Below are 144,179 nucleotides of genomic sequence, written 5' to 3' on the forward strand. Positions count from 1 at the left end.
ATTATTTATTGTCGGGGTGTATAAAAGACTCTGTTTATGAGCCTCCGTTACCAACAACAATGAATGAACTGAGATATCGCATAACAGCAGCTGTGAAAGCTGTAACTCAAGATATGCTCACTGAAGTGTAGGAACAATTTATATACTGCATTGACATATGCCATCCATCTCAAGGGGGCATATTGAACACCTATGAAAAGGTATGAAAAAAACTTTTTGAGTTTCCTGTTCATCAAAAACCAACATTCATTGTATATGTTTAGCAGTTCAGAAATATAGACATGCCAAATCAAATTGGTCCTTTTGATACAGCCTGTATATTTACAACAAAGGATCTCACAATTATTTATCCATGAATGTGATTACATATTTTATATGCATTTGTTTTCATAAAATGTATACACCTATTTATTCACAATTATCTTCACTGCATTTCTCTTTATCTTGCATTTTTATATTTAATAGCAATTCTGTACTTTTGTTTATTGTGCATTCCTAGTTCAGATCGTTGTCTTGAAACATGTAACTACTTCTCATATTTTATCCATCCTCAGCAACTGTAACTGTATATATCAAAATTTAATTTCTTAGCCAGTGATTCCACCATATTAAAATGTAACCAGCTTGTTGGGCACTGGTAATTGGCACAGAGCCTTTGTTGTTGATGCTGAAGATTTGGGGTGTTTGCTCACTGCAGCTTTTCTTCACCTATAATAAAGTCTAGGATTTGCTGTGTTGTCAATCAGTCTCTGTCCTAGTTAATCAGCTTCTGCATGATGTAGCCAAAATGTATGAATCTGTTTTGTAACACTTTTATTGCATCACAAGATTGGCTCATGCACATTTCTTTGAAACCTGCCACAAAACGACACATCACAAAATCATAGTTACAGCTGCCCCTGACCAAATCTTTAACAAAATGGTGTGTTTTTGCCTGTTTGTGCCAGGGTTTCTAACAGTCTGAACATAGCTGTTGATATTTTTTGATGTAATTATTTTGTTGATTTCAATTAGAAATTGAACAGTGCCTCAGAATAAATTACAGAATTTAGATGCATAAATCATTGCTAATATTCCAGAATAATAAACAAGTTGCCAAAATACAGAAAATATACTTTTAGAATAATACATAACTTACGTAACTCTTAAATTACATAATGGATTTTATTACTGACATGTCTTTTTATTACACTGAACAGTAATAAGAAATAGGTTTTACTGCATGAATTTTATAAATTTGTGTTTCAATATTTATTATGTTCATTGAGCATACTTTTTGATAAAAACTAAACCTCATAACATTTTAATTACAAATAATGATAATTACATTCAAAGTATGCAAACAAACTTGAATTGACCTCACAGCACCATTACAGTATGTACTCATTACATTTATCAACTTTGCGTGTTAGTATCAGAAACTATAGACCACTCAAGTATCACACATTTCATTTGGAGATGACCTACACAGTTACATTAGAGACTTACGACATCAAATTTTACTTTATGATACTGTGTTAATTTCCCACTTATATACATACTTGTATACAGTTCTATACTTTATAGCATTTCCTTTAATCAGCTGGGTAATGCGCTGGAAGGAAGGTCATCTCATATTAATACCAACACATACAGTGTCATGGAGAAGGTGAGTAGAAATAGTGTCTAACTTGTATGCTGCTGAGCTGTCTCCCTCTGATAGCCCAGAGACGTTGAGGTGCCACCAGCAAGGAGCTGGAAAGACTGCCGAAATGATAAGCAATGGGACAAGCTGTTCAGCTTAACCCTTCAACAAGGATTCTGGCACTTTTTTGGAAACTCTCCCCTCTGCTTAAGCAGCAGCCACCAGGTTCTCCATCTATATCTACATTTATACTCCGCAAGCCACCCAACGGTGTGTGGCAGAGGGCACTTTACGTGCCACTGTCATTACCTCCCTTTCCTGTTCCAGTCGCGTATGGTTCGTGGGAAGAACGACTGCTGGAAAGCCTCTGTGTGCACTCGAATCTCTCTAATTTTACATTTGTGATCTCCTCGGGAGGTATAAGTAGGGGAAAGCAATATATTTGATACCTCATCCAGAAACGCACCCTCTCGAAACCTGGACAGCAAGCTACACCGTGACGCAGACCGCCTCTCTTGCAGGGTCTGCCACTTGAGTTTGCTAAACATCTCCGTAATGCTATCACGCTTACCAAATAATCGTGTGACGAAATGTGCTGCTCTTCTTTGGATCTTCTCTATCTCCTCTGTCAACCCGACCTGGTATGGATCCCACACTGATGAGCAATACTCAAGTATAGGTCGAACGAGTGTTTTGTAAGCCACCTCCTTTGTTGATGGACTGCATTTTCTAAGGACTCTCCCATGAATCTCAACCTGGCACCCATCTTACCTACAATTAATTTTATATGATCATTCAACTTCAAATCGTTCCGTACGCATACTCCCAGATATTTTACAGAAGTAACTGCTACCAGTGTTTGTTCCGCTATCATATAATCATACAATAAAGGATCCTTCTTTTCATGTATTTGCAATACAGTTTAGTAATGAACTTTAATTTTTCCCTTTCTTAGTGACACCCAACCACATAAGTCACAAAGCCTGTTTCCAACCGACATGAACGTCTACTATTTGCATGTAGGAAATGGACTGCATAAAAATAAATCAAGCCTACTTGAAAAAAGGCAAATATGCACATTGCTCTTCTTTTAGAAGCCATATGTGATTATGTTTGATTGTCTATGAGGGTGTATACTTAAGCTAGGGAAGTGGCAGTAGCTCAAAAGCAACTATTGACAATTTCCTTGCAATGGATCATGGGGGCTGGGCCAGTCTAAATGTAAAAATCGAAGGCGCTCGAACAGCACGAACCATTTTCCTTCACTACCAACTTTAAGTCACTGCATTAGCAGACACCACCGAGTTTAGTATCACCGAGTTTAGTATACCGTCTGCTTTTGCAAATGAAAGAGGGCATGACACAGGGGGTTAATGACACATGAAACAAAACTCAATTCAGCAAAGACTGGTGATAACCGTGCCAGTGTACACATGACTACATGCTGGGCTGAGGTTGGCAGCGACCCAAAATGAGTGAATTTCAAAAGTCTCAAGACAGTGTATGAGTTTCAACTCCACTGCTTAATGCCTCTTCTGTGTGGTGAGTAGCAAACTATCGTAGGTCATATTGTTATTACATCCTGACTTTCCCATTGTTTGAAATATGGAAAACATTGATAATATTCTTCTCGGGTGTGCAGCCAGATCATAATGTCATCTTGACACAATATTTCCATGGTCCAACTGGCCGCCATCTTCAGGTGACAGTGCTGGTACACACTGACTTCTCAGTGCAAGCGGCAGCCCCTATATAGGCTGCAGAAGGGCCACAACGCGTGCGCAAGAAGGTACCGTAACTGCGCTCTAACATAAGTAAACATACCGCTGCCAGTGGTGGAAACAGGAGAAATCAAGATATCGCTATCAAAAATTAAAAATTATTCCGAAGATCGAAACACAGACCGTTGGTTTTTAATGTCTGATAACACCGGGTTCCAAGTCTTAATTAAAAGGTAACCCTTGACTCTATTAATAAGATTATCAGATAAACAAATCTCTATGGATTCTTTTAAAACACAGTCCCAATAGCAAGATGCAGGGGCAACCATTTGTGTCTCGTCATACAGCATTCTGTGTCCTTCGGTGAGACAGTGCTCCGCCACTGCAGATTTCTCAGGCTGAAGCAGCCGTGTGCGTCGCTGGTACTCTACACATCAGTCCTGAATGGTCCGGATTGTCTGACCAATATAAGACTTCCCACAGTGGCAAGGGATCTTTTACACATCGGGCTTCCTCAAACCCAAGTCATCCTTAACAGAGCCAAGAAGCGCTCTAATCTTGGCTGACGGATGAAAAATACTTTTGATATGATATCTTTTTAGAATTCTTCCTATCTTTGAGAAAATGCTCCCAGCAAAAGGTAGAAAAGCCACTGATTTGCAGGTATCTTCTGGTGGTTCAGGCGAAGGTCCAAACTGGAAAGCACGACGTGTCTTTTTTATCTGTATAGCCATTCTGCTTGAACACAACTTTAAGATGGTCCAATTCTTGTGTCAAGCTTTCTCTATCTGAAATGGCATAAGCTCTTCTCATCAACATCCACAGGACCCCCGTACAGCTAGAAGCATGCAGGTAACGGTCCATGTGCGTAGGCTTTCGATAAACACTGTGTCTCAGTGTCCCATCATCCTTTCTGTACACCAGAACATCCAGAAACGGAAGCTTTCCATCACTTTCCACCTCCATGGATAACTTGATGCTAGGATGCAGGGAATTAAAATGATCTAGTAGGCGGTCAAGAGCTTTCTCCCATGAGGCCACACCATAAACATATCATCGACGTACCTCCAGAAACAGGTTGGTTTTAAAGACACCATCTTCAGCGACATTTCCTCAAAATCTTCCATAAAAAGATTGGCGACTATTGGGGAGAATGGGCTACCCATAGCCACTCCGTCAGTGCGTTCAAAATATTTGTAATTGAATAAAAAGTATGTCGACGTCAGCACATGGCGACGAAGTTTGGTTGTTTCCTCATCCAGTGTCTCACCGATTAATTGCAAGGATTCTTCCAGAGGAACCCAGGTAAAATGCGACACGACAACAAAACTCATAAGCAAATCCCAGGGACTAAGAGACAAGGACTTCAATCTCTGAATAAACACCATAGAATTGGGTACGTGATGTTCACATTTACCGACGTGAGGGCCGAGAACAGATGCTAAATATTGGCTAGATTGTAGGTAGGAGCACCCAAATTACTCACATCAGCGTACTTCAGAATTTGCAAATGTGATGAACTGTGATCATTCTACCATCATGCTACAGTCACAAGCAATGGGGAAGGTTCAAGAATGAGGTATATGGATATTACATGATCTAAGGCAAAAATCACAAAAATCAGCGGGGGGCCATATGTGAATACCTGCTTGCTCATCATCAGCTGGCTGATGAACAACACCAAACATTCCTATCCTGTATCATTACTGGCCATGAGAAATGGTGTCTTTATGCTAACATAAGGAAAAGAAAGGAATTGTTGAGCACAGACAAAGCAGTAACTCCCCATACAAAAACCTGTGCACATCCACAAAACATAATGTTAGGCATCTAGTGGAACAGTGACAGTGTGGTGTACTACGAATTGCTTCCCCGAGGAGTGTCCACCACTGTTGACATTTACTGTCAGCAATTGAGAGGTCTTCCAGACACAATTTGAAAACACTGACCAGAAGACAGTGTGAAATGATGCTACTCCATGGTAATGCTCATCTGCATTATGCTAGACTGACAAAAAACACTATACAGAAGTTAGGTTGGGAAGTCATTCTGCACTCATCTTATTCACTTGATCTTGTGCCCTCAGGTTTACACCTTTTCCACACACTATCGAACAACCTTCAAGGAATTTCCTTTTCCCATGAAAATGCACTGAAAAATGGCTTGACAAGTTCTTCGCCTCAAAACCATGTGATTTCTATAGTAGCAGAATTGGAATGTTACCCCAATGTTGACAGACTTTAAGGAGGATATATTATTGCCGTGTATAACCTTTATTGCGTGTATTTATTATGTTTATCAAATTTATGGAAAAATACTATGAACTTACACTCCAAACTAGTGTAGCATTCCATTTAACTGTCCTTCCATTTTCCAAATGAATGGTCGTGACCACATCCAGCTCAACCTCAGAAACAAGTGATAATTTTCTTGGAAGTGTTTCATGAATGTAGAACTTTTGGTGGTTTCTGTTCACCTTGGGTTATGCAAACAATTGATTGCTGCTTGGTTTCCGGCACTAACAAATAAATCAGTTTCACCTCCTGTTACAATGTATACGCATTTTGTGTTTCCATGGTCAATTTTTTGAGCATTTATTTGAAATGTTAACATTTCAAGTACATACATACTAACTAGGACAATTTTTCATACTGAAGTCAGTGGCGGCTCTTAACGACACACTCGCAATTTAATCGCATATGGCTCCTTCGAGGACCGACGTTCGCTAAAATGTTTTTGTTTCTAGAAACATATGCTTTCACCTACGTCAGTTTTCACTACTATGATACATCCTGTAGATAAATCATAAATCCAGCAGCTGCTGCAGAAATTTGTTCATAACATTGCATTCATAGTATTTTCTCCAACATCTGGGTATGGTACTACTGTAGTAAATTAAAACATTAACGTTAATTCTCAAAGTGAACCTTTCTATGGTAACATGAAAGCACTTTATTTACATATATGTAAATGATACATCAGTCAGAGTCAATCTGTCCAATACAAGTGATACCAGCTTCAACATTAATTACTCACCACAAAACTGTCACAAACCTGTAATTACTGCTGTTCTGGTACCACAAAAACAACTCATATACAGTGTTAATATTTCAAAACACAATTACATTTTAAAACAACTCAGGTACATTGCAGTCACTAATATCATTAACAACTCTGTCTGCAGTACTAAGATTTACATCTCTGAAAAGGCATCCCAGGTATGTTGTCCAACTTGTAAGTTTCTTCAGTAATTCTTAGTTCTGGAAGGAAAACAAATTATGAGTTCATTTTCCATTTCTCAATTAAACAATAAGGGGTAATCATAAAGTTTTAACTATCAACTTAAAAAATAAAGTTAAATAATTCATATTTTGTTTGTTTTTAGGTAGCCCTACACATCTCTAGTTGTGGCACACAATGAAAACATCTCACCACATTACCGTTTGAGTCAACACAAAATAATGAAATCCACTGATAAAAGAGAGTATTGTGTGGTAGGAGAACAACACTGCAACAAACTGTGCTGAATTCGTGGAAGTGTACAGCAACAATGCACCATGACAGGATACTTTGGAAAAAGGCAAAAATTTATCACAGATCAGTTTCCAACATCTCATCAGTGATTTGAACGTGATACAGTTTGCGATTCTCTTCATCCAACATTTACTCTCACTCGTTCAAAAAAGCAAACCGAAATAAAGTCGACAACAGATACGTTGGACCCAAGTCAGCCAACACAGATGATTTCTGAAGTATCTGTTGACTGAAGATACTCCCGCAAAAGGAGGCCAGGTAGCTTTTAACAGACGCTGAAAATTTGTTCACAGATTGCAAAGTTTCAGAACAAATAATAATGTTAACAAAAGTTTGCGCTTCTCATGTTTTTATATGAAGTACCAAGAAAACATAAAACCCAACTTTAATGACTGAAACTACATAAGACATTATTCTTGTATTCTCAAGACTGGAGGACCAAATTAAAATTTAAAAAAAAAAAATATTTGAAAAAATTACAATACTGTCACAATGCACTTGACTAATGTTATTGAATAACCATGTCTAATGTGAAAACAGTCGCCTAGCAAAGTCAACGTCCTGGAGTGAGTGGTGTGACAATCTTCTTGTATGGATGATGGGACGCTGAGAGCAAGCCTCCAATTGAAGACTTAATAAAGCATTCAGTGCCTAGCCCAGTCCATTCGCTCTGACAGCAGTATGTGGACGAGCTTAATCTTGTTGGAAAACATCTGCTGGAATGCCGTTCATGCTTGGCAGCACAAGTTGAATCTCCAGATGTACAAATTTGCAGTCAATGGGCCTGCTGTCATATAAAATTGCAGCCGAGACCATAACTCAAGATAGAGGTATAGTGTGTTTAGCACGCAGACAGATTGGTTGGAGGCCCTCATCTGGCATCCTTCTAACCAACACACAGCAATTAATGGCACTGAGACGGAACCAGCTTTCATCAGAAAACACAACAGACCTCCACCCTGCCCTCCAATGAGCTTTTGATTGATCATTTATCCTCAAAAGTGGAGTGGTTTGAGGTCAACAGAATGCACACTACCAGAGCATTTCATTTGCAGCTACCCTTAAAGTAACCAATTTGTAGCAGTTCTTTGACTCACTGTGGTGCCAACTGCAGCTCAAATTGTTCCTGCTGGTGCAATACAATGTGCCAGAGCCATACACTGAATACGACAGTCTTCCCTCTCAGTAGTGCCACGCGGTCACCTGGAGCCCCGTCTCCTTGCGACTACACACTCTCGTGACTACCACTGTCAGTAATCGTGGACAGAGGCTACATTGCTGCCTAGTCTTTCTGCATTGTCACAGAAGGAACATCCAACTTCTAGTGGTCCTACTACACAACCTTATTCAGTGATGTGTTGATACTGGTATCTTTTTCACCTTAAAGGCATTTTTATCTAACATCAACTCATCACATCCAATCTCAAAGGTAATTAATGCTCACAAGTGTTAAAGCATGTATCTAAAGCAAACCTGATTCACTTCCTCATAGTAGTGCTACTTGTGCCACTCTTATACAACTGGCACAAAATTGGAATAGACATCATCTTTCAGATGTAGAAACACACCTACCAACTTTCGTTTATGTGGTACAACTCATCACCGCTGTTGTGATTTTTTTTCCCCCCCACCAGAGTATTTGTGGAACGTAATATGGTGGAAGGAAATGGTTCTGTGGGGCCAGTGGTGTTGCCCGCTGGTCCTGTGCAGGTACCGTGACCATGGACTGGCGGTGAATGCGATCTTCCACAGGACTTCACTTTCAAAATTCTGCTAGCAGAAGAAGAGCCATGCTGGCAGCAGTTGCGCTGGTAAGTGATTGTGCTGGCGTTCCTTAGCGCCACTGCAACTTCTGTATCTGCCTGATCGCATTGGACAAGTAACAGATGTACCACTATGACCCCGACAAAAGTGAGCAGCGGGAGGATCTGGATTCTTCACCACCAAAAACGTGGATGACCCGACCATCGTCGACCAAAGTGATGCTGAATCTTTTTGGGACTGCCATATTGTGGTGTGGACAGCAAGTACACTCATAAGGGCTAAACTACCCCAGGAGAATACTACCGAAATCTCCTAACAAAGTTACAGATGGCTTCGTGATGGAACACTGAGGGAAGCTGTCCGAGGGGATGTTTTTACCCGATGACAATGCCCCCAACCCATTCTGTACATGACACAAAACTGCACGCTGCTTCTCTGGGTCATCAAATTTTGCCTCCCTTCAATATTCTCCTGATATAGCACCCAGTAACTACATCCTCGACTCATATGAAGAAACTACCACATGGCAGGCATTTCCAAAATGACAATAAGATGATTTTCGAATTGGAACAAAACTTGAACAGCCAAAATGCAAACTCCTCCAATCAATGTCTCCAGCAAGTCATCTATTGTTAGGAAATACTGGGTTGGTGCATAAGTTCACAGCATTTTCCCACAAGTTTAGTAAACATAACAGATATACAGGAAATAACAGAGACTTAATTCATCAGTAATATATTCTCCTTCACTACTTATAATAGTCTGCCAATGCTGGGTTAACTTTCTGATTTCACAGCTGTAGACATTACATGGTTCTGCGGTGAAGAATTCATAAAGCCATGTTCAGAGCACATTTTCAGGTGGAAAAGAAGTTCCTTGAAGGTTGCTCGACAGAGGGCGGAAAAGGTGTAAATTTGAGGACACAAGATCAGGTGAATAAGCTGTGTCTGGAATGACTTCCCAACTTAACTCCTGTATAGAGTATTTTGTCAGCCTACCAGAGTGCAGACAAGCATTATTGTGGAGTAGCATCAATTTAAGCAATCTTCCTCGTCATTGTTGTCAGACTGTGTCTGCAAGACCTCTCAATTGCTGACAATAAATGTCAACAGTGACGGATACACCTCAGGGAAGCAATCTGTAGAACCACACACCAACACTGTTCCACTAGATGCATAGCATTATCTTTTGTGGATGTGCACAGGTTTTTGTACAGGGAGTTGCTGCTTTGTCTGCACTCAACCAATCTTTCCTTCTCCTTACGTTAGCAGATAGACACCATTTCTCAAGAGCAGTAATGATACAGGATAGGAATGGTTGGTGTTGTTCATGAGCCAGTTGATGATGAGCAAGCAAAGATGCACATATGGTCACCCGTGGGTTTTTGTCATTTTGGCTTAGATCAAGTGGTACCCACACACCCGATTTTTGAGCCTCCTCCACTGTGTGCAAACGTCACACAATGGTGCTATGATCACCGTTCATCATATATGGCAGTTCTAGAGTACACTGATGTGGATCATTGTGGATTAATGCGTTTAAACGATTTTTGTCAAACCATAAAGGCCTTCCTGTATGTGGAGAGTCAACAATCTTATTTAAAACTAGAAAACCATTTTCTTGCCATGCTCTGTCTGATGACATTATCCCCTTACACACTGCAAATGATTCTGGCTGTCTCCACTGCTGTCACCCCTCTATTGAATTCATACAGAAGAATATGTCAGAAATGCTTCAATTTCTCCACTTCGCAAGGCATTTTCTAGCACCTACAGCTCTACTAAATATCTTCAAATGACAAAGAAAACAATGTGTATACATAAATAGCAACAGTGAACTACAAATAAAAAATTACCATCGAAAAATAAACCCATAGCAAACGGTATACCAACTTGCAAAACAAAAATGCTATGAACTTATGCACAAACCTAATATGCAAAGAAGGACTAGCATCTGAGATGGTAATTAAAACTTTGTGACTACCCTTCATAATATAAATTCACAAAAATTGCTGTGTTTTGTACCAAACATGTCGTCCTTGATTTTGCGGGCTTGAACGACTGATGCTCTCAGCTCCTTGGCCACGTCATGTGCAAGTTTGACTAACTGTAACAAATAAAAACACACACAGAAGGGCGTGAATTAGAAAAGTACAGCCTTTGATTACAAAACTACAGTGTTGTATTACAATAATTGTAATTTTTTAAACAATAGAATGACTGAATGTCAGTAAAAATTGATGATAAACTTAGGAAAGTGATTAATGAACATAATACAGTGACAGCAGTTTTATAGTGAGTACTCATCCCAACAAAATATGAGGGTAATCCCAAAAGTAAGGTCTCCTATTTTTTTTTTATAAGTACAAAGACCTGTTTATTTCTACAATGGTTTACATCAGTTTGCAGCTTGAATATTTAGCTATTTTTTGACATAATCACCATTTCTGTCGATGCATTTTTGTAGACGCTGTGGCCGTTTTTGTATGCCCATGTGTTGTGTACATAGTTCCGCGTAGTCAGCGCATACACAACTTTCCCAATAGAGTCCCCCCCGCTAAGCACAACAGCGCAGGCACAGCGCTCGTCCGTCTCCGCACTATGAGATGGCGCTGTCTTAGAGACAGACCAAATTCTGCTTCCACCGATCCGCGTATTACTATGTAACGCAGCCAATGAGATTGCTGCTAATGTAGAACCTTTTCTCCTCGCGGATCACACTCGCGCAGTGATACCTGAACGCGCGAGGTATTATAACGTGTGTACAGACCTCCGATTAGTCAGTCTGCATCAGTCTGTATTAGTCTGCATTTGTCTGTACCAGTCTATAGTCAAGTTTCAGTCTGCGCCTAATAAGATTATCATATTCCTGTACACAGCCATGAAGAGAAATGTATAGACACTTTGTCAAGTATCAGAGATATGTGAGAATAAGATTAACGTACCAAGACCAAAGGAACCTCAGACTGTCAATTGTAAACAGCATCCAGAATCGAGTTACGTGATATCTATGATTTTTATTATTTTAATAAATGTGTGTGAAAATTAATCAAGTTCTGTTTAAAGTTGGTCACTGTCAATCTGCTACTCTAAGTGTGCAAGTGGCATTGCTATCATCTGACCTAATGGCAGAAGATAAACACGCCACGATAAGACCACGAGACATATTGCTGACACTCGCCTACTTCGTAAGAAAGACAAGTCAAATAATCTGATGGTGTGTGAACCGAAGGTCTTACAGTACGCACACCACACCATGTCATACCAGCTCGCCGCCATGCTGTTCAGAAATTTATGAACCTCTTCTTTCACCTCGTCGTCGGAGCTGAATCGCTTTCCGGCCAAATGTTCTTTTAACCTAGGGAACAGGTGATAGTCACTGGGTGCCAAGTCAGGACTATAGGGTGGGTGGGTGATTATGTTCCACTGAAACTGTTGCAGGAGAGCAACGGTTTGCCGAGCTGTGTGTGGGCGAGTGTTGTCATTGGAGAATGTCTACGCCCTTGCTCAACATTCATCATCTCCGGTTCTGAATTGCCCGTTTGAGTTTTTTCAGAGTCTCAGAGTACCTGTCAGCATTATTTGTTGTCCCAGCGATTCAGCTTCAATTACGAGGTGAAAAAAGAGGTTCATAACTTTCTGAACAGCATGGTGGCGAGCTGGTCTGACATGGCATACAAAAACTGTCACAGCGCCTACAAAAATGCATCGACAGAAATGGTGATTATGTTGAAAAATAGCTAAATATTCAAGTCGTAAATTGGTGTAAACCATTGTCGAAATAAACAGGTCTAAGTACTTATTAAAAACTAGGAGACCTTACTTTTGGGATTACCCTTGTAACTTCTTTTGGTGACATATGTTCTAAATTGTATATAATTAGAAAAGGCAAATGACAGTCTTGTTCATGCTAAAATTGTCACTAGAACTAAATCTCCAAAACTCAAACTGACATACTTTCAGATCTATTTTGTAGCATAATATTAGTCAATTTCAGTGAGTATTGTAGAAACAATGCATGTGTTGTTGATCACATTGTGGGAAACAATGAAACTGTGTAAAATACACAAATCGTCAGGCACATTTTCACTTGTGTTTTGGTAGACATTTGCTATTTTGCTTTGGTAAAATTCAGATGGATTCAGCCGAACCACTCACCCTCTACTTCACACAAAGCCTAGCATCGATGCACATCAGCTTGTTTCCTATTAGAAGCACAATGGTTTTCACAGTGGAATTTTATTTCCTCATTTGACACAATGGTCCACAATTATTCTAGCATTACATTTGGTTTAATGACATGTACTAATGGGGACAGGAAACATGGAGAATAGCCAGTGCTCCATCAGTGACTGAGCAGTGCTGCTTTTATGGCAGTACATATAGCAGGCAGAGACAGACAGACGTGGCTCAGATGATGAGAAGTCAAGGGCAAGCCAGGCAAAGAAGACTAGCGAACAAATCTTTACAGATCTGAAAAGTACTAGAACACACTGCAGTGGCAGTTTCTTGTAATACCACAGCATAATAAAATAATTTGTCATATTAAACTCTATGCCGATCTGTTGAAATGTCTCAGAAGTGGTACTGAACCAGGGAGTATTACACTTCTGGCCATTAAAATTGCTACACCAAGAAGAAATGCAGATGATAAACGGGTATTCATTGGCCAAATATATTATACTAGAACTGACATGTGATTACATTTTCACGCAATTTGGGTGCATAGATCCTGAGAAATCAGTACCCAGAACAACCAACTCTGGCCGTAATAACGGCCTTGATATGCCTGGGCATTGAATCAAACAGAGCTTGGATGGCGTGTACAGGTACAGCTGCCATGCAGCTTCAACACGATACCACAGTTCATCAAGAGTAGTGACTGGCATATCATGACGAGCCAGTTGCTCGGCCACCATTGACCAGACGTTTTCAATTGGTGAGAGATCTGGAGAATGTGCTGGCCAGGGCAGCAGTCGAACATTTTCTGTATCCAGAAAGGTCCGTAGAGGACCTGCAACATGCGGTCATGCATTATCCTGCTGAAATGTAGGGTTTCGCAGGGATCGAATGAAGGGTAGAGCCACGGGTTGTAACACATCTGAAATGTAACGTCCACTGTTCAAATGCCGTCAGTGCGAACAAGAGGTGACCGAGATGTGTAACCAATGGCACCCCATACCATCACGCCGGGTGATACGCCAGTATGGCAATGGCGAATACACGCTTCCAATGTGCTTTCACCGCGATGTCGCCAAACACGGATGTGACCATCATGATGCTGTAAACAGAACCTGGATTCATCCGAAAATATGACATTCTTCCATTTGTGCACCCGGGTTCGTCGTTGAGTACACCATCGCAGGCACTCCTGTCTGTGATGCAGCGTCAAGGGTAACTGCAGCCGTGGTCTCAGAGTTGATAGTCCATGCTGCTGCAAAAGTCATCGAACTGTTCGTGCAGATGGTGGTTGTCTTGCAAACATCCCCATCTGTTGAATCTGGGATTGTGACGTAGCTGCTCGATCCATTACAGCCATGCAGATAAGATGCCTGTCATCTCGACTGCTAGTGATACGAGGCCGTTGGGATCCAGCACGGTGTTCCATATTACCTTCCTGAACCCACCGATTCCATATTCTGCCAACAGTCATTGGATCTCAACCAACGCAAGCAGCAATGTCGCGATACGATAAACTGCAATCACGACAGGCTACAATCCAACCTTTATCAACGTCGGTAACGTGATGGTATGCACTTCTCTTCCTTACACAAGGCATCACAACAACGTTTCACCAGGCAACGCCGGTCAACTGCTGTTTGTGTATGAGAAATCGGTTGGAAACTTTCCTCATGTCAGCATGTTGTAGGTGTCGCCACCGGTGCCAACCTTGTGTGAATGCTCTGAAAAGCTAATCATTTGCATATCACAGCATCTTCTTGCTGTCTGTAGCATGTCATCTTAGTGGTGCAGCAATTTTAATGGTCATCAACAGTCTTTACTGTTACTGACTGCATAGGATACCAACAGATCAGGTAACACATATTTAGCACATTTTCCTTGCCTGATGTGTCCCTTCTCACAAGCCATCCGTCACCACACCGTATGTCTGCTATCAATGCCCAAACGTGCTGCCAATTTGCTGCTGAGATACTGACCCTAACTCTGCCTTTCCAACAAATGATACTTGCAAATGATACAACTATATAATAAATTTGTATACAGGGAGGGAGGACACATGTCTTCAAGATGGGACAGCAATCACAGTAACTGGCCTGATATTAACATTCTGTGTATTGTTGGCTACGCTGGAGAAACATGTCACCTAGGAGTAGACATTGAACTAAAACAATGATTGTACATACTATGAAAGACAAACAAACATTTATTTTAATTATTATTTGCATCTGTTAGTCACATTCACATTCTGAATTGTGAAGTTGTTGCTAATGTACTCAAAGAATTAAGCATTTTCTGTGGAAAGATCATTGTTCTCAATCTTAAGAATGTGTGACACACATATATGAGGGTTGGAACTTTAATAGTGGCAACTATTTATTTACAGCTTGTACGAAATAGATGTGTGTTTCAAAGTTTTACTGACCTTCAAAGTAGTCACCAGCATTGTGTACAACCCGTTGCCAGCGATGTAGAAGCCATAGGATACTCTTAGCAGTGCCAATTGTGTTGACAGTTCGAGCGGAGAACTCTATTGCTCGACAAATTTGTAGCAGTTCTCAAGCAAATGCCGTGAAGTGTTTCTTTCAGTTAGAAATGGAGTTGAACTTACAAGGCCTTAAGTCAGGGCAGTGCAGTAGGTGGTATAGTACTTAGCAGCCCTATCAGTCAAACAAATTAGTAACAGCTTGCACTGTACATGCTTGAGCATTGTCCTGAAAAATGATGGTCAGGTCCTGCAGAAAGTGTCATCACTTCTGTCTCTATGCTGTTTATTTTTGGAACACAACCTACGAATAGCTTAGAGACAGAACTGATGACACTTTCTGCAGGACCTGACCATCATTTTGCACGACAGTGCTCAAGCACGTACACTGCAAAATACGGTTTTATTAATTTTATATTTGTACTATGATTTTATTAATTTTGATTCTTGACAATTTTATTACACTTTCTTATTACTTTTATTCCTTGAGAATTGCATTTTACATTGCCTGTCTTGCTTTTATTTTTTGCCCTGTACCAGACCTATCTTAATTACTGCTATGCATAATCTGATGGTATTAGTGCTATTAGTAGCGGGTGGTATTTGGGAGGAAATGTAGTGGTGCGACTATGTTGTTAGCTATTATTTCTTTGATGGTCCCTCCTGCCCTCGCTATAAGATCCAGACGCGGCCACACAGTGGTCTCATAGTGGTTCGCGCAGCAGTCTTTTGAACGGTCTTGCTGGGCTTCCACAACATGTGCCGGACTGGGCACTTGTTTGACAGGCTACTTTTGGGGTTCACAAATAAGCATTCTATGGCTTATAGGTCTTTATTTTAATTCCTTAAGCATATGCCACATGTCTAGTCATTCAAAGTGTGTGCATAGGTTACATTAGGCTGGTAATGTGTGCTTATTTCCTGTTACATTCAAGTTTCTTCGGTTAGGCTCCATTTACATGATGTGGTACTGATTTACTCAGAGAACCTTTTCATGCCTCACCCACACGGGATCTCGCATGCTATTTGATAAATGTGATGGATTTTTTACAGGACTAGTACAACTTTCTTGTAAGCAATCAAGGAATAACCTGATGTTCACATTTTATTGGCACTTTTAATGTTAATTAATTTTATGAAGAATCCCTCTTATCTTTCTTGCTTTTTATTGCATCTGAAGATGGGATTTACATCTTGACACCTGGGTTGTTTGTATGATTTTATCCAAATAATGGATTAGTCACGTACAACTAGACCGGATTTATTCATCATGAAAAATTTTAACCACAGTTGTGGATGTCCTGCAAAGAGTGTATTAAATGAAGTTATTCTTTACTGTCAACAGTATTTCCACTGGGCCCTTGCCCCCATCGCAACCACCTTTACACTATTCAATGGCTGTGGATCTCTGAGCCTGTCACCAAGCCATATTGTGACAGCGGAAGGAGCAACAATGCCTACAGTATCTCCATTGTGTGATGACTGCAATATTTTTGTTTTGTTTTGGTTGGCTACAAGGGTCACGGCAAGTCAGTGGGTTTAGCCAGGGGTTGAATTGCTCTTGTAAGTTGAGTAGGAGACAGGTGAACTCAAATCATATTTTGAGGGAGCTTAAATGCAAGTGTTATTTTTCCACTTGGTTAATGCGAGCAATACGGGTGTCAAGAGAAAGAGATGTGGCTCATTGCTGAATAGTATATATGCTGTTAACCAAAAGTAGTGATGCAGCAGATTTTTGTTGTTTCAGTGTGTAGCAGTAATTATGAGAAGCCATTCAGATGTGATTAATTGAGTGATAGTTAGAAGTAATATGGTAGTGTTACAGTTGTGTTCTTATCTTTTTCATTGGTAAGGGTTGACGACCATCCACTGTTGGCAGTAACTACAGCACAACCTCGCTAATCCATCCTCTATTGGACTGGGACTGTCAGAGGAACTCTTTTATTGACCCATAACATCACAATACAATACAGTGCAACTTTAATTTTCAACTGGAAATACTGTCTGAAATAGTGTTCCATGTTAAAATAGTAACAAAACAAAAATAAAATGCTGAGACACTAAGAAATCTTACACAAAAGTATAAGGTAGAATAGTTCCTGTACTACAAAACATGTCTGTATCATACTGTAAGATATTGTTACTGTGAGTGAAAGTTTAACAACTGTGCACACCTTATTCCAGTACTGCATTGACACATAACTAATTTGCACTTGATTATTTAAAATATAAGAAATCACACGGTAAGAAATGTTCTGCTCTTAAGCAGAATGAAAAAAGTCTAATCTTCTTTTGCTTACCAGATGACAACACTGATTTTGCTGCATGTTCTATCATTTCCTAATCTGCAAAATGTCTACTGGGTTAAATGTAGAACTTTATTTTATGTACTGAAGGGCTATATCAAATGCATTTTAGCACCTGTATGTGATACTTGAGCTGTAGTTTCATTGACTCCGTTGTCATCATCATCTTTCTCATTCTCATCAGTTGCTATAGTTACAGCATCAACAATCTGGTCATCAGTTATTTTGCTTCCACTGTGCAGTCAAAATTGGCTGTACTGGGTCATTCACTCAAATCACTGGGCTCAATGTCCAATTGTACAAACAGCATGATATGTTTACATTTATTTGGTGCCATAATTTGGTTTTAGATGCTTTAATGTGAAAGAAGAACACTGTCATTAATTGATAAAACAAATGCTTGGACAATAACATTTATTGAGTTAAAAACAAGTTACTTCATACTAAAACTGATCAAACTATTGCACTCAGCAACTGTCAATATCACAGACGATGAGTCATCGGCAAGTCCAGACTTGACTGCAGCAGCAGCCGGTCTACATAAACAGACAGCAAACATGGGATGGTCAGACTAAGCAGTGAATTAGATTATCCAAGGCTAGATTAGCAAGATTCTACTGTATTGTTTTTTGAGATAAATTTCTCAAGATGTTCAAACTGAGTTTCTTTCTCTTTTGGACATAGTTTTTATTCAGAATGGAGACTGGGAACAGTGCTGAATGTGATGCAAAATTAATGACCTGTCTTGGAAGACAACTGCAATCTAGCTTTCCCTAGCCAATGAGGTCATGCACAGAAACAGCTGAAAAAATTACAGTAAACACATGTACACCCGTGAAGCTAATTCTGTTTACCTCTTGCACAGCTGACACATCTGTCACGTGTTTGTTTTTTCGGTACTCCTCATTGATTTTTGCGCGGGCAGCTGCAACCAAATGAAATGTTATTAATAAACTTTTCAGCAAAGATTAGTCAGTATCAAAATTTAATATTTTAGTATAACTACTTTATATTGTGAAAACACAAAATGATGCAAAATTATGATAAAATGGAGACAACTGAGGCCCATTTGCCATATTAAGTTGGTGAGGGTGGTGTAATGGCAGGAGGGAACATTCATGTCGCACATCTGACACACAGTTTGGAAATAACGAAAAGAGTGATGCACATTTACAAACATTAATTTAGTGTTTCATTTTCTTATCTAACTCCCTCAGGTAATGCTGAGGGGAATTACATTAGGAAATGAGATGATAAAAGTAGTAGATGAGTTTTGCTGTTTGGCAGCAAAATAAATGCTGATGGCGGAAGGAGAGAGATGTAGACTAGCAATGGCAAGAAAAACTTTTCTGAAGAAGAGAAATTTGTTAACATCAACAATAAATTTTAGTGTTAGGAGGAATTTTCTGGAAGCATTTGTCTGGAATGTAGCCTTGGATAATAAGTAGTTCAGAGAAGAAGGGAACAGAAGCTTTGGAAATGTGGTGCGCTACAGAAGAATGCTGAAGATTATATGGGTAGAATGTGTAATTAATGATGTGCTACTGAACAGAATTGGGCAGAAAAGAAATTAGTGGCATATTTTGACTATAAGAAGGGATTGGTTGACAGTACATATTCCGAGACATCAAGTGATCACCAATTTAGTGAAATGTAAAGACAACAGCCGTCCCTTCTTTATCATGCTCAAGATACTGACTAGACATAAATCTGTAAAGTACTACTTCATGTCAAAAGCAACTTGAGTGTTTTTGACACCAAACTGAACACTAAAGGCCTGCTGGATGGCTATATGCTCAGACACAGACTGGCAAAGACTGGAGACACTCATAAAATAACAATTTCCAAAATCTGCTCTATCACTGCTCTTTAATAATTTTCAAGTTAAGAGCAGCAACTGATTTTTGAAATACCCATTCTACAAAATTTCTTGAAAACAGGGTCAATATTTTAGCAGTGATAGCAACAGCAACTCAGATATGTTACAAGTCACTAGTAAAAGAGTAGCCCCCTCCCCTCCCCTCCCCTTCCCACCTCAAAAAAGAGTGACAGTGGCATGTCGCATTGGCAGTGTCACTAACCCATACACAAGCCACACACTGGACAACTGCAGCACTTGTTCTGTGCTCTATGAAGTTCCGAGTCTATCATCAAATCACTATGTACAGAAAGACGCAGCTTTGGTTTTCAAATTGTTTGGTTTTTGCTATTGGTATACTTCCTGCCTGCTACTCATATAACATGTAATCCATATAAAAAGCCATGTTTGTCAAGAGCAGAACATTTAATGAAACCAAGAAACTTCATCACATGGTCAAAATCTAATAAACAGTACAGTGTGACTGGTAGTAGCTCGTGCAGTGGGCTGTGCCAGACCGAATCACAGCTCTGGTGCTGTGAGCAGCTCACTCCACATGACATGCAACACATGCTCCTGGTGATGATAATCAATATCAGTCATTGGCAGGGATATTAAAGTATACCTTCAGGGTGCAGTCAATGATGACTCTTGCTCTTTTGTAGTGGGACTGGATAGAAAACATTAGTTTTTTAGGATACTGACTAGAAGTAAAATGTGTATTGAATGACTAAACCTACTCCAGTGTAAGTAATCAATAGTGTCAGAACAGGCAGATTCCATATTCCTAAATTTCAGAGAGCACTTGACATGTTTCTCCACTGAAGATTGTTGACGAAGGTCCAAGCATAGGGTTTAGGTTCCCAGATACATGCGTGGCTCAAAGACTTTTTAAGCAACAGAAGTCGATATGTGGTCCTCGATGGTGAGTGTTTATCAGAGGCAAAGGTATCATCAGGAGTGCCACCAGAGGAAAGTGTGATAGGACCGCTTTTATTTATATACATAAAGGACATGTCGGGCAGGGTGAGCAGCAATTAATGGCTGTCTGCTGATGACACAGTGCTGTATGGGAAAGTGTCATTTTTGAGTGACTGAAAGAATATAGAAAATGACTCAGATAAAATTTCCAGTTGGTGTGATGAATAGCAGCTTGTTCTAATTGTAAAAAATGTAAGTTAATGCAGATGAGTAGGAAAAATAGGCCAGTAACATTTGAATACAGCATCAGTAAGACGCAGCCTGATAAGGCCACCTTGATTGCATATCTAGACATAACATTGCAGAGTGATACGAACGGGGATGAGCATGTCAGGTTGGTAGTACTGTTTCATTTGGAGAATTTTGGGAAAGTATAACCCATTCATAAAGGAGATGGCATATAGAATGCTAGTGCAACCCAGTCTTGAGTACTCTTCATGTGTTTGGGATCCCCACTAGGTCAGATTAAAGGATGACATTGAAGCAGTTCAGAGGTGGACTGCCATGCACAAATTTAGAGAACCAGCATTTGAGATCGATTGCAGAATGATTCTACTGCCACCAATGTACTTTTAATGTACTTATCAGAAACTGGAATACAACCCATCTGCTTTGACCAGTGATGTTATCACCATGCTGAAAACCCCATTTCAAGCGTATCCAACATGGCATTAAAACATCTATCTAATACCCACAAAAATATAAATACCACATGAACCAATACCTGACAGAACCTAATGAAACAAGTGGAACAACTGCATGAAAAAGGATGTTTCGAGCATGGACAAACTAAAAATTCAGTAATAAAACACCACCTCCATTCAAGATGCAAAACTGGAGGGGGGGGGGGGGGGGGGGACACACACCAGGATATCAATAACCCCCCCCCCCCCCCCCCAGGCTACAAAAGCTGGTATCACAATCTCCAGTTCACCTATATAGTACAACTCTAGATCAGGATACCAACAAACCCTTCCCACAACTACAAACCCTTCCCACAACTACAAACCCTTCCCACAACTACAAACCCTTCCCACAACTACAAAAGGCAGTATCCTAATCTCGAGTTCACCAACATAGTTCAAGCCTACACCATGATACGAATGAACCCTCTCCACAACTAAAAAAGCTAGGATCACAATATCCAATTTGTATATATAGCTCAACTGTAGCACACTAAATGACTCAATAATGCACCTCCCAAACACATTGCCACCACACAAGACACCGCATGCCGCCTCTTCATACAATGCGCCTTCTACGACAACACTACACTTCCATTCCAAAACAAACACACTGTGGCAATGATGTCACATGAAACATCATGCCACAGCACAACTACATTGCAGGTCAAAGGCAATAGGTGGTGACCTACAGCTAAATATACCCAAGGACAGTACGTGGTGTCCACTCTAGAACTTCTTTAAGCAGTTGAACATACTGATAACAGTCTCACAGTACATGGAGTTCATTGTTAACAACTAATCACAGTTCAAAAACAATAGCAACAATTATAAATATAATACTAGTAGGGGACATAACTTACAATAGCAATTAATTGCCCTTGGTGAACCACAGAAAGGAGAAAGGTGTTCATTTATACAAATCTAGAACATGCAATTAATTAACTTCGTGCTATTATGAAACTGAGTCAAGCATTTATGTAGATGTTTGGTGATGTTGAAGCACTGACTGATTTGGAAAATTTGATACAGCATTGGAATCCACCTGTTAAATGGCACTTATAATGTCGAGGGTGCATTTGAAGTCTATTGTAACGTGTGTATTGTTCAACATAATGATACGTGACACTGATTCATACGTTACAATTTTATGTCATTATCTTTAGTATTTCTCGACACTGAAAATATATTACACAGATATCAAACAATGGAAAATCCAGGGTGGAATGTAACAATACCAGAGAAGGAAAGTTGCTACTCACCATATAGCGGAGATGCTGAGTCGCGATAACAAAATTGGAATCGAACACTTCCCTTGACCTGTTATCGTTACAACATCACCACATACAGTGGTCCCTGGTCCGAGACGCTGGAACTTTAGTAAGCCTCATTTCTTCATGACATACTGAACACTTCACGACTTCATCCAAAAATCTGAATAGTTGAAGAAATTTTATTAGAGACAACACACTGTTCCCCATCATCACTGACAACCGAAAACTGTTGACCTTGTCAGTCACATCCATACCTACCAAAGACGTAAAAAAAGCAATTTACCAAAATTCACACACGGCGAACAGGAAAAAAATACAATAACACTGAAATAACACAACTAAAATCGTTAACCCACTGAAAAATATTCCGCTGAAAGCACAGTCCCGATACCACACACATTTCTGCACCATCATGACGTCACACACCACAACAGCCTTACATCACGGGTCAAAGCCGACGGGTGGGATCGGACACTTTGGTCGACCCTAACTTAGAATCAGTGGTCAAATTCCCTAAACGTATAGTTCAAGACAGTAGCACTCTAATAGACAATGTATTTCTATAGAAAGAGATGAAAAAACACGCTTTCCATGTAGAAAATGGATTGTCAGACCATGATGCACAACTGATTAACTTACAAAACCTAACAGGGTGTACAGTTCAGAAACCATTAAGTAAAAGTGTGAGGTTGCTCAACCTGGTATCTATAGAGCACTTCAGAAAAGATGTATATAATGAGCAAAATGCTAATGATAAATGCAACATGTTTCTTGATTAATTTATCCCTTTTTGAACATTGTTTCGCAAAGAAAATTACTAAATGTAACACCACACACTTTGATGACTACAGGTATTTAAACGTCTTCAGAAAGAAAAAGAAAACTGTATGAGAAACCAAGGTCTAGTAAAGATCCAGAAGTAGTTTTACACTATAGAAATTACTGTAACACACTGAGAAAAGTTGTAAGGAAATAGAGAAATATGTATGTTAGAGAAGAAATTAACAACTCTGGCAACAAAATCAAATCAGTATCGAATGTTGTTAGAAGGGTAACAGGAAAAGTAACCACTGGGGTAGGTAGTATTACTATTAAAGAGAATAAGACCATCCTAACCAACAGTACACAAGTAGCTAATGTATTTTACAACCATTTCTTAAGCATAGGAGAAAAAAAATTGGTGAGAATAGTTCAAAACAAAAAGCCAGGCAGTACACAGAAGAGTCGCTTTTGAAAAATTTTAGTCAGTTTTTTAAGTTTCATCTAGCAACCTCATGTGAAATAAGTAAAATTATTAAATCTTTGAAAAATAAATGTTCTGGTGGAGTAGATGTCATCTCTAATAAGATATTAAAACAATATAGAGCAATTACAGCTGATTTTCTGAGTCACATATGTAATGCATCATTAACTCAAGGTCTTTTCCCAGACAGGTTAAAATATGCAATTGTCAGGCCTCTCTACAAAAAGACACCACAGATGTCAATAATTATCAGCCAATATCCTCGCTTACAACATTTTCAAAAATCTTCCAGAACGTAATGTACTCAAGAGTGGTTAGCCATCTCAACAGTAATGGGATAGTTAGTAAATCACAGTTTGGATTTAAAAAATGCTGTTCCATTGAGACAGCAATATACGATTTCACTGTTCACATAATAGAGTCTTTAAATAGCAAAATGTCACCAATATGAATTTTCTGTGACTTGTCCAAGGCATTTGATTGTGTGAACAATGACATTATGTTACAAGTTATAATTCTATGGTATAAATGGAATAGCATATGAGTGGTTTAAGTCATACCTACAGTACAGGAAACTTTTGTTTCTTTATATGGGTCAAGTGATTTAAATAAGTTTGCCACTTCATCTGACTGGGGTGAAATTACATTAGGTGTTCCACAGGATTCAATCATGGCGCCCTTACTGTTCTTGATATATATGAACGACCTACCCCTTCTTATCTGAAACAAGAAGCTGACACTGTTTGCTGATGATACAAGCATCATTATTAATTCAGTAAAAGAAACTCCAATTGAAAATGATACAAGTAAAGTCTTTGGAAAAGTCATTAATTGGTTTTCTGCAAATGAGCTTGCTATAAACTTTGAAGAAATACAGTATATCCAGTTTTCTGCAGCAAAAAGTACAGTTCCTTTAACAAATATAACACTTCAACAGAAGTCAGTAGACAGGGCAGAGCATACTAAGTTTTTGGGTGAATCTATAGACGAGAATCTTAATTGGAAAAATTCATATTTTAAATCCTCTAAAGTGACTAGGTTCAGCAACTTTTGCAATCAGAATAATTGTCAATTTTGAGGATGTAGAAATTAGTAAGCTAACATAACTTTGCATATTTTCACTCTCTGATGTTATACGGAATAATATTTTGGGGTAACTCAACACTTAGACAAAAAGTATTCACTGCTCAAAAGAAAGTGGTTAGAATAATGGTTGGAGTTCATAGTTGCACATCTTGTAGTCATCTTTTTAAAGGACTGGAAATCCTCACAACAGCCTCAAGTACATTTACTCACTAATACAATTTGTTCTCAACAACGTGGGCCAGTTAAAAACAACAGTGACATTCATGATTATAAAACCAAAAAAGGAAAGAGTTACACTATCCTTTACTGAAACTATCTTTGCCACAGATAGGGATAAAATATACTGCTATAAAAATTTTTGAAAAATTGCCAGATGAAATAAAATGTCTGACAGACAGAAATAATAGCTTCAAAAATAAATCAAAATCGTATCTCCTTGACAACTCCTTCTATACCACAGATGAATTCTTGAATGTTGTTGTTGTTGTTGTGGTCTTCAGTCCTGAGACTGGTTTGATGCAGCTCTCCATGCTACTCTATCCTGTGCAAGCTTTTTCATCTCCCAGTACCTACTGCAACCTACATCCTTCTGAATCTGCTTAGTGTATTCATCTCTTGGTCTCCCTCTACGATTTTTACCCTCCACGCTGCCCTCCAATACTAAATTGGTGATCCCTTGATGCCTCAGAACATGTCCTACCAACCGATCCCTTCTTCTGGTCAAGTTGTGCCACAAACTTCTCTTCTCCCCAATCCTATTCAATACTTCCTCATTAGTTATGTGATCTACCCATCTAATCTTCAGCATTCTTCTGTAGCACCACATTTCGAAAGCTTCTATTCTCTTCTTGTCCAAACTATTTATCGTCCATGTTTCACTTCCATACATGGCTACACTCCATACGAATACTTTCAGAAATGACTTCCTGACACTTAAATCAATACTCGATGTTAACAAATTTCTCTTCTTCAGAAACGCTTTCCTTGCCATTGCCAGCCTACATTTTATATCCTCTCTACTTCGACCATTATCAGTTATTTTGCTCCCCAAATAGCAAAACTCCTTTACTACTTTAAGTGCCTCATTTCCTAATCTAATTCCCTCAGCATCACCCGACTTAATTAGGCTACATTCCATTATCCTTGTTTTGCTTTTGTTGATGTTCATCTTATATCCTCCTTTCAAGACACTGTCCATTCCATTCAACTGCTCTTCCAAGTCCTTTGCTGTCTCGGACAGAATTACAATGTCATCGGCGAACCTCAAAGTTTTTATTTCTTCTCCATGAATTTTAATACCTACTCCGAATTTTTCTTTTGTTTCCTTTACTGCTTGCTCAATATACAGATTGAACAACATCGGGGAGAGGCTACAACCCTGTCTTACTCCCTTCCCAACCACTGCTTCCCTTTCATGTCCCTCGACTCTTATAACTGCCATCTGGTTTCTGTACAAATTGTAAATAGCCTTTCGCTCCCTGTATTTTACCCCTGCCACCTTTAGAATTTGAAAGAGAGTATTCCAGTCAACATTGTCAAAAGCTTTCTCTAAGTCTACAAATGCTAGAAACGTAGGTTTGCCTTTCCTCAATCTTTCTTCTAAGATAAGTCTTAAGGTCAGTATTGCCTCACGTGTTCCAGTGTTTCTACGGAATCCAAACTGATCTTCCCCGAGGTTGGCTTCTACTAGTTTTTCCATTCGTCTGTAAAGAATTCGTGTTAGTATTTTGCAGCTGTGACTTATTAAGCTGATAGTTCGGTAATTTTCACATCTGTCAACACCTGCTTTCTTTGGGATTGGAATTATTATATTCTTCTTGAAGTCTGAGGGTATTTCGCCTGTCTCATACATCTTCCTCACCAGATGGTAGAGTTTTGTCAGGACTGGCTCTCCCACGGCCGTCAGTAGTTCCAATGGAATATTGTCTACTCCGGGGGCTTTGTTTCGACTCAGGTCTTTCAGTGCTCTGTCAAACTCTTCACGCAGTATCATATCTCCCATTTCATCTTCATCTACATCCTCTTCCATTTCCATAATATTGTCCTCAAGTACATCGCCCTTGTATAGACCCTCTATATACTCCTTCCACCTTTCTGCTTTCCCTTCTTTGCTTAGAACTGGGTTTCCATCTGAGCTCTTGATATTCATACAAGTCGTTCTCTTATCTCCAAAGGTCTCTTTAATTTTCCTGTAGGCGGTATCTATCTTACCCCTAGTGAGATAGGCCTCTACATCCTTACATTTGTCCTCTAGCCATCCCTGCTTAGCCATTTTGCACTTCCTGTCGATCTCATTTTTGAGACGTTTGTATTCCTTTTTGCCTGTTTCACTTACTGCATTTTTATATTTTCTCCTTTCATCAATTAAATTCAATATTTCTTCTGTTACCCAAGGATTTCTACTAGCCCTCGTCTTTTTACCTACTTGATCCTCTGCTGCCTTCACTACTTCATCCCTCAAAGCTACCCATTCTTCTTCTACTGTATTTATTTCCCCCATTCCTGTCAATTGCTCCCTTATGCTCTCCCTGAATCTCTGTACCACCTCTGGTTCTTTCAGTTTATCCAGGTCCCATCTCCTTAAATTCCCACCTTTTTGCAGTTTCTTGAGTTTTAATCTACAGGTCATAACCAATAGATTGTGGTCAGAGTCCACATCTGCCCCTGGAAATGTCTTACAATTTAAAACCTGGTTCCTAAATCTCTGTCTTACCATTATATAATCTATCTGATACCTTTTAGTATCTCCAGGGTTCTTCCATGTATACAACCTTCTTTCATGATTCTTAAACCAAGTGTTAGTTATGATTATGTTGTGCTCTGTGCAAAATTCTACCAGGCGGCTTCCTCTTTCATTTCTGTCCCCCAATCCATATTCACCTACTATATTTCCTTCTCTCCCTTTTCCTACACTCGAATTCCAGTCACCCATGACTATTAAATTTTCGTCTCCCTTCACAATCTGAATAATTTCTTTTATTTCATCATACATTTTTTCAATGTCTTCGTCATCTGCAGAGCTAGTTGGCATATAAACTTGTACTACTGTAGTAGGTGTGGGCTTCGTATCTATCTTGGCCACAATAATGCGTTCACTATGCTGTTTGTAGTAGCTTACCCGCATTCCTATTTTCCTATTCATTATTAAACCTACTCCTGCATTACCCCTATTTGATTTTGTGTTTATAACCCTGTAGTCACCTGACCAGAAGTCTTGTTCCTCCTGCCACCGAACTTCACTAATTCCCACAATATCTAACTTCAACCTATCCATTTCCCTTTTTAAATTTTCTAACCTACCTGCCCGATTAAGGGATCTGACATTCCACGCTCCGATCCGTAGAACGCCAGTTTTCTTTCTCCTGATAACGACATCCTCTTGAGTAGTCCCCGCCCGGAGATCCGAATGGGGGACTATTTTACCTCCGGAATATTTTACCCAAGAGGACGCCATCATCATGTAATCATACAGTAAAGCTGCATGCCCTCGGGAAAAATTCCGGCTGTAGTTTCCCCTTGCTTTCAGCCGTTCGCAGTACCGGCACGGCAAGGCCGTTTCGGTTATTGTTACAAGGCCAGATCAGTCAATCATCCAGACTGTTGCCCTTGCAACTACTGAAAAGGCTGCTGCCCCTCTTCAGGAACCACACGTTTGTCTGGCCTCTCAACAGATACCCCTCCGTTGTGGTTGCACCTACGGTACGGCTATCTGTATCGCTGAGGCACGCAAGCCTCCCCACCAACGGCAAGGTCCATGGTTCATGGGGGGGAATTCTTGAATAGGAATAAATAAATCTATAAACATAGTATATGCATGTTGTGCCATATAAGGGAATGGGGTACATAATAGAAATATTAATCTTTAACACTGTACTGTAATATAAAAAATCTTGTTTCATGTGTGCATTTCTTGTGCACTTGACACATTCCACATCATAACGGCTACTGTACTGTGTGACTGATCAGTGGAACATGCAACCAACTAACAAGAAAATGTACCAAAGCACTCTTGGCAGGAATTTTTCACAAATATCAATTCAGCTGTTGAATATTGTGCATCCTGCAGTGAAAAGGTGCAAGTTTTAACTATTATTCCATAGACATTATCAAAGAAAACAATTATGAACCATGTACTTGGGGCTGTTGTAAGGATTTCCAATCTTTTAAAAAAATGACTACAATATGTGCAACTATGAACTCCAACCATTATCAAAGTGCATGGTAGACAAGTCAAGAAATGTGAGGTCTGTAAAAGGAGTCTTTGGAAGACCAGATCCCTATTATGGTCATCCTGTAGAAGCAGCTCAAGTTCGAATAGTGTAGTCATTTTACCTGGAAGATAAGTGGGACTGTTCTCGCCAAAGTGCCAACAAAAAAAAAAAGAAGACACTAAAACTGTAACAGCTGAAGGCAAAAAAGTTCTGAAAGTGAAGAGGTACATGACTCGGAGCATTAAAGAAACTTTTGCAGTTTATAAGACCAACTACACAACTTCACATATTGGAAGATCAAAATTTTATGCACTACAACCTAAATGGGTAGTTCCACACCCACCCAGAGAAGTCTGTTTACGTGTGTACTGTGCAAATTTTGAACTTTGTGTGGTAACTTGGAAGAACTTACTGGAACACATGACGTATGACACCTTGGTTGGGCGTGTGAAGTCATTAGTAGTCTGTGACAAAGTGAGAGACTTGTTTGCTTCAAGAATGTGGAGACTGCCCTGGAAAGGTAGGACTGTCTTTACAGACACTTGGCCTAGAAGATGTACCAGATAACTCTGCAGAAACTACATATGCAACATGGGAGGAAAATAAACTAATTAAGAAAACTGTTGCCTTTGACAGTTTCATTCATGATCGTGGTAAATGATCAGTGAAACCAGTAACACACCAACATCTGAAGAAATTGCAACATCAACACATTGCAGAAGTGAAATGATGTGTACAGGCTGAAGTACTATGTTTAGTGCTTCACTGTGATTTTGCTGAGAACTTGTCTGTAATACTCCCACAACAAGTTCAAGGGTATCATTGGAGTAATGACCAGGTTTCAATTTTTACAGGAGTGACATATTTTCAAAACAAGACAACAAGTGTTGCAGTTATAAGTGATGACACAGGACATGACTCAGCACATGCTTTGCTCACAATGTGCAAAGTTCTTCAACTGCAAACAGGGGCAGAGGATCATCATTATTTGTGATGGTGCTCCTAGTCATTTTAAAAATTGTTACCAGAGAAGTTTATTGTAATATTTGTATTTTTCAACATAATGATACATGACACTGATTTATATACATATTTTACATTCCATCCTGGATTTTCCATTGTTGTATATATGTGTAACAATTTTATATCACTGTCTTCAGTACTTCTTAACAATGAAAATGTATTACACTGATTTGTAATAATAGTTTGCCTGTCGTATGGTTGTCTTCTGTAAATTAGGCTTATAATGGTCTCTAGACAACAGCTTCGACCAACATTTGGTTGAAAGTTATGTTGAACACCAATCTCTGAGCATGTAGCTATGTTCTACAGTTTACAGATTCACAGAACAGTGTAACATATATGCAGTAGTGAGTCTTCTACAAAACTATTATTTATTGCACACCGGCAACAATTTTACCAGTAATTATAATATTCAAATAATCTTACCATTAAGGGCAACCTCATCACCTTGGAAAACACGTTTTCTGGCCTGGTGAAGTGTTTTGAAAGATTTTAAAACCTAAAAGTGAAGGAAAGCACATTATCTAACTATATTCCTGCTACAGAAATGATTAAACTCTGATCTACAACAACAACTAAAGGAACTAGTCACTATGATATGAACTGTCTAACCTGACATGGTGGAAACAAATGACGCAGAAGCCTTGAATACAGGTACGTTGGAGGCATGCACAGACAGCGCAATTAAGTGGACCAATTTTAAAGGTCAGTTATTTGAAGTGATTTTATTCCCATCTCATTGGCACTTTAGTTCTCTATACATCACAGGTATTATTCCTAGTGTAAATCCATTCACTTAATTCTTTTACATGAAACTATACTTAAAGAATTGAGTGGGTGGTTAATTTTACATGTTGGACTCAATCTGGTTGCTATTTTAGTCAGTTCGCCATTGATATGGAGATTTGAAGTAACTGTTAACATGAGCTTGGCAGCTCTTTGCACCTCTATGACCTGGACCTCGTGTTAGCGAGTTTTCGAATTTGGCAAAACAATCAGTAACTAACTGCTGATGAAAGATATGGATCAGGGTTAAGTCGTGGCACGGATAGTGTTTAAATTTCTCAAGAACGTCCATGACAAATTTGTATCTTGATTGCCTGTCACAGTGCTTGGCATAATTATATATTCGTGTAATTTCCTTGTAGGAGGGTAAGTTCATATCACTCAATTAAAACGATGTTACATCGTGTTGTCACGGTTGTATTTTCTAGTTTTTCGTAAATAATGATAACACCGGTTTTAGTTTGTTATGTTGCATGCGGTTCTTAAAAACCTCAACATGACAACAGATTATTCACATTCTTTTGAAAATTTAAATGTGTAATGTAACAGTGCTACTCTGAGCATAACACCGAATGATGAGCTGTGTGAGAGACGCATTAGCTGACTTACTACACGCTAGGGTTCAAGCTTACTCCAAACTACGAAACTTCTAAATGATTTTATACGCAAATTACTCTACTTTTCCTTATCTATTTACCTCAGTCCTCAGATTTGGCATTTTTAGTTAATGTCTAAAACAATCATTACGAAACCTCGTTTAATTCAACATCGTCTGCTAGAGGCTCGCCCCACCATGAACGACCTGACGTACTTACTGACAATAAAGCAGAGATAACATAAAATAATCCGCCGAAGTCGTGTGTGCTGTGTAGTCTTGTAATGAGTAAATACAAGAACTTTCTTTAATTGAATAATACATAAGATTATTGGTGCCTGATTTCGGAAGGAAATCACATTTTGTTTTCAAGAAGCGAAATTCCTGTTTATAGAAATGAGCCAACAGGTTATAGTAGAAGGAGCGGTTGACGTAGGCAACAGGTAGGAAATAATTTATTTACGAAAGTTTATGGTGTATTGTTTACAAGATTTATGTCCACGCGAGCTGAGTTTAGAAAATTAATAACTTTCGAAAGATACGTACAATTTGAGCGGCGGCTTTCCATCTATATTACCATATGCAGAAATCGCATTATGTTGTAAATTTTTGTTACACTTGAAAGTGCACTATATTTTCTGTTACACAGAATGGATTACGACTACCTGATAAAATTCCTCGCTCTTGGTGATTCTGGTGTGGGGAAAACTAGTTTCCTGTATCAATACACCGACGGGGTTTTCAATTCAAAGTTCATATCAACGGTCGGTATTGACTTTAGGGAGAAACGCCTGGTGAGTTTAATGTGAATGCTTTGCATCTATGGTATATTATCTGTTCTGCAAGATAGAAAACTATATTTACTGAATTTTTGTTTTGACATCATTGAGCTGTTCCCAGTGCATATGACTGTGTGCAATACCAGTGAAATTTTGAGAAATCTTTGCAAAACAAGTTACTTCGCCCTCTTGTGCTATTCTTTATTTATTTCCCCACTGTACTTTCCTTTAACTGCGAGGGTCAGCTGGATTACATATTGGAAGAAAGGAAATGCATACGCCTGCCAGTAGAAAATTTCTCACACAGATGTTGTTCTGTTCATTTATAGGTACTACCATGAAGAAGTATCTTGAGGGATGTCGATTGATATTATTAATACAGTAACAAAGATAATCATCTGTTAGAAAGTACAGTAATAGTTAACTATCATTAAACTGCTACACGGTAAACAATGTGTGCTTACTAAAGGTAACATTAGTATAAAATACTGACAGAACACCCTCCACTTTGAAAACTACTTTTGTAGTTATATTAAAAATAGTACTTGACTGTCTGTGTTACTTTGATGTTTCCCTTGACTATGTTGATATTTAGGCCTAGCATAGAACTTTCAGAATAGAGGAATGTTTACAATGAACATTTCTACTTGTCAGGAATGTAATAGGAATCGTCTGTCCCCGCTCATAGGGGGTTATCTCAATTGCATGCTTATATCAGTTGCAGCTGATTCTTGAAACTTCATCAGTAGGCTTTCATGGCATAATTTGCATCTTATCTTCAGTTTTCTGCCTGTTCAGTTTCTCCATCATCATGACACTTTCCTGTGGTTCAGCCAAACCTGTAAATACTGATACTTCCATTCTTTTTGTACATTTAATATCTCGTGAGCAATGTCACATGAGCTTTTTGTAAGCAGTCTATTTTACTAATTGCATTTTCGCATGGCATCCTACTTATGAACTAAGTCTAGCATATTGTTATTTGCAACAGAGCCTATGTGACCATTTAGTTTCATATTCCAACGAATTGTTATAGCCAGATAATTGTATGAGTTGACTGATTCTGGCTGTGATTCGAATATAGTGTAGACATAGTGTGGTGTTTTTTTTTTTTTTTTTCCTTCAAGTGCACGCTTTATGTTTCTGATTATTTAAAGCAAGTAGCCAGTCTTAGCACCACTATGAAATTTTTTCGAGATCTGACTAAATACTTGTGCAGCTTTTTTCCACCAGTACTTCACTATAGACAAGTGTATTATCTTTGAAAACCCTGAGGTTACTCTTAATATTCTCTGTCAGATGGTTAATACACACAATGAACAGCAAGGGTACCAAACATTTCCATGGAGTACACATAAATTTACTTAAGTACTCACCATCCAAGATAACATGCTACATCCTCCTTAGGATGGAGTTCTCAGTCCAGTCACAAATTTTATTTGATATCCCATATAATTGAAATTTTGTTAATAATTGTTGTTGTCCTACAAAGTCAAATGTTTTTCTTTTTTTCCCAAATGCTTTCATGTGTATCGAAAGCATAGGCTAAAAGGAAATGAAGGTGGTGTAGTTGTTGCAGTAGACAAGAAACTCAAATCCAATAAGACAGAAATTGAAGCTGCATGCGTGATTGTTTGGACAGGCCTCGGTATCGGGTGGGCATAAAAAGACATTTGGATCCTTCTGTTGCCCTCAGACTCACTTCCAAATGTAATTGAAAATTTCAGAGAAAATCTCATTTTCCTCGTGTGCATGTTTCCTAATCGTAGTGTAAACATTGATGGAGACTTTAACTAGCCAACATTCAAGTTTTGTTAGTGGTGGACACGATAAGACATCCTGTGGAACATTACTAAATGCCTTCTCTGAAAACTACCTAGAACAGATAGTTAAGAACCCCACTTGTGATGGAAATATATTGGATCTAATGGTGATAAATAAACCTCTTTGAGGATGTGATTCTTCAATTTCTCCAGGCGTATTGCATGATGAAATAAATCTCAGGTGAACAGCCTGGCTTGAGTGTACAAAGGACACAATATTTTGGCAATCGACCTTGTTGCTGTCATTAGGTGTGCTGATGTACTGCCAAGGGACAGCAGGCGTGAGGTATGTATCAGATTCCCCCTCTCCCCTCCCTCGGGCGCTCCCTCCATCGTCTGCGCCGCAGGCATCCTCTTGGCCATCCGCTAAGGTAAAGCAGCACATTGACTCAGCAGCAACCCGAAAAATCAAGAAACGTGCCAGCTTAGCTTTGGTACGAGAGAGAGTTTGCTATACTCGGTGGTGTCTGGACACCACCAATAAAGAACTTTTCCAGCTATATCTACAACTTGCCAACTGCTTCAATTCCTGCACCTGGGATTGGGCTGACGCTGTCACATGGGCCACAGTGGACTGTGCCCAAAAGAAGTTCACACAGCGACAGACATCCAAATTCGACTGTATATCGGAGAAACGGCCCTCTGAAGATAAGGGGAAGACCATTATCAATCTCATGAACATAGAACTGGATAATGATGCGATCTCGGTTCTCAAGAAAGGATTGAACTTTGCTCCGACACCTAAAGATGTACCCATCATCAGTGCAGTTGACCAGACAGTGGCTCGACTCCCACCTGAGGCAGCAGAGAGGTGCGTCATGAAACCTGCAGGGTAATGATTAGAACTAGACCTATGAAACCGAATATTTCCAAAAAAGAGAGGGCAGCCATCCGGAAGCTAAGAGAAGATCCAGATATAGTGGTCTTACCAGCAGACAAGGATAATGCTGTGGTAATCTTGTCCCACCAGGATTACACCATGAACATGCGGGACCTGCTAGATGACACCACATACCACAAGATTGACACCGATCCTACCAAGATGGTTGGAAGGAAAACTTTGGCACTTCTCAAAGATTCCAGCTTCCCTGAGGAGGCCACAAGGAAGTTATGACCCAGGACCCCTGTTCCTCTGAGGCTGTACGGCTTACCGAAAGTCCACAAGGAACACATCCCATGATGTCCTATTGTCAGCAATATTGGTGCCCGATGTATCCTCTAACCAAGTACCTCAAGGAGCTGCTCAGCCCTCACATGGGGACATGCCCACACCACATCCTTAGCTCTTCAGATTTCTTGGGACACATCAACCACGTCACGATTAAGGAATCTGACGTACTTGTGAGCTTCAACGTGGTTTCCTTATTTACTAGGGTTCTGCTACCTGAATCTCTGGAACTCTTCGGCCAGAAATTTGATGAGAAAACCACCGATCTGTTCAGACATGTTCCAACGTCAACATATTTTCTATTTGATGGTGACTACTATGAACAGACCAAAGGTGTTGCTATGGGGAGTCCTCTCTCTCCCGTCGTCGCTAACATGTACATGGAACATTTCAAGGAAGAAGCCTTGGAGTCAGCGCATCTAAAACCTACCTGTTTCTTCAGATATGTGGATGACATGTTTGATATTTTGACACATGGAAGAGACAAGCTGATGGAATTTCTCACACATTTCAACTCAAGACATGAGAATATCAAGTTCACCATGGAGGTAGAATCAGATGGGATGCTCCCATTCTTGGATGTTCTCGTCAAAAGTCGAGATGACGGCAAGTTGGGGCACAGCATGTGTAGAAAGAAAACTCACACTCACTTATACCTACATGCGGATAGCTGCCACCATCCTGCTCAGAAGAATGGCGTGCTGAAAACTCTTGTACACAGAGCTCGTACCCTCTGTGAGGAGGACAGTCTCCAACAAGAATTGGCCCATCTGAAGTCCGTGTTTCTAAGGAACGGTTATAAGGAAAGGCAAATTCTGAATGCCCTTTGCCTGACACTCACAACACAACCGGCAGAAACACATGAAGAACCTGAGGAAAACACGGCCATGGCATATATTCGATTTTGTGGGGCCTTATCGGGAAAAGTTGGATGCATTTGATGCAAATATCAAGTAAAAACCGTCTTCTGCCTTCCAACTAAAACCAGAGCAATTCTCAGCAGTGTTAAGGACAAGGGTTTACAGAAAACCGTGCCATTGCGGTAAGGAATACATAGGTCAGACAATTCGCACCATTGAAGACCGATGCCGTGAACACCAACGGCACACGACTTTGCAACAGCCTAATAAGTCTGCAATCACCGAGCATTACCTGTCAGAACTTCACGGCATGGATTATGACAAGACCAAAGTCCTAACACAGACTTCGAAGTATTGGTACTGCATCATCAAAGAAGCTATAGAGATCAGAGTAAGAAAACCTGAACTGAATTGTGTCAGTGGCTATTCCCTTAACCAAGCTTGGGAACCAGCCATTACCTGGATTAAGGAAAAGATAGAAATATACCAGAATGTACTGACTTCGAGGACAGGGGGAGGTACCTCCGAAACGCCACCGGCAAACCTCCCTGTCCGCGGACCTACAAGGGAACACCCAGATGCTGGGCCACTAGTCGGGCGTCAAACCCCGGCACGGACGGCCAAGAGAGTGCCTGCAGCACGGACGGCAGAGGGTGCACCCGAGGGAGGGGGAAGGGGAGTCTGATATATACCTCATGCCTGCCATCCCTTGGTGGTACATCAGCATACCTGATGATGGCAACAAGGTCAATAGCTGAAATATTGTGTCCTTTGTACACTCACACCAGGCTGTTCACCCGAGACTTATTTCGTCTCTTTGAGGATGTCCACATTGAAACTGATATTAGTGACCATGACACTGTTATGACAGCAATGATTATCAAAGGCCAACTAGAACAAGTAGAAAATTTATATTATCAGTAAAGTAAATAAAAAGGCACTAGCATCATATCTGAATGAGAAACTTGAAACTTGCAGCACAGGGCAGTTACATGTAGAGGAACTGTATATGACTCAAGTTTCAAATAATAGTTGACCTTGCACTGCATAGGTATTTACCCTGTAGAACAGTTCATAATGGGAGGGAGCCTCCATGGGATACAGATACTGTAAAGAAACATCTGAAGAAACAGACTACAGCATAATAGGTGTAAAACAAAGCTTAGGACTCTAGATAGAGAGATGCTGAATGAAACGTGTTTGGCTCTCAAGAGGACAATGCTTGAGGCCTTTGGTGACTACCATAGCAGAATACTCGTATTGTCAATTGATCTTTCACAAAATCCAAAGAAATTCTGGCTGTAAGTAAAGGCTGTCAGTGGCACCCTAATTAGTGTCCAGTCATTCATGAATGAGACAGGAAATGAAATTGAGGGTAGCAAAGCAAAATCTGAAATGACAAACTGCCTGTTGGCTTCTGCCTCGGGTTCTTCAGCCGATGTTCGTGTCATGATTTTTCTTGTGTTTCGCCAGTATGAGTGACTGGCATTGTCAAAGCTTCACCCTCCATTGCTGGTGCTCGTGGCTGCAGACCTTATGTACCTGGCGCGCCAATGTCCAAGGGCTTCTCTGCGGTCATTCCCGGTGTGGTTCTCCTCTTGCCACCTGCAACAGTCGTTCACTGCAGCACGGGAAGCCAGGATCTGTTTACCCTGAGGCTTTCTTCTTTCTTGTTGAAGCTATTCTTGTGTTTGTGTATTTCGCTCTTCTCTACATCCAGGACTTCCATGTCGGCAAGTTTTACTGTGTGGTTGGTCTCGCTCAGCATGTGCTCTGCCACAGCTGATTTCTCCACCTGCCCCAACCTACAATGTCTCTTATGTTCTGTGAACCTGGTATTGATTGTTCATCCAGTCATTCCAACGCAAACTTTTCCACATGTGCACGGTATGCGGTATATGCCCGACACTGCAGGTGGGGTCCCTCTTTTCCTTTGCTGATCTGAGACACTCTTTGATCTCTCTTGTCCGATTGTAAATAGTCTTTACACTGTGTTTGCACAATATACAGCTGATTCTGTCTGTCACACTGGAAATATATGGCAGAAAGGCCATACCCAACATTCCTTTTTCTAATGTGTCAGTTCGCTGAATGTTTGACTCTGTTATACTTCTAATATAACTTCTGTTGTATCCATTGCTGCTTAGAACACTTTCCAGGTGACGCATTTTGCATGTGAGGTGTTACAGCTCACATTTTCATCTTGCTCGCGTTATGAATATATTAATCATGCCTCTTTTCTGGATCTGGGCAATGTTCCTTGCCGCAGTGGATACACCGGTTCCCGTCAGATCACCAAAGTTAAGTGCTGTCGGGCATGGCCGGCTCTTGGGTGGGTGACCATCTGGGCCACCATGCGCTGTTGCCATTTTTTGGGGTGCACTCAGCCTCGTGATGCCAATTGAGGAGCTACTCGACCGAATAGTAGCGGCTTCGGTCAAAGAAAAGCATCATAACAACCAGGAGAGCAGTGTGCTGACCATAGGCCCCTCCTATCCGCATCCTCAGCTGAGGATGAGATGGTGGTTGGATGGTCCCGATGGGCCACTTGTGGCCCGAAGACAGAGTGCATTTCTGGATCGGGTGGTGATTTGACATCTTGGCTGTATGGATTACCAAAGGTCCGTAAGAATAATGGTCCTGGCTCACTGTTGTATAAACTGGCAAAATACTTGGCCTCCCTGCCCCAGCCGCACGTGGGCAATAGTGACACGTATGTAAAGGACTCGGGACATTTCATTGAGAAGCTGAAGAAACTAAAACTTGCACCAAACAACACCTGGTCAGCTTTGATGTCGTTTCTTTGTTTACAAAAGTACCACTCAATGATGCTCAGAAACACACCGGTTCCACTTTCCTGCAAGACATCACCCACATCTTTCATGCATGTCTCATCATGACATATTTCTCGTGGGGTGGCAACTTCTACGAATAGCTGGAAGTCATCACCATGGGTAGTCCTCTTAGTCCAGCGATAGCCAACTTCTTCTTGGAACATATCGAGCCTTCATTGTGTGTAGCCATGGTGAGGAACAGCTCGGTGACACTCTAAGACACATGAACAGCCTCCATGCCAACGTAAAATTTGCCAGGGAAGTAGAAAAGAACAAAAACTACCATTTTTAGATGTGCGGTCACAGGGGATGATGAAAACCTGGGACACAGCATCTATCAAAAACCAACACACGTTGGCTGATATCTGCAAAAACTTTGAAATGACCACCTGAGCCAGAAAAGAGGAATGATTGATATATCCGTGATGCGAGCAAGACAAATATGTGGGCCACAGCACCTCAGACATGAATTGCAACACCAGGAAAGTGTTGTGAGAAGCAATGCATACTCCACAAGTTATATTAGAAGAATAACAGAGTCGAACACTCGGCAAAGTGATACATCAGAAAAAGGAATGTCAGGTACGGCCGAACTGCCATTCATTCCCAGTGTGATGAACAGACTCAGCCATATAATGCGCAAACACAGTGTGAAGACTATTTACAATGAAGATCAAAGAGTGTCTCAGATTGGCAAAGGAGAAAAGGGACCCACTTGCAATGTTGGAAATATACCACATACCATGCACATGCAGAAAAGTTTATGTTGGAATGACTGGGATCACAGTTGCAGGTAGGGGCAGGTGGAGAAATTGGCTGTGGCAGAGCATGCACTGTACAAGACTGACCACATAGTAAAATTTGCCAACACGGAAGTTCTGGCTGTAGAGAAGAGCTATCACAGTCACTTGTTCAGAGAAACTATAGAAATACATAAACACGAGAATAGGTTCAACAAGAAAGAAGAAAGCCTCAAGGTAAACAGATCCTGGCTTCTCACGCTGGAACGAACGACTATTGCAGGTAGCAAGAGGAGAACCGCACTGGAAATGACTGCGGAGAAGCCCTTGGACGTTGGCGCAGCAGGTACATGTAGCCTGTGGCTACGAGCTCCAGTCCATTACCAGCAATAGAAGGCAAAGCTTTGACAATGCCAGCGACTTACGCTGGTAAAACATCAGAAAAATCATCAGACAAATGTCACCTGAAGAACCTGAGACAGAAGCCAACAGGCAGTTTGTCAACAAGTGGCCACAAACGCCGTAACAATTTTGTAAAAACTGAAATGCCTAACTCCGCTTTCAGACGTTTCTTTATGAAGGAAAATTGCCACACTGTAATTCTCGTAGCACTTTAAAGGTGTTTGAAATAAGTGTTAGTGTCAGTGATGTTGAGAAATAGCTAAAATCGTTAAAACTGAACAATGTTCCAGGGCCCAGTGGAATCGCCATTGAATTCTGTACTGAAGTTGCAGCTGAGTTAGTCACTCTTCTAACTATAATTTGTCGTGGGTTTCTCAAACAGAAAACCATGCGCAGTAGCTGGAAGAAAGTGCAAGTCACCCATTTACAAGAAGTGATCCATAAAATTTCCATGCAGTATCCTTGAGATTGATTTGTTGTAGAATCTTAGAATGTATTCTGAGCTCAAACATATGCCAACCCACATGAATTCTGAAAACTTTGATGATGTAAAAAGCAACTCGCACTTTTCTCACATGACATAATGAATGCTTTGGATCAAGGCAAGCAGGTAGGTGCAGTATTTTTCGATTTTTGAAAAGCATTTTACTCATTGCCACACCTATGCTTGTTGTCAAAAGTGTGTACATATCGGTTATCAGGTGAAATGTATGACTGGATTAATGACTTTTTGGTAGAGGTGATCAGCATGTTATCTTGGAGAGTCATCATCAGTTGTAGAAGTAACTTCGGATGTGTCCCAGGGAAGTGTATTGGGATTGTTACTGGTCATGTTGTAAATTAATGACCTTGCAGATGATATTAATAGTAACCTCAGACTTTTTGTAGATGATGCAGTTATCTATAATGAAGTACCGTCAAAAAGAAGGTGCATGAACATTCAGTCAGATATTGATAAGACTTCAAAGTGGTGCAAGGATTGGCAGCTTGCATTAAATGTTCAGGAATGTAAAATTGTATTCACAAACTGAAAAAACCTAGTATCTTATGATCATAATATCAATTAGTCATGTTTCGAATTGACCGTCTCATACAAATACTTGGGTGTAATACTTTATGGAGATGTGAAATGGAATGATCATACGGGCTCAGTTGTAGGTAAAGTGAGTAGTCGACTTCGGTTTATTGGTAGAATACTGCAGAAATGCAGTCAGCCTTGCAGATTGCTTACAGATCACTAGTGTGAGCCTGTCTAGGATATTGCTCAAGTTTATGGGATTGCTACCAAATAGGACAGGAGATACTGAACGTATACAGAGAGGGGCAGCACTAATAGTCACAGGTTTGTTTGAACTGCAGGAGAGTGCCACAGAGATGCTGAAGAAACTGAACTGGCAGACTCAAACTATCATGATCGAGTCTAGTAACAAAGTTTGAAGAACCGGCTTTGAATGATGACTAGGAAAATGCTGCAGTCTCTATGTATCATTCTTATTATGATCATGAGGGCAAGATTAGATCAATTCAAGCGCACACTGGGACATTTAAACAATCATTCCTTCCATGAATGGAACAGGAAGAAACGCTAATAACTTGTACAATGGGACATACCCTCTGCCATGCACTTCATAGTGATTTGCAGAGTAAAGGTGTAGTTGTAGAAGTCAAGAAATACTGTAGCCATCTGCATACTTTCAGGATTTCATGTAAGAAAATCCCAAGTTGTTTTTTGTAGCACCAACATTTTTTTGGAATCCATGTAATTGGCATGAAGTTGGTCATAGTGTTCAAGATACCTCATTAGACTCTACAGCAGGTGTGTGAACAGGGATAATAGATGGTAGTTTTGTGGATTGCTTCTGGTACCCTTCTTGTAGATGGATGCGATGTATGCTTTCTTCCAACTACTGGACAGTTCAAGCATTCTGCAGTATATTATCATTTAAAAAAGGACTAACTCGACCACAAATTCTGCATAGAATCTAATATGGATTCCACCAGACCATGGAACTTTGCTGCTAAGTGTTTGTAATTTCAACTGATTCTCAGTGCCACTGATAATAATATCTATTTTACTCATCTTCCCAAAGACGTGTGAATTAAACTGGGGCAAAATCTCTGACTCTTTCTTTGTAAAGGAACATTTAAAATGCAATTCAGCATCTCTGTATTTGCTTTGCTACCCTCAGTTACAGTTCTTGTGTTGTCCACTGAGCATTGAGATATTAACTTTGATGCCATGGACAGTCTTTGCGAATGAACAGTTTCTTTGGGCGTTGTGTGAGAGTTTTCAATAAGATTCTGCTAAAATATTCATTGAAGGTTTCATGCATTGCCTTCTTGATATTTAAACATGCTTCATTCAGAATCTCTGTAGCTATAGCCATATTATGCTTCACTCTACACCTGTTATGCAGTGGCTTCTGTTTCTTTAAAAACTTTTTTTGCAGTGACTACCAGAAGAATCCCCCACCTCCTCCCGTAACGACCTGTTTTCCTATGTGCATATCTGAACAGTGTACGAAAGACTACTCTTTTAAACTTAAACCAGATTTCCTCTGCATGCTCCAGTCTGTAGCTCGGTGTTTCAAGTTTTTCATTGAGAAATGACACTGCTGCCTCTGTGTAGTTTACTGATCATATAAATCTCTCTACCTGTTTTAGTTGGCCCCTGTAGTGTGGGAATCATTGTTGCCACAGCTGCCTCATTGTCACTGATAGGCTTCGACATGGACATCCTCAAAAATGTCTGATCTATTCATCATCATTACACCTAATATATTTCCATCGTGATTGGACTTTCTGACACTTGTGCCAAATAGTTTTCAGGGAAAACATGTATTATTTCATGCCCACCATTTACACAAATGTAATTTTCTCAATTGATTGTTGGATGATTAAAGTTTCCTCTGATAATCACCAGGTCATTGAGGAAGTTGCGTACTAGATTTTCTCTGTTTTCAGTTATATTTGGAAGTGAGTTCGGTGGTGGATAGAAGGATCCGGTTATAAGTTTATGCCTGCCCTTGATACTCAGTTTCGCCCAGTCAGTTTCACATCCAGTTTCAGTTTTTATCTTAATGGATTTGAATTCCTTGCCTACTGTGACGAATACACCAGCTCCATTTACCATTAAATTACGTTTTCATTACACACTTAGATTTAAACCAAAAATCACACTGCTTTCGGTTTCAGATTTTAACACACCTTCTGTACCAAGTATTTTGTGACCTTCAGTACTTTTGAGGATCACATCAATCTCTGGCACTTTGCTGTGATTGCTTCAGCAGTTAAGCAGTAGGATTTTAGTAGTGATCTCTGTGGGGGACATTTCTTTGGATCTTATACTCACACTTCTGGATTTCGTATAGCTATTGTTTTCGTTAGTGGATGAAGAGCCGCCTAATATAAAAAGCCTTTATGTACACCTGTTACACAATCTACTACCTGGGTAGCAGTCTCTGATGTGTACACATGACCTATTCAGGACTACTTTAAAATTTTCAACCTTATGGTGCAAGCCTAGGAAGTCACAGCCTACCTTGTCGCAGAACCTTTGCAGACTCAGTTTTTAGCTCTCTGCTTGGCTCAGAACCAGAAGACCCTGTCAGTCGGAAGACAGTGCTGCAGATTGTGAGCTATGTTGCAACTCTGTGAGCAAGACTGGTCTTTTGGACCTTCTCTGCCATTCACTGGAATGATACAGCTAATACCTCGGAACCCAGGTGACAGATATCATTTGTCCCATTGTGTGCCACGATCTGGAGTTGGTTATACCTTGTTTCCTCTGTGGCTACTAGGTCGCCATCTTCGACATATTTGAGGCCTCATGTATACACTCTGTGTGCACCCATCCTTGGTGTGCAATTCCCTAAGGCAATGGTTCCCAACCTGGGGGTAATCCCCACCTGAGTGGTAAAATGAAATTTTCTGAGTGGTAGAAACAAAAGGATTCAATTGTGTTTTGGCCACAAAACCAAATTATTTTTAATAGATAATTAATTTTGCCCCTTTATCTTGAGACTCTGATGATGATAGTGATGATAATAATAATAAGTTATAAAAGGCAGTGTACCAACTGACTGATTCATTGGCTCGTAATCGCCCAGCCCAAACCAAAAAAGGATGGGAACTTGAAATTTGCAGAAGGCGTTGATCTTCTACTGTAGGTGTTGTTTAAAAGGGAGTTTTTGCTATTTCATCCCTAAGGGGGTGAAGTACAGGATGAAGTTTTTTTCAAAATTACACTATTGAGGCAATCTTGAAGCTACACCTATGAAAATTGGCATTTGGTTTCTCAGTTAGAGATAAATAAACATGTGTTTCAGTAATTTTTGAAAATTTTACCCCTATGGGGATGAAGTAAAGAGTGAAATTTCTTTTTGAAAATATGTCATTGTTAAAGAACTATTCAAGTATTTTTAAATCTACAACTATGAATGCTGGTATGTGACTTCTCAGTTACAAATTAAAAAAAAAAAAAAAAAAAAAAAAAAAATGTGGTTTCACTATTTTTGGAAATTCAGTCCCAGTGGGGGTGAAAATTTTTGTGAATATATTTAATTACACATATGAATATAATAGAGGGAAACATTCCACGTGGGAAAAATATATGCAAAAACAAAGATGATGTGACTTACCAAACGAAAGTGCTGGCAGGTTGATAGACACACAAACAAACACAAACATACACACAAAATTCAAGCTTTCGCAACCAATGGTTGCTTCGTCAGGAAAGAGGGAAGGAGAGGGAAAGATGAAAGGATGCGGGTTTTAAAAGGACAGGTATCACTCGCGCACACACACACACACACACACACACACACACACACACACACACACGCGCGCACACATCCATCCGCACAGACACAAGCAGGCATTTGTAAAGGCAATGAGTTCGGGCAGATATGTCTTTGACTGACATATCTGCCCGAACTCTTTGCCTTTACAAATGTCTGCTTGTGTCTGTGTATGTGCAGATGGGTGTGTGTGTGTGTGTGTGTGTGTGTGTGTGTGTGTGTGTGTGTGTGTGTGTGTGCGAGTGATACCTGTTCTTTTTTCCCCCAAGGTAAGTCTTTCCGCTCCCGGTATTGGAATGACTCCTTACCCTCTCCCTTAAAACCCACATCCTTTCATCTTTCCCTCTCCTTCCCTCTTTCCTGACGAAACAACCATTGGTTGCGAAAGCTTGAATTTTGTGTGTAGGTTTGTGTTTGTTTGTGTGTCTATCGACCTGCCAGCACTTTCGTTTGGTAAGTCACATCATCTTTGTTTTTAGGTATATTTAATTATACAAGTATTTTTGAAGCTAAAACTATGAAAATTTGTATTTGGCTTCTCTGTTAGAAATAAAAAGGTATGTATGTCACTGTTTTTGTAAATGCAGCCGCTAAGGGTCGAACTGTCTTATGAAAATATTTCATTTGAAAACATTTTTAAACTGAAGTCTTTGAAAATTGGTATTTGGCTTCTCGGTTAGAAGTCGAAAAATCCATGAAAAATTTCTGTTTGTCTGTTCTTGGAAATTCATCCCCTAAAGTAGTGAAATAGGGCCAGACTGATTCAGTGATCCATCCTCACCCAACCCATACTGTTAAGGATAGAAACTTGAAATTTGGAGACAGTGTGGAGCTTACATGGTGGGCATTGTTTATGAAGGGAATGTTTGAAATTGCACTCCTAAGGGGTTGAAATGGAGATGAAAGGCTTTTTGAAAGTGTAAGGCTAATAAGTCAATTTTAAAGCTAAAACTAAAATTTGGTTTCTCGGTCGACTTGTATTCTGTACTAAATTGTCTGTCCAGTAATTTTGGGCACAGATCTGGCTCATTTCATATCTTTCCACAGACTTAACTAAACTGGCTTCCAGCAGCCTCTCTTTTATTAAATTGCAAGAATTAAAACTATATTTAATTATTGTTGTTTGCTGGGGCTTTACAGGTTACAGTTAAAACTTTACATTCGTGATTAACTGAATAGTGAAGAAAGATTCTTCTGGTGTGACCTTTCAGATACAACAGTAATTGCTGTTGAAGTATGCTGTCTAGCTTGCCAAAATATGGGATTCTACTTTAGTAACAATGTTGACAGTGATTACAAAGTTTACGTAAACTAGTCAAACCAACAGATTCTAATTAACTAAAATATCTGGGGAAAGGGGGGGGCGGGGAGAAAACATAATGGGAAAAGAACCCACTTACTTTGTCACAATGTCTAACTTTATGACCCTGTAGAACTGGCTGTGTGAGTCCATTCAAATGTTGGAGCATACCTAGTAAAGCACTATTGTATCAAAACCAACCTTCATGTTGAGGAAAGCTATTTTCTGGCAGTAACAAAGATGTCATATAAGGCCAGTGCAGAAAATGAGCTGCTCACATTTTCATATTAAGAACTCAACATGTGGTACTCTGTATACAGTAGCACTGACTGCCTTCAGCCTGTTATTACTGACAAGCACTCCATACTGCAACAAGTAGTGCAGTGAACTTTTCCAAAAAGTTGGAATGTTTCAGGAAACATATAGTTGAGGAGGACTTGCAGTGTAACCACCTTGTGTGGGGTAAATGTTGTCAATAGAAAACAGTTCAAAGTAAACGTCTTTGCAGGATATTAATTTTGTCAATGGTAGGTGAAATAAATGTTCTTGAAATCTAGTGGTTGTAACTCAGTTTGTTCAAAATAATGAAGCTTGCCCAGAAGCTACCTTCATTTCGTTGCTTTGCAGTAGTTGTTTTATGTAAATTTCTTAAGTGAAAATGTGCTAGGGAACACTATGGTTCTCAAATCACCTGAAAGGTCAGTTATTGTCTCAGGCGTACTATTTATTATGCCGCAGAGTGCTGGTCAAGATCTTACATCATACTGAAGCCCTACCCCCCTTATTTTCTAACACATTTTCATCATCAACCATATAGATACTTCACTTATTTATATACATATTTTTGATCTACTTTATCAGAAAGTTAGTAATGGGACATGTGTTAACATATTGAGCAGTGGTTACAAAGTTTGAAATTACTGTTATTTGCAGTTAGCAAAAGCGCACCCACCCACACACACACACACACACACACACACACACACACACACACACACACACACACATTCTAATTAACCAAATGAATGTAACAGATAATAAAGTTAAGTCAGCTAAGCCCTGAGTTAGTATTCGAGATCTCTTTACACTATTGTTCACAAATGAAAACTCGTAATTCTGGTTAAAAGAATCAACAGTGTGTGTTCCTACCAATGGATGTACATAACATTAGTTAGTACTGTGACATCAAGTTGTAAATTCGCTAATTACAGTTATACAAGTTTTTGATAATTATCATCCAGTGGTTACAATTGAATTGTGATACAAAGACGATTACATATCTCTTGTTTTCATGAGAAAATAAGTGAATTTATACAAGTAAACAATGCTGATTACATTTTTGTTAATTACTCTGAAACTTCAATATCCCAAGCTTTCCTACCTTGTTTCCTGTTTCAAGTATGAGTACATTATTTTTTTAGTATGAACAGTATCTCATTGCAGAATACAGCAGCCCAAATAAACACTTTGTTTACATTGTTAATCTGGTTTGGTTTTATGAAATACAGTAACTGTGAGGTAATTAGTTGGTGTTGTGATAGCCAACAGCATAGCAGGCTGACAGTATGATAAACAGAGTTGTTACAGGTTTCAAACATTATGATTTCAGTATATTTGATACCTGTTTTGTTATTCTATTGTTTGCAAATGAAAAGACCTAATTTTGATTAAATTAATTGACAGTATGTGTTCGTGTCAGTGGATGGATGGATGTAATGTTAGTGAGTATTTTGATATGAAGTTGTTGAAAATTATGTTACAGAGCTCAAAACATAATGTAACAGTTAATCATGCAATTTAAGTTAGCCTTGAAATTGTATGAAAAATGAGCTGCCACGGTTCAGACTGCATTTTCATATTCATAATAAATGCCTCTCTCTCTCTCTCTCTCTCTCTCTCTCTCTCTCTCTCTCTGTGTGTGTGTGTGTGTGTGTGTGTGTGTGTGTGTGTGTGTGTGTGTCCAACCATCCTTGGTAGCAGTAAGTACAGAATGCATTGCATTATCTGTTACTTAGAAACTAATAATTTGTACGTGAATTGTGTTCTGCATTTCATCTTATCCTCTGTCCACAGGTGTACAGATCGCAAGGAAGAAGCCAGAGGATACACCTGCAGCTGTGGGACACAGCAGGACAAGAGAGGTTGCTGTTGTTTACAATAGTCATTGTTCTGCCAACAGAGGCACTTAGTGTCTAAATAATGGAAACTTTGAACAGGGCAAAATAGATGTCAGTCTTGTACATAAACAAAGCTGGTGTAGCGGTGTAAAATATATCAGGAGAGGCAACAGACTTCCGTCACACAAAATAACACAGAAAATGGCATTCAAAACAACTCGCTGCCCCAGTCTGCAATAACTCTTTCCTGAGTCCCTCTGGTATATAAAAGTGAAAGAGCGCGGCCCCTGCGGGCTTTTGTGGCCAGTATGTACATTATCAGTGATTTTGTTCTATGGGCATTACACTGTGGTCCGAGGTATATTTCTATACCTAATGCTTCATCTTATAATACTGGAGACATCATCATAAGAGTCTATAAAGATCTGGGTAGCGGTTTCAAACTGAAACAAGTTCACCAGGCCAAGCTCTTTACATGTATCCATCCAACGGTTGGTTCATGATGTCTCTGGACCACTTCCTAAGCTCTCCGGATTGTGCTGACATGTGTTCACATTATTTAGTGCTGAGGCCCACAGTTTGTCAAATATCAGTCCTCCTCCTTCTTGCTTAAACTACTATTCTATTTTTGAATTGCTATGGCCTCTTTATATCCTAACATAGTAATGATTAGAACTTGATAAAACTGTATTATCGATGAATGACAATTGATCCTGCTTTCCATAAGCCAAGAGTTGATGCTTCTATTTGTAGTTCCAGTATACATTTGACCTCATGTACAAAAGATTTTATACACATTTATTCATATTAACATTTAAAAACCCCCGAAGTGATGTTGCTGAGACAAGTAATTTGATATAAGATACGTGAGGTCACAAATGTCGGGAAATACACCAAAATTGGATGACAGATATTAAACATTTGATGTCACCAGATGAGAGGCCAATTGGTCCTTCGTACCTGATCATCTCATCTCAGACTTTAGCACATCGGGCTCAGAGCTCGAGTCTTGTGCCTGGAACAATAGTTTTCGCACTGCATCACACAGTTCTGTGTTTTCATAGAGGTAAGATTTATTATTTTATTTACTGGCCTCGTAGTCTCCACCAGTTAATTGCTAAGCAGAGTGCAATAAAAACTACTGTATTGCATCACAAGTAAATATGTGTAACCTTCCAAATTGCATTGCTACCAGTAAACGAGCTGTGTTTTCTTTACTAAATAAAGTCTATAAACAAAAAAAGGAGGGACAGAAGGAAATAAATACAAAATAAGGACACTTTTTTGCACCGGCCGGGGTGGCTGAGCAGTTCTAGGCACTACAGTCTGGAACCGCGCGACAGCTACGGTCGCTGGTTCGAATCCTGCCTTAGGCATGGATGTGTGTGATGTCCTTAGGTTAGTTAGGTTTAAATAGTTCTAAGTTCTAGGGGACTGATGACCTCAGAAGTTAAGTCCCATGGTGCTACGAGCCATTTGAACCATTTTTGAAGGACACTTTTGCTTGGCTAAAGCGAGGACAATATTTTGTAACCGGTACATTTACAACATATTGCATTTACAAAATATGTTCAAAAACAGTGTAGCCTAACAGTGTGATGTGTAAAATTGCCCCCTACTGGCGAGGATAGAATTGACAAGCCCTTTGCACATGAGGTGAGGTATGTCACCTGGTGAAATCACATATTCAACATTTGTCATCCGATTTTGGAATTATTTATCTCAGCATCATCTTCATTGCTTCAGGAATTTTTAAACATCAATAAGAATCATCATGTATACTCCTACTTCTTAATTGTTTAACCATTGCATCAGTACTGTCTCGTCTTAGTACTCTGTTGATTTGATCTGTGACTTCTTGCAAATGGAGAAGAACTTCCCCTTTAGGGGGTTCTTTTTTTTACTAGAAGCTGAGCTCTTTAATAACATAATACCATATTTATCTCTTTGTCATAGCAGCCATTTCTTCCAAAAGTAATTATTAGGTATTTGTGGGTCTTAGTGCCGAATAAAGCAAACATTGCCATCTATGCCACACTATGAGCTCCACAACCCAATTCTGTGAGACTTCTTGGTCTCAGGAAATGCTCTGTTCTTTTCACAATGTGACCATTGAGCCTGTCTAAAATTGACACTGCTGTCTGAATGTTTATAGCCTCTGATGATGTCTTCATTATTAGTGGAAAAGAGTTAGGCAAAGAAAAGTGCATCAGACTACAACCGAGTGCCCATACCGTGAAAATTGCCAAAGAGCACTGCCATTGCCAAAAAAACAATATTCTTGCTGCTGAAAAAGTTGCAGTTCTTGTCTCAAGCATTAAACTGCTTGACGTTCGTAGCTACAGCAAAGAAGGCCAAATTGGTGTGAATTCAGCTGAAACACAAAGCTTAATGTGAGTCCAAGCACTATTAAGTGTAACAATGACGTAGACGGGTTCCACTTTCAGCTGGGAACAGACAAAATGGAGTCTAGTCAGTGACCCTTTTTCGTGGCAGAAGACTAAAATTTTAGTCACATGTCGCATACAGTTTCCACCCGAGTAGCCACCGCTGCCCAGTGATGCATGTATTTGTGGATACTCTGTCAGTAAACTGTCCATTAAATTTCTCAGTATTCTGAAATACACACTTAATCTTGAAGCAGTCCCATAGCACCACGTTTAAATCAACTTCTCATGGAAATAAACTTGGTCCTGACTACACTGTTGTTGGTGCTGCTGTTGTATTCTGCAGTCCAAAGACTGGTTTGATGCAGCTCTCCGTTCTACTCCGTTCTCTGCAAGCCTCTTTGTCTCTGAATACCGCATCAATTTGAACCTGCTTAATGTGTCTCTCTACAATTTTTAGTGCCCACACTTCCCTCCAATACAAAATTGATGATTTCTTAATGCCTCAGGATGTGTCCTGCCAGCTAATGCCTTCTTATAGTTAAGTTGTGCCATAAATTTCTTTTTTCTCCAGTTCTATTCAGTTTCCTAGTTTGTTGTTAGGTCTACCCCTCCAGTCTTCAGCATTTTTCTGTAGCACCACATTCAAAATATTTTATTCTCACCTGCGCTGCCTATCATCGGTGTTTCACCCCAGACTAATACTTCCAAAGAAGACTTCCTCACATTTAAATTGATATTAGATGTTTAAAAAAAATTCTCTTTTTCAGAAACACTTTTTATTCTACTGCCAGTCTGCATTTTTCTGTATATCCTCCCTACTTTTGTTGCCCAAGTAGCAAACATTATATATCAGTTTTATAGTCTCATTTCCTAATGTTCTAAGTTCAGCTGCTCTTGGGCAAGTGGATTTAATTGGAGACTGCACAATCAATCATGTGACAGCAGCCACATGTTCCATCTGGCATCTTCTTATGTACGGTTTGTGTCCTGTCTTTGACACTGCCTGAAAGAAATTGCGCAGGGTCACTTCCCACTTATTATCTCTGTCACAGTTGCCCTGCCTGTGGACATTTCCCTCCCGTCCCCCCCCCCCCCCCCCCCTCTTCATCCCCACCACACACACACACACACACACACGCACACACACACACACACACACAGATGTATGCCCTGAGTCTCTACTGAACCACCTTCAGTATTGGAAGTGAGTTTCCATTATTTAGGCTGCCCATAATGCCTTTATGCATTATTGCATGTAGCTTTTGTACAAGCTTGCTGCATCTTGCATTTAGTCACCTCTAAACTTTGTTACTGTTGCTGCTGCTGTTCCTACTACTGGTACTACTACTACTACTACTACTAATAGTAATAATAATAATAATAATAATAATAATAATAATAATAATAATAATTGACAACAATAATGATGATGATGATGATGATGATGATGTGTACTTGATGATTGAGTGGGTAAGTGTTGAGCTACAAATTCAGAGATCTGGGGTTCAATCTGCTGTGTAGTAGCAGTATGTATGAAACCACGAAGTTTTTGAGCAGCTTGTCAGCTGAGGTCAGTTCAGAAGAAATAAATATAATAGTGATAATGAAATTACATTCCATAAAACTCTGATGTTTGCAAAGTTTATAACTAAGAAACTTGACTGACTCACAAGATAATACAATTAGCACAAAATGTAGAAATTTTACTGGCTTCTGACCCCCCACCCCCTTCCCATAATACAGTGGCCTCCACTTGAAAACAGACATAAGTGGTGCACTGTAAAAGTAATAGAAGTTTTTCTTTTTCTTTAAAGAATCTTTACTTATTCACCAAAATCAAATCTGTCCCATACAGAGCAATGCCCCTCAGATATAATACACATGTGCCAGTGCTTTTTCCAACCTTGGAAACACTTCTGGAATTCACTTTCCATTATGGTGTTCAGCTATTTCAGCAATTCTGTTTTTATCTCATCATTGGTGGCAAAATGATGTCCTTTCGTGGTTGTTTTCAGCCTCGGGTATAGAAAGAAGTCACTGGGGGCCATATCTGGTGAATATGGCGGCTGAGGCAACGTAAAACTTTTATTTTTGCCAAAAAATCCACGTTGAAATGTCAGCAGGAGCATTATCATGATGCAATTTCCCTGAGTGTTTTTGCCACAATTCTGGTCATTTTCTTCAGATTGCTTCACACAAACAGCGCAAAACTTTCAGGTAGTATTCCATATTGACAGTACAACCATAAGGTAGGAACTAACAATGCACTGTTCCATTGCAATGGAAGAAAACAGTGTAAACAGCCTCCACATGTAATCAAACTTGCAAATTTTTTCTATCTTGGCTCTTCAAGCAGTTTCCTTTGGCCTTGGTTTCAGTGTCTTACTCATATGTTCATGTTTTGTCACCTGTTATAACCTTCTTTAGAGGTTCTGGATTGTTGTCAGCTTCATTTAACAATTCCTGAGTGATGTCTGTGTGGATCATTTTTGCTCAACATTAACAGTTTTGGTACAAACTTTGCTGGTACACGTTTCATGTCCAAAACATCAGAAAAAATTCTTTGCATGAGCCAAAGAAACTGCCGACATTATCAGCAACTTCTTTGATGATGGTGTAATGGTTTTCCAGAACCATTTTCTTTACTTCTTCCACATTGTCATCAGTAATTGATGTGCTAGGGCATCCAGGGCAGTCGTCATCTTAAGCATCTTTGCAATCCTCTTTGAAACATTTATAAATTTGCTCACAGTAAATGTGCCAAAAGCCACACTTAACATTTCAAATGCAGCAAAATGTAATGCATTTTCTTTGATCCAGCTTGTTTGAAAGTAAAAATTCACGAACACTCGAAAACATGTTTAATCTTTTTGACTGTCAACAATAAACTAAATATTCAAAACAGCTGAAAATGCAAATGTACATCAGGAACATGTGTACCGACAAGATTAAAAAAGTTTGAAAATTGGATGTTTTAAAACCTGTGAAATTAAAAAATTCCTAATGTGTCCTCCTCTTTGGAATAAAGTATCAGTAGCATGTTAGGTCAGACCAGGAAAATCTTAGTTTGCAGGCAGTTCACCTCTGTTAAGTTCTTCCCCCCTGCAACAGAACTCGTGCAGTACTGTTACGGCCTCACCACAGCCACACCAGCCAATGTCAGGGGACAACTGTCAGTCATCATGGGGCCCTACCTACTCCTTACGTGTAAACATCATATGATGTAAACTATTAAAACTTTGATTCTCATTTTGTTATATGTGTCAGACCTTTAGTTGCATTAGTGAGATTTTTTTAAATACCTGGGGCAAATTTGTTTAACTCGGTCTTTACTACTTCTGCAATATCAATTTCAGATTGCATTTTTGGAAGCAAAGCTGATGTTCTGACAACTCATTGATCGTTGCACTACACTGAGAAGATTTAATGTACTTTCACATATGTATCTTGATCCGAAATATGATTTTATTTCATGAATGAAGTTGGTGAGTTTGGGGACCAATCTTGTAGCATGAATTCAAAAATTGCACTACTTTTTCCAGTCTGGGTAGTAAGAACAGATCATTTTTTACATTGCACAAATATTCTTCAAGCTCACTTCTGACACTTCCGAGGCTAATTTTCAACACACTATTAAAGAAAAAGAAAGGGGGGGCAGCACGCAATTCTAGGGATTTCAAATCTTTGAAATGACAGTGAAACTCTCAGAGATTACATCAATAACAAAAGTTAGTATTGAAAATTTTATTTCATATTACCTCAGAAAATGACAAACATTTTCCTTGTTTCATTGCAGTGTAAGCAACACAAGTTTAGACATTAATCCATTAATATCTACAAACATATCAGAAATTTTGTGTTCCTTTCTTTGCAAACGAAAATTCAAATTATTTGTGAAATCTATTAGAAATGCTGATTCTTATTTTAAAAAAATTGAATCCTTCAGTTTATTTTTAAATTTCATTGTATCTGAATTTACATCTTTATCTAAAAACTTAAAAAGTTCTTTTCTAAATGAAAAAAAAAGACTAGCCTAAATATTTTTTTGCCAGTGAATTTCAGGATGAAGAAATGTATCTCCTTATTCTGCATAAATATTTTTCTGAAAACTGTTTAAATTTTTGATTGAATAGTGAGATTTTACTTGCTTCTTTCTTGTGTTATAATATATTCATAATTTTCATTACATGTTTCATTGCTGATAGCATTCTGACACTTTTCCATTTAGTGCTTCCTGATGAATAGTTCTTTGAAAAGTTGAACTCTTTTTTTTCTGCTGGTTCTTAATTGAGCAGGGAAGATATTTTTGATATCAATTGTAACTGGTGTGCTATCAGCACACCAGTACCAGATCGGGTTGACGGAGTAGATAGAGAAGATCCAAAGAAGAGCGGTGCGTTTTGTCACAGGGTTATTTGGTAACCGTGATAGCGTTACAGAGATGTTTAATAAACTCAAGTGGCAGACTCTGCAAGAGAGGCGCTCTGCATCGCGGTGTAGCTTGCTCGCCAGGTTTCGAGAGGGTGCGTTTCTGGATGAGGTATCGAATATATTGCTTCCCCCTACTTATACCTCCCGAGGAGATCACGAATGTAAAATTAGAGAGATTAGAGCGCGCACGGAGGCTTTCAGACAGTCGTTCTTCCCGCGAACCATACGCGACTGGAACAGGAGGAGGAGGAGGAGATTAGTGTTTAACGTCCCGTCGACAACGAGGTCATTAGAGACGGAGCGCAAGCTCGGGTGAGGGAAGGATGGGGAAGGAAATCGGCTGTGCCCTTTCAAAGGAACCATCCCGGCATTTGCCTGAAGCGATTTAGGGAAATCACGGAAAACCTAAATCAGGATGGCCGGAGACGGGATTGAACCGTCGTCCTCCCGAATGCGAGTCCAGTGTGCTAACCACTGCGCCACCTTGCTCGGTGACTGGAACAGGAAAGGGAGGTAATGACAATGGCACGTAAAGTGCCCTCCGCCACACACCGTTGGGTGGCTTGCGGAGTATAAATGTAGATGTAGATGTAGATAGTGCTTTTGAAAATTACCATTTTTCTCAGTACACTGTTTAATGTCATTAAACATTTACAAACCTGTTGCTCCGAGCAACAGAATTAAAGTGAGTAAATATTTGTAGCAGTGCAGACAAACAAGTGAACAATAGGCTGTGGCAGGGTTGTAACAGCACTGCAGGTGTCAAGTTGGATGTGGAAGCACTCGCTGGAGGAGAATGGCTCGTGAGCCACACTTCGCCAGGCCTGGGTTTGACTCTCAAAACACTAAAAGACTCATATATTTGTAGGGGAAATAAATAGAATGATCGCATAGGCTCAGTTGTAGGTAAAGCAGGCACCAGTCTTAGTTTAATTGGTGGAGTAGTAGGGAAAATGCAACATTCTGCAAAGGAAACTGGTTATTGGACACCTGTACAACTCACCCTAGATAGAATATTACTCAAATACTTGGTACCTGTACCAGGTAGGACTAACAGGCAGTGGGGGTATTTAGTGTATACAAAGAAGGACTGTGCGAATGGTCTCAGGTTTGTTTGATGCACCGATGAGCATTACAGATATGCTGAAGGAACTGAACCAGCAGACACTTGAAGGTAGAAGCAAAATATCCCAAGAAAGCCTACTTACAAAGTTCCGAGAACCCTCTTATGTGATGAATGTAGGAATATGAGCTGTAATGAAATAATGCAGAATCCAGGATGGAATAACAACAATATTGTGAAAAGGGTAGATTGCTGCTTACCATATAGGGGATTTTTTTTTAATTTTGTGGGCCTTATAATCTGATTTTCAAACTTTTTTTCATCTTTTGGTTCATTTGTTCCTGATGTATGTTTGCATTTTTCAGCTGTTTTGAATATTTAGTTTATTGTTGACAGTCAAAAAGGTGAATTTTTAATTTTGAAAAAGTTTGAGCAAAGAATTTGCATTGAATTTTGCTTGAAAAATGGAATAAATTGCAGTACTGCATTTGAAATGTTGACTGTGGCTTGTGTCGAATCTATTATGAGTAGGACAAGAATTTACAAGTAGTATAAACATTTCAAAGCGGGTCAAGATGTCGTTGAAGACGATGACCACCCTGAATGCCCTAGCACATCAATTAGTGAGGACAATGTGGAAGAAGTAAAGAAATTGATTCTGAAAAATGGCTGAATCACCATCAGAGAGATAGCTGATGACATTGCTGAGAAATTTCTGAATAAAGTCAACAAGTCAGAACCTATAAAGAAGGTTATAACATGGTTATATGGATATGACATTTAAACCAAGGCCCAATCATCCCAATGGAAACTGCCTGAAGAGCCAAGATCGAAAAAAATTAAAGTTCAATCACATGTGAAGGTTCTCCTGAATGTTTCTTCGATTGCAATGAAACAGTGTACTATGAGTTCCTGCCTTATGATCGCGTGGTCAGTAAAGAATATTACTAGGAAGTTATGCGCCATTTGTGTGAAGCAATCTGAAGTGGAGGAAAGTCCACTGGACCTGATGGGATACCAATTAGATTCTACACAGAGTACGCGAAAGAACTTGCCCCCCTTCTAACAGCCATGTACCGCAAGTCTCTAGAGGAACGGAAGGTTCCAAATGATTGGAAAAGAGCACAGGTAGTCCCAGTCTTCAAGAAGGGTCGTCGAGCAGATGCGCAAAACTATAGACCTATATCTCTGACGTCGATCTGTTGTAGAGTTTTAGAACATGTTATTTGCTCGAGTATCATGTCTTTTTTGGAAACCCAGAATCTACTATGTAGGAATCAACATTGATTCCGGAAACAGCGATCGTGTGAGACCCAACTCGCTTTATTTGTTCATGAGACCCAGAAAATATTAGATACAGGCACCCAAGTAGATGCTATTTTTCTTGACTTCCAGAAGGCGTTCGATACAGTTCCGCACTGTCGCCTGATAAACAAAGTAAGAGCCTATGGAATATCAGACCAGCTGTGTGGCTGGATTGAAGAGTTTTTAGCAAACAGAACACAGCATGTTGTTATCAATGGAGAGACGTCTACAGACGTTAAAGTAACATCTAGCGTGCCACAGGGGAGTGTTATGGGACCATTGCTTTTCACAATATATATAAATGACCTAGTAGATAGTGTCGAAAGGTGCATGCGGCTTTTCGCGGATGATGCTGTAGTATACAGAGAAGTTGCAGCATTAGAAATTGTAGTGAAATGCAGGAAGATCTGCAGCGGATAGGCACTTGGTGCAGGGAGTGGCAACTGACCCTTAACATAGACAAATGTAATGTATTGCGAATACATAGAAAGAAGGATCCTTTATTGTATGATTATATGATAGCGGGACAAACACTGGTAGCAGTTACTTCTGTAAAATATCTGGGAGTATGCATGCGGAACGATTTGAAGTGGAATGATCATATAAAATTAGTTGTTGGTAAGGCGGGTACTAGGTTGAGATTCATTGGGAGAGTCCTTAGAAAATGTAGTCCATCAACAGAGGAGGTGGCTTACAAAACACTCGTTCGACCTATACTTGAGTATTGCTCATCAGTGTGGGATCCGTACCAGATCGGGTTGACGGAGGAGATAGAGAAGATCCAAAGAAGAGCGGCGCGTTTCGTCACAGGGTTATTTGGTAACCGTGATAGCGTTACGGAGATGTTTAACAAACTCAGGTGGCAGACTCTGCAACAGAGGCGCTTACTTATACCTCCCGAGGAGATCACGAATGTAAAATTAGAGAGATTCGAGTGCACACAGAGGCTTTCCAGCAGTCGTTCTTCCCGCGAACCATACGCGACTGGAACAGGAAAGGGAGGTAATGACAGTGGCACGTAAAGTGCCCTCCGCCACACACCGTTGGGTGGCTTGCGGAGTATAAATGTAGATGTAGATGAACTGTGGCAGAAATACTTGTGGAAATTGCATCACGATAATGCTTCTGCTCACATCTCAATGTATGTTCATGATTTTTGACAAACCCCCACACAACCTCTTTCTATTTCCAAGGCCAAAGAGAACCATCAAAGGCTGTCATTTTGCCATCATTGGTGAGGTAAAAGCAGAATTGCTGAAGGAGCTTAATATCACAATAAAAAGTAAGTTCCAGAAGTACTTCCAAGATTGGAAGTGGCACAAGTGAGGTGGAGTATTCTGAAGGGGACAAAGTTGATGTTGATGAATAAACAGAGATTCTTTAAAGATAAACAAAAACTTCAATTACTTTTTGATCATACCTTATATACCACAGTCCCTAGTGTTGCTCCTATGAGGATCGTGAAAACAAGATTAGATTAATAACAGTGCACAAAGAGGCATTTGAACAATCATTTTTCTCACACTCTATACATGAATGAAATGGGAAGAAGCTGTAATAAATGGTACAGTGGGTAGTACCCTCTGCCATGCACAACAGTGGTTTGCAGAGTATGAATGTAGACATAAATATATGATGATAATGACGGGAATTTCCATAAATAATAATTGTGACACAATATTTAAAGTTTGCAAGTATTTTTACCTCATTATTATGTAGGGATTGCCACCTTTATTTGTGCATATACATAAATGTTCCGCACAGTAACCAATCTCCAAGTTTAGCACTCCAATCATTTGCAACTTACTAATAGGGAACATATTTTGTGTTCATACAAAATGACCTTTCTAGAGTCTGAGAAGCTCATCTGCAGAAACCAGCTCGGTTTTAGGAAACAGCGGTCATGCGAGACACAGCTGGCCCTCTTTGTGCATGATATACAACAAGCTCTAGATACCGGCTCCCAGGTTGATGCCATATTTCTCGACTTTCGAAAGGCGTTCGACTCAGTTCCGCACTGTCGCTTGCTACAAAAAGTGTGCGCTTACGGTCTATCCAGTGACATATGCGGTTGGATAGAAAGTTTTCTAACAGACAGGGAGCAGTATGTTGTCCTGAACGGGGTGACTTCAACAGAAACAAGAGTAACTTCAGGAGTGCCCCAAGGCAGCATAATAGGTCCTCTGCTTTTGACGATTTACATAAACAATCTGGTTGATGGTATTCACAGTAGCCTTAGACTGTTTGCCGATGATGCTGTAGTCTACAGGAAAGTAGTATCACACGAAAGTTGTGAACAAATCAATGAGTATTTGCAGAAAATAAATGCGTGGTGTAATGATTGGCAGTTATATCTCAATATTAGTAAGTGTCACCTACTGCGTATAACAAGGCGAAAGTCCCCATTAATGTATGAGTACAAAATAAATGATCAGTCTTTGGAAGCGGTAACATCAGTCAAGTATCTGGGTGTGACTATTCAAAATGATCTCAAATGGTATGATCAGATAACACAAGTAACAGGTAAGGCGAACTCTAGATTACGGTTTATTGGTAGAATTCTGAAGCAATGCAGTCCTTCACAAAGGAAATATCTTACAATACGTTAGTTCGTCCAGTCTTAGAGTATTGTTTGTCTGCATGGGACCCTTACCAGTTGGGTCTGACTCAAGAGATTGAGAAGGTCCAAAGAAGAGCAGCAAGATTCGTGACCAGTACATTTACCCATCGCGAGAGCATTACAAATCTCATAGAAAGTTTGAAGTGGGACACACTTGCAGATAGACGACATGCTAAACGGAAGGGGCTGCTCACTAAATTCCGAAATCCAATCTTCACCGAGGATGTAGAGCATATATTATTACCACCAACTTTCAAATCACGTAATGATCATCATTCAAAATATAAGGGAAATAAGAGCTCGTACTGAGGTGTTCAGGCATTCGTTTTTCCCTTGCGCATGACTTTGGCGCGTGAATTGTGCCCTCTGCCACACACTGCTTGGTGGCTAGTGGAGTATATATGTAGATGTAGATGTAGGGAGAGCATGACAATAGAGAGAAGTGATTGGCTTTTTTAAAAGAACTGTTGAGTCATACAATGTAGGCTTTCATGGCCAGCGTTGTCTTCAGTTGAAACTTCCGGGCTGAGAGGCCGTGGTCGATGTATAAAATTTCCACCTGATGTTTTGTCTCCCATCTGTGGGAGACATCTTCTGAGGTCGTCCGGCTACTGGCGAAACGTCAGGTGGAAATTTTATACATCGACCATGGCCTCTCAGCCCGGAAGTTTCAACTGAAGAGAACTGTTGAGACTTGGGAGGTACATGTGATATAGTTAGCCACCTATATGTCTCTGCTCTGCTCTGCTGCTTCGGTAGTCCTATCACACTTCCCTGGCGCAATGCTGACGATACTCATGTGTCTGCTGAACATTTGCTGTTGTGGACAACATACTGGGTGAAGTCTGGTGAAGAAGATGGTGTGCCAACTCTGATATGGCTGTGCTGTATTCACTTCCCCCCCACTCCATTCGCTGTTGGGCCTTAGTACACAGAAGGAGTAACCATGTGTGTGTGAGTTGCATGAATTTCTGTTTCTTTTTTTTTCTGCTTCTTAGGAAGGAGTTTGTCCAAGAGCTGAAAAATTTGTAGCATTCTTTTTCATTGTCCTTGTCTGCAACTCTGTGCATGCTCTATGTTATGAATAGCAATCTGTTCTTTCTGTATTGTTGTTATTGGAGTCTGATTTTTCTATTGTTTTTCTTATTTTATAATTTGTGTATGAAGGCACCCATTAAGTGTTTCCTTTTTGTGATTATATTTAAATGCGCTTCTGTCACAACATTCAGTCACACTGACATTTAATGCACTTGTAATATCTACCATCATCATCAACATCATCATCATCGTCGTCGTCATCACCATCATCCAGCTGAGTGCTGCTGCTCTGTAAAGACCTCCATCAGATGGCTCTGGATTTTGTTAATAATTCAATTTATGTCAAGGTTGAATGAAAAATCACTTTACCAGTAACATCGTGCTGCGTAAACGTTACTGATCCTGTAACTATATAGATTTAAATCATGGATTCCGAGTGAATTGTCAAACTTTGTCAATGTTATGCTATAGCAGCAGCATTTACTTATGAGAACCTTTGCATGATTGATTGATAAAGCATGTTAGTGCAGCATTATAAAATTCCCATCTAATTTAAAAAGGAACTGATATTTCCTACTGACAGAAAATTTGTCATACTGTGTTAAGAACCACAGGATTTTTTCCTGGAAAAATCGCTGTGCTGTTTAAATTTTAGAAATTGGTCATTGCAGTGAATGTGTCAAATTTAGGGAATTGTGTTTGCGCCACGTCATTCACAGTTTGCCTCTGCTTATTTGCCTGCTAATCATTTAACAGCTTTGTTATAGAGGCATATTTAATCTGTAACTCAGGTGACAATTTGCTTGAAAGACAAGGTTGTGTGATCATTTTGCAACTCACATCAGGTTATTTCAGTCACTTCTGTGAGAATATACAAGTGTTCTGATATCAGCCAGAGAGAGCCCTTCAATCTCAATTGGTAATTAATTTTTAATGTTGACACTGCCATTCACAGCAACAAATGTGACTACTGGAACTGTAACTGACCACTTGAGATTTGAAGATGGTGTTTAATGTCTGAAACTAGTTGTAATCATTTATATCTTCCCACTGCTGTGACTGAAATAAATAGCTGGTTATAACTCTCTCAAAGAAAATATGTTTGCACTTATACAGAGTGATTATGTGATGATGATACAAATTTTCAGGGATGGTCGAGAAGAGTAAATATATCAATTCAAGATAAGAGAACCTGGTCTGAAAATGGCTGTATCAAAAGTTATAAGCATAAATCTTTCTAATACCTCTGATAGTGGAATACATTTACTGGTATTGTTTTTGCTAGCACTGTAGAGTACACAAATTTCAGAGGTGGTAATATGGACTGAAACAGGAAAAAAAGTGTAGTAAACATGGGCTCAAAAAGCATGCCTTAAGAGCTGTGATCACTTTGATAACATGAAAAACATCTCTTTCACTGCAAATTTTTTGATGTCCATAGTTTCGGAGGAGGCAGTATCTATCAGAACAAAAAGAAATGTCGAGCAAATATGGGCTATAAACTGTACAGCTTTAGAGCTGTTGGCACTTGTTCAGGAGAAGAGATGTATTTCACGGTATTGAAGATGGACAAGTGCTCATATCTCTTAAAATATGCATTTTAGAGCTGATGTTTACCAGACAGTATTTCCATGTTTTGGTCCATACTACTACCCTACAATCTTATCAACAATGGTACAGGCACACATATTTGACTGTTAGAGGTATTGGAACAATTTTTGCTTACAACTTTTGACTCAGTCATTTCCGGACCAGTGTCCCTTACCTCAGATTAATATAGTTACCCTTCTCCATCATCCCTAAAAGTTGTAACACCATCACGGAATCACACCCATAACGTTACGCGTTGATAAACGCTGTGTAATACTTGTGCAACTGTCACAAGTCCAGTAAGCTCACTCGACAAAAAATTAGTCGCCGCCATCCTAAAGGCACATGCCACCTCCCTGAGGTTCGTTAACAGTTGTGACTTGCGGGCAGAGATCAACTGGGTTCAGACTGGAGACTTTGGTGATCACTGTGGATGCACATTATTCGTACAGTGTTTATGTGTCACAGTGGATAATATTTTGGACTTTCAGTTGGGAGGATGACAGTTCAAATGTTTGTCCTGGCATCCAGGTTTAGGTTTTCTATGTTTTGCTCAAATCACTCTAGACAAATGCAAAAATAGTTCTTTTGAAAAGGACACTGCCAATTTCCTTTCCCCATCCAATTTCATGATCTCATTGTTGACGGGACACTAAAACCTAATCTTTCTTCCTTCTTTACCTTGGATTGCTTGTGACAGGCTAGAGGTGTGTGTGCTCGTAGTTCCACTGCTAATAACAAGTTCGCAACAGTTTGTATTGACAGGTCTGGGCTGACAAGCCCTCTTATCTGTGTTGTGGTAGCTGTATGATCTGCTACTGCTGTCCTTACAATATGAAGATCGTAGTGGTCATCTGTGCTGTGTGGAAGTCCAGAACCTCATCTACAGGTGTGATAATGTTCATGTGATCACTGATATCAGCATCATTGCATAACTGATACAACATGTTCAATTTCTGTAGGAATTCTCTCAACATGTTCAATTTCTGTAGCAATTCTCTGAAAGGGCTGTACTGCCACACATAAGGCCACAATTTGACCCCTTTCAAACTCGCTCAGTTGGCTGTAGCAAGCACAAATGCATCTCCATGGAATTGTTGCCTGGTTGCTTCACATGTTTGCACCACACTGAGCTTTTCGGCTGTGAGCATTCCCTGTTAAAGGATAGAAGCAGATGGTGCGCTATAGCTATGCTGCTACACTATCTGTTGGCAGACAACATCGAAACCATTATCAGTACATTTACTGTGCCCTTGGTGGCATATGCCATCATTGGATCAAAATTAATGTTGTCTTTCGAGATATACTAGTTTTTTTCCGTTGTATACAGAAAATTTACAGTGCTGTAAAAATGCAACTAACTGCAGGAAGACCTGCAGAGGATTAACTCTTGGTGTTGGGACTGACATTTGACTCTCAACATAAACAAATGTAATCTATTGCAATAAATAGTCAGGATGACATGTTATTGTATGATTACACAATGGTAGAACAATCATTGGAAGCAGTCATTTCCATAAAATATCTAGGAGTATGCATATGGAGTGGTTTAAAGAGGAATGACAATGTAAAATTAATTACGTGCAAAGTGAGTGCCAGACAGATTCATTGCAAGAATCCTCATGAACTGTAGTCCACGCACAAAGGAGGTAACTTATGAAACTCTCGTTCAACCAATATTTCAGTATTGCTTATCATTCCGCGATATGTACCATATAGGAGGGATAGAGGAAATAGGTAAGATCCAAAGCAGAGTAGCACCTTTTATTATAGGTTCATTTAGAAAGCATGAGAGCATTACAGACGTACTCAGCCAACTCCAGTGTCAATGCTGCAAGAGAGGCATTCTGCATCATAGTGTTAAAGATGGGAGAATGACATTTGGTAGAAGAATCACCCAATATATTGCTTTCTCTTAGCTATATCACATGTAAAGACCATAAACATAAAATTAAGAGAAATTGGTGTTCACATGAAGGCTTACCTTCAATCATTCTTCCCAAAAAATGATCACGACTGGAACAGGAAAGGGGGAAGTTGACAGCGGTTCACAAATACGCTCTGCCAAACACCATAAATCAAGGGCACCCATGCCTGTGGGCAAGGGGAGAAAGGCGGCAGCCACACGACCCCATCCTCCATCCACCCACCCTCCAACTCTCAGGCAAAGGAAAAAATTTGGTATTTTTCATTCAAGAAAATGATTTATAAGTCAGTATTGCATAGGTTTTTAACTAGTTCGTAATTAGAACTTTTTCTGACTACTTACAAATCGCTATTAATCTTCCACAATATTAAAAATAGTTCATACCTACACATCGAGCTTCCCCTGTGAGCTATGGTATGAGTGCCATTGCCATAAGGTGACTTGTGGAGTTGAAAATGTGGGCCTTCTGTGCTTTCTCTGAATCATTTAGCCAAAAATATCAACAATGTAGGAAAAGACAGATTGCTACTTAGCTTAGAGAAGACACGTCAAGTCGCAGACAGGCACAATTAAAAGCTGCTGACATAAAGCTTTCAGTCACAGCCTTCATCAGTAAAAGAGACACTTACACAATTCATGCATGCAGGCAAGCTCACCTCACACATGCACGACTGCCAGCGTCTCGGGCTGGAATGCCAGGCAAAAGTTGGCCAATTCCTTTGAAAGTGACGCAGTGAATATCCTTTTCCGTCATATTTCCGGGCATATGCTTCACTTCGAATGTTCTCATTCTCAGCATACTGTGAAACCTCAGTCTCCAGTTCTACACCATATGCAGGAACCTCAAGTTAGGCGGCTAATCCTTTGTCCGGTGAGCTTACGTACGCTTGCAGAACTCATCTACTGGCCCTTACAGCTGTATGCCCTAGTTGGAATTAAATAACCCACTAGTTATAGTTTAGTTCTAACTACTGTGTTATCTTTTTTTTCTGATCTGCATAGATTTCGTAGCTTAACAACTGCATTCTACCGAGATGCCATGGGATTCCTGCTCCTGTTTGACCTGACTAACGAACAGTCATTCCTCGAAATACGGAACTGGCTCGATCAGTTGAGGGTATGACAACATGTCTCAGCAATTGGTGTTTGCTTCTTGTAAACAGTCAGTGTTTTCTGTTTGTTGTTGTTGTTGTTGTTTTTGCTTAAATATTTGGTGGTATATGGAAACCCCAGACATTGGCTTTCTGTGTTGATATGGAGTAATGCCTGTGTGTTGATTGATCAGTAAAATAAATTACAACTTAAGGAAGTGTCCGTCACTTTTTTTTGTCAGTAAAGAAAAGAAGAGAGAGGAACTGAAGTAGAATGGTGAGTCAAATGGAAGTTGTAAATTTTATTTGAGGTGCCAAGAAGCGTAACGAGGTAAGTGAGAACAGGAAGCGCAAAATTTATCTATTGGTATTCACTGTGGCTGCTTCAAATGTCACATGAAACATGGTTTCCACTTCAGCTCTACATTTATTATTGACACCAAACGCTGAGACCCACTGAATATATGCTGCATTGAAGAGTTATTTGTACAACAATGTCCGTGTTTGTGGATTCTTTCTAGAGTGTGAACCAGAGTTGTACAGATAAAATTTCAGAGATTGTTTAGGAATATTTTCTGAGTAATGTGGTTATAACATGGTCTCATTAAAGAGTAATTGCATTTCATTTGTCTTTTTACCCCTATTTGTCTGTAACATCTATCGCACTGAAAATATCTGCGTAGCAGTGAAAATGTCGACAGTAAGTGTGGTTTGTCTTGTTTGCAGATAAACTTGTTCTGTTCACAAAGAGTACTTGCTGTTTTCAGCAGTAATGCCCATCAAGCTTGCATTGAATTCTGCTCAGTTCATATCAGGTTGGTTTTTGTTGCAGTGTTAGTTGGTGATGAGTAGTTGTACATAGCAGTGTTGAGAGCTTTACTGATGGAAAGTGGAAGTTGAGTGTGACAGTGAAGTTATGTGGTCACATATAAAAGATGTTAGGTGAAACCAAGTTTATTGTTGGATGTTTTTACCGGGCACCTGATTTCGCTGTGACAAAAAAAGTGTACTGTCCGTAGCACATAAATACCCATATCATGCAATACTATTTGGAGACAGTTTTAACGTACTAAGTTTATGCTAGGATGTCCATGGATTCATTGTGGGGGAGGGGTCAGACAGACAGTCATGCGAATTAATTTTGAACACTTCTTCTGAAAACTGCCTTCAACAGTTAGCTCAGCAGCCCATACCCTATGGAAATATCTTAGACCTTGTAACTACAAATATGCCAGACCTTATCGATAATGTCACTATAGAAATGGGGATTAGTGATCATGATGTTGTTATAGCAACTATGATTACAAAAGTCAGTAAATCAGTCAAGAAGGCTAGGAGAGAGTTTCTGCTAGATAGAGCAGATAAGCAGTTGTTAGCATCTCACTTAGACAGTGAAGTGGCATCACTTAGTCCAGTAAGAGAGATGTAGAGGAATTATGGGCAAGGTTTAAGCAGACTGTAAATTGTAGTCTAGAGAGTTATACAGCTAGTAAGTGGATAACGGATGGAAAAGATCCACCATGGTTTAATAACAAAATTCAGAAGATGCTGAGGAAGCAGAGGCTGTTGCACTCTTGGTTTAAAAGACAATGCGCAGATGATGACATGCAAAGGTTAGCAGAGATTTGTGCCTCTGTGAAAAGATCTATGCATGAAGCATATAAGAAGTACCACCATCACACCATAACAAAAGATGTTGCAGAGAACCCGAGAAGATTTTGGTCCTATGTAATAAAATGGCTAATTGGGTCTAAGGCTTCCATTCAGTCCCTTGTTGACCAGTCTCTTGTGACAGTTGAAGATAGCGAAATGAGAGCCAAAGCTTTAAAATTCATGTTCAAGAAATTGTTAACACAAGAGAATTGTCCAAACATGCCATCATTTTACCATCGGATAGATTCCCGTATGGATGACATAGTAATAGACATACCTGGCGTAGAGAAACATCTGAAAGATTTGAAAGCAAATAAATCACCAGGTCCAAATGGAATCCCAGTTCAGTTTTACACCGTGGCATTGATCCCTTACCTAGCCTTCATTTATCATGGATCTCTTGCCCAGCACGAAGTCCCAAGTGACTGGAAAATAGCAAAGGTGCCTCCAGTATATAAGAAGAGTAAAAGAACAGACTTGCAAAATTACAGACCACTATACCTAACTTTGGTTTGTTGCAGAATCCTTGAACACATTCTCAGTTGGAATATATTAAACTTTCTTGAGACTGATAAGCTTATGTCCACAAATCAGCATGGTTTTAGAAAGCATCACTCATTCAAAACTCAGCTTGCCCTTTTCTGACATGATGTACTGCGAATTACAGATGGGACAACAGGCAGATTCCATATTTCTAGATTTCCAGAAAGCACTTGAGACAGCACCCCATTGCAGGCTGTTAATGAAGGTACGAGCATATGTAATAAGTTCACAGGTATGTGAGTTGCTTGAAGACTTTTTAAGCAATAGGACCCAGTATGTGGTCCACAACAGTGGCTGTTCATTGGAGACAAGGGTATTGTCAGGAGTGCCCCAGGGAAGTGATATATATATTTTTTCCATGATTGTTTGTTGATGATGCTGTGCTGTGCAGTAAGGTGTCGAAGTTGAGTGACAGTAGGAAGATGCAAGATAACTTGGAGAAAATTTCTAGTTGGTGTAATGACTCGCAGTTAGCTCTTCTAAATGTGGAAAATTTAAGTTAATGCGGATGAGTAGTAAGAACAAACCTTTAATGTTCGTATACTAGTGTCCTGCTTAACACTGTCAAGTCGTTTAAATATGTAGGTGTAACGTTACAAAGCGATAAGAAATGGAACGACCACGTGAGAAAAGTGGTAGGGAAAGCCAATGGTCGACTTCATTTTATTGAGAGAATTTTAGGAAAGGGAGGTTCATCTGTAAAGGAGACTGCATATAGGATGCTAGTGTGAGCTCTTCTTAAGTACTGCTTGATTGTTTAAGATCCGTATCGTGTTGGATTGAAGAAAGGCATCGAAGTACTTCAAAGGTGGTCTGCTTTGTTCGTTACTGGTAGGTTCGAACAACACATACGTGTTACTGAGTTGCTTCGGGTACTCAAATAGTAACCACTTGAGGGAAGGTGATGTTGTGTTTGACAAAAACATCACTGAGAAAATTTACAGATCTAGCACTTGAATCTGACTGCCTCATGAGTCTACTGCCATCAAAATACATTGCGCATAAGGAACACGAAGATAAGATACAACAAATTGAGACTCATACAGACACATATGGATAATCGTTTTTCCCTCACGCTATTTGCAAGTGGAACAGGAAAGGAAATGACCAGTAGTGGTATAGGGTACCCTCTGCCACGCATTGTACAGTGGCTTGAGGAGTATCTATGTATATGTAGATGAGTTGGATTATTGGCACCACATGTACAGCTACACTGACATTCCATGAAATAGAAATTCCATAAAAAATAGAGCATCGCTAGCGCCAAAGCTGTCAAAAATAACTTTACAAGCTCACAGAAATAAACAATGTGATCAAATCATAACAAAAAGATGCTTGAAGATGTCATATGGATCATACCAGCTGAGACATAAGTGTAAGGTACCATGTGTAGTTGTAAACTGACATAGATGTAAGGAACAATATTATACCCATTAAACTATCTTCACAGGTACACTTGATAACGGCAAAATGATGAAACTAGCTCACCATGTAACTTGTATCACTATGAATAAATAGATAAATACTGCAGCAAAAAATATGTTGCTCTTTGACCTCATGCAAGCTGCAGGTCCATTGAAAAGGAAATTGTTGAATTCTAAGTGAGGTAACAAATGGAAAAAAATACATTATTACTCTGTAATGAGGTCAAGAGACCACAGGTCACTTATGCCAAAATAATCAGAAACTATTCGTGAACAACTTCAGAATTTTATTTGCAAAATTTGAGTTCATTTTTATAAGGTCTCTCACTTACCTGCTTCAGCTTCTGTATTCTCACATATTGCACTATATACAGAAATCCTTTGTTCTCACAAACATTAGTGGGAGCAAAACTTGTTGTATCTGTGAATCACCTACTCTTCCCATCCAGGATCTGTCAAAAACCTTACTTGACTTTCTCAAACAATAGGAAGTCTGGGATGACAGTATTATGAAAAGGATAGTTGCTCCTCACCATGTAGTTTAGATGCTGAGTCGCAGATAGGCACAACAGAAAGACTGTCAAACAAAGCTTTGGGCCAAGCAAGTCTTCTTCATCAGAATAGAAAATGCCCCTGCACGCGCGCGCTCACACACACACACACACACACACACACACACACACACACACAAATGCAACTCATACACACATGACCACAGTCTTTGGCTGCCAAGGCCAGGACCGCTCCCACACTTTCTTCCAATACTGAATTAACACTTTTTTTATGCCTCAGGATGTGCGGTATTAACTGGTCCATCCTTTTGACCGTCGTGTGCCATAAATTTCTACTTTCCCCAGGTTGATTCAATACCTCCTCATTAGTTACCATCGTCTAATCTTCAACATTTTTCTGTAACACTGGATTTCAAAAGTTTCTCTTCTCTTCTCGTTCACATTTCACTTAACAAGGCTACATTCCAGACAGATATCATTAGAAAAAAACTTCCTAACTGTTGGTATTAGATGTTAAAAAATTCCACTAAAGTCTATTTTTGATATTAACAAATTTATCTTCTTTATAAATGCCTTACTTACTACTGTATTGCTGGTCTGCATTTTATACCCTCTCTATTTGCCCAAAAACAGCAAAACTCACCTACTACTTTAATGTCTCATTTTCTAATCTTAATTTCTTCAGCATTGCAGGATTTAATTTGACTACATTCCATTGTCCTGGTTGATATTCATCTTATAATATCCTTTGAATACATAGTCCATTCAATTCAAATGCATTTGCAAGTTCTTTGCCACCTGTCACAGAATTTCACTGTCATCAGCAAACCACAATTTTTTTATACCTTTTTTCTGAACTTTACTTTCCTGTCCAAATTTGTTCATGGTTTCCTTGACAGCTTTCTCAATGCACAGATTGAATAACATCAGAGATGGGCTACAATCATGTCTTGCACCCTTCTGAACCACTGCTTCCCTTTCATGTCCTTCAAATCTTATAACTGTCATCTTATTTCTGTACAGATTGTAAATAATCTTTTGCTCCCTACTATTATTAAAATTTCAAAGAATTTATCCACATCAACACTGTGAAAAGCTTCCTCAATTTTTCCTTTATGCTGTAAATAATTGCTGTTAATATTTTGCAACCTGAATTAGTAAAATGATGCTTTGCCACTATTCATGCATACTAGCACTTTTCTTCTTTGAAACTGAAAGTATTACTTTCTTCCTGAAGTCTGAGAATATTTCGCAAGTCTTGTGCTGGGTGTCTCTCCTAAGAGTGGTCAAACCCATATTCTCTCATGTTTCTGCAGATATTTACAATTTTATTTTTGCAGTGTATAGCTGCAGTCAGCCCAAACAAACACTGCTCATCATGTCTTTCACACAATGCCCAACATTGACTGAACGTGTCAATTTGTTTCTTGTTACAAAGTGGAATTTTATGTGCCCATTCAATAGGTTGGCCCTACATTCATCCAGTACGATTTTCATTTTATTGATGTGCATTAACAGGGACAATAAAACACAAAGAATAACCAGGGCTCCAGTAGCAATAGCACTGCCCTAGTCCGTGCCAACTGCTGCTACCAGGCAGCAAAGCTGTTTAATTGTTGGTGGAGTACTGGTTATTCTTTGTTTTACTGTCCCTATTAACACAAACTGATGAAACTAGTATTGCACTACACTAACTTTGGACCTCTATATCAATGGGCACGTAAACTTCATCTTTAAAAATCATTTTCTTTGAGCAGGAAACAAGCTGACACTTTCCAACAACATTGGGCATCACACAAGAGGTCTAATAAGCATATTCGTTTGGGTTGACTCCTGGTACACATCGCAACAACAAAATTGCAAACATCTACAACAGTATGGGATTGTGGGTCTGTCTTCTTGCGAAACACTTTTGTTTTTGTTTATTTTATTCTCTTTTCCAAACTAATTTCTTCTTGTAAATAGTCTTCAGGGTTTGCTGCCAGATCACATTGTGCAAATTCACACTATATTTCTGCAGAGCAACTTTCAATCATCTTCAGGTGGTTTAACCTTGCTGGTGGCTAGGTACGACTGACGGTATACACGTCAATGCCCCGTTTCTGGAACATTCCAGATTTCGACACTCCTAAACATCCCTAGGTTCACTGTTTCTGATGTGATAGTGAAGTGGAAACATGAAGGCACACGTACAGCACATAAGCATACAGGCTAACCTCAAATGTTGACTGACAGAGACTGCCGACAGTTGAAGAGAGCCCTAAGGTGTAATAGGCAGATATCTATCCAGACCAACATGCAGGAATTCCAAATTGCATCAGTATCCACTGCAAGTTCTATGGCAGTTAGGCGGGAGGTGAGAAAACTTGGATTTCGTGGTCGAGCAGCTGCTCATAAGCCACACATCATGCGGTAAATGCCAAATGACACCTTGCTTGGTGTAAGGACGATTGAACAGTGGAAAAATGTTGTGTGGAATGATGAATCACAGTACACATTGTGGTGATCCAATGGCAGGGTGTGGGTATGGCGAATGCCCGGTGAACGTCATCTGCCAGTTTGTGTAGGGCCAACAGTAAAATTTGGAGGCAGTGGTGTTATGGTGTGGTCATGTGTTTCATGGAAGGGGCTTGCACCCCTTGCTGTTTCGCGTGGCACTATCACAGCACTATCGTGGTCTTGCGGTAGTGTTCTTGCTTCCCGTGCTTGGGGTCCCGGGTTCGATTTCCAGTGGGTTCAAGGATTTTTCCTACTTCGAGATCACTGGGTGTTCTTCTGTCATCATCATCATCATCATCATCATCATCCATCCCCATTACCGTCAGAGGAAGGCAATGGCAAACCACCTCCGCTAGGACCTTGCCTAGTACAGTGGTGTGGGTCTCCTGCATCGTTCCCTATGCTCCTCGGAGTATGGGACCTCATCATCATCACAGCACAGGCCTACATTGATGTTTTAAGCACTTTCTTGCTTTGCACTGTTGAAGAGCAGTTCGGGGATGGCGATTGCATCTTTCAACACAATTAAGCACCTGTTCATAATGCACAGCCTGTGGCAGAGTGGTTACACGACAATAACATTCCTGTAATGGACAGGCCCGCACAGAGTCCTGACCTGAGTCCTATAGAACACCTTTGGAATGTTTTGGAACACTGACTTCATGCCAGGCCTCACCAACTGACATCGGTACCTCTTCCTCAGTGCAGCACTCTGTGAAGAATCAGCTGCCATTCCCCAAGAAACCTTCCAGCACCTGATTGAACGTATGCCTGCAAGAGTGGAAGCTGTTATTAAGGCTAAGGGTGAGCCAACACTACACTGAATTCCAGCATTAGCGATGGAGAGCGCCACGAACTTGTAAGTTATTTTCAGCCAGGTGTACTTTTGATCACATAGTGTACTTTCATCAGGTTCTAGTGGTCTTATTTATTAGACATATGTGGCACAAAGCTATATCACTTTTCAATGTAGCTTCTGTCATACTATACATCACCAGCGCTTATGAAGTGCCTGAATTTCAGTAGGGAAAAAGTTTCAGTTAAGAGTTTGCACCACATCAAACAGGCTCAACTTACTGAACAGTCAGTTTGTGATACCATCACATTTCTGTCTAAGGTTACGAGTCATGCTGACTTGTGTTGTGAAGCTTGTAGTGGGGAAGAGTTGTCACTATTTCCTTTGTTTGACACTGAAGCTCACAACTTATTTAATTTCAATCATCCTCCTTTTATGTTAAAGGTTCTCTTTTTTGTGCTTTTGAATTTCTCTGGTCTACCTGTGCAGCCTAGCATAGTAGTGATTGGATCTCAATGAAACCGTAGTATTTTAGAAATGAATTTAGTGGTCCCCTGGTCCCAGTGCACAATCTGCTACTGCTGATGTATCCTTGTTACCCTGATGACAACCCCTATTATTTCTAAGAGACAGGTTTTAACCGTTGGACTGTGCTCTACAAACTGAGCTAGAGTTGCCTGTCTGTGTTGTGCTATAAGGAAACATCAAGTGGGGAAAGTGATGTTGAAGAATTGTCAACTGCTGACAGTGGTCCTGCAGAATGTGGGCTTTAATTGTCATGCAGATAGGAATAAATTTGCATTTGGAGAATCTCCAAATACACTTGATATTTTCACATTCCTTTTTTCACCTGGCTGAAAAACAATGATTGTTAATGAGATGAACAAATATGCTGAACAGTTTGAAAGTTCACATGCAGATACACTGAAACAACAATCCTGTGTGTGCAAATGGGTACCAGTTGACTACTGGGATTTGTTCAAAGTGTTAGTCCTACAAGGCATCAATCCAAAACCTGGTTTGTCAATGTAGTAATCAAGGAAAGGAATTCTAGAAACGCAGATTTTTATAAAAATAATGGGTCTGCATTTGCTCCTCCAATAAAATCCTTCACGAGAGTATCAAAATAAATCAGATGTAATATGCTTATTTTCATGGTCACATTGCTGCTGCACAAAGCTCTAAATTGTTGGCAATTTACAATTGCAGCAATCACTCGATTTTAAGGAAGTCCTCCAAAACTTGTCAGATTATGCCATGCTGCATGAAGATTCCCCAAGATGTGGGAGTAATTACACACATGGCAACAGACAGTGGCACAAGAAATAGCCCATTGAAGAGGTTGATACTTGTTTTTGTATTTCTTGTGTACATTTGACTGTGTATGGGAGGGGTTTTATGCACTGCTACTGTGGCAGTACAGAAAAGGAGGAGGAATGAAATTAGACAAGTTGTGGGTCTTAGTTCTAAGTAAAGCAAACAGTGCAAACTGTTCCCCACTACAAGCTCCATAACACACATCGAAACAATTCTGCAATTTTGAGCACCTGTCTGACAATTTCACAAACCAGTTGCTGCACGGCTATGGACATACGATTTGGCTTGCTGAGGTTACTTTGAGATTGTAACCACTTTCTGAGTCATTAAAGCCTCTGACATTGTCTCTAGCATTGGAAGATGGAACATTAGGCAGAGAGAGTTTTCTTGGACCAGAATCTAATTGGCATAAAACAGAAATCACTAAGGAGTTCAGGCTTCATCCAGCTCACTGTAGCATGTCGTGGACATACTGAAAAACCCGAATGGGCAAACACTTGAAGACATATACAGTCTATCTCACAAAAGCCTTTTCGAGAACTGATGAGAAGTCCAGGACTGTATTAAAACCTCCCCCTGTATTGTTCTTGTATGGATGACAAAGAAGAGATTAGACTAATTACAGCACACACAGAGGCATTTATAGAGTCATGTTTCCCACAAGCTGTATACAAATGGAATGAAAATAAATCTTTAATATGTGATACAATCAGGAGTACCCTCTACTGTTCACTTCAAGTGGCTAGTAGAGTATGTATGTAGATGTAGAATTATGATTTTCATTTGAATGATCTTCACATATTGATTTTAGAATCATCTTTTCACTTTCTCCTGTCTGGCAGAAAGTAGTAATAGACAGACAGGCATACAACACTACTGTAAAACAGTCTCAGAAGTTTGAAAAAGAAAATACACTGCAAGAATTAGACAAGTGTAGGAACAGCTACGCTTATTTGCCTTCATATTGTGGAGACCTCATTGTGTTACATGAAGTCAATGAAAATTTGTGAGTTTTTATTTTACTTCCAGTGTTTCAGTTTCTTAACATATAATGTATGTTTCTGCATTTATTTAAAGACCCTTATCATCTTGCAGTTCATTAGCCCCAAACATTTGTCTGCTAACAAACATCTACATGATATGTGTTTAAATGCTCTCTCCTGTCAGTTATTCTGAACTATTGCTGCTTGATTATCCACAGACATTAAAAACATACAGGAAAATTAATTTCAGTCAACACTTGTGACTGGGACTACACCAGTTTGGCTGACAAGTCTTTTTTTCAGTACTCAATCGATCATTCGTTGCCTGTGGATATGACTAATTGCCACAGATCCTTCCTTAATTATGTTACTTTTCCCCTCACTATTGACCAGTGTGGAAAGTAGTTTGATGGAGTTCCCATCGCTAGTGCATCCTGTGCAGTCCTCTTCATGTCTGCATAACTACTGCAGCATACATCCATGCGATCACGCTTGCTGTAGTCAAGCTGTGGTCTCCCTCTAGAATTATTTCTCCCCACACTTCCCATTGTTACCAAATTCATGATTCTTTGATTTTACAGGATGTGTACTGTCAACCAGTCCATTCTTTTAGTCAATCTGTGCCATAAATTTCTTCTTTTCTGCAGTTCAGTTCAGTTCCTTCTCTGTAGTTATCTGATTTATTCATCTAATTCTTGGCATTCCCCTGTAACAGCAAATTTCAAAAGCCTGTGTTCTTGCTTGTCTCAATTGTTTATCATCCACAATTCACTTCCATATGAGGTTACACTGTAGTCTTGATACCTTCAGGAAAGAATGGTAACACAGTTTGCTATAATTGGATGGATTAAAAAAATCTACTAACCAAGCGGTGTCAGGAGGAAAGACATATAAAAGCTAAAAATATGTGCAACCTTTTGGAGCCAGTGGCTGCTTGTTCTGGCAGAAGGGTTGGAGAGGAAGAAAATGGGATTTAGGAAAAGGACTGGTGAGGTTTACAAAATGGGGAGAGTTCAGAAAAGTCACCGAGGTCAGGGAGACTTACCACACAGGATGTGAACGAAAGACTGATTGTTGGGGACTGTATTGAATGAGATTTGAAATGTGAGAGCTTAAAGGTGGAAGATAGGGTGAAGATAAGCATGACAGAGATTACTGACAAAACATCGTGCAAAAGTTGATAAGAGTAGAAAGCTAAGTGTGGTAGAGATGGGGGAGGAAGTAGACAGGTCAGAAAATAAAAGATAGTGTAGAAAACTAAAAGGGAATGAAGAAAGCATTAGTTACTGAGAAGGAATGCGAGATTGAGGAAACTAAACAAAATACACTGAAGCACTAAAGAAACTGGTATAGGCATGCATATTCAAATACAGAGATACGTAAACAGGCAGAATACGGTGCTGCAGTCGGCAATGCCTATATAAGACTAGTGTGTGGCACAGTTGTTAAATGTGTTATCACTGCCACAATGGCAGGTTATCAAAATTTAAGTGAGTGTGAACGTGGTGTTATAATCGGCGCATGAGTGATGGGTCACAGCTTCTCCGAGATAGCGATGAAGTGGGGATTTTCTCATACGACCATTTCACAAGTATACTGTAGATATCAGGAATCCAGTAAAACATCAAATTTCCGACATTGCTGTGGCCGGAAAAAGATCCTGCAAGAATGAGACCAACAACAACTGAAGAGAATAGTTCAATGTGACAGAAGTGTAACCCTTCCACAAATTCCTGCAGATTTCAGTGCTGGGCCATCAACGAGTGTTAGCATGTGAACCATTCAACGAAACATCATCAATATGGGCTTTTGGAACTGAAGGCCCACTTGTGTGCCCTTGATGACTGCGTGACACAAAGCTTTGCACCTCGCCTGGGCCTGTCAATACCAACATTGGACTGTTGATGACTGCAAACATGTTGCCAGGTCGGATGAATCTCATTTCAAATTGTATCGAGCGGATGGACATGTATGGGTGTGGAGACAACCTCATGAATCCGTGGGCCCTGCATGTCAGCACATGACTTTTCAAGCTGGTGCAGGCTCTGTAATGTGGGGCATGTGCAGTTGGAATGATATGGGACCCATGATATGTCTAGATACTACTCTGACAGGTGACGCATACATAAGCATCCTCTCTGATCACCTGCATCTATTCGTGTCCATTGTGCATCCCAATGGACTTAGGCAATTCCAGCAGGACAATGTGACACCCTACATGTTCAGAATTGCTACAGAGTGGCTCCAGGAACACTCCTCGTTAAACACTTCCGCTGGCAGCCAAACTCCCCAGACATGAACATTATTGAGCATATCTGGGTGCCTTGCACCGTGCTGTTCAGAAGAGATTTCCACCCCCTCGTACTCTTAGGGATTTATGGACAGCCCTACAGGATTCATTGTGTCAATTTCCTCCAGCACTACTTCAGACATTAGTCGAGTCATGTCACGTCATGTTGCGGCACTTCTGCGTGCTCACCGGGGCCCTACACAATATTGGGCAGGTGTATCAGTTTCTTTGGTTCTTCAGTGTAATTAACATAAATTAAGTCCAGGTGGGTGGTGAGAACGAAGAACACGTTTTAACATTAGTTCCCACCTGGCGAGTTCTGAGAAACTATTATCTGGGGGAGAATCCAGATGGCGTGTTTGATGAAACAGGTACCAAGGTTACAACTTTCATGTTGTAGGGCATGTTGTGCAACAAGATATTGTGTGTTGCCAGTGCTTATCCCCTGTGTATGCCCATTCATCTTAACTGATAACTTGTTGGTAGTCATACCAGTGTACAAGGCTGAACAAATTTACATAACAGCTGTTACACTACATGCGTCATTCGATGAGTGGCCCTCCATTTAATGGGATATGTTTTGCCAGTTAAAGGGCTGGTATAGGTGGTGGTAAGAGGGTGCAAAGGGTAAGTCTTATAGCAGAGGCGGTCACAGAGGTATGAGCCATAAGGCATGGAAATGAGTGCAGAAAGAGCATAGGGTCTGATAAGGATATTGTGGAGATTGGTAGGGTGATGAAAGTCTTATTGTAGGTGTGCTGGGCAAAATGTCAGACAGAATGAACCTCATTTCAAGGCATGATTTTAGGAAGACACAGCCTTGTAAAAGTAGCTGATTAATACATTCAAGACCAGGATAATACTGAGTGAAAAGTAGTGTACTCCTGGGTTGCTTGGAGGGATTAGCTGTACCAGGATTGGATGTGGTGGCCTGGGAAGTTTGCCTTTGAACTTGGATGGTGGGGTAATTATGTCCTGTGAAGGCTGAAGTAGGATGGCAGTGTACTGCTGTACAAAGTCTTCATCAGAACAAATATGTTTGCCTCAAATGCCAAGGCTCTGTGGGAGGGAATGTTTGATATGGAAAGGATGGCAACTGTCAAAATGAAATACTGTTGTTTGTTAGTAGGTTTACTGTAAATAGAAATGTGTTGGTGACACTCAGTGAGGATGAGGTCAACATCAATGAAAGTGGCATGGGATATGGAACAGAACCATGTGAAATTTAATTGGGAGAGTGTATTTAGAGATTCCAAGAATTTTAACAGGCCAGTTTTACCATGAGTCCATATGGTAAGGATGTTATCAATGTATCTAAATTGGACACCCGTCTTCTGCCTTTAACCTCTCTGGTTTTCAAATCCCATCTGGTGCAGTCCCCAACAATCAATCTGATCATTCCCATCCTGTCCAGTTAATTTCACCTGACCCAGGGTCGTGGACAACTTTTCCAAACTGTCCTCATTCCCTAAACTCACCAGTCCTTTTTCTTCACCTCTCTTCCTTCCCCTCCAACTCTTCTGCCAGGAGGAGGAGCCACTGGCTCTTAAGCTTGCACAGTTTATTAAATTTTATACGTGTTTTCTCCTGCCACTGCTTTATGAGTAAATTTTTTTGTCTATCCAATTATATTTTCAAAAATTGATTATTTTCATTGACATAACACAATTTGCTGTAGGAGTAGGAAGTGGGGTTACTAAATAGTCCAAATTATTCCCCACTATTTGCTGTACAGTGACCTGTGGAGTATATTTGTAGCTGTTAGTGGTAAAAGCAATTTTGAAGATGGTCACTGTGTTTGCGGAAGTAACATGAAAGTGTAGAAAATTTAAAAAAAAATGAGAGTGAGAAGTAGTAAATTGTTTCCTACTTTGTTTGTGAGCCTCACACTGACTTTTTGCTTTTATATATCTCAATTAGACATATTGCTATCTTTTCTTTTTTGCCACAGGTCACCTCTACAAGCTGTGCTCTACTTTGTGTGATGCTTCCCACCTACCCTGTTCTATGTTTTGATGAATGTTGTTATGTCAAGCCTTTTCCACACTACTTGGTTTCTGCATGCAGCTCTGCACGTTCAGATGGCTGATTTAAGCAACTTCCATTACCTGCACATTGGTTATAATTCGTTTCAGGTAAGCAGTTGAGTATACATCTTTCTTTTACCAAAATATGTTGTGTAGGTGTCGCCAGAAGAAAAATTTTTCTATCGTTGTCAATTATTATTGGTTGCTCTGTCTTATGATTACTACAGTTAAATAGTGTTTTTCACCAGATGTGTTTCATTTTTATTTAGGAAGCATCTTCTGTGGTAGTTCTGGAAGTGTGGATACTTAATACAGGGTCTCTCACTCAAACCTCCCTGATTTCAAAGACCCAGGAAAAAAACCATAGTAGATGTGACAATGAAAAATGCACCACATTGTAGAGCATCTCAAAGAATTTATTTATTTATCATCAGTACACCTCTACATGTGAACTATTTGTAGCATGAAGAATATCAAGTCTATATTCAATTTCTTGCCAAGTTCTTTGTAACATTTCCTCTGTTATTGTTGCAATTGCACCAGTGATACAATGTTGCAATGTAGGAATATCGTCCACTTTGCTCGCATAAACGCGGCCCATCACAAATCCCCACATAAATAAATCGTGCGGCATAATGTTGGGTGAAAGTGGTGGCCAGGCAATGGGTCCTCCGTGTCCGATCCAATGATTGGGAAATTTTCCTACCTAGGAACTTGCGAACAGCCGTTGACGAATGCGGCAGAGCTCTATCTTGTTGAAAAATGATGTTGGGTTTCAAGTCTTGTATCTGAGGGTACACAAACTGCTCCAACATGTCCAGATAGACTGACCCATTCACTGTTTGTTCCGCAAAGAAGAACAGTCCAACAATCCTGTTGTGCATTAGCCCGCACCAGATGTTTAGTTTAGGGCTATCACGAACATGTTCAATGACAATGTGCGGATTTTGTGAACCCCAAATCCAAACATTATGCCTATTAACCGCTCCCGATAGATGAAAGGTTGCCTCATCTGGGAATAAACATCTTTCGAGGAAGCTGGCATCCATATCAATACGCTGCAGCATATCCGCAGCAAATTGTTGTCAGCGTGGTTTGTCATTTGGCATCAGATGTTGCAGAATTTTCACTTTGTAAGCACACGTATGAAGATGCTGGTGAACTACATGATGCAATGTTGATTGAAGTACATCAAGTTCCCTAGATGCTTCACAAATTGACTTACATGGGCTTCTGAGAAGCGTTCGTCTGATGTCCTCCACTGTTTATTCTGAAACTCCATAACGTGCACTGTCAGAATGTTTCAGAACATATCCTGTTGCCAGAAACTTCCTATACCATTCCTTAATTGTTTTCACATCAGGTGGATCACATTCATACACATGACGATAATTTCTTTGCACAATAATCGGCAATTTTGTTTCTGCAAACCACACTACTGCTTGTGTGCGTTGCTGTGGAGTCGCCATTTTCACTCCCTGTGACCATGCTGCACTCTGGCAATGATACTTGGCACTTCTGACACAGGAATATAAATTCTTTGAGTTGCCCTAAAATGTGGTGCATTTTTCATTGTCGTTTCTGCTGTGGTTTTTCTCTCCTGGGTCCTTGAAATCAGAGAGGTTTAGGTGGGATACCCTGTACGTTGTACATTTGGTGTCCTTATTTCTAGAATGATCACAGAAGGTGCTTTATAAATAAAAGCATCAGCTGAGAAGTACTCTTTAATTATAGTAAGTCTAAGATGGAAAAATAAATAATAATTGATTATGACAGCTGCTGAGAGAGATGGGCTTGCAAACAAATAGATTATATTATTATGTTCTTTTATTGTACATATTAATGATGATGTTTACACCCATTGAGTGTCCACACACATTCTCATGCATGTGATGCTTTTTATTCTGTCACTGCTCTGAAAGGGAAAATGCATGAAATCTAAATGCTTCTGTTTATGGGCTGAATGTTGCATGAGTTCAAGGAGAGGTCAATATATAGTGTGGAATTGGCTGTATGTAATATTTTACTGCTTATACATTAAGATTAACATATGGGAGGGAAACCAAAAGGTAACCAGATTTCCTTTCCTGTGGACCAAGTCACAGTACTGTCAGTTTCACCTTTGAGATGCCTCTCCTTAACACTAGTCTGAGTCAGTCGATCGACCGTCATTGTCAACCAACTGTCATCTGTGCGGAAATGTGAGCGCGGTCTGAGACTTGTTTCCGTGAACATTGTTTCGGGCAGGAAAGGAATTATGGTTCTTTACGGTCTTCCTCTTACAGGAGAGTGGAAGCAAATTTTTGATTAAGATAGTGCAAGTGTGCAATATTTAATTTGAATGCAGTAATTGTATATCTTTAAAATATAGCATGTTGATAGAACCTGAATTTTCCACATTTTTCTCAGCATGTAATTTCCTAATTCATTGTTTCTACCAAGGCTAAATTAAAAGAAAGTATCATTACAGACATAAGTTTCTGATAGCCTTATTTATTTATTGCTTGTTATATGCAACACGTACGCCAGGTTGTGATTACAGCACTTGCTGTTTCTGACAATTTTGGTCTGTATTACTCTTTTTATAGTTTGTCAACATCTGTGTAACAGCATTTGAAAGTTGTACTAATGCTGAAAAGTTATTTATATTATGTGTTCCAGAAACAAGTAAACAGAGAAAACAGTGGAATGAACTCAGTAAAACTATTCTGTAAAGTCAGAGATTTCCACATACCTGTCTGAATATGTTTTGTGTGATGTTGAGCTAAGCTGAAGGAAGTAAATGAGTTGCAACAGTGTTTCAACAACACAGATCAGTTTTTTGTCAGTGTGGCATTGGAGGTAACTGAGTGACTTGTGACTGTTGCAATTCTAGGAGCTCACAAATGGGAGCAAAGATTGTTAGAGAGATTCCACAGAACTTACATATGTGCACTATTAGTGGTGTTGTTATGAGAATGGTGATATGTGTATAAAACCTGGAAAGTAGGAAGTCCTTGGGAAAATTGAATTTACTAAAACTGAGAAATTTCAGGGAATCTGGAAAGGCTCGAGAAAATGTAAGAGACTCTAGGGAGAGTTGAAATGTTTGTTGATGGAAAGAAATGTTCTGCATCATTTTGTAACAGATCACTTTCAGGTTCTGTTTCAGAAAAATCTATTGTGGAGTCACTTAAGGAAAAGTGTAGGAGGGCACTGAACTGTTGTAATGTTTGTTGCTGATCCACGGCTACCTCTGGCACACTCACCAACCTCAGGTATCTCTGTTGCTGTCGGCAGATTCCCAGGGGCAAGGTTCATTTCCCATTGCACAGTTGTGAGTGCAACACAGCGTAATGTGTGAGTGAAAGTGTGCCACATAACTGTAAATCTGTCACTTGTACAAAAGCAGAGGTGTTTCTTTCCATTTTGTTTTTAATTGTGTAAAAAATATAAATTTGGATCCATATTTGAAGGAATATGGTTTTGTAGGTTGGCATAGAATACTCAGTCTTCAGTTCCCTTTCACTATTATCAGTGCAGAGCAGTACTTCGTCAACTTTCTCTCAATGTCACACTTAACAACAACAATGACTGTAGTGTGAAGAACATCCAGTTTGAAATGCACATCATTAACATCAGTCTATTGATATTACATTATAATGTTGTGTACCATCAGCTGATCCCTTCCTTTGGTTAGGTTGTGCCACAAAATTTCTTTTCTCCTCAGTTTGATACTGTAACTCGTGACTAGTTACATAATCTTCAACATTCTTCTGCAGCATCACATGTCAAAAGCTACTGTTATTTTCGTGTCTGAACTGTTTATTATCCGTATTTCAGTCCTGAACAAAGCTATACTACAGGTAAGTAACTTTGGAAACTACTTCGTAAGACATACGTTTGTAATCAATGTTAACAAGAAAGCATTTGTTGCTATTGCCGATCTGCATCCTATATCCTCTCCATTTCACCCATAATCACTTATTTTACGGCACAAATAGCAAAACACCTCTGCTACTTTTAGCACCTCTGTTTATAACATAATTCTTTCAGCAATTCCTGGTTTAATTGGACTACATTCCATCATCCTTGTTTTGCTTTTGTTGGTATTCATCTTGTAACCTCTCTTCAAGATACTGTTCATTCCGTTCAGACAATATTCCAAATCTTCTGCCATCATCATCATCATTTTATCGTTTATTGCACATACTCAGGCCATTTACGCCTATGGCCCATGCCTTCTCTGGCAGAATTACAATTAGTGACAATGGTTGTAAAAAAGAATGCCAAATGAGTTAAAAAGATAGCAGTAATGCAGCAAAAATCAATGAACAACTTGCATAAAAGGCTAACTGGATTTGTAAGGATAATGAAAAGGGAGCAGTGGTTGAGAAGGGAGTGAGACAGGTTAGTAAAATTTGCTGAAGGAATTAAAATTCTGGGAGAAGAAATAAATGAGTTATTTTTATAAGTAACTTTTCTACTACCAGTCATGATTTTCTTTTGCTTTTATTTTACCCATTGCATTTTGGGAAATGATTCCCATTTTCAAGTACATTTTTCTCTGTGTACTGTGCCATTTTTTCATAATGTTATTGATACGTGAGGTTCTGCTTTGTTTTGTTGGCTTTACTGCCGTACAATATGAAGAAATAATGCCACATTTGGAGGTTGGCACGTGATTCCTCATCCAGATTCGAGACAAAAGTTTATCTATGAAAATCATATCAGGTACATTTTGAAAAGACATGTATGAAACGAGAAGCTGGCAACACTGTCACATCATGCAGCACATTGGAATGTACAGAGGAATGTGTATCACCCCGCATTACCATACGAGCTGTCATAACTTGCTGAATAGACTGCTGGTAGATCAGATCCACCATGGAGCTATGATTCGAATGCTCATCATGTTAATTTTCTATACTTTTTTATGTCCATTCCTTAGTTTTTGTCATTTACAAGCAGGACATCATTTTGTCACATGACAGTAGCCTATCACATGAAAATGGGATCCATTAAATTGCATGCATGTGTGTACTAACCATGCAGTGCACAACCATAGGTGGTCCTGTCAAGCTGATGTGGGATGGTTGCCTGATGGAATAAGCAAGCAATGAATATGCTTTTGGTACTGGATGCATCTGACTGGAGCAACACCTTCGGGAAACCAGTAATCTTTGTTCACAAGTAATGGACAGAGTGTAACAATATTATAAAAAGGGTTGCTACCCACCACATAGCGGAGATGCTGAGTCGCAGACAGGCGCAACAAAAAGACTGTAAGAAAGTGAAAGTCTTGTTGGTTGAAGCTATCCACAATTCAGCATCTCTGAAATGTGGTGAGTAGCAACTATTGTTTTCATAATATTGTTACAGGCCATCCTGAATTTGCCATTGTTTGATTTTCAGTGATGGACAGAAGTTGTCCAAGGACTAAACATACTCCACAGACAGACAGTGTGATTCATGAAACCATTCACTAGTCTCCTCAGTGAAGTACCCATGATGTTGCGAAGCAGTTCCAAATATCTCAAAGACGGGCTGTTTAAATGTTGCTCAATTAAAAACTGCCCAACACCAGTGGCCAGAATACCACATTTGATGAGTACAGTTTTGTGAATGGCTTTTGCACCAAGTGGAAGATAATGAACATTTTAGAAATAATATGACAACTTCACTTGTGAAGTTAGTTTCAACTTCCACAACAGACAATTTTGCTCAGAGCACAACCCTGCGTGTCATCTGTGAATGTGACTTTCAGGTATGCTATGGCATAAACCTCTGGGCTGGAGTCATGCAAGGAGACCTTTTGGGACCTTACCTATTACCAGACAAGTTGAAAGTGCCACTGCACCGAATGTTTCTTTGCAATACTTTGCCTGACACATTAGAAAGTGTTCCACTTTGTGTTCCATGACTGCTATGGTTTCAGTATAATGGCACACCTCCACACTTTGGAATGAATGTTTGTAACTTTTTTAGTGAAGTATTCCCGGGGAAAAGGGATGGTCATTATGGTCCAGTGTTCTGGTTTCCACATTTCCCAGATCCTAATCCAGTAGATTTTTATTTGTGGGCACATTTAAAGGAACAAGTTTAAAGTACTTCACTCACAGATGTACACGACCTAATAGCTCGCGTGCAGGCTGCTTCAGCAATGGTGGATGCAGATGTTCAGCAAAGTATGATCCGGTGAGCAAAGTGTTTGCAAATGCAAGGTGGTCGTTTTGAACATCTTCTCTAAAGTGAACATTGCTCATATCTTTGTATGTACAGGCTCTGTGAAGATAAGCCTGGATGTCAAAAGTACAGAATGGAATTACTGCACATAGGATAAAGTACAGTCTATTGTAGCCTACCTGTTATGTTTTTTGCGTGTCATTGGATACAGACAATGTTGCTGTATCCACTATTATTCTCTATTGGCTTTGTTTATGTCGTGAACAAAACAAAGTGGTTGTTTACATCTGTAAGAAGTTAATTTATGTCTTAAATGTTTAAATAAAGGTAACAGTAACAGAAAGAAATATACAAGGTACTGCATTTTGGAAGTGGAAGTTGGATACAGTTTGATGCTGTAACTGAAAATAGTGTTTGGCTTGAATGCGACTCGAAAATTGCCGAGCCTGCATATCAGTCCCCCAAGGCATTGCCTCGTCTTGCTGAGGTAATGGTATGGCTCCAGTACAGTGCAGAGTTGTTGCTACCTGTTCTTGGCCATGCTGCACACAGTATAGAGTTACCAGAGTCTCTGTTTTGAAACTGCATTTCTATTAAACCTATTAGTGGGACTAGGGTTTGCTAGATTCACTTTTGTGTCGAATTGGGATGAGGAATCGTTAGCTGACTGCCAAGTTGGCATTTTTCTTCTCCCTGTACATCAAAATTGCAGTGAAGTCAGTATAGCAAAGCAGGTAGTCACACATGGAAAAACATTACAAAAAATGGTGTAGTACACATAGAAAAACACAGTTGAAAATTAGAATCATTTCCCAAATGCTTCGTGTAAAATATAAATTAAAGAAAAATGTGTCTGGTGGCAGAAAAGTTATTTATGACAGAACTGGATTCATCCGAAAAAATCAGGTTTTGCCATTCGTGCACCCAGGTTCGTCTTTGAGTACACCATCGCAGGCGCTCTTGTCTGTGATGCAGTGTCAAGGGTAACCGCAGCCACGGTCTCCGAGCTGATAGTCCATGCTGCTGCAAATGTTGTCGAACTGTTTGTGCAGATGGTTGTCGTCTTGCAAACGTACCCATCTGTTGACTCAGGGATCGAGACGTGGCTGCACGATCCGTTACAGCCGTGCGGATAAGATGCCTGTCATCTCGACTGCTAGTGATACGAGGCCATTGGGATCCAGCACGGCTTTCCGTATTACCCTCCTGAACCCACCGATTCCATATTCTGCTAACAGTCATTGGATCTCTAAAAACGCGAGCAGCAATGTCACGATACGATAAACCGCAATCTGACCTTTATCAAAGTCGGAAACGTGATGGTACGCATTTCTCCTCATTACACGAGGCATCACAACAATGTTTCACAAGGCATCGCCGGCCAACTGCTGTTTGTGTATGAGAAATCGGTTGGAAACTTTCCTCATGTCAACAGGTTGTAGGTGTCGCCACTGGTGCCAAAATTGTGTGAATGTTCTGAAAAGCTAATCATTTGCATCTCACAGCATCTTCTTCCTGTCAGTTAAATTTCGCGTCTGTAGCACGACTTCTTCGTGGTGTAGCAATTTTAGTGGCCAGTAATGTAATTAATCAAATCAGAAGACATAAATATTTTGATGTTTGCTGACAGCATTGTAATTCCGTCAGAGACAGCAGTTGACTTGGGTGAGCAGTTGAATGGTGTGGATGGTGCCTCAAAACAAGGGTAATGGATGTAGTCAATTAAATCAGGCGACATTGACAAGATGAGGCACTGAAAGCAGTAGATGAGTTTTGGTATTTCTGTAGCAAAATAATTGGAGGTGGTCAAACTAGAGAGGATATAAGAAGCAGACTGGCAATAGCAAGAAAAATATTTTGTAAAAAGAGAAATTTGTTAACATCAAATATAATTTTTTTTTTCATTTCTGTGTGTGTCTGGAGAGTAACCTAGTTCCAAACTGGAACGTGGACGATAAGCAGTTCGAACAGGAAAGTTGTTGAAGCGTTTGAAATATGTGAAGATTATATGGGCAGATGGTGCAGCACACCAGCAGATACTGAATCAAATTGGGCAGAAAAGTGTTTTATGGCACATCTAGTTTAAAAGCAAAGGTCACTTGGTAGGCAATTTCTTGTGGTGTCAAGAATCATAAAGTTGCTAGCCTAGAAAGTGTGAGGTTAAAAATTTTAGAGAGTGACCAGTGTTTGAATACAGTAAGCAGGTTCAAATTTATGTAGGCTGCAATAGTTATGCATAGATGAAGAGGCTTGCATAAGATGGACTAGCATTGGTAGCTTCATCAAATCAGGCTTAAGGTTTAAGACAACAATAACAATGATTAAGGAAATTACAAAGCCATCAAAACGGGACAGCGATTTAAGCAGGGCTTGGGTTGTAGTACTCACTTCATCAAATCCTCAGCAGCCATATCATCTATCAGCACCAAAAACCACTACAAGATGTGCTTTTGGAGGTATAACAGCACGAGCACAGGAAAACAAATGTGCATCAGAGGTGCGTTGTGGAGAGAGAGCTAAGTTTTGCCCACACTGGCAACACTTCATGGTCTCATCGGAGTTAGGCAGTGAATACATGCAAGGTCACTGCTGGGTACATCTGAAGAAGACAGCCATGTCAGTCATTAAAGTATTGTCCACAGAATGGGATCAATAACTCTGACACAAATCCTAAAATATGCTATCGTCATTTGCATTGAGAAAACTTTATAAACCATATCACTGGGAGGGAGTTTTAGCATATGCACACAGCATAGTTACGAGGGACTGCGCACCTCCTCTTCTAGGGTGCCTCCAGAGATCAACCAGCTAACTCCTAATGCAATAGTTTGACTGAACGTGCTTAACTGTAACAACGGAAACTCCAGGTAAGAATATGAACAATCTAGGAAAAAAATAGGTTGCTACTTACCATAAAGAAGACACTTTACGTTGCTTACAGGGACAATAAAAGACACCTACGTAGAGCTTTTGGCCACAGCCTCCATTGGCTAAAGAGAAACAGAAAAACACACATCATTCATACACACAAGCAAGCACGCCTCATGTACACATGACCGCCATCTCTGGCAGCTCAGAGCAGAATGCCATTCTGGCTTGAGCTGGTGGTCATGTGTGCAGGAGGTATGCTTGCTTGTGTGTATGAATGATGTGTGTTTTTCTGTTTCTCTTTTGCTGATGAAGGATGTGGCTGAAAGCTCTTTGTAGGTGTCTTTTAATTGTCCCTGTAAGCAACTTAGTGTCTTCTTTGTGGTAAGTAACAATCTTATCTTTTCATTATTCATTGTATTTTCATTTGTGCAATCATCATATATGTTAGAAGTTCACATCATTTGCTCAACTAAAGGTAAATAAGGACAGAAAGTGTACATAGTTGAATACCTGTTCAGATTTTGCAACTGATCACTTCTTTCACGTAATGTGTGGAGCTGGTGGAAGTTGAGAAATATTTTAATCATGTGAGCTGTCTTGAATACCTTGTCACCGTTATAACTAAGAAGTAATAATTATAGTAATAATGCAAGGAATAAAGATAGCCGCTAACAGCACGGTTGTGGCGCTGAGCGGTGGATGCTGCATGTTGTACCAGGGCAGATCTATAATATTTGCAAACAAGCTATTCCTTAATTTTTACAGGATATTAATGCATGAAATCTTCTTTAATTTTTCAGTATCTTTTCACATTAAATCTTCTGAGGGCCTTAAAAAAGTACGTTGCTAGAGTACTACCTAACAGCAGAACTGTAATAGAAGCATAATATTATCACAATAAAGCTTGCGCATTTTGGTTTTGTGCTTTGGTACCAGCAGTTTTATTGTGCGGATTTTCAGACACATGCCTACTGCGAGGACCCTGATGTTGTGTTGTGTGGAAACAAGTGCGACATGGAAGACAGGAGAGTGATATCAGAACAGAAGGCGAAAGAAATGGCTGAAAGATATGGGTAAGAAACCTACACCAAATCCTGTAGATTTAATAATAGTTTCGGGTGATTGCAACCATGGTATTACAAAACATCCTGTCATCAGTACATCTTCTGTGGTTACAACCAGTTCCTTGTTTCCACTCCCTTCTCCTGCTTATTAATTTTCTGTTTATTAGTTAACTCCGTTGATGCACAGAAGCAGATATATTGAGGTTGTAGAGTAATGTGAGATTCTCTGGAATAACATGTTCCACTATTATCCTCCTAGGGTGATAAAAGATGATTGTGACCATAGGAAAAGTAATTTAGGTAGTAAGTAGATAGCAAACATGCAGCTGTGTGCGCTTAGTTTTGATATGTGCACAGATGGTGAACGAAATGTGGGCACAGGACATCGGCAAAGTGCAACGGCAATTGACCTTCTCTGCCTGTTGTGAAGGGTCACTTACACTTTTGGCGTTATGGGTTGGTAGTGTTTTGGATAGCAGAGAGAAATAGGAGCTGCCTAAAATATAAATGCCCCAGAAAACAATTGAAAATGTTTTAAGTCTGAAATGAGATGTGATCAAAAAGTTACAGGAATTTAAAAAAAAGAAATGTTTACCTTGTTGGTACACATGTTCCTGATGTACATTTGCATTTTCGGCTGTTTTGAATATTTAATTTACTGTTGACAGTCAAAACAGTTATACATATTTTGTACTGCTCAGCAAATGTTTACTTTCGAAAAAGGTGGATCTAAGAATTGCATTAAATTTTGCTTTAAAAACGGAATAAAGTGCAGCACAGCATTCAAAATATTGACTGTGCTTTTTGCCAAACCTGTTATGAGTAAGACAATAGTTTGAATGGTATAAACATCTCAAAGAGGGTCAAGAATATGATAAAGATAACGACCCTAGCACATCAGTTACAGACAGTAGTGTGGAAGAAGTAAAGAAAATGGTTCTGGAAAATCTCCAGATCAACATCAGAGAGGTTGCTGATGATGTTGGCAAATCCATTGGTTCGTGCCAAGCAATTTTTTCAGATGTTTTGAGCATGAAACATGTTGCAGCAAAATTTGTTCCGAAATTGTTGAATTACAACCATAAGCGATATTGTGTAGACATTGCTCAGGAATTGCTGAATGAAGTCAACAAGGATCCAGAACTCTAAAAAATGTTGTTATAGGTGACAAAATATGTGTATATGGGTAGGACGTCGAAACCAAGTCAAATTCATCCCAGTGGAATAGCCTGAAGAGCCAAGACTGAAAACAAGTTCAATCATGTGTGAAGGTTCCTCTGACTCTTTCTTCAATTACAATGGGATCATTTGTGTGAAGTAATCCAAAGAAAATGACCAAAATTGTGGCAAAACCATTCATGGAAATTGTATCATGGTAATGCTCCCACTTACACCTCAATGCTTGTTCATGACTTTTTGGAGGGGGAACAACAACACTAACTTTTATGTTGCCCCAGCCATGAAACTTGCAGGACATGACCCCTGCAGCATCTTTCTATTTCAGAGGCTGAAGAGAATCATGAAAGGATTCCGTTTTGCCACCATTGGTGAGGTAAATCAGAATTGCTGAAGGAACTGAACACCATAATGAAAAATATGCTCCAGGAGTGCTTCCAAGATTGGAAAAAGTGCTGGTGCAAGTGTGTTATATTTGAGGGGGAAGACTTTTAAGGTGACAAAGTTGATGTTGATGAACAAATGATTCTTTAAGGAAAACAAAAATTACCGTTGCTTTTTGATCATAGCTGGTATATAACCTGAACTAATATAATCTTGGAGGTGATGTCATAAGATTCACTCAGTATATGATGCTCAAGTTATTGTGAGATCTGATCACCCAACTGTGTAATGGTTTTACTAGAGCAATAAATACAGAAGAGTGCTTTTGAAAGCTCTTGCATCATTTCGTAGTCAGTTGACGCAGTTGTGAGCTCTCTTACAGCCCTCGACACTCTGCAGGCGGTCAAGAAGCCCACACAGTATAATTTGTAAAACTTAGTGGCAAGTGTACAGCTGCAAGAAAATACAACAAGGTGAGCGAAGATGAAAGTAAGGTCAAAACTGAGCATGAGAACCATCATGGTGAAAGATCAATGGAGGGTTGAGCACTTATTTACAGCTCATTGTTTCAAGGTGTGTTTCATGGAGCTCAGGAAAAAATGATAGTTATTACTTTGTGAATTATTTATTAACAAGTTTTTGTAACTGTATACATTAATGAGGCAGCAATTGTGGCATCAAGGCATTATTGACAGTAAGAAAGACATCAACCAAGAAGTAATTATGTTCACACTTCCAGTCTCTCTTTCTGTTGTTTAGGGCCATTCCAATTTGAATTCTTTATCTTTTGTAGCTCCTTCCTTGTCTTCCAGTATTCCTTCATTGTTTCATTATGTTTCTTTTCTTTCTGCCTTGAAGAACTTCAGTTTTTAAAAATTTTCTCTTTGCATCACTTCTTCTCCTTTAATGTTGTGTCTTTACAAGTCTCTATTGAATCCAAGTGATTTTTTACTTTTTTCCTTAAAGATATGTGAGGATCAGTTTAGTTACTTGTTTATCATCCATTTGGTAATAATAGTAGAAATCTCATCATCCTCATCGTTTCTGGTATTTCTAGGATTCCATAACTCAGTCATTACAAACGAAATCCATATAGGATCAGCCATCCAGAGTGGCCGTGCGGTTCTAGGTGCTACAGTCTGGAACCGAGCGACCGCTACGGTCTCAGGTTCAAATCCTGCCTCGTGCATGGCTGCGTGTGATGTCCTTAGGTTAGTTAGGTTTAATTAGTTCTAAGTTCTAGGCGACTGATGACCTCAGAAGTTAAGTTGCATAGTGCTCAGAGACATTTGAACCATATAGGATCACTCTGTTGTCCACCTGTCTACTTGACTTTCTAAACCATTTTTCTCAGGAATGGGTAGATGCATCAAGTTGAAATTTGTCACATCTTAAGGGCTATGGTCTCTTGGTGCAGTAAAAAATTGAGGCTTCTAAGTCAGTGCAGTGAAAAGATAAGTCTATTTATGTCATATGTTTTGTTACTCACAAACTTATTCATTAAAACTTTATAGGCCACTTCCCCTTGACATAGACTCTTGAAATTTGACAAGAAGAAACATTTCACAGTATAAGTAAAGGAAAAAATGGAAAAATTGTTAATTTGTAATTATACTACACAAGAAAAGTATCCGTTTGTCATTTTTTATCCAATAAATTAAAACATTCTCGAAAGTATTGGAATCCTTGGGATCGATATTTTGCTAGAATAGTGTCAGTAAGAGACAAAAACTGTTGACTTACCAGTTTCTAGAATGTGTGAACTGTATATATACTTAGTTAAGATTTTAGCGCACTTGCCCGTGAAAGGAAAGGTCACAAGTTCGAGTCTCGGACTGGCATACATTTTAATCTGCCAGGAAATTTCAAAATGACATGAGTTTCTAATTGTCATGATACTGGTGCAAGATTTGTTCAATATCCTGTCTACTGTTTCCTGCCATCAGTTGAAATTGTGAAACAATGTTCTACAAAAGATCGGAGAGTCTTGAGGGTCACATTCAGAATGCATTCCGCAATGCTTGTGTTCAATTCAGGTGTATTCATAATTGGAGAACTGAACACAAGATCTTTCAGGTGATCCCACAGCCAGAAGTCACATTTATTAATATCAGGTGATCTGGACAACCAGGCTGTAGGGAAATGATGACTGGTAATTGTAGCATTTCCGAAATGCCTCTGCAGCAGCTGTTTTGCTGCTGGCTGTGCAGTATCCATCTTCCATAAAAATGATCCTAGCCACACTTCTGCACTGTTGAAGGGTTGGAATGTCATTAGTGTGCAAAAGACACTCAAACCTTTTCCAAGTGATAGTACAGGTAACAGGACCTGCAGGACTCATCTCCTCAAAAAAATGTGGCCCTGTGATAAACAGTGCCATCGGCCCACCACAGAATAACCTTTATGGAATGAAGTGGTACTGGTTGATCTGAGTGCTGATTTTCTGATGCCCGTATTCAGCAATTCTGTGTATTGACATGTCCTTAGAGATAGAAATGGGCTTCATATGTCAACAGAATGTCCGTGGCCATTCACTGTCCACTGCCATGGTAGCAAGACATTCCAGAGCCAACATTGGTCTTGCTGACAGGTCAGTAGAAAGCAAGTCCCGAATATGGATGATTTTGAGTGGATATCAATGGCGGATTTCTCGTAGAATTTTATGCACCGTGCCCGCAGGCATGTCCAGTGCTCGGACCATTTTCCATGCACTGCATATTTACAGAACACTGCTCATCCCCTGGTGCAGTGCTATGGCCACAGCTTCAATGGACATCAGCTTAACTGCCCCTTGCCCTTCCACTGCCACATTTCATTTTTGAAGGACCTGTCTTTTCAAATTCTATAATCATTTTCTCCAGACACTTTGTGGACATGGCGCCAGTGCCTTTTTTCATACTCTGGAGCATCCAAAACTTCTGCAGGGCTACTGGCGCACAATCACCATTCTTGTAAAAGAGCTTTACCAGCAGCACATGAACCTTCGTGGCACCTCGGACGCAAACTGAGGAACCCGTGCTGCGCGTCTGCTGGTATTGTGATGATTACTGCACCATCTATTGGTCAGATTTTGTTAAATGTTTTCTTTGTTCCATGACATTTCCCCCTGCATCAATAGTATGCTGTTCAAATCTGACGTCATTCCGAGTAGTTGTTCTCTTTCTACAACATTTTGAAATGAACTATAACTATGGGAACTGTGTATGTAGAAATTGTATATCATTTCATTATTGTGATTTTGATTGTTAGCTGCATAATTAACTGACCTAGTGCCCATCACAGTATCTAGATAGTGCACTGTGAAGTTTGTGCGGCAAATAAATAAATAGTACATAGTGGCCCACTGCCACAGGTGTTCAATCCAAATCGCACATGCCCACAGGCTGGACTACCTGGAGACTAGTGCAGCGACAGGCCACAATGTGGCGCGGGCGGTCGAGCTGCTGGTGGAACGCGTGATGCGCCGCATGGAGACGGCTGTGGACCGCGCGATGCTGCCGGGCCGGAGGGGCCGCCCCCGCCAGGAAGGAGACCCGAGTGGCCCCGGGGGCGGAGCCGGCGTGGCCTCAGGGGGCGGTGGGGGTGGGGGCTGCTCCTGCTGATCACTGGCCTCGGTGAGTGGCACGGTTCCGTTTTCTCTGTCCAGTCAATTAACGGTATACTTTTGGATGTTTCACGAGTTGTGGATTCCTTTTTCTCAGAACATTTAACACGTAGAGTATCACGAGGCCGGCAGCAAACATGGCAGACTGTCACACCTCACTTGTTGTGCCAGCCAGTGGCCCTCTGCTCTAAATGATGTAGTACACTGTATCCTCAGTTGCTGTTTTTCTAATCCAATTCCAGTCACATACAGCTCAGCAATGAAATGTGTACTGTGGATGAACGCAGCCTGTAAATGTGATCTCAGTTGGCAATGTATTATTGGTTTATCCCCACCTTGTGGTTGTGGCTACTTACAGTTCTCCATGCTGTATATTTCCCGTATTTCTTGATCGAGTTGATGGTGATGAAAAGGAAATTGGATTGGTATCTCGTTCGACGTTCTCGAAGAGCTGACAAATATTACCACAACTTTGCTGTCTGACATCAGGAAATACAAAAGGCTACTGCCTTACAGTTACACAAGTAAAAGATAAGATGAATAGAATAGTGTGAAAGAAGTGCCAGGAGAATTACTTGCAAATTTCAAAACTCATCAAAGGTCTGAAGCTTTGGAACGGGTGAAGATGGCAGTCACATTCTGTGAAACCTGGAACAAATGGCTCCACAGAACTTTTTATTCCAAGATGCACTGATTGCCATGTGCCTGCATCCTCTATTCTAATCACTTATTCAATAAATTGTATACTGTATGCCTGATCATTTCCTTTCTTTTTGTCTGTTGTTTACAAATTGTTTTTTATTTCTGATTCTTGCTGTGAGGTAACTGACCTACAGCATTTGGTATCATCATGACTCACTGAGATGTGATGTACCTGCAGGCATCCTAGAGAGGCATCTTTTTTTTATTTTTTATTTCAAACTTTTGACCTGTAACAGGCACAAACAAGGATTGAGGAAAAAACTTTATTTTATTTATGCGATTTCTAAATTTTTGTATATTTCCGTGAGCTGCCCTGGCATTGTGGCCACATGCAGGTGCATGGCACCATGTGTGAGGATCTGCTGTATCTGCCAGTGACCGTGTAGCAGTCAAAATGTTAACAGTTACAGTGCTTATTTTGGAGGTAACTGAATAACCGTCAGTACCTGCTGCTGGCTAGCTACCTTTTTTGAACTTGGCTAGGGGGTGTTCTGGCCAATAGAAACCTACTATAGTGCGCGTCATTTATGACGGCGGCCGAGTTTAGGTTCGTTCTGCACATCTGATGTCACAAAACACAGTCAGCCAATGAACAGAGAACAACGTTGCCAGATCTCGACTGCAGTGCAGAGCACGGACAAGTGTCTTCAGTTTTAGAAATGTTCAGTCATAAATAAAGTAATAGAACAAAAGCAATATCTTGATAGCTGACTTTCTTTTATAGAAAGTTTGGAAAAACCATTCTTTATACCAACTGCTTCATATTCTATTAATTAATTAAACCAAACAAGCAATAAGCCTCCTAATTCAGGCGATAGCAAGGAAAGGTGTTTGTATCAATCTCACGAACTGCTTTTTCGCAATAAAGAACTGCGGTAATTGTTTATTTCCTATTGTACTTCGATGAAGTGTGAGTAATTCATAGTCATACCAACAGTGTTTGTCAGTATTTTGCGTGACGGTTTTAGAGTCCTCAAGGAGTTTTATTGCCGGACGACCTGCGTTACCGTAATGGTTAAGGTGTTGGGCTACTAAGCGAAAGGTTATGAGTTCAAACATTGTGCGAAGTTTAATATTTTCTTTATTTAAAAACAATACAGAAGTGTCTTACTTCATGACTTTTATTTGTTTGAATGTAATTTTTTGAAATTTCTAGTGCTTTGTCTCTTCATTAAAATAAAGCCAAATGCTCCCGGTGTAAATAAAACTTTTATTACAGGCGCGAAAGACGGAATATTTCTCAATATTACATATGACACGTATGTGGTACTTAAATTAAATGAGATATTGTTATACAGTAAATTTTATATGAAATTTAGGTATCTTGTCCACATTTCATTCTCAACATTGTGGCAACTAAAATCGACCATATGGAAAGTATACGCTATGGACTTTTACCTCTGCAAACTCTTCAAAATTTCGTGCAGTGGTTTACTACATTTAATGCTGCACAATAACTGCATTGAACATCGAAACAAAATTAAGTCATTTATGGGGGGAAGGTATCAGTCAATAAGATGTGTAAAAATCAAATTTTTGGGCCAAATAGTTTTTGTTAAATCAAATAATAAGTGTGTCAAAGCAGTCGGAACACCATGTGTCTGTACAGGTGAGCAGTGCAGTGATGACAAAATCGCGCACAGCGCGGAATGCGGAGAGCACGTCTCTGTAGCAGCGAAAGGGTTAATGCGGCCGTGGTGGCTTTACTTCATGAACTGCGCGCTCCCCCCTAAACGTAAGTTTGTGAACTATACTATACTATGGCGCTGCTTCTCTTGGTGCGTGCGTCGTGTGCAACTGGCAACGCAGCAATCTCCCGCGTCTGGGCGAGCATGTGCCAGCTGCCAAGATAAAAGAATTGAACTATAGTACCAAACAGATGCCTTAATATAAGGATGAAATGTCTGAGAATGCGCAGGGTGGAGCAGAGGAAATACACGTTTTCAAACCAATAGTACCCGACAACGAGTGGGAGTATTGAGCTTGAGCAACCATGGCAGACAGCTCAGACAATACAGTTTCAGTCGCTATGGAGCATCAGAGCATAGAGCATCTTGTGTTCACGTTTGAGCAGTTCTTTAGAAACAGTGACTCTGTGATCACTGTTCAATGCCTTTTCCATCGAAAGCTCAATGTCGGACGTCAAGATGCATTCCAAGAGCCAAACACTATACTCCACTGGGTTGCAGCATTTAGAAATACTGGATCTGTGCTGAAAAGGAAACCACCTTCTGGATGAACCATTCAGATTTAACTCCAGAAAGTGTAGACAGAGTGAGAACGGCAGGTCTTGCTACTCCAAAACGATCCACTAGGCAACAGGCTGTATCGCTGGGTGTGTCGTATCATTTGCTTCATCGCATCTTATGTGCTGCTCTCAAATTTCACTCGTAAAAAATAATGATTCGCCAGTGAAATAGATTTTGTGCTGCACAGAGAATTTTGTGGCATGATGGACGCTATTCTTAGGGAAGGTGCAGATGTCCCTATTGAATTCCCATATGTCTAGCTCCAACTGCCACTCTGTATTCAAAGTCTGTTGATTCCCATCGTGCAGCTAAAATCACATTAGAAACCTTTTCACATGAATTACCTGAGTACAAATGACAGCTCCACCAGTGCACCGTCCTTTTATACGAGGGTTATCCAGACAGTAATGCACCACATTTTTTTCTTCAGCAATTCTTCATTGAACATAACAAGAATTGTGCACATGAAAGAATGGTGTTTTATCTACTCATCCTATTTTTCCACATAATCTCCATCCATTTCTTTGATCTTCCTACCGCATGAAACAAGGGCATGTATGCCCTCTCAATACCAATTCCTGTCCTGATGACGGAGCCAGTGTTTCACTGTGTGAATCACCTCCACATGCAGCACCAACTTCCGAGTTGTAATGTGTCTGTCCTCGCAAATGACAACACCAGCTCGCTGCAACATGTCACATGTGACAGCCGTGGATGGTCTCCCCGACTGCTGCAAATTGTGGAGCTCCGCCAAACCGCCTTCTGATGACCTCACCCTCTGTGCCCAGTGACTAACTGTACTTTTGTCGACAACAGATGCTCCCAAAACTTTGCAGAAGAGTTTTGTGACTATTCGCCACAGTTTCTTTCTCTGCACTGAGAAATTCAATGATGGCACATTGCTTGTAATTTACATCACTTACAGACACCATTTTGAAACTATCCTGCAGCAACGTTATCTGTCGGAAGTGACGGAAACTTGGCGCACTCACTCAAGAGAATTCAAATAATACATATGTAACATTTTGCATTCACAGCATTGTTTCCGGCTGAGAAAGAAAATGCAATGCATTACTTTCTGGGCAACCCTTGTATCTTGTGTACGTGATGCTACAACCAGCTGTATATTTGTATATTACTACCCCTTGACTTTTGTCACCTCACTGTAGGGTCCAGCCTAACGACCACCTCGAAATTTGTTACATATTCTGGAAAGAGCCGTATGCTATAGCCACTTGATGATGTCTCCATGCAGGTAAAAGTTATCTCAATTTTAATGAAATAATATGGCAAAAAGTTACATGCAGTTCACAAATTTTTCCCATTTTGGTGGCAGTTCCAAACTAGTTTGTGTATTATTGGCAGTACGTGCTTCTGTAGTTCTCTTTTATCATTGCCGCCCTTCCACCCATTTGGACTAATGCTGAAGTTAAGTCCACCCCATCACTTCATTCCATAATGTAACTATGAACAACATAACACACAGTATAATGGGTGGTTATAATGAAAGTGAAGCTATTCACAGTGGTCCAGTGGTGGCTGCAATTATCATATCACAGCAAAACTCAGTAGCTATGCTAATGCATTAGTGCAGAACTGATTACTGCTGGAAAATATTAGTTCCAATTTGGCCACCAGGTGCAGATCTGTCACTCTGGATACAAGAAAGGCTTATAGAAATGTTTCCACATGTAATGGATTAGGAATGGGATGTGGGCAGAAAAGGTCAAACAAATGGAAGAGATCTAATATTGATTTTATTATAAATCATCGTAAACACAGTGTGTTCAAAATGAGCATGGGAGATGTTGATGAGATGCTGCATCTGTAAAATCACATTATCAGTGGTTGCTCACAACAGTCACAATATGTTCCGATATACAAGATGTGATTAAGAAGTTTCAAGACTGATTCATTTCTACGTATGGGAGCATGCGCGGACCGTTCCGCTGGGTGGGGGAAATAGTGGGGGGGGTCTCAGGGAACGAACTGACTCCGTGGCAGTTGTCTCCGGAACCATGGAGAGTGCGCATTGCTTGCAGTGTGAGTGCGTGTCATTGACCTCAGTCAAAAACTGGTGCCAAAAGTTTTGTCGGTTGATCAGAAGAAATGGCGCATGGCTGTTTGCCAGGAAATGATCCAACGGTTGAATGTTGATCTGAACCTTCTGGAGAAAGTGGTTACTGGTAATGAGACCTGGGTCTACAAGTACGATCCTGAGTCAAAGCGTCAAAGCTCAGAATGGCACACTGCTTCCTCGCCGAAGCCCAAGAAAGCTCGCTTGAGCAAGTCGTGTGTGAAGTGAATGCTGATTTTTTGTGGTAAAGGAGTGATTCACAAGGAGTTGTTAACTTGCCATTGTAGCAACAGTAACTGATCTAACAATTGTGACAAACACTTATTGTCTTATATAGGTGTTGCCAACCGCAGTGCCATATTCTGCCTGTTTACATATCTCTGTATTTGAATACGCATGCCTATACCAGTTTCTTTGGTGCTTAAGTGCAATAAAAAAATTACACGACAGTCTGTACGTTGTCTTAAGCAGTGTGGGTATAGACTTAGTTCTTTTGTTTGGGATTGATTGCAACACAATTTTAATCTTTGTTTCTTAATTCATTTCCAGGAATTGTACCTTCATTTGGTGGGAACGTGACCAAACATACACCAATGCAGTAATCCAATCTCGAGACAGAATATCAGGCTTAAAATATATATTGAACTACATTAAAGTTTGTTATTTTCTGTCTTAAAGCCATCGATTTATGTTGTTACTTTTGTATTTCACTTTTTTAATTTTTTCAGTAATTTTAATATTATGGTGAAAATACAGTCATTTGTAAATTTGTCGTCATATGTTAGCACAAATTAATAATGTTGGAAACTGTTGGAGAAGAAACAATTAGTCTTCCAATTAAGGTGTTACAGTAGCAGTAACTTCTGCTAATGGAAGAGGAAGCGTGGGTCTCAGATGTGAATCCAGGAGATTGGCACTATTACAGATCATAAGTTTGTACTGTAAACATTTAGTGATAAATCACAAATTGTCGGTACCGGTGTGAGACATTTCATTGCAAGAATCTCGATTTAGGATCATGTTTAAATTAATATTAAGTATTTTGTGTTTTTGAGGTGGTTTACTCAAGAATTGGGCACCATTACATAAAATCCTTTGCAGTTATGAATGTAATTAATTCATGATTCTTTGGTTGGTTGTATTGCAATTTTTTTAGCTGTAGTTCACTGAATGTTTGTACTAGTGGTGGTTCTCTCCTGTGGCGCTAGAGCTGTCTCTCGAGCCTTCAGGCAGCTGATTCAGGGGGTTGTTGGAAGAAAGTGCCAATCACAAAAGTGTTTCATGCTACTGTTAAGTGTGTGCTTAAATTCAGAAGTGAAAACTGAAATACAATAAGGCAAAACTAATTGTGTAGTAGACAGCTTTTTCTAGCTGTACATATGGATAAGCTAATTACCGAAATGTGGTGCCTTTGTAACATGAGGAATAGTGCAATCAGATTAATCGTTACTAAGCTGAAGGTTAGCAAGGCTTAGCATTTTCTTCCATTGACCCCCTCAGTTGGTATCATCCTCTATAGATGATGGGCTATAAGGCTTTAATATTCTCAATCCAATGTTTGTCACATTGACCGACTGCTTCACATCTGCTATAAAAAAAAGACATCTGCAGTTTTTATTCATATTTTATAGAATGTGTTGTCACTTTTATTTTTTGAAAAACTTGTGTTGGCCTAATTGGGTAATATGTTAGCTTCCCAGATTCTTTCAAATACAGAAATATAGTTCTGCCGAGAGAAGTAAGCTGAAACATTAAACCATTTTGTGCTGTGCAGTGAGGCATTAATATTATGAATCTCCTAACTTGACTTTGGAACATTCATGAATTATCTTCTCAGGCTTGAAGACATAATATGAGTTAGCTACATTTTGAATAAATGATGTGCAGAGCAGAATAACTGTGTACATCATAAAAATACAAAACAGTTGTCAAAGTATTAATTACTCTTACAGTAGGCTTATAAAGTGATGACGGCACTAAATTGTAACCTTGGAGGGAGGGGGATGGCCCATAATTTTGCAAGCTTTGTGAAATATCTCTCTCTCTCTCTCTCTCTCTCTCTCTCTCTGGATATCACAAAGATGCAGTGATCAGTAGAAAAATCAATTACTTTTTTGTGATTTTATTAGTGACTCAAATTTCTTGTATTTTATAATATTGTATTTCTTTTTAGTTGACTATCTATCATTTGTAATAATCAGCGTAAATGTTTATTTGAAATCCTTAAATATGGCATTTGGACACACAATGAAATGTGTGTATGGAGGTCACAGCAATAAGTTGTAGTTCCAATTTGTGGGTGGTTTAACCGTTATCTTTAGGGAGGCAATTGATACATAAGCCTAGTTCTCATTTTGATCTTCTTAATTTCCCACAAAGTTAGTTAACTGGTTGCATCATTCTAACCAGTGAAAATATTTAAGAAAGAAATTTCATTATACCGCAGAATGCAACGTCAGGAGTGTTGCGCATCAGAGATGGATGTTCCTTCTCCTTTGTGCCTCACTGTGTCAGTGTATAGAGTGCTTTAGAAGTTATGTCTTTATAATAAATCACACGTCGATATTCCACTTATAATGTTATGTGGCCAACTGAGTCACTGTATATGCAGGACTTTGAAATTGCCTCCAAATTAAAACTCAATATACATTTAGCTGGTGCTCGCATATATGCATATGCAGTAACTAACTGTCATATAGTGTGTGTTCAAACTTGCTGTCTCAGTATTATGTATGTATTTGTGCAAGTATTGATGTGTATGGCCATGTCAAATCTAAATGCATTACAGTTGTTATATACTGAAATGCTTGTGTGTTTGTACTATGTGTCTTTGACAGAAATTGTTATGACTGGTTGTTACTTATAAACTGAGCTAGTATATTTTCATTCACATCATTACTATAAGTGAATTCCTCAAACAGTTATCAGTATTTTGTACCGATATGTACCTAAAAAGGGTGGAGATATAAATATTTAACGAATATGTATAATTTTGAAATCTTGTTGCCTAGATAAGTCAGATACAGTTGTTGAATGTTATGTAGAAATTGAGATAATTAAGTGTCTGCATATTAAAATGGGTTTGGCAGAAGTGGTGTCACAAAAGCCATCAAAAGCACACATTTTCTGTTTTAATACCTCGTGATGTTTGCCCCAACCACCACATGCAAGTAACAATGAATTCCAACTGGCACTATATTATGCGCATTCTGAAATGTCACCCTACGTTCAACCTTGTAGTCAATTGGAGAAAAAAAATCAGAGCCACTCCTTTCAACTGCTTCACAATCGATGTTGGCAGTTGCAGGGATTGTCATCTGTCTTGTACTATAGATTTACATTGGATTTCTCACTTTCTGCAGTAGACAGTCTGTTTTTGAGCTGTGGGAGGAAAAATTGTTTCTCAATGACCCACACTGAAAGATCAAGCTCCTTGTTCTTGTGGATATAGTGCCACAAAATGAATGTTGAGCACAGTGAATATAGTTATCAAGAGAGTGTGAAAAACTGTCAGTGGAGCAGGTCGGGTTGGCACCATACTAATGACTGTCAGGACTAAAGGGGCATATTGTCAGCAAGATGAGTGTTTTAGCAGAAAAGAGCTGAGGTATGAAGGAAGGTGGGGGTTCTTTGTTATCATGAGCAAGTCCCCTTTACATCATATTTGTTATAAAAATGTTTACTTATTCATTTATTTATTTTCCTGTCCCAGTGTAATACATGCTCAGTTTCGAATGAGTCCTCTCATTTTTTAACAGGTGTCTACACAAAAAATTACATCATTAGTGAAAAATATAAACACAAAATGTTAAAATATATAAAAGTTCTTGACATTCTATAGTATATCTAGAGGTCACAAAAGTCCATCGCAACGGCTGTGACATACCTGCATTTTTATTGTAATTTTAAAATAATTCCAGTGTAATATGTAAAAGTTTTGTTCTGTTCCTACAGTCGATATTCTTGGCACAAGTGACTTCCGTGCCACTTAGCAGATATGGTCAAATGTACTTGATAGGTGCCAATAAGTGTGTGTGTGCACTGTCATCTTGCCACAGCACTGGTGTGTGTCTGCCTATTCCAGTTAATAACTGACAGTGTGTGCCTCTCAATCTCTTCTGTTTTATAAAATACTTAAAATTTTCCCATTCTTCATAAAAAGTGGTTGTAACATTGCACATTTTGTTAAAATTTGAAACTGTATTCGTAACACTGTTACACTGACAGCATCCACAACTCCACTGCAGTTGCAAACTTTACAATTTTAATTAAAAAGCTCTTAAATCATTCAAAATCTCATAAAACATGTTGTAAATTGAGTTAGAATATTAAAATGGTTTGAAAATGAATGGACTCATTCAAAAACAGTCACCAATAAGGAATATGTATGCAACTGTAACAAGAAACTAAATAAATAATAAAATATAGTTGCTGATCCTTTACATCGATGTGGTGTTGGAGTTACACAGATGTATAAAATATTGCTCTGAAATATTTGAGAACAGTATGCAGTTACCTGCTTCTGCCACCCAATGCTTGTTGCCATATATATATATATATAATAATAAATGGAATTTCTTAAATTATATACTAAATTTACATAATTTATCCTGTGAGTTATGAAAAGCAGTGCTAGCATAAGCAGAAAATACTTTGTTCGCAGCTCATCTCACCTCACAAGTATGTGCTTCTGTATATGACCTCTTATGGTATTTATGCCCCACAGACTGTTTATGTATGTATAAAGTAACAAAATTGTTGTTAACCCCAGTGTTAAAAGTGTTTTGCTGAATATTCCTCTCTCATCCCCTCTGTCCACCTTCTTATCCCAACTTATATCAGACCTAGCTGAATGCCACAGTGGTGAAATACTGAACTAGCATTCGGGATTCTTCTTTGGTAGCACCTGGCTCTACCTCAGTTGAATGCTATCTTTGTCCATTTTTATCTGGCATTCTAAGACTTCTTCTGCCTGTCCCCCTGCAATCTTTCAGTCATTCACTCTTTGTTGCAAGCAGTTTCTTTCCAATACGTCTCAGCTGAGATGTTTTCCTCATTCTTACCATATCCTCTAGATTTTTTCCCCTCTACTATTCAAACAAGTAAGTCTTCATTCCTAATTCCGTCAGTCCATTTTACTTTTAGCAGTTTTCTTCACGTCATCATTTTAAAACTATGTATGAATTTTTCCTCTTTTTGTCTGTCCCTGATTTGCTGTCATATAATGCTGTTCCTCAGGTAGAATACTTAACATGTATCTTTTTTATTTATTGACTTTTTCCCCTCTTTCAAAAGCCCGTTTACCCTTAGATATTCTGCTTCTTATTTCCTTCACACATCTTCCATTTTCTTTCACCAAACAGCCAAAATTTGTGCAAGATTTTACTTGTTCCAAGGTCTGTCCTACATTTATCCTCATTCTCTGCTATTTTCCCACTTTTACTATCATCTCCATCATAAATCGTAGTTCTTCTCAGTTAGCCAACACTGCTTATCATCTGCACACTTATTTGCCTTTATCCTTTCACTCCCTACTGTTGTGTTTCTTGCTTTCTCCAATGCTTTATCTGTTAGTACAGCAACTGAAGTCCCCATATGGTCATCCAGAATTTTGTTGTTTGTGATTTCCTGAAACCACTCAATGAGACAAATGCTGATACAGTTCCCTCTGCAACCAGGTGACTGGCATCCTTCCCCAACCAAGGATGTACTCCGTCTCTTCTAACTCACTGTCAACAAGTATTAAACACCAGTCTTACTTTCTTTTTACATGACTTAAAATTACAGCGAGATAGCATGGCTAGCCAGTTATTAATCTCAGGAGACAAAATTCATATTATTGATGGTAGAAACATTCAAAATAGAAAATACTAATCCTAGCTTTGAAAAGGTCCATGTTTCTTCTTCAGGGAGAAAGACAGGTGATTTGGGAAGGTATGTTGCTCTCAGCCTAAGGTCTGAGAATTCCCACATCATATGTGCAATTAGTGATTTCTTTCTGAATCTGGCTTCTAAGTGACTTGCCCTTTCTTTCTCCCGTATCAGTATATTGTTGAATGAACCATCAAACGAGTATTTATTACCATAACTCTCATTTAGCATTATCATTGATTTCATCTCCTTTAATAATGTCATTCTTTCTGCTGATATTTATTTTAGTAATTAACAATAATGGCTTTTGCAGAACAAACAGAAAGTCTTTCCTATTTTCTGATCAAAATTATTGCTGACGAGATAATTCATTTGGTGAACATTCATATTTTTTTTCTGTCCCCCACCCTTTGTGTGAACATATGTCCTGTACAAGGAATTATTTAGGGAAACATTAAATTAGTAATCAGTAAATTAGTAACTAAAGAGACGTGTTCTATCATTATCCTGTTCATTGCGACCTACAAACTTCCTCTTCATGGATAAAGTTACATTCAAATTTTGTACCCATTGATAATTCTAAAAAGTGTGGTAATGCTCAATGTGTGTGGCAGCTGTCCTCTTTATATTGTAAGGACCAGAAGACATGCTTGTGAGATTTCTTTTGAAAGTAAGTCAAGGATGTCATTAATATAACTCTTTGATATTGCACTACTAACTTTCTCGCCAATGCAAGTTGGTGTGGTCACAAGTTATAAATTTTTTATTTGCATTGATGGGAAATCACGGATGGAATATAGTATGTGTAAGAGGATGGTTAATTACTAGCCAGTAGACTAGAATTATAGTCAGTTTTTTGTCAGAGCTCACACAAACACAGTGATGAAAGCAAAATAATATCCATTTTTTCTAAGTGTGGCTGACTGTCACTCAGTACCTCTTCTGTTTGGGGAGTAGTAATCAATCCTCATATACATATCAAATTTTTCATTTAGAATAAGTGATTGGAATACAAACTGAAATTGAACTGTTTGTTGCTGTAGAGGCATTTTTGTTAGAAAGTTTTTCATTCGTAAATATATGATGTCACTGAAGGCAATTTCTATGTAAGTACAGCACACAACCCATTTAATGTGATTATAAAATATGTTTTGTAGTGACATCAGAAGGAATATTGCTTCATGAAAGGATTAGTGTTAAGAGACTTTCATCCATGCTTGGCATAAACCTGAATGCTTCACTTTCATGAACCGGATAGGTGTCCCCCCCCCCCCCCCCCCCCCCCTGTCCCCACCCCCACCCCCACCCACCCAACAGATCTTTGAAAAGATTGCAATTCAGTTGCATGTTCTAGGGTTGTATCAAAATAAAGTTTAAATTGAAGTGCCTGTTAACACATTACACTTTCTGTTTCCAGTCAGCATAAATGAGTAGTAATCGTTATATTACATGCTTTGTGTGAGCATAATTCTGTTTATGGATCTCAACTTATGTTCATGTTCCCAAATTTGTATGACAGTTTTGAGATGCGCACACAGAACCAATAACTCTGTATATACAAATAAATGGCTCCTATGTATTTTATAAAGTAATTTTATATATATACATATATATATATATATAACCTGAAGTTTTGTATTGCAAACCATATTTGTAAGATACCTGCATTGGAGAATTGGTGCATTTACTGCAGCGATCATAAATGTACATTAATAAAAATATTGTTGGAAATTTTGGGTGCATTCCTTTCTTCTTCAGTTCCTAACATAACTGTCCTTTACAAATTCTTATTAATGATCTTTTTAGTTGGTCCCTACTGAAATGAAGGGGGAAAAAAAAACCAACAGAATGCATCAAACGTGCCTATCAACAGACTTTTCAATCCAATAAATTGAAGATAAAACTTTCTACCTAACAGAAATATAATTTTGTTCATACAAAATAAAAGTGAGGAATATGAGAGAAGTTCAATAATTAAGGTAACAAGAGCTCTCAGGACTGTATGATTATGGTGTGCAAATTAAATTCCACAGCTAGACAGAATAGGTAAAGCTTTCAAATGCTGCCGGCATATGGAAGTAACTGTGCCATTGTGCTTTGAAATAACGTTTTGAGGTTGCAACCTTCCCCTTACCTACTTTTATTTTATTTTGTGGTGATCAGATGTGGGTGGAAGATGATTAACAGAGAGAACATGCTTTGTTGCAAAATAAATTTGACTGTGCAGCTTAACATGAAAACGTGTCTTTTTGCTTTATGAAAATTAAAGTTCTCAGAATTCTAGATGGGAAAATGTTTCTTTGAAAGGATAATAGCTCAGATTATTTTACTTGGTTTATTGATTTTATGAAAAAAAATGACTATACCCAACCATGTTCATATTAACAGTTACATGTATTCCACTTTCATAATGAAGATTGCCATTGCACTGTTGGTTTTCCAAATTAATCTTTCACATTATAGCTTTTCATAGGTGTTCAAATAATAATAATAATATGTTTCACCAATGGAAGCTACTGATTGAGAATACTGATACTGTTTTTTCTAATGATTTATTATGTGATTACGTGCATCTTTCATGAATAAACTGGATTATTACTCATTATTACCCTACCAAGCAATGTAATACTTCCAAACTCATAATTCATCACTTTAGCAAACTGTTCAAATGATTTTGGTATAATGCAACTACACATGACCGTTCTGCCCAAAACCCAAACAACGATATGCTACTGGCGTTCTGGCACAGGACCGGTACAACTCGGGAATTGTCGAATGTGACAACAAGGCTGTGCCCATGTTGAAAAACGGCACGCTCAGTTCTGAAAGCTCCAGAGAACCGACAATACGGAAGGGGTGCGAGTTACTATGTCATGCCACTAAAGATAATAGCACCCCTTACAAGGTGGAAGTGTTGACAAATATGTAGCCTTCAACTGAATTGAGGACTGTAATAAGTTTTTGCATTTAAAGAAAAATTCCCCTGCTGCAATTCTTCACAAGCAAACAAAAGCATATGGGGCAAGTAAGTGAAATGTCACAGAAACAAGTATGGTTTTGGTGTGAGTAATTTGATAGAAACAGAATGGATGAGTGACACAGCAGAGGTCAGGATGGATGACTGGGAATATGCCATGCTGCAGAGGGTCAATTTCAGCCTATTGTCAATTCTTACAAGGCAGATAGTATGCAAACTCAACATCTCCATTGATAGTGTAGAGGAAATTATGCATAACACATTGGACTGCTGAAAGATGTGTTCTCACTGGGTTCCACAGCAATTATCAGATGAGATTAAAGCTGAGTGAATGGGGTTGTCTCTCCAGCATTTAATGCTGTATGGGGCAGAGGGTGTTCCATTCCTGCATCCTAACAAATTGTGGGCACACTGTGTGATGCCCGAGACAAAGAAAGTGTCAGTGTCATGGAGGCGTCCCTGACACGCCCTGGCCATCCTATGTAAAAAGTTTAAAACAGAGAACATTGTGGCCACAGTCTTTTGTGGCATGCAGGGTGCACTCCTGGTCGACTTCCTCCTCTGGAGAGACCGTGAATGGTGCCAGTTACTGCACCATGCTGAAGGGTTGCAGAGATGTCTCGGAGAACACTGCCAGACTTGCTTTGGAAAGGTGTTACATTGTTGCACATCTACACCTGATGAACAGAGAAGGGCAGCACAAATGGTCACAGGTTTGTGAAGATACATGCAAAGTATACTGTGAAAATCTACTTTTAAAGTTTCTAGAACAAACTTTAATTGATCAGGGTACACACAGGATGAGTCAAAAAGGACTTTACAACTTTGAATTGATATAGAAATAACACAGAATCAGTAGATATGTCATTTTGCATCAAACAAACTCAAGCTTGATTCATGTAATGTATTAGTACCCATTTCCGCCACCAAGAGCACCAGCATAGTGCACAGTTAAAATGGCTACTGTCACTGATAGTGTGTATCTGGATATACTTGGAAACATTTTTTAATTCCACAGATCGATGAAGGTGTCTGAGATGGGATGGTTTACTACCAGCAAGACAGTGCAGCACGTCATTTCCCCGCGCAAATGGATTGGCCACAAAGGGCCAATCGCATGGTCATCTCGCTCCCAAGACTTGACACCATTGGATTTTGTTCTCTGGGATTCTATTAACAACCGTGTATATGTTCCACCCATACAAAACGATTTAGCTGACCCGAAAAATCGAATCCATGCTGCCTTTGCACAAGTTACGCCTAATTTGCTGCAACAGGTGTAGGAAGAAATTGATTACCATTGAGATGTTTGCCCATCACAAATGGTAGTCACAACAAACCAAAATGATGCTTGGTACTTTTTGGAACTAGAGGTTGTGTGGTTCAAATTGACACATCTGCCGATTCTGTAAGTTATCTCAATAAATTTCTATATCTTTCCAAAGTCCTTTTTGATTCACCCTGTACTACCAGTCCCTACATATCTCTCCCAGAAAGATCATGAAGATAGGATTTGACCAGTTAAACCATGCACAGAGGCATTTGAGCAAGCATTTTTCTGCTCTGGATATGTGAATGGGGCAGGAAGTACCCCATGCCAAACACTTCACAGTGGTTTGTGAAGTACAGATGTATGCTCCCAGTTGTGTGATACTTGGTCTGGCATTTTTTACAGGTTATATTAGAACACTCTCTGTACATTTCGGACCATGCATCAAGTGATTTTTGTGTCTGTGAATCATTAAAGAAGCCCCTAGACATAGATCGTGATTTATTTTGTGCTAGTTTTGACAGGATGCTGCACCTATGGAGGAAATGCTTTAGCAACTATGGTAACACTGGAAAAGTGCCTGTGTAACTTTCTGATCGCCTAGATTTCACGTACAAACTTTTCCTACCAGAGGACTTGTTATCGTACTTTCTGCACCACCCTCAAATTTTCCTTATGTGTCATTTCAGAGATACTGTAATCTGTTTGAATGAAGACTTTTCATCATTGGGCTCTATGCATTTGTGATTGGCCTAAAATGTCACTCTTCAATAAATTATGTAAGAACAATATGTGACAAACATAAATAGAAACAAAGATAGAATATACTTCAGTAACAACAATATAAAAAAATGTTGTAAAGTACATGAGCCCAACACCACAGAAAGGGAAGTTTAGAAATTCATGTCTGATCTCACCAAAAGAAATTCAGTGTGTGGTGATAAAATACTATGTGAGGTGCCGAATGTTTTAGGCAGTGGTGCAATACAGAAACTAGCAGAACTACTGGGATAGCTTCTAATATGGTGTTAGGCCTCCTTTTGCCCAGGTAGTGCAGCAGCTTGACATGATGTGGGCTCGACAAGTCGGAGGTCCCTTGCAGAAATATAGAGCCATTCTGCCTCTATAGCCATCCAAAACTGTGAAAGTGTTCCCAGCACAGGATTTTGTGCATGAAATGACCTTTCTATTTTGTCTCCTACATGGTCAATGGGATTCATGTTGGGTGATCTGGGTGGCCAAATCATTCGCTCAGATTGTCCAGAATGTTTTTCAAATCAGTCACTAATGAATGTGGCCTAGTGATGTGGCACATTGCCGTCCATATTGAAGTAGAGCCTAGGGATGTAGAATGCAGCATGTTAATCATCAGCACTTCAAAAGTACAACAAATAATAGTATGGCCTAGGGAAATTACAGCAAGGGACGGAAACAATCAAACTGTGCATGTATGCTGGAGTGCTCTTTCAACATATTAAGAGGCTATTGAGGCAGCAAGGTGCGACCAACTGCAAATTGTGGCTCACGTTGAAATATATGATGCCTGTCGTCTGGACTCCGCGGTCATACTTAGGTCATTTCAGCAAAACTCACAACTGACAGCATTGTCCTCAGAACTGATCATGACTGTATGGTTCTGAGTCAAGTTAAATGCTTGAACAAGAGTCTTAAAAGTTCTGCGACAAGTTAGGATGTGGGATCCTAGACTTGTAAAATACAGTGGAGAACTGTAGGATCCTCCTAAAGGGAGTGTGGGTGCACTACACATCTCAGGCTGCTATCCAAGTAGATGGCCATGTGTGGGTTACACAAAAGGTGTTTTTTTGTTTAGATTTGGTGATTCTCCATCAAGTCCAGATAACAACAGCTGTAGAACTCCTGGAAGATCCCAAGAAATGCCTCCAAAGGTGGGAATGTTAAAAGCCTAGTGGTTAACTACCAAAGCATTCGCAACAAAGTGCCACAGTTTGAAGTGCGGTGCAGCTCACATAACACTGGCTATGGAAAGGTGACTAAAACCCAAAATTAGTGGGAACGAGATTTTTGGGATATATGTGAGAGAGTATTGAGACATTAAGCTAATGGGGAATGGATGTGGTGCATTTGTTGCAGTAGACAAGAGATTCAAATCCACTGTGATGGAAATCGAAGTTGCACATGCGAGTGGGCAAGTTTTAGTATCAAAGATGGGCATAAGCTGGTAATTGGTTTCTATCAATCATGAGATTGGTATAACCAAATACTTAAAGGAAACCTCAGTTCACTAATACAATTATTGGAGGAGACTTGAAGATATTGACTGGACTGCTGCTCATACAATGGTGTAGAGCTTTGCTGTGGCTTTGTTGCAGTCAACGTATAAATCGTCCAATAATCAACTAGGATAATTGAAGTTTATAAGCGGTGTACATGATAAAATGTCCTGGTAAATAACACTAAATGTTTTCTCTGAGACCTACTTGGAACAATTAGTTGGTAATCCCATCGCATTAAGGAAATATATTGGATCCAATGGCAGCAAATGGACCTGATCTCTTTGAGGGTATTCACATTGAAACTGGTATCAGTGACCGTAAGACAATTGATTAGGTTTGTGCATGAGTTCTTAGTATTTTTGTTTTGCATGTTGGTCTTCCGTTTGATATAGATTTATTTATTGCAGTTAACTGTTGCTCTTCCCCCTATGAACCCTGAACCTTGCCGTAGGTGGGGAGGCTTGCGTGCCTCAACGATACAGATAGCCATACCGTAGGTGCAACCACAACGGAGGGGTATCTGTTGAGAGGCCAGACAAACGTGTGGTTCCTGAAGAGGGGCAGCAGCCTTTTCAGTAGTTGTAGGGGCAACAGTTTGCATGATTGACTGATCTGGCCCTGTAACACTAACCAAAATGGCCTTGCTGTTTTGGTACTGCGAACGGCTGAAAGCAAGGGCAAACTACAGCAGCATGCAGCTTTACTGTATGATTAATGATGATGGTGTCCTCTTGGGTAAAATATTCCGGAGGTAAAATAGTCCCGCATTCGGATCTCCGGGCGGGGACTACTCAAGAGGACATTCCTATCGGGAGAAAGAAAACTGGCGTTCTATGGATCAGAGTGTGGAATGTCAGATCCCTTAATCGGGCAGGTAGGTTAGAAAATTTAAAAAGGGAAATGGTTAAAGTTACATATAGTGGGAATTAGTGAAGTTCGGTGGCAGGAGGAACAAGACTTTTAGTCAGGTGAATACAGGGTTATAAATACAAAATCAAATAGGGGTAATGCAGGAGTAGGTTTAATACTGAATAAAAAAATAGGAGTGCAGGTAACCTACTACAAACAGCATAGTGAACGCATTATTGTGGCCAAGGTAGACACAAAGCCCACGCCTACTACAGTAGTACAAGTTTATATGCCAACTAGCTCTGCAGATGATGAAGAAATTGATGAAAGGTATGATGAGATAAAAGAAATTCTTCAGGTAGTGAAGGGAGATGAAAATTTAATAGTCATGGGTGACTGGAATTCGACAGTAGGAAAAGGAAGAGAAGGAAACGTAGTAGGTGACTATGGATTGGGGCTAAGAAATAAAAGAGGAAGCCACCTGGTAGAATTTTGGACAGAGCATAACTGAATCATAGCGAACACTTGGTTCAAGAATTATGAAAGAAGGTTGTATACATGGAAGAACACTGGAGATACTAAAAAGTCTCAGATAGATTATATAATGGTAAGACAGAGATTTAGGAACCAGATTTTAAATTGTAAGACATTTCCAGGGGCAGATGTGGACACTGACCACAATCTATTGGTTATGAACTGTAGATTAAAACTGAAGAAACTGCAAAAAAAAGAAGTACAGTAGAAGAAGAATGGGTAGCTTTGAGGAATGAAATAGTGAAGGCAGCAGAGGATCAAGTAGGTAAAAAGACGAGGGCTAGTAGAAATCCTTGGGTAACAGAAGAGATACTGAATTTAATTGATGAAAGGAGAAAATACAAAAATGCAGCAAGTGAAGCAGGCAAAAAGGAATACAAACGTCTCAAAAATGAGATCAACAGGAAGTGCAAAATGGCTAAGCAGGGATGGCTAGCGGACAAATGTAAGGATGTAGAGGCATATCTCATGAGGGTAAGATAGATACTGCCAACAGGAAAATTAAAGAGACCTTTCGAGAAAAGAGAACCACTTGTATGGATATCGAGAGCTCAGATGGAAACCCAGTTCTAAGCAAAGAAGGGAAAGCAGAAAGGTGGAAGGAGGATATAGAAGGTTTATACAGGAGCGATGTTCTTGAGGACAATATTATGGAAATGGAAGAGGAGGTAGATGAAGATGAAATGGGAGATATGATACTGCGTGAAGAGTTTGACAGAGCACTGAAAGACCTAAGCCGAAACAAGGCCCCAGGAGTAGACAACATTCCATTAGAAGTACAGACAGCCTTGGGAGAGCCAGTCCTGACAAAACTCTACCATCTGGTGAACAAGATGTATGAGGTAGGCAAAATACCCTCAGACTTCAAGAAGAATATAATAATTCCGATCCAAAAGAAAGCAGGTGTCGACAGATGTGAAAATTACCAAACTATCAGTTTAATAAGTCACAGCTGCAAAATACTAACGCAAATTCTTTACAGACAAATGGAAAAACTGGTAGAAGCTGACCTCGGGGAAGATCAGTTTGGATTCCGTAGAAATGTTGAAACACGTGAGGCAATACTGACACTACGACTTATCTTAGAAGAAAGAGTAAGGAAAGGCAAACCTACGTTTCTAGCATTTGAAGACTTATAGAAAGCTTTTGACAATGTTGACTGGAATACTCTCTTTCAAATTCTAAAGGTGTCAGGGGTAGCGAAAGGCTATTTACAACCTGTACAGAAAGCAGATGGCAGTTACAAGAGTCGAGAGACATGAAAGGGAAGCAGTGGCTGGGAAGGGAGTGAGACAGGGTTGTAGCCTCTCCCCGTTGCTATTTAATCTGTACATTGAGCAAGCAGTAAAGGAAATGAAAGAAAAGTTCGGAGTAGGTATTAAAATCCAAGGAGAAGAAAAAAAACTGTGAGGTTCACCGATGACATTTTAATTCTGTCAGAGACAGCAAAGGAATTGGAGGAGCAGTTGAATGGAATGGACAGTGTCTTGAAAGGAGGGTATAAGATGAACATCAACAAAAGCAAAATGAGGATAATGGAATGTAGTCGAATTAAGTTGGGTGATGATGAGGGAATTAGATTAGGAAATGAGACACTTAAAGTAGTGAAGGAGTTTTGCTATTTGGGGAGCAAAATAACTGATGATGGGCGAAGTAGAGAGGATATAAAATGTAGACTGGCAACGGCAAGGAAAGCGTTTCTGAAGAAGAGAAATTTGTTAACATCGAGTATAGATTTGAGTGTCAGGAAGTCGTTTCTGAAAGTATTTGTATGGAGTGTAGCCATGTATGGAAGTGAAACATGGACGATAAATAATTTAGACAAGAAGAGAATAGAAGCTTTCGAAATGTGGTGCTACAGAAGAATGCTGAAGATTAGATGGGTAGATCACGTGTCTAATGAGGAGGTATTGGATAGAATTGGGGAGAAGAGGAGTTTGTGGCACAACTTGACTAGAAGAAGGGATCGGTTGGTAGGACATGTTCTGAGGCATCAATGGATCACCAATTTAGTACTGGAGGGCAGTGTGGAGGGTAAAAATCATAGAGGGAGCCCGAGAGATTAATACACTAAGCAGATTCAGAAGGATGTAGGCTGCAGTAGGTACTGGGAGATGAAGAGGCTTGCACAGGATAGAGTAGCATGGAGAGCTGCATCAAACCAGTCTCAGGACTGAAGACCATAACAAAAACAACAACTGTTGCTATTTGAGTTTACATTTTGTCATTTGGAGATAGTGAGTGGAGGTGGGGGCACTAGAAATGGAGTACAAAGTGGAGAAATTGGATCATTTCCAACATATTGTTCTATTTGAGCTCAGTAGAAGGGTGATAGCAACGGAGGCAGCCAGAAACATTTGTAGCATGTATCGAGATAATACCATTGGACAGAGCTCAGCAAGAAAATGGTTTTCTTGTGTTAAAAGAGGATCATTTTGACATTAGCAACCCCCCACATTCAGGAAGACCTTACAGTGTGTGGTGAAGATTGTTTAAGCACACTAATCTACAATGATCCACACCAGTGTACTTGAGAACTGCAAATTTGATGTACTGTGACCACTCTATTATTGTATGAAATTTGCATGCAATTGGGGAAGTTTCAAGATTTCGGTGTATGGATACCACATCCCATAAGACGAAATCACAAAAATCAGTAAGAGCCATATGTGCATTTTCACTTGCCTGTCATCAGTCGGCTTGTGAACAACACCAACCATTGCTATCCTGTATCCTTACTAGTAACAAGGAATGGTGTCGTTATATTAACATAAGGAAAAGAAAGGAATGGCTGAACCCAAGTAAAGCAGCAACTCCCTGTAAAAAGTCCTCCGTGCATCCACAAAATGTAATGTTATGCATCTGGTGGGACAGCAGTGGTGCGGTATACTGTAAATTGTTTTGCTGAGGTGTGGCCATCACTGCTGACATTTATTGCCAACAACTGAGATGTCCTGCAGATGCAGTCCAAGAACAATGATCAGGAAGACTGTTGGAAGTGATGCTACTCAAATAATACCTGCCCATATTCAGCTACACTGGCAAAAAACACTATACATGAGTTGGGATGGGAAATCATTTGGCACCTACCTTATTCACCTGATCTTGCACCCTCATATTTTTACCTTTTCCACTCTCTGTCGAACAACCTTCAAGGAACTTCCTTTCCGGATGAAAATGCACTCCAAACAGGGCTCAACAAGTTTTTAGCCTCGAAGCCATGTGATTTCTACAGTTGCGAAATCGAAAAGTTAACCCAATGTTGGCAGACTGGTGTAAATAGTATAGGATAATATATTATTGATGAATAAAGTCTCTGTTATGGGTATCTGTTATATTTATTAAACTTGTGGAGAAACACTGCTAACTTGTGCATCAGCACAATAGCAGCAGTGATTACTGAGGTACAAAGGGCAACTAAAACAAGTAGAAATATTTACACATTTAGTAATGTAGATAAAGAGGCACTCATGTCGTATTTCTAAGAGGAATTCAATACATTTAGCTCTGGATAGGAGCATGTGGAGGAACTGTGCCTCAAGCTCAAGATAATAGTTGACCATGCAGGATAGATACGTACATAGCAGAACAATTCATGATGGTTGAGGCCCTACGTGGCACACAGTCACTTTAAAGAAACTTCTAAAGAAATAACTGTAAAAGAAAGCATAGTGCTATAGATAGAGGAATTCTGAATGAAGGGGTAATGCATGGAGTGTTCAATGGTTTCCGTACCAGAATCTTACTGAAAAATGTCTCACAAAGTCCAAAGAACATCTCGCCATATGTAAAGCCTGCCAGTGACACCAAAGTTATTGTCTGGACACTCTTGGTTGACAGAAGAACTGAAATGGATGGCAGCAAAGAAAATGCAGAAAAGCTGAACTTGGTTTTTAAATGTTGCCATGAATATTGTACCAGTTTATTTCAGGCGAGGCGGGGGTGGGCGTAGGCGAGCGATTTCATTTGCACGCAGAAGTTTGGAAGTGTTAAGGCCCTAGTTTTATGATGTACAGGCGGGCTGTCTATCATGCAGATTCTATGAGAAGTGTCGTTGCTGATGGCTGAAACCCACAAAGGGGGACAGGCAGTGGGCAGCGATAGGGGGGGCTGTTGCAACGATGGTCCACTGACCTTGCTGGCCTGGAATGGCATGAGCAGGGCATCGGCAGCAAACAATGATGGAGGGCGTGGCGTAGCAGCCACATGATGCGAGGAATCCTGCGAAGCAAGAACATGAGTGTCCTGTAGATTCATCCGCAACGGCATGGAAATGGTAGCAGGTGGAGGAAAGCCTGACACAGGAGCAATGTAGTGTGAAGACACCGTAGATGCAAGTGTAGGTTCACCTTTGTGGCTCTGCAGACAGGCTGCCAATCATACTCTATGCGTGTGACAATTCAGAAGAGGCACCGGCAATGCAGGCACATAACACCTCGTTCTGTGTGCAGAGCTCGTCCATATGTAGGCGCACGGCTAGCAAATCAGAGAGCTATGTAGTAATGTGCTCAAACAGAGAAGCACATGTGGAGAGCGTAGCCAAGGAGGCTGAGAGTGGAGTCGTGCTGAACTTATTTGAGAACATAATAGTAGAACCAGACACGTGGCGGCCTGCAGGTCTGGCGAAAGCTCGTAGTGGTGTAGATATCCCAACCCAATCACAGGTTCATCCACATAAGCGACATGGAAAGTCCAAGGCAAGGTGGCGACTGGTGATAGGTGAAGCGACATCTTGATGGAGCCAAGGACTGTGATAGGAGAATGATTTGCAGTGATAAAAGCGAGGTTAACAGGTGAAAGCATGCTGCCCACGTGCTTGTCCAGGATAACGCTGACGACGGCACCGGTGTCGACAAGAAATCGAGTGCCCGATGACAAGTCAGTTACATAGAGGCATCGCACTGCAGGAACGAATGGTGCAGTGTCAGATGGTAGACGCTGTGAAGGATTGTGGCCTGACGTGGTGCCTAAACATGCCTGCCGGTCTCGGTTGGGAAAGGTGCAAGGCGCGTGGCACTTGCGGGCAGTGTCCCCGTAAGTAGTGCGGAACCAATACAGTGCAGCTGACTGCGTTGGGGCTGGAAGCCGATCGGGTTGCTGCTCGGGCGAGGTTGGTGGCTGTCAGGAAGCCGCAGGCAGTGCCTCCTATAAACTGCTAGGTGGCAGTGGTGGCAGCTCCTGACAGGCAACTGAGGTGCTGAGGTGAGTGCACTGGCCTGTGCCAATGGAGTGCAGAACTGAAGGTGCAGGCATGTCAACTAAGTGTGATGGGGATGTCATCCGTGACAGGTGGTGATGAATGATTACATAGGTCCGATCGGCCATGCGTAGGCAAACCTCGAGAGGGTCGCCGACATGAGATAGCAGGTGAAGTTGTAGGTCGGATGGCAGTTTGAGCATCCACAAAGTCCAAAGTGTGGCATCTGGTAGTGCTTGATCATCAATTAAAGCACAAAGGCGCCGCCAAAGCCCTGAAGGTGTGCAGTCGTCGAGGTGCTCCTCATGAATAATCTGGTGGATAGCCTCCGCTGGTGGGTGAGAAAGGCGTCTGATGAGCAATGTTTTCACCATTAAGTAATTGGACAATGCAGGCATTGGGAGGAGCAGATCACTGATGAGGTCTGGATGAGCATGGAGGTGGCTCACCAGGCAGACGAAACATGTGTCGTCGTCCGAAATCCGTTGGATATCCGGTGGCTGATCCACCAATGCAACCCAAGTCTTAGGGTTGTCCTTTTGCAAAGCAGGCAGCTTACGAAACCTGCTGGGTAACACATGTTGATGCAGCACTGGGAGGCAAAGATCTGTATGTGAGGGGTAGGAAGCCCCCAACACCAGCAGTGCAGTAGCAATGGATGGCACGTCACCCAAGGTCTGCATTGGGGGGGGGGGGGGGGGGGGGGGGCGGCAAGCAGCTCACGATGTTGAATGAGCCAGTGCAACTGATGGCATGATTTGTCCGAACTGCAGGCCCAATGGCGAACCGCGGCATGGGTGTCACGGCCAGTGCCGTTGCAACAGCGGGCGGAAGGTGGTCGCAGTACAGCCATGGGGAGGCTGATCCGGTAACCGGCGCAGGTGGAATGGCCAGTGCCATTACAAAAGCAGGCAGAAGGCGATCGTGCTGTGACCATGGAGCGACGGTTGTGGAAACTGGCGTCGCCAAGATGACATGCAGGCTGGGCGGGAGGGGGGAGTGTGTTATGATGTCAGGCATATAAAAATGTGCGACCCCATGCACTTGAAAGTTCGAATTATTGTCCTCAAACTCCATCGTTACATCAAACCAACCCGAAGGAGACTGCGTAGCTCAGGGGTGAACCACAACATCCTTCACTCGATTATTGTTCACAATGTTGCTAAGTGCCAAGTCACTGTTAACCAGATGCACATTAGATACACTTGTATACTTATGATCGGAAGCAAAGTCAATTAGGTCTGCTACACTTGCACTGAAAGACACTGGTAGATCCATTGTTCTGAAGACAATGTGGGCTGGCACATGGAGTCCATTAATGAAGAAAAGAACAAACAACGACAATGTCGGGGTCACTACTGTGGATGTTACATGTCTTACAGCGATAATAACACACTTTAGATGTCAAATATACATTTATTTAAACATATAAGAAAGCAAATACAATATGGCTGTACGAACATAGTGCACCCAGTAAGCATAGACAAAGATAAATCAAAGATGATCGAGTCCAAAGATATGGTGCTTTACGCCAGAGGCGCCACATACTTAATGCAATTTGGCACTTTTGCACTCTCATTTTTGCAACATTTGTAAATAAATATTTTCCAAGAGACAGCTTCTTGGCATCAGAAGTGCGGCATATTTACAGAAATTCAGTTTACAAGATACTGTGATACTGAGTCAAATTAGTTTTCCAGAACATAAAAATTACAGATTTTGTACAGATATGTATTTTGTTAATGGCCTTTGAGTAATTAAAGATTACAGATTTTGTAACGATATGTATTTTATTAAGGGCCTGTGGGTGACCTGGCAGCATACTAAACAATTGTGATCCTGGGTGATATACACCTTTCTTCCACAGGGTGGTATAACAATTATTTCTCTGTATGTCATTACTTGACCTCGTATAGTATTCACATTCAGTTTTAGTTTGAATAAATATGTTTTCCTTTTTTAGCATCCCCTTTTTTTCGTTTATGACAATCTCGAGTACATAGATACTTGGTAGGGTGAATCCTTAGTTCTTTAAATAATGGTTTACATGTTTTCGGCTGTTTGCATTTTTCATTATCCTCACAATCTTTTTTTTTGCTTCTGGAAAGTTGTTAGGCTGGTAGGGGAATTTCCCCAGAATATGATGTTGTATCTCAAAAGGGAATGTATGTGAGCATAATACACCTCTCCAATTGTTTCAGTACTTGTATTCTTCCATATAATTCTCATTGCATAGGTCATTTTAGATACTTTAGAATTTAAGGATGTGTTGTGGGAATTCCATTTAAGATTATCTAATAAGTGAATACCAAGGAATTTTGTTTCAGTGACAACTTAATTTTTTGGTTTTCCAATGACAAACTTGGTTTTAATGGATTATTATTTTACTGTAAGTAGAAGTGTATGGCAACTGTTTTTTGAGGGTTTATCAGTAGCTTATTCTTCACAGACCACTCTGAAATCTTTTAATTGTGCCTTTAGCAGACAGACTAAGAGCTTGTTCATTTCCACCTTCAATCAACACACTGGTTTGTCTGTACACAGGACTGGTTTGGAGTGTAGGACATGTAGAGGGAAGTCATTTATGAAAACTAAGAATAGAAAGGGACCATGGGTTAATGTGGAAGGTTTTGAGCGATAAGCTTGGAGTTTTTTCCCCGTATGTTTGATCTCTGTTACCTGAGAGCAATTTTCTAAGTAGGACTTCAGCGTCTCACTTGGCAGACTTCTTACACCATAATACCCTAACTTAGAAGAATTTCATGATCTGTTAGATAAAAGCCTTTTATTAATCTAGAAAAATCCCCAAAACATGTCTGGGATTATCCACACCATTTAAAGTGTGATTGATGGGGGCGAAACTGGCTGTTGCAGTACTGCACTGTGGCCTGAAGCCATGCTGATAATATAAGTTAGTTAATTGTGACAGAACTAATTTTTCGAAGATTTTTGAATAGCCTGACAGGAATGGAAGAGGCCTGTAGTTGCGCATCTGCTGCCAATCACCCTTTTTTTCAAAGAGGTACAACTTTTGCAGTTTTCAGCAGCTGTGGGAAGATACTACATGACAGTGAAGAACTGCAGACATGTAGCAGGGGTGTGAGTATCTGTTCTGCCGATATCATTACAATTTAGTCTGGCACATCATCAGCTCCAGCTGAATGTTTATTTTTTAGTGGCTTAATGGTGTGTAACAGTTCTTCCCTGCTTATTAGCCAAAGGAACCTGGATGCGTTGTTTACACCTATTTCAGAAATTTCTTCCAATATTTTGTTTGATGTTTTTCTCATTTGTTCCTTCGCTAGCTCACCAGCAATTCTGGTATAGTAAGTATTGAAATGACTGTCAACTAATTTGGAGTACGTGATCTCGTTTCCAGCCTGTGACAGTACAATATTTTTGTGTGTTGTTACCTTCCTAGTAAGAGTCTGTACCATGTTCCACATAGTCCTAGTTTTGTTTGAAAATTTCACAAGAAATTTGTGATTTTCTCTAAATGTTGCTTCCTTTATGACATGAGTCAGTCGTGTTTTTTGAAGAAGCGAGTAAATTCTGGGCTGCCATCTGTTTTTGATAGTCAAAAAGTTCTCATTTTCTTTTTACAAGATACTTTGAACACTGATGTGATCAATGTTTTGGATCTGCTGGAGCCTTTACAAATTATTTTCTTTTTTGAAAATCCCATTTCAAAACAATACATGTAAATTACCTGGAAGTTATCCAGTTTTTTATCTGTGTTGTAACTGTTATAGGTTTTATCCCATTAGAGGGTGTTTAGCATGTGTTTAAATGTTCAGTATTTTGCTTACTGTATTTGCAGATAACACTTTCATCTCCATGCAGGATGTTACTTCCACAAACAGCCAGGAACTGTGCACTGTTGTCACTATGGTCAGTTTTAAAGTTGTCTGTGATGTGTTTGTCTATTTTCACAAAAATCTGATCAATAGGTGTAGCACTAGTTTTTGTTATGTGTTATAACTTTCTTAGGGGTTATTTTTACTTATCGTATCTGGCAATCTGTCGCAGCATAAGCCCTGGGGGAAAAAAACCAACTATAAAGTTATTTTTTAAATAATTAATCCTGTTTTTTTTATTTCCGCTGAACATTTATTATAATCCCAAATTATTAAAAGGATCTTGACAAATCTGAAATAAGTTGTAATATACTTACAATAATGAAATAAATCATCCACGACAAGCTACATGCTTTCTGTCCAAAATCACACCAAATACTGACGACCACTACCAACATGACTGTAACTATTTATAGATTCTTAACAATCCTCAGCATTTTTTATAATGAATATTTGATTTACTAACAATTAAAATTTATACAAAAAATTGAAAATATATATCTGATTGTATATTTACTTCAGAACAGCTAGTACACTATGATATTAGTACATGTCTGTTATTTCATTCAAGAATAAATTCTTGAATAAGAAATTACAGTAATGTATCTAAAAACAAAGATGATGTGACTTACCGGACGAAAGTGCTGGCAGGTCAATAGACACACAAACAAACACAAACATACACACAAAATTCTAGCTTTCGCAACAAACGGTTGCTTCGTCAGGAAAGAGGGAAGGAGAGGGAAAAACGAAAGGAAGTGGGTTTTAAGGGAGAGGGTAAGGAGTCATTCCAATCCCGGGAGCAGAAAGACTTACCTTAGGGGGAAAAAAGGACGGGTATACACTCGCACACACACACATATCCATCCACACACATACAGACACAAGCAGACATATTTAAAGACAAAGAGTTTTGTGTGTATGTTTGTGTGTCTATCGACCTGCCAGCACTTTCGTTCGGTAAGTCACATCATCTTTGTTTTTAGATATATTTTTCCCACGTGGAATGTTTCCCTCTATTATATTGAAATTACAATAATATATTTACATTTTTTATTAATTACTAGAGACTCCCTTCAAGGGAATTGTTTCCTTCATTTACATAGCTTCTACACTTTGAAGTGAAACAAATTAAACAGTTATTATCTCAGTTATATTTTTTTCTAGTCAAGTTACATATTTTGTTTACATGTGCGATCCTGAATTAGACTGGAAAATGTTTGTTTTAAATGGGTCTTAATGGGCTGTTACGTTTCAGTGTGTAGGAGAGTTTATTGCAATATATAAGTTATACTCTTTAATAATACTAAGGAATTTTTCTCTTTGATGGCTGTGAGAGAAAGGATCAATACTAAAACCGACGCAGAAAACCAAAGTTTTGCAAGTGCTTTTAAGTTTTCCTAGGGCAAGGTCAACTTTTTGAAAAAAGATGCTTAAATTACTATCAGGGGAGCTTAAATTACTATCAGGGGATCTGTAAACACATATTATTGCAATACTTCCTGATGCTACTGTCATTATCTGTACAGCCCTTTTCTGTACCTTGAAGACAGTCTGAATGCTCCCAGCACTTGTCTCCCAAAACATGATTTCATAGCTGAGGATTGAATGTATCCATGTATATCCAAAATAATAGTAGTAGTAGTAGTAGTAGTAGTAGCTTTGTTCATCCATAGATCACTTTTTAAAAGGATATAAGACATGTCAAAGTACTTACAAATTTAGATCAATTTAAATCAAGCTAATTCGTATACACATATATTTACAGACTTCTAGTTAGAGACAACCAATAGATTTACTCCTGGCATACAATACTTTTTTTTACAAATAACTTATTAAATAATGTAATGCCACATTGTTCACTCATATTTCACTATCAGTCACTGCACACACTATATACACATTGTTTCATAACATTTCACTCACTGCACACACACACACACACACTGGTGATAATAAATCGCTTTGAGGTATGAAATATTGCACACTGGCACAAATATTCACAAAATGTGTCATGCTGTGGATAGTCTCTTTGCCAAACCATTTACATGTTCTGTTCATTTCAACTGACAGTCTACATTCAGCCCCAAGAATCTGGTGTCTGTTACACATTCTAATACATCACCACTAATTTTTTATTCAACTGTAAGTACATAAAATTAGTTTTCTTCACATTTGTAAAGTTACTTTTCAATGACTAGTTGTGGATGTCTTTGAGGCTACATTAGCCTTTTTTGTCAACCACATTGGAGTTTTGGCCGTGATCACTACGTTGCTGTCATTAGCAAACAATATTTTTTCTCCACAACTGACACTCTGAGGGAAATCAATAATATAAATATGAAAAAGAATTGGGCCTAATACACAGGATACATATACTAGTATATTTTGAATCTGATAAGTGTTTCACTAGAAATCCTTTTGAAGTATGTGAGATCTCAACTCAATGCGCCCGCTTTTCTATGTACTACTTAAACCACTTCTTAGCCACTGCTCTTGTTCCTTCTATCTCTAATTTATGCCTTTGATAAGTCTAAGATAATTCCACTCAAATGATCACCTTTGTCCAGTGCATCAAGAATGTTGTAAACTGTGCAATAGCAGGCTCTGTACCACTTCTTAGCCTGAAACTATGTTGTTGATTGCAAAGACTGTCAAATTTATTTAGGTACTTCATTAATCTATTTTTCATTAGTTTTTCAATAGTTTTGGAAATGATAGACAGTAAAGTGGTTGGTCTATAGTTTTCTCCATTTTCTGCAGCACCATTTTGAAGTGTAAGTATAACTTTGCCCGCTTAAGGTACTTGCAAAAACAGCCAGATTGAACGATTCATTGACATTTTTGTCAATGGAGCTTTTATGGTATTTGTAATTTCCTTATGGACACAACCTGGGATTTCATCTAGACTAGTTGAGTTTTTAATTTTTTAATTGGCACACAACTTGTGCCACCTATCTCTCTCTCTCTCTCTCTCTCTCTCTCTCTCTCTCTCTCTCTCTCTCTCTCTCTCTCTCTCCTGGCTGGGTAAAACATATACTGAGGTGACAAAAGTCACGGGATAGCAATTTACACATGTACAGATGGCAGTAGTATCGTGTATTCAAGGCATTAACGGGCAATGCATTGGTGCAGCTGTCATTTGTACTCAGCTAATTCTTGTAAGAAAGTTTCCAATGTGATTATGTTGCACAAAAGGAATTAGCAGACAGTGAATGCAGAATGGTACTTGTAGCGAGATGCAAGGCACATGCAATTTCCGAAATACTTAGGTAATTCTACACTACTGGCCATTAAAATTGTAGCACCAAGAAGAAATGCAGATGATAAATGGGTATTCATTGGACAAATATATTATACTAGAACTGACATGTGACTACATTTTCATGCAATTTGGGTGCATAGATCCTGAGAAATCAGTACCCAGAACAACCACCTCTGGCCGTAATAACGGCCTTGATACGCCTGGGCATTGAGTCAAACAGAGCTTGGATGGCGTGTACAGGTACAGCTGCCCATGCAGCTTCCACACGATACCACAGTTCATCAAGAGTAGTGACTGGCATATTGTGACAAGCCAGTTACTCGGCCACCATTGACCAGACGTTTTCAATTGGTGAGAGAACTGGAGAAAGTGCTCGCCAGGGCAGCAGTTGAACATTTTCTGTATCCAGAAAGGCCCGTACAGGACGTGCAACCTGCTGTCGTGCATTATCCTGCTGAAATGTAGGGTTTTGCAGGGATCGAATGAAGGGTAGAGCCATGGGTCGTAACACATCTGAAATGTAATGTCCACTGTTCAAAGTGCCATCAATGTGAACAAGAGGTGACCGAGACGTGTAACCAATGGCACCCCATACCATCATGCCGGGTGATACGCCAGTATGGCGATGACAAATACACGCTTCCAATGTGCGATCACCGCAATGTCGCCAAACACGGATGCGACCATCATAATGCTGTAAACAGAACCTGGACTCATCCAAAAAAATGACATTTTGCCATTCGTACACCCAGGTTTGTCATTGAGTACACCATCACAGGCGCTCCTGTCTGTGATGCAGCATCAAGGGTAACACAGCCACAGTCTCCGAGCTGATAGTCCATGCTGCTGCAAATGTCGTCGAACTGTTCGTGCAGATGGTTGTTGTCTTGCAAACGTCCCCATCTGTTGACTCAGGGATCGAGACGTGGCTGCACGATCCGTTACAGCCTTGCTAGATAAGATGCCTGTCATCTCGAGTGCTAGTGATACGAGGCCATTGAGGTCCAGCACGGCATTCCATATTACCCTCCTGAACCCACCAATTCCATATCCTGCTAACAGTCATTGGATCTTGACCAAAGCGAGCAGCAATGTTGTGATACGATAAACCACAATTGTGGTAGGCTACAATCCGACTTTTATCAAAGTCGGAAACCTGATGGTATGCATTTCTCCTCCTTGCATGAGGCATCACAACAACGTTTCACCAGACAACGCCGGTCAACTGCTGTTTGTGTATGAGAAATCGGTTGGAAACTTTCCTTTTGTCAGCACGTTGTAGGTGTCGCCACCTGTGCCAACCTTGTGTGAATGCTCTGAAAAGCTAATCATTTGCATATCACAGCATCTTCTCCCTGTTGGTTAAATTTCACGTTTGTAGCATGTCATCCCCGTGGTGTAGCAATTTTAATGGCCACTAGTGTATATTCTGATATCTAAGAATACCAAATTTCAGGCATTACTTCTCAACGTGGCCGACATCCTTCTCTTAATGACAAAGAGAAGCAGCGAATGCGTAGATTTCTCAGTGCTAACAGACAAACAACACTAGGTGAAATCAATGTGGGGCGTATGACAAATGTATCCTTTAGGACAGTGTGGTGAAATTTGGTGTTATGGGCTATGGCAGCAGATGACTGCAGCAAGTGCGTTTGCTAACCATGTGACATCACCTAGAGCGCCACTCCTAGGCTCGTGACCATATCGGTCGGACCCTAGGTGACTGGAAAACTGTGGTCTGGTCAGATAAGTGCCAATTTCAGTTGGTAAGAACTGATAGTAAGGGTCAAATGTGGCACAGGTCCCACGAAGCCATGGGCCTAAGTTGTTAACATGAATTGTGCAAGCTAGTGGTGCTCCATAATGGCGTGGGTTGTGTTTATGTGGAATCGGCAGGGTCCTCTGGTCCATCTACAACAACTTTGCGTTCTGCCTCATGGCAGGTCTTGTGATGGGGGAAGCCTCATCGGAGGGGTCCACCACATGAGTGTCTAGGGAAGTGATTCCAGCGGTGGTTTCCCATTGCCTTGCACTGATCATGATGAAATGATAATGAGGACAACACAATACCCAGGCCCTGAGCAGAGAAAATCTCTGACCCAGCCAGGAATCGAACCCGGGTCCCTTGGCATGACAGACCACTGCGCTGACCACTGAGCTATCGGGTTGGACTGGTCCAACTGATCATTGACTGGAAATGGTTATGTTTGACCACTTGGAGACCAGTTTCAGCCATTCATGTCCCTAAACAACGATGGAATTTTTATGAATGACAATGCCCATTTACCTAGCCACAATTCTTCGCAGTTGCTTTGAAGAACATTCTGAATAATTCACAAATGATTTCCTTTCCCAGATCGCCCAACATCAACCCCATCAAACGTTTATGGGACAAAATTGAGAGGTCAGTTTGTGTACAAAATCACGCACCAGGTACTTTCAGCGATTTGTTGAGTCCGTGCCAAGTTGAACTACTGCATGTGCCAGGTAAATGGAGGTGCAACACAATATTAAGAAGTATCCCACGACTTTTTCCCCCTTAGTGTATGGGTCCAGAAATTTCTGTTTAATTTCTTCAGTGTTGTCGAAGTAAACATTCACAAAGTTTTCTATATCTTTTGGGTAGCTTATTTGTGTATCTTTGTTTTTAATTTGGGACTTCAAGTGTTTTTGTCCAATGTTTGCTGTTTTCCACGAGGTAATCTTCCAGGTTGCTTAGCTTTTTTTTGCCTGAAATAGCATTTTATGGTTTGTAAGTTTCTTAGCAGCTAGCAGTGCCTTCTGTAAATTCTCCTATAGTTCTTTATGAAATTCCAAAAAGGTATTTTTGTTGGAAACGAGATAACTAAGAGTTTCACATGATTTTTTGGTACCTCTGTACACCCGTATACTTCTTTCTGAAGCTGCAATAGAATGCAATGTTCTGGGGAATGCCTCTTCAAATTTTAGTAAATAGGCATGAAAGTTTTAATTTTGATCATATTTGTTTCAGCATACTCTTTCTCCCGCCATTTGTACTGTAGCTCTGATGGAAATTCATGCAGATTTAATTTTGCAAAGACCCTTTCGTTGGTGCACTTTTAATTTAGGAGCCTTTTCTACATAAATATTTACTTTTAACGTCTGACACAGATGATCTGACAGGCTTAGATTTTGAAAATGTATACAGCATTTTTCCCTGTCTATATCAGTTGCTACATGGTCTGTTAATGTAGAAGATTATTTGGTTACTCTAGAGGGACATTTTGCAAGTGAAGACATCATTTGACTTCATCGTATTAGTACCAATATTTAAATCCAGACAGATGATTGTTTGTTTGTGAACAAACTACCTTATCTATAGTTGAGTTGACCCCTGACAATGGCAGTAGGCTGGGCATGGCAGCTTTGTGGGACTATTTCAATCAACAACATGATGTAATTTTGTAAACATCTCTATTGCAACATCGCAGTGTTGTCACAGCTGCTCTGGAGACATCTCCTGTTTTCTCCTGCAGCTGTTATTGCTTCTCATTTGAAAGCTGGTAATGGCACTCTGAGGTGAAGGGGAACTTCTGAAACCATCTCCACTATAGTGTTTGGTTTATTCTGTGGAAAAAATGTTTGTATTACCACTGGGGGATTGGTATACACAGAAAACAATTAATCTTTTTGTTCTCTTACTGCCGGCCAGGGTGGCCGAGCGGTTCTAGGTGCTTCAGTCTGGAACCGCGCGACCGCTACAGTCGCAGGTTCGAATCGTGCCTCAGGCATGGATGTGTGTGTTGTTTTTAGGTTAGTTAGGTTTAAGTAGTTCAAAGTTCTAGGGGACTGATGACCTCAGATGTTAAGTCCCATAGTGCTCAGAGCCATTTCAACCATTTGTTCTCTTACTCCAACAGCTGTTTATCAACACTTATTGCAAAAGGTCATTACTGACTTTAAGTGAAATACCTCTTTTAATATAAATGCATGAATCCCCACCATTTGTGGAGAGCCTGCTATAGAAATAAGCAAGTTCATATGAGGTTAACGGTCAACAAAAAATTTCATTCCCTCTTCACCAGTTTTCAGTAAGCATACAGTTGAGCTGTCTAGTGCTTGCGAGTTTACTACTAGTTGCTGAACTTTTGTTTTTTTTATGGGCTGTATGTTTTGGTGGAAGACTGTTAAACATTTAGTTGTACTTGTTGTGGTGTCTTGGGTTTAAGAAGTCCTTCAGGTGGGATGGAGGATGTTTTATGCCTGCTTGCCATGCCTATTTTCACTCATTGCTTTCATATGGCATCATATTTTGGGGTAATTCATCACTGAGGAATAAAGTATTCATTGCACAGAAGCGTGTAATCAGAATAATAGCTGGAGTCCATCCAAGATCATCCTGCAGACATTTATTTAAGGATCTAGGGATATTCACAGTAGCTTCTCAGTATATATACTCTCTTATGAAATTTGTTATTAACAACCAAACCCAATTCAAAAGTAATAGCAGTGTGCATAACTACAATACTAGGAGAAAGGACGATCTTCACTATTCAAGATTAAATCTAACTTTGGCACAGAAAGGGGTGAATTATACTGGCACTAAAGTCTTTGGTCACTTACCAAATAGTATCAAAAGTCTGACAGATAACCAACAAGTATTTAAGAAGAAATTAAAAGAATTTCTGAATGACAACTCCTTCTACTCCATAGAGGAATTTTTAGATATAAATTAAGAAAAAAAATATTAAAAAAATAAAAAAAACACAAAAAAAATAAAGTTGTTATATTAACTTAAGTATGTTGTTAAATTAACCTAATTATGTCATGTATTGGAAAATTCGACTCGTTCCACATCATTACGAAATATCGTATTCATGATCCATGGAACTAGTATTAATCTAATCTAATCTAATCTGCACATTTCACTTGCTGTTGTTGCACATCTACAGGTAGACACATACATACTCTACAAGCCACCATACGGTCCCTAGTGGTGGGTACTCTATACCACAACTAGTCGTTTTCTTTCCTGTCCCACTCGCAAACAGGGCGAGGGAAACACAATTGTTTATTGCCTCCAAATGAGCCTCAATTTCTCGTATCTAATCATTTTAGTCCTTACGTGGAATGTGTGTTGGTGCCAGTAGAATCATTTCACAGTCAGCTTCAAATGCCGGTTCTCTAAATTTTCTCAGTAGTGTTCCTCGAAAAGAACGTTGCTTTCCCTCCAGGAACTCCCATTTGAGTCCCCAAAGCATCTACGTAATACTTGCATATTGCCAGTAACAGACCTAGCAGGCCGCCTCTAAACAGCTTCGATGTCTTCCTTTAATCTGACCTCGTCGACATCCCAAACACTTGAGCAGTGCTCAAGAACAGGTCACACTAGCACCCGCCAGTTTCCAAGAAGCGTTGCTTATTGAAGTCAAGTCCTGCCTCCAAGCGATATATATCGAGCGCGCGACTTTCGAGGCGGTGAGTATGGATATTGTATTCTGTGTTGACAACGGAACGTCGTATATGTTGTTTATAGTAATAATTGAATCCGATGTAGTATCCAGTTCGAGTATTCTCAGATGGTGGAAGTTAATTTCGGATTGTGTAAAACTGTTTACAATTTTGTTGAGTGTAAGTGTTTACCAAACCACGATCTGGCGAACTGTGTGGATTGCCATGCGGAGATTTACGCGACACTCACTCCAATACAGACTTTCCCTTTTAGTTGTACTGCACGAAATGCCAGAAAAGGACTCCCACCAGGAAAAATAACTAGTTTGATAGCTCCAAACAGACCATTGAGAAGAGTATCATTATAGTGTCGTGCAGGGTAAAAGTATACACATTGCAAGCCGCTGGGTCAGAAACTGGTGTCAGTGAATACTCTTTGCGACTACTACGCTTTTTGTCTTAAGCTGTTCTATTACGTTATTGTCACAAATGAAAGCGTCCCTATCGGTGGTGGGAATAAAGTTGTAAAAGAGTATGAGTCACTTATTGCCACTGCGATGTACACGAGATAGAAGACATATGTGGTTTCGGAGGTATTGAAAGGGAGTCTGCGAAATGCTTTATACTTGACGTACACTCTAGGGTTAAGAAAGCTCTGGTGCTCCTTATAAAGCAATTCATTTTGCCAGGCATCCGAGTTACGAACTGACGGCCGGAAGTCTTATAAAGCTTTTAAAAAAGAAGGCATACATCATGGATTTGGGAACAATGGAATATGTGTCTTCTCGTGATCCATCGTTCCACAGCCAGAATGTTGAGTGGTTGTGGCAGTCTTTGAAATTATCAATTAAAAGAGAAGGCCAACCGGGAGATCGAAACGAGCTACATATTTTCCAGCATCTGTACTTCCACAGGTTATGGATGTCTGGCAAAACTGTTCTTGGTGAGATTTTTCTGATATTTTTGAGATACATATCAAGAGTGTATCCTAGCTGTGGATAAAAACGATCGCTTCTGGCTGCCTATACCAAATGCGGAACTGCCAATGCTAAATGACTTTATTTTATTTCGTGTTCCATAGGTACAAGCGTGTCGGGTTGACAAGGATGTGGGACGAGTCAGTTTTTGCTGACGAGTAAAGTAAGTGAAATTATTAGTTTTCTTGGTAAATAACTTCATTACAAAACGGTGGAAATTTGTCGTTGCTCTTGCCATCGCTGTAAACAGTGCCCATTTTGGCATCTCGAGAGTCGCGCATTCGATGTATATCGGTCGGAGGCAGGCTGCGATTTCGATCTGTAATGCTTCTCGGAGATTAGTTACTAATCTATGTTCACACGCGCTTTCAAAACTGGATTTTAAAAACCGATTTATCAATACTGCTTATGGCTGGTCTTATAAACACACCTAAATCGATTCTGGAAATCCGTTTCTTGCTATCGGTTTTCCACTTCACAATTGCTGTCGGTTTTCCACTCCCACAATTGATTTTTGCTCCTAAATAGACGCACAACTCTTACTGAAACGTGAGCACTTACCGAGTTTATGGGGACAAAATTTTCGAAAGTATTTTTTCTTAGTTTTTGATCAGTTAGACTTTGTTGATCTCGAAGATGTTATTTATTTTCATCCCCGATAAAAACTTTTTAATATGTCGAGAGAAAAAAAAATTTAATGGAAATTTTTTTTCTCATTTCCTATCGGACCAGGAATATGTTATTTGCAAACATCATTCAAGCTAAATCGTAGCACATCAAAGCACTCCGATAAAATCGCCTCATTCAGTTTACACTAAAGTCAAATAACAGTGTAGCTAAGTGTTTGTTCTGTGCGTTTGTTCTACTAACTCGTAATGACTAGAATTTTCCCTGATTTGACCGAATGAGGATATGTTGTTTTATTGTTTCAATCACATTATTATGTTGTTGTATTGTTACATTTTGATTAAATGACAATATGTTGTTTTACTGTTTCAAAACTGATGAAAAATATATCATATTCATGATCAGCATAGTCAAATTGACGATAATCGGTAAAAAATCAAAGATTTCATGGCTGTCCCCCTAAATTCAATAAGTGCCGAAACGTGTTTGTGGTGTCAGGTTACGTCTAATTTTCAAAATATTCGACCAATATGAGCGGAATGACGTATTGTGCAATGAAGGTGTAGCAAAATATTAGACGCAGTATGATGCTGTCTACCTCTGATGTTTATAGGTGAAGAGATATTGTGACTGTGCTGACTAGAAACTGGAACAGCTGTTTTCAGACGCCATATGTATCTTGGCTAGCAAATCCGCTTCAGATATTCATGTAAACACGACATCGAAAACTGTTTCCGATATTCTGTTTTCGTCTTTCGGAAGATTGTTGTTGTTGTGGTCTTCAGTCCTGAGACTGGTTTGATGCAGCTCTCCATGCTACTCTATCCTGTGCAAGCTTCTTCATCTCCCAGTACCTACTGCAGCCTACATCCTTCTGAGTCTGCTTAATGTACTCATCTCTTGGTCTCCCTCTACGATTTTTACCCTCCACGCTGCCCTCCAGTACTAAATTGGTGATCCCTTGATGCCTCAGAACATGTCCTACCAACCGATCCCTTCTTCTAGTCAAGTTGTGCCACAAACTCCTCTTCTGCCCAATTCTGTTCAATACCTCCTCAATAGTTATGTGATCTATCCATCTGATCTTCAGTATTCTTCTGTAGCACCACATTTCGAAAGCTTCTATTCTCTTCTTGTCTAAACTATTTATCGTCCATGTTTCACTTCCATACATGGCTACACTCCATACAAATACTTTCAGAAACGACTTCCTGACACTTAAATCAATACTCGACGTTAACAAATTTCTCTTCTTCAGAAACGCTTTCCTTGCCATTGCCAGTCTACATTTTATATCCTCTCTACTTCGACAATAATCAGTTATTTTGCTCCCCAAATAGCAAAACTCCTTTACTACTTTAAGTGTCTCATTTCCTAATCTAATTCCCTCAGCATCACCCGACTTAATTCGACTACATTCCATTATCCTTGTTTTGCTTTTGTTGATGTTCGTCTTATATCCTCCTTTCAAGACACTGTCCATTCCATTCAACTGCTCTTCCAAGTCCTTTGCCGTTTCTGACAGAATTACAATGTCATCCCCGAACCTCAAAGTTTTTATTTCTTCTCCATGGATTTTAATACCTACTCCGAACTTTTCTTTTGTTTCCTTTACTGCTTGCACAATATACAGATTGAATACCCTCGGGGAGAGGCTACAACCCTATCTCACTCCCTTCCCAACCACTGCTTCCCTTTCATGTCCCTCGACTCTTACAACTGCCATCTGCTTTCTGTACAAATTGTAAATAACCTTTCGCTCCCCGTGCCACCTTCAGAATCTGAAAGAGACGGAAGATTTGTCGCATGTAAACGCGGTGAGTGTCCTATACGAAAACTCGGTGATTAATTATGATTTACATCTGTGGTATTTCTCTATATAGCCAACCGTATTTAAATATCGAAGCAACCCACATCATGTACATGATTACTGTTAATGATTAACACATAACTGTGGACTTATTTGCGATAGTGAAGCAGCCAGTATGTTACTTCTTCAATGTCACGGTGAATATCGGTAGTGGCTTCTCGAAAAGAATAATAAACGGGCTAGAAGGAACTGGACAACTCCTTGTAAATGTGTTAGTAGGCAGACATGAGCTACCAAGTTTGCTGACAGATGCCGCGCGCGGTGCAATGGCAGGCGCCCTGCGAGGCTTCCACGGCCCGCAAATAGATGTCGGGTAGTACGCGCGGCGCCACGTGGCAGCCACATGTTTTTTGTGACCTCTGGCGCAGGGCCAGCCGATCGGAAGACACGCGGAAGTGGCGGCTGCAAGACTTAAGACGCAGTGCTGTGTGCAGCACACCACACCGTCCGTGTCGACGGCCTCCAAGCGCGCGGCGTGCGCAGTTGGCATAACAGCTCTGTTGTCACCAACGGCCGTCCGCATTCCCGATTAACGATCGCCGAAACTCGGTCCGACAACGGTTTTCGCAGTCCGACAATTGCAGGAAAACTCTTCCCTACTATAATGCCTACGTCTATACTCTGCAAACCACTATGGCGTGGCAGAGGGTACGTCTTATTGTATCAGTTATTAGAGCTCGGGAATAAATGATTGCTTAAATGCACGCAGTAATTAATCCTATCTTCGTGATCCCTACAGGAGCGATACCTAAGGACTAGTTGCAGCTAAGAGATACTTCTAGAAACTTTCCAAGTTTCCGCCGCGCTTCTTACTTCGTAACGGAAGGTGACACCCTGCCAATTACGAGTTGCAATTGCGGTGACGATAATGCTTAATTCGTTCCGCAGGCGCAGTTCGGAAGATGACGTTTCAGTTGGTCGCAGGTTCTACATTATCTTGATAGTCTATTGCCGCGGCTTAGGCTTTTATCATTATTACTAGCTGTAATATTTGAATTTTTAAAATCGCCTTTTCACGGTCTTATTACGTTGACATACAAACTGGGTGGGCGAGTGGTTCTAGGCGCTTCAGTCCGGAACCACGCGGCTGCTACTGTCGCAGGTTCGAATCCTGCCTCGGGCATGGATGTGTGTGATGTCCTAAGATTAGTTAGGTTTACATAGTTCTACACTACTGGCCATTAAAATTGCTACACCAGGAAGATGACGTGCAACAGACGCGAAATTTAACCGACAGGAAGAAGATGCTGTGATATGCAAATGATTAGTTCAGAGGATTCACACAGGGTTGGCGCCGGTGGCGACACCTACAACGTGCTGACATGAGGAAAGTTTCCAACCGATTACTCATACACAAACAGCAGCTGACCAGCGTTGCCTGGTGAAACGCTGTTGTGATGCCTCGTGTAAGGAAGAGAAATGCATGCCATCACGCTTCCAACTTTGATAAAGGTTGGATTGTAGCCTATCGCGATTGCGGTTTATCGTATCGTGACATTGCTGCTCGCGTTGGTCGAGATCCAATGACTGTTAGCAGAATATGGAGTTGGTGGATTCAGGAGGGTAATATGGAACACCGTGCTGGATCCCAACGGCCTCGTATCACTAGCAGTCGAGATGGCATGCATCTTATCCGCATGGCTGTAACGGATCTTGCAGCCAGGTCTCGATCCCTGAGTCAACAGAGGGGGACGTTTGCAAGACAACAACCATCTGCACGAACAGTTTGACGATGTTTGCAGCAGCATGGACTATCAGCTCGGAGACCACGGCTCTGGTTACCCTGGACGCTGCATCACAGACAGGAGCGCCTGCGATGGTGTACTCAACGACGAACCTGGGCGCACGAATGGCAAAACATCATTTTTTCGGATGAATCCAGGTTCTGTTTACAGCATCACGATGGTCACATCTGTGTTTGGCGACATCGCGGTGAACGTACATTGGAAGCGTGTATTCGTCATCCCCATACTGGCGTATCACCCTGCTTGATGGTATGTGGTGCCACTGGTTACACGTCTCGGTCGCCTCTTGTTCGTATTGACGGCACTTTGAACAGTGGACGTTACATTTCAGATGTGTTACGACCCATGGCTCTACCCTTCATTCGATCCCTGCGAAACCCTACATCCCGGGTTCGATTCCCGGCGGGGTCAGGGATTTTCCCTACCTCGTGCTGACTGGGTGTTGTGTGATGTCCTTAGGTTAGTTAGGTTTCGGTAGTTCTAAGTTCTAGGGGACTGTTTACCATAGCTGTTAAGTCGCATAGTGCTCAGAGCCATTTGAACCATTTTTTGAATCCTACATTTCAGCAGGATAATGCACGACTGCATGTTGCAGGTCCTGTACGGGCCTTTCTGGATACAGAAAATGTTCGACTGCTGCCCTAGCCAGCACATTCTCCAGATCTCTCACCAATTGAAAACGTCTGGTCAGTGGTGGCCGAGCAACTGGCTCGTCACAATACGCCAGTCACTACTCTTGATGAACTGTGGTATCATGTTGAAGCTGCATGGGCAGCTGTACCTGTACACGCCATCCAAGCTCTATTTGATTCAATGCCCAGGCGTATCAAGGCCATTGTTAAGGCCAGAGGTGGTTGTTGTGAGTACTGATTTCTCAAGATCCATGCACCCATATTGCGTGAAAATGTAATCACATGTCAGTTCTAGTATAATATATTTGTCCAATGAATGCCCGTTTATCATCTGCATTTCTTCTAGGTGTAGTAATTTTAATGGCCAGTAGTGTATGTCTAGGGGACTGATCTCAGATGTTAAGTCCCATAGAGCTTAGAGCCATTTGAACCATTTTTGACACACTAACTTATAGATATTAACTTAATGCAAACTCGGTCCCGTTAATTATCTCTTGTCCGTTAATATCCATTTTCGAAACAGTCTGTAATTAATGCACGAAGTATAAACTCAGTTATTCTGCACATAGAGTAAATATCTCTGGAGTGAGCATTCACATGCGCAGAACAGATTTTGTGTTGTCAATACACATTGCCTGCCTGGTCCCGTGATCTCGGGACGTCGTGTGTTTGTCCGTATGGCGCCCTGTATATTTAAAATGTCACTTCATCCCTAGTACAGACGGATTCTTGTCGTACGTGTCGTGGATTATTTATATATGTTGCGCAGACATTTTAACAGTATCCATTTGATATCGGCAATAAACCAGCTACGTAACTTTTATGGGCAAGTGATATTACACCCTGCTTCTTTGCGATAGGTGTCACAGTTCAGATGCACTTGATTGTTGGTAGTTTTCGGTATGATACGGCACTTTATAGTATTACAGAGCCTGACGCACATTTTTGCAGTCTTGCAAAACGACTTCACAGTACGCTAGTACTTTTGCAAGTGTACATAGGTACAAAGAAGGTAGCTGCGAAGAAACCATGGGTAACAGAAGAAATACTTCAGTTGATTGGGAAAATCAGGAATACAGAAATACAAGTCGCTGAGGAATGAAATAAATGGGAAGTGCAGGGAAGGTAAGACGAAATGGCTGCAGGAAAAATGTGAAGACATCGAAAAAGATATGATTGTCGGAAAGACAGACTCAGCATACAGGAAAGTCAAAACAACCTTTGGTTACATTAAAAGCAACGGTGGTAACATTAAGAGTGCAATGGGAATTCCACTGTTAAATGCAGAGGAAAGAGCAGATAGGTGGAAAGAATACATTGAAAGCCTCTATGATGGTGAAGATTTGTCTGATGTGATAGAAGAAGAAACAGGAGTCGATTTAGAAGAGATAGGGGATCCAGTATTAGAATCGGAATTTAAAAGAGCTTTGGAGGACTTACGGTCAAATAAGGCAGAAGGGATAGATAACATTCCATCAGAATTTCTAAAATCATTGGGGGAAGTGGCAACAAAACGACTATTCACGTTGGTGTGTAAAATATATGAGTCTGGCGATATACCATCTGACTTTCGGAAAAGCATCATCCACACAATTCCGAAGACGGCAAGAGCCGACAAGTGCGAGAATTATCGCACAATCAGCTTAACAGCTCATGCATCGAAGCTGCTTACAAGAATAATATACAGAAGAATGGAAAAGAAAATCGAGAATGCGCTAGGTAACGATCAGTTTGGCTTTAGGAAAAGTAAAGGGACGAGAGGGGCAATTCTTACGTTACGGCTAATAACGGAAGCAAGGTTAAAGAAAAATCAAGACACTTTCATAGGATTTGTCGACCTGGAAAAAGCGTTCGACAATATAAAATGGTGCAAGCTGTTCGAGATTCTGAAAAAAATAGGGGTAAGCTATAGGGAGAGACGGGCCATATACAATATGTACAACAACCAAGAGGGAATAATAAGAGTGGACGACCAAGAACGAAGTGCTCGTATTAAGAAGGGTGTAAGACAAGGCTGTAGCCTTTCGCCCCTACTCTTCAATCTGTACATCGAGGAAGCAATGATGGAAATAAAAGAAAGGTTCAGGAGTGGAATTAAAATACAAGGTGAAAGGATATCAATGATACGATTCGCTGATGACATTGCTATCCTGAGTGAAAGTGAAGAAGAATTAAATGCTCTGCTGAACGGAATGAACAGTCTAATGAGTACACAGTATGGTTTGAGAGTAAATTGGAGAAAGACGAAGGTAATGAGAAGTAGTAGAAATGAGAACAGCGAGAAACTTAACATCAGGATTGATGGTCACGAAGTCAATGAAGTTAAGGAATTCTGCTACCTAGGCAGTAAAATAACCAATGACGGACGGAGCAAGGAGGACATCAAAAGCAGACTCGCTATGGCAAAAAAGGCATTTCTGGCCAAGAGAAGTCTACTAATATCAAATACCGGCCTTAATTTGAGGAAGAAATTTCTGAGGATGTACGTCTGGAGTACAGCATTGTATGGTAGTGAAACATGGACTGTGGGAAAACCGGAACAGAAGAGAATCGAAGCATTTGAGATGTGGTGCTATAGACGAATGTTGAAAATTAGGTGGACTGATAAGGTAAGGAATGAGGAGGTTCTACGCAGAATCGGAGAGGAAAGGAATATGTGGAAAACACTGATAAGGAGAAGGGACAGGATGATAGGACATCTGCTAAGACATGAGAGAATGACTTCCATGGTACTAGAGGGAGCCGTAGAGGGCAAAAACTGTAGAGGAAGACAGAGATTGGAATACGTCAAGCAAATAATTGAGGACGTAGGTTGCAAGTGCTACTCTGAGATGAAGAGGTTAGCACAGGAAAGGAATTCGTGGCGGGCCGCATCAAACCAGTCAGTAGACTGATGACAAGAAAAAAAAAACCGCTTTAAATGACATTTCAAGTCCGCAAGTTCACTGGCTCTAAAAAAAATTTTAATTCCAGACGAATAATTCATAAAAATGATTGTTCTAGTAGAATTAGAAATTCTTATAAATATTTTCGTTGACTTTTTAATAGCTTTTTACCAAGGTATTATACGAGGGTCGTCCAATAAGTAATGTCCTACATTTTTTTAAAAAGCTATACATAGGCAAACGTCCTTGTTGGTGCTTCATATCTGATGTCTGTTCTGTGCGCCGTTGAAGTTTCGAACCGTTCTGGCGTATGCCAGAACCGTAGTACAGTGTCAAAATGGCGTCTACATACGACTCACATTACAAGCAGCGTGCTATTATTGAATTCTTGTGTGCAGAAAAGTAAACCGTGGTGAACATCCACAAACGTTTGTATGCAGTGTATTGCGATGCTGCAGTTGACAGGAGTACAGTTGGGCGATGAGTAAAGAAAGTTACAGCCTGAGGACATGCAGAAACAGAGCTCCATGATCAGCCACACTCGGGACGTCCTGTCACAGCCACTGCTCCACACATGCTGAATCGTGCGGATGCCATTATTCGTGCCGACCAGCGCATCACAGCTCGACAATTGGCTCTACAGTTGTCGGTCAGCATTTGAAGTGCGCCTGCAATGACCGAGACTCTCGCATATTCAAAGAGGTGCTCACGGTGGGTTCCATGGATGCTCACAGCGGACCACAAGATTCAAAGAAAGGCCTTTTTACCTGAATTGTTGGAGCGTTTTAATACCGACAGAGAGGCCTTTCTGTCACGAATCGTTACAGGGGACGAAATATGGGTGCATCACTTTGCGCCAGAAGCAAAAAGGCAGTACATGGAGTGGCATCATCCTCATTCACCACAAAAGACGAAATTTCAGACAACCTGCTCAGCCAGAAAAATGGTGACAGTCTTCTGGAATTGTGATGGCGTCATTCTCGTAGGTGTGATGCCAAGAGGGTCAAACATCAATTCAGAGACATATATGAAGACTCTGAATAAACTCAAGAACCGTATCCGACGTGTTCGATCGGACAAGAATGCAGCAGAAATCTTGCTCCAAGGCGATAATGCATGCCCACACTCAAGCCCGAGAGCCTGGGAACACATCACCAAATTGTGTTGGACATCATTGCCTCATCCACCCAACAGTCCAAACCTGGCACCCTCGAACTTCCATCTCTTTGGGCCACTTAAAGATTCTCTACAGGGAACACACTTTGAAGATGACGAGTGTGTCAGTCATGCAGTGAAAACACGGCTACGCCTACAGGACAAGAGCTTTTACCAGCAGGGAATACATGCTCTTCCACAAAGTTGGCGTATGACCATAGGACATGATGGAGACTACATAGAAAAATATGACATGGACAAGATATTTTGATGTATATTGTCGCCAAATTCCGACTATTAACAATAAATATGGTCCGCCCCCGATAGCTGAGAGCTGTCAATCCTAAGGGCCTGGGTTCGATTCCTGGCTGAGTCTGAGATTTTTTCCGCTCAGGTACTGGGTGTTGTGTTGTCCTAATCATCATCATTTCATCCCCATCGACGCCCAAGTCGCCGAAGTGGCTTCAAATTGAACGACTTGCACGTGGCGAACAGTCTACCCGACATTTGCAGCAATAAATAAGTCCTGAGAAAAAAAATGTGGGGCATTACTTATTGAACAGCCCATGCGGCGAACAGTCTACCAGACATTTGCAGCAATAAATAAGTCCTGAGAAAAAAAATGTGGGGCATTACTTATTGAACAGCCCACGCGGCGAACAGTCTACCCGACATTTGCAGCAATAAATAAGTCCTGAGAAAAAAAATGTGGGGCATTACTTATTGAACAGCCCATGCGGCGAACAATCTACCCGACATTTGCAGCAATAGATAAGTCCTGAGAAAAAAAAGTGGGGCATTACTTATTGAACAGCCCATGCGGCGAACAGTACCCAACATTTGCAGCAATAAATAAGTCCTGAGAAAAGAAAAGTGGGGCATTACTTATTGAACAGCCCATGCGGCGAACAGTCTACCCGACATTTGCAGCAATAAATAAGTCCTGAGAAAAAAAATGTGGGGCATTATTTATTGAACAGCCCATCAGTGCGAACAGTCTACCCGACATTTGCAGCAATAAATAAGTCCTGAGAAAAAAAATGTGGGGCATTACTTATTGAACAGCCCACGCGGCGAACAGTCTACCCGACATTTGCAGCAATAAATAAGTCCTGAGAAAAAAAATGTGGGGCATTACTTATTGAACAGCCCATGCGGCGAACAGTCTACCCGACATTTGCAGCAATAAATAAGTCCTGAGAAAAAAAAATGTGGGGCATTACTTATTGAACAGCCCTCATACATGCTGGTAATAGTGACACATCTCAAACATTAACGACATATCTATATTAGCTGATTAAAAATGATCATGGCCGAATCTGAACCAGAGCTGAATACATAGTTTAATCCATTACAATTTAAAGTTACAAACTTCATTTCTCATCATTATTAAAGTACAATTGGGCGACTTGCTTCAAGATGTCTCATCTGGAAAAAGGCCGTCGAGTCGACAGCAGTGTAGCCCAGCACTAAGCCGTGTCATGACGGAAGATTGTTCTTTTCGTCACTGTCACATCCCACGCTCGTACCACAGAACTGGAAAAGGAACATACATGTTTACAGTATAATATCATAAAAAACCTGGGAAACTTTTTCTTTTTATTCATGTTATACAACTCTCTACTACTTACTGTCCATACGTCGTGTGGCGGAGGAAGATCGATGATCCAGCCTATACAATGAGGTGACAAAAGTCTCGGGATAGTGATATGCACGTATACAGATGTTGGTAACATCACGTACATGAGGTATAAAAGGGCAGTACATTGGTGGAGCTGTCATTTGTACTCAAGTGACTCAGTGAAAAGGTTTCTTATGTGATTATGGCTGCACAACAGGAGTGAACAGACTTTGAATGCAGATTGGTAGTTGGAGCTAGACGCATCAGACACTCCATTTCGGAAATCGTTAGGGAGTTCAGTATTCCGAGATACACAGTGTCAGAGTGTGCCAAGAATACAAAATGTCTGGCATTACCTCTCACCACGTGCAATGCATTGGCCAAACAGCCTTCACTTAATGCCTTTGCATCTAGTTACCAATACTAGCAGACAAGCAACACTGTGTGAAATTACTGCAGAAATCAATGTGGGACCTACGACTAACCATCTGTTAGGACAGTGCGGCGAAATTTGGCATTGATGAGCTATGGCAGCAAATGACTGACATGTGTGTGTTTGTTAACAGCACGACATCGCCTACAGCGCTACTCCTGGGCTAATGCCCATATCATTTGGACCCAGCGTGACTGAAAAACGGTGGTCTGGTCAGTTGAGCGCCATATTCAGTTGGTAAGAGCTGCTGGTAGGGGCCAAATGAGCCCTCCCAGCTAGCCACGTGGTCTAACGCACTGCTTCCTGAGCGGGAAGGTGTGCCGGGCCCCAGCACGAATCCGCCCGGCGGATTACTATCGAGGTCCGATGTGCTGGCCAGCCTGTGGATGGTTTTTAAGGCGGTTTTCCATCTGCCTCAGCGAATGCGGGCTGGTTCCCCCTATTCCACCTCAGTTACACTATGTCGGCGATTGCTACGCACACATTGTCTCTAGGTACACGAACGCCATAATAACTCTACCTGGGGTTACACTCGTCGGGTACGAGACGTTCGCGGGATTCTGGGGGGGGGGGGGGGGGGGGGAATCCACTGGGAGCTGAATCGTACAATAACGCTAGGTTCGGTGTGGGGCAGTGGTGAGGTGGGGGGACTGCTGTGGCCTGTTGCAGGGTTGTGAACCACTGAGGGCTATGGTGGGATGAAGCCTCTCCGTGGTTTCTAGGTCCCCAGTTCAATACACAAGGGTCAAATGTGGCACAGGCCCCACGAAGCTATGGACCCA

At 40.1% G+C, this 144,179-nt stretch overlaps 2 protein-coding genes across 3 annotated transcripts; one reads left to right on the top strand and one right to left on the bottom strand.

The window, feature by feature from the left end:
* Positions 1-6,254: 6,254 nt before the first annotated feature.
* Positions 6,255-31,575, bottom strand: LOC124718799 (complex III assembly factor LYRM7). Of its 2 annotated transcripts, none has more exons than XR_007005907.1 (5): positions 31,455-31,575; positions 30,398-30,470; positions 18,467-18,537; positions 10,572-10,749; positions 6,255-6,605 (listed from the first exon to the last, which is right to left on the bottom strand). XR_007005907.1 is itself a non-coding variant. In XM_047244412.1 (5 exons), the coding sequence occupies exons 1-5, from the start codon at positions 31,473-31,475 to the stop codon at positions 6,532-6,534; spliced, it is 321 nt and encodes a 106-aa protein (XP_047100368.1). In that variant the 5' UTR covers positions 31,476-31,575; the 3' UTR covers positions 6,255-6,531. The 2 variants fall into 2 exon arrangements, 1 of the variants encoding a protein (XP_047100368.1); XM_047244412.1 differs by having other exon boundaries at positions 10,668-10,749.
* Positions 31,576-31,619: 44 nt separating this feature from the next.
* On the top strand, positions 31,620-104,522 carry LOC124718798 (ras-related protein Rab-27A). The gene is made up of 7 exons (XM_047244411.1): positions 31,620-31,795; positions 32,002-32,146; positions 48,131-48,198; positions 65,541-65,655; positions 89,670-89,782; positions 94,716-94,947; positions 100,515-104,522. Exons 1-6 carry the CDS (start codon positions 31,749-31,751, stop codon positions 94,933-94,935), a joined length of 708 nt encoding a protein of 235 aa, XP_047100367.1. The 5' UTR covers positions 31,620-31,748; the 3' UTR covers positions 94,936-94,947; positions 100,515-104,522.
* The last annotated feature ends 39,657 nt before the right edge of the window (positions 104,523-144,179 follow it).

This window comes from Schistocerca piceifrons, chromosome 10 (assembly GCF_021461385.2).
Source record: "Schistocerca piceifrons isolate TAMUIC-IGC-003096 chromosome 10, iqSchPice1.1, whole genome shotgun sequence".
NCBI classification, from domain to species: domain Eukaryota; kingdom Metazoa; phylum Arthropoda; class Insecta; order Orthoptera; family Acrididae; genus Schistocerca; species Schistocerca piceifrons.

Coding starts and splice junctions, on each gene's coding strand:
- LOC124718799 (XM_047244412.1), bottom strand. CDS start 31,475: ATGCCAAATCTGAGGACTGAG. Junction 30,471..31,454: donor TGCCAAATCTGAGGACTGAG/GTAAATAGATAA, acceptor CTTCACTTTTAG/GTTTTAAAATCTTTCAAAAC. Junction 18,538..30,397: donor TGATGAGGTTGCCCTTAATG/GTAAGATTATTT, acceptor ATTTGGTTGCAG/CTGCCCGCGCAAAAATCAAT.
- LOC124718798 (XM_047244411.1), top strand. CDS start 31,749: ATGAGCCAACAGGTTATAGTAGAAGGAGCGGTTGACGTAGGCAACAG. Junction 31,796..32,001: donor GCGGTTGACGTAGGCAACAG/GTAGGAAATAAT, acceptor TCTGTTACACAG/AATGGATTACGACTACCTGA. Junction 89,783..94,715: donor GAAATGGCTGAAAGATATGG/GTAAGAAACCTA, acceptor ACATGCCCACAG/GCTGGACTACCTGGAGACTA.